Source organism: Vulpes vulpes, chromosome 12, assembly GCF_048418805.1.
Source record: "Vulpes vulpes isolate BD-2025 chromosome 12, VulVul3, whole genome shotgun sequence".
Lineage (NCBI taxonomy): Eukaryota > Metazoa > Chordata > Mammalia > Carnivora > Canidae > Vulpes > Vulpes vulpes.
This window is the reverse complement of record NC_132791.1, coordinates 154,284,756-154,428,934: the sequence shown is the minus strand read 5'-3', so window position 1 is coordinate 154,428,934 and position 144,179 is coordinate 154,284,756. Positions and strand designations below refer to the sequence as shown.

Below are 144,179 nucleotides of genomic sequence, written 5' to 3'. Positions count from 1 at the left end.
GGAAGCAGGAAAAGAGCAAAGAGCCATGCCTCCCACCTGAATTAGCCTCTTTTAAGCAACCTTCTTGGTGTTACACAATCTGCCTGCTTCTCTGCTATTGGACGGAATTGGGCACATGCACACACCCTGGCTGGAACGGAGACTGGAAAATGTAGTTATTCCAGGTGACAATTTGCTCAGCTAAAATTCATAAATAAATAAACAAACAAATAAATAAATCTTTTTAAAAAAATTAAAATTCAAGGTTCTGTAGTAGGGGTATGTGTGTGTGTCTACATGTGTATGTAGAATGCAACATGCATGTTTATATGAATAGAGAATAAAGTCTGGAAACATATACATATAACAAAACATGACTATGTCTGGGAAGTCAGAGAGTATTCTTTCCCTTGCTACTTCATATCACCCTGAATTAATAAATTATTTTCAACCAACTTAAGTTTAGAATCAGAAAAAAAAAACAACAACAACGAAGATACCTCAATACCGGGAAAAAAAGAAGAAATGGTGTTAAAGTCCTATAATGTGAACTTGAGAGTGCACTATGTAATTAGCAACAATATTTTATGCCAGGATTTGAGTATATACATTTATAGTCATGCACTTATTAACCATTCTTAGCTAGAGCCCTTAGCTCATCGTATACCTGCTTAAGAGAAAGACCAAACAGTGTAGACATCTTAGAAAATCTCTTTTCTGAGCTAAAGAAATTAGACTCTACTGGTGATATTCTCATCATGACTGAATGAAGATTTCCTTTTATCAACATTTCATCTCCCCAGGAGATTCATTCAATGAACATTAGTTGAGTGCCTACCGGGGGTCAGGCAATTTAGCGGGCTCTTTCAACTTGTCTTACTTCATCCTTCACAAAAACTGCCGGGTAGAAACTCTTATTCCATTTTATAGATGAGAAAACCAAGCCTGAGAGAGAAGACTTGATCTTATGTGGCTCAACACTAGGTCTAGCTGACCTCGAAGCTGGTCTTTTTTCTGCTCACTGGGGAGTTCCTCGGAGCTAAATCAGCCCCAATTGCTCCCCCTAGAGACCCATGGATGACCAAGGGCAAGTAATCCTCACTGAGCTCCTTGTGTCCTACCTTAGGAGCCTCAGAGTGGGAGGCTTTCTAAAATTAGGCTGATCGCTTCCTTCCCTACCGCCAGCCAGTTTTAAATATAGGCTCTCCTATCCATCTTCCTTACTCACCAATGTTTCCTCCAAACTTCATGGACCATCAGGCCAGCAGTATTTTTCCAACTGCCCTTTTAACTTCCTCTGGCACTCTGGCTTGTTACTCATTTTGGACCCAAGTCTTGTGAACGCGTCAGTGGTCTCCCTTACCTAACTGTCAGCCCTGACACAAGTCAGAAAGAGTCTCCCTATATTAGTCACCCCTTAGGGATGGGGCTGTTCATGTCATGTAGCCCATTCCATGTCAATGTGAGTGAATTTCCTGGAGGCAGCGGGTGTGGTAGACAGAGCTTGGGCTTTGGGTCCAGAGACACCTGGGTTTGAATCTACTCTGTTCGATATTTCAGTCCTGGTTTATTTATGTATAAAAGGCAACTAGGCAATATATCATTTCCAGGCTGCATGTGAGGCCTATTTGAGCTAAGTATTTTATCACCTGGCCCCTGGAAACTGCTTGATGACTTTTGTTGTTTCTCTTCCTTCCAGTTTTCTTGATTGAAAATGCCCCCAAATTCTCACTTTATAGCTAAAGAATATCAACACCAATTATAATTATGTCAATAATTATATAGCATAAAAAAAATAATAATTATATAGCATAACAGTCAAAAGCACAGGCTCTAGGACAGACTGCCTGAATCTGAATCTCAGCTTCATCACCAGGTAGCGAGGTGAGTGTGGACATTTACTTAAACCATTTGAACCTCAACTGCAAAATGAGTTTTATGACCAAACCTACATTAGGAGGTTAAATCGCTTAGAATAATGCCTCACCCATGTGTAAGCACTCAGTTTCCGTAAGCTATTATTGTAGTTGTCCTGCACTGAGCTCTTGCTAAATGCCAGCCTCTGTGTTCAAGCCCTACGTATTTGCTCTCATTTCGACAACACCATACATCATATCATCCCCAGCTTTGGGCTGGGAAACGAGACTCACAGGAGGAGGATGACTTCCCCTGGATCCCACGACTGGTAGGTGGCAGAGGCTGCATTCGTGTCGGGGCCCTTTTCACTGCACTATGACTTTATCTCTCTCTGACTTCCAGCTCATTCTCCAAGGAGCCCCCGTGGCTCCTTTGCAGTTTCCTCTCCTGATATCTCAGGGATTTTTCCACATTAATCTTGGTTTCCTACGCTATTTATGTTCTGTTACCTTGCCATGCTGTATCAGAAGAGTTGATTAATCAGAAATTGTGTCTCAGTGGTTATGACCCTGAAGGAAATGTTCCAGAACACCCGCCAACCCGTCACTGATCTGAGTTCATGAAGGACAGGCTGTTTATCAGAGGGCAGAAGGCAGCCTATTGTTGAGATGTAAAGGAAAGATGACCCAGTTAGAGCGTCTCATCCAAGACTTGGCCTCCAAGACCTGCTGAGTAAGCAGCTGCCCATGTGGCCCTCTGTACCCTCTGTAAACAGGATGGTGCCAGACCAAACTGCTGACATGCAGCTTGTAAATATATCACCCTGCCCCCTGCTCTATGAAGGGGGTCTTCCAGGGGCACAATGCATCGACCTAACAACCTGTAGAAATTAAGACGACAGAAGCTACTTCTGACTGAGTGTTTCCCACATGCCAAAGAGGAGGTACGCATACCTCCTGGGTGTTAGCTCTCACCAGGTCCTTCCTCGCTCTTGAAGCTCCAAGAAGCCCAAGCAAGCCAGAGCTCCCTACCCACTGCCTCCCACTGCCCTCCAGGTCCCCAGCAAGCTAATTCTTGCCTCTGTGCCTTTATCCAACCATTCCTTCGTTTGACAAATACATTTTGACTCTCTACTACGTGTCTTTTGTGGGTTGAATTGTACTCACCTAAAATTGATATCTTGAAGTCCTAATCTCCAGTATCTCAGAATATGATCTTATTTGGAAATAGGGTCATTGCAACTATAACTCGTTAAGACGAGGTCACCTTGAAATAGCATGGACTCCTAATCCTATACAAAAAGGGAAAACTTGGACATAGATGCACGTGGGGGTAATGTCGAACAAAGATGAAGGCAGGGGGCAGGGTGATATATTTACAAGACAAGAAACACCAAAGACTGCCCACAAACCACCAGAAACTACAGAAAAGACATGCAACTAATTCCTCCTCACAGGCCTCGAAAGAACCAGCGCTGCCTATGTCTGAATCTAAGACCACTAACCTTCAGAAACATGAGAAAAATAAGTTTCTGCCGTTTGAGCCATCAAGTCTGTAGTATCTTGTTACAGCAGCCCAAGCAGACTAGTCTAGCATCAAGCTCAAGGCAATGGGAAACCAGGCTGAACAACACAGAGGAGGTCCCTGCCCACATCGGGCTTACATTCCAATGCAGAGTTTAGACCGTAAATCCACAAAAATACATTTCAGGTCATGACAAGTGATGTTAAGGAAACTAAAGTAGGGTAAAGGGATAGAGAGTGACCAAGGTGCTCAGCATTAAATGCCCGTGAGGAGGCAACATTTTGAGCATAAGCCTGGAAGAAGTGTGGGAGCAAGCCATGAGAAGTTATGAGGAAAGAACATTCCATGCAGCCCCTCTGTAGGGTGGTCCACCTCTCCTGTGCACCTCTAACATTCACAGCCAACTGACTTATCCTTCAAGGCTCCGTTCTGGTGCCATCTCCTCCAAAGTGACTCGGCTGACCTGCAGGCTAAACAGGATGTGTTCCCATTGGGGCTCCCAGGTACCTCAAGTACAGGGCTTTCCCTGAATTCCCACATGGTTTTATAATTAGAGGGTATAGTTTGTGTGTCCCTAGAAAGTTGGTGTTGTCCCTGTGCCTGCATTGAGCTTTGAGGGAGAACAGAGCCATCCATTACTCATTGCTGCCTCTCTACACTCAGCACAGAAATGGTGAAGACATTTGCTTCGACATGGATGGAACTGGAAGGTATTATGTCGAGTGAAATAAGTCAATCGGAGAAGGACAAACATTATATGGTCTCATTCATTTGGGGAATATAAAAAATAGTGAAAGGGAATAAAGGGGAAAGGAGAAAAAATGAATGGGAAATATCAGGGAGGGAGACAGAATGTGAGAGACTCCTAACTCTGGGAAATGAACTAGGGGTGGTGGAAGGGGAGGTGGGCGGGGGAGGGGAGTGACTGGGTGATGGGCACTGAGGGGGGCACTTGATGGGATGAGCACTGGGTGTTACTTTATATGTTGGCAAATTGAACATCAATAAAAAATAAATTTATTTTTAAAAATTAAAAAAAATAAAAAATAAAAAGAAACAGTGAAGAACAGGTGTGCAGTACAAGTTTGTTGGATGGATGAATGAATGGAAGAACAGGTGTGTGGAATCCTGTCCTTATGTCACTAGGGCCTTACAAGATAGTTACTACTATACTCGTGGAGCAGATGAGCAAATCTGGGTGTCCCTGAGGAGGGACCCTGCCTATTATTCATACCAACGGCATAGCAGGCTGCCATTCAACTGACCTGAATTGGTGAAACAGCAGCCTGGGCAAAGCCACCAGTAAGGCCCATGCTCCTTAAAAGTGCACAGCCTTGTATAGTTTACACTTTGATAGTTGCACTTAATCCTCACAACTGCCTGAAAAGTATGCAAACCGACGGTCTTTATCTGACAGGCAGGATGGGAGATGTACAGGGTTACCCAGGGTCTCACAGCCAGTGAGTAAGGACTCCTGACCCCCTGCTCTTTCCATTCCTGGCGCAGTTTCCACAACTGACTGACCATGGAACGGTACCTTATGTGCTCAGACACAAGAGGACCTGCATCCAGTCCAGCCTCTTTGTGGATGGGGAAGATGGGGCTCCAGGCTCACCATCCTCACCCTCAGAGCCAACCTCATTCCCTTTATTCCCAATAAATACCAGGGGAACACTCTGTTCCAAGACAGCAGGAAACACCCACTCTTTAAAACAAAATATACAAAAAGCAAAACAAAGAAAGAAAAAGGAAAATCATTACCTAGGCATAACCCTAAAATCCATTTTTCCCTGAGAACCACACTTTATTCGTCAAGGCCCCTTTCCCTGGAAGACCTTAGCTCTCCTGAAGGATGGCATTGGAGGAGAGCAGATTGAGGATGGACCCACCAACTACAGCAGCCCCTTCCACCACCCCTCTCATGACAAACATGTAGAGGTGGACAGAAGTAACTGTAGGAATGGCCAGAGTTTGAGAAACTCCTGGCTCTCTGACATGGATAGGGGGTTTGCCTCATGTCTCAAATGGCCCAGCATTCCCTGCAGGAGATGGCAGAGAGTGAATCAGCGAAGGTCACTAAGGTGTCTCCTCAGTCTGAAGATCACCATGACTTCAATCCTTGCTGCCCGTGTGGCTAAACAGCCCTCTGTTCTATCCTGGGCCTCTGGGCCCACATCAAGGGTGTGGTTTCCTCCTGGAGAGGTCAAGGCGAGGTCCCAGAGCTTCAGTCACCTCCAGTCCCCATGTAAAAAAAAAAAAAAAAAAAAAAAATCTTGTAATCTTAAAAAGCATTTGGAGGTATAATATCTCAAAACTGGTCTAAAATTGACTGTTCTTATCACCTGCAAACTTACTTCCACTCCTGTGTGCTGAGTAAACATCAATATTTACCAATCACTAACCTAGGAAAACAACTCAGCATCTTCAATTCATCTCTGCATCATTATCATGTTCAAGTGATGAACAAAGGCAGCTGACTCTACTGGAGCATGTCTCCCCAGTGTCCCTTCCTGTCCGTTCCACATCAGGTAGAGACTTCGCTAGGCAGTTGGGTCTACGTACCCTTCTGGAGTTCAGGAAAGCACTTGTCTGGATAAGAAATATCATTTGGCAAATCACTGCAATGGGAAAGTTCCCCAGAGTGTGGTGTAGGGTGAGATAAGTAGTGGAGGAAACCTTGAGCAACACTGGCATTAAAAGGTGGGCAGAGAAAGACAACCCCATGCAAGTGACAGAGGCGGAGTTGCCAGAGAGGTAGGAGCTGCTTCTTCAGAGAGTGATATCAACCAAATCAAGGGAAGACTGCATTTCCAGAAGAGTGACATGGTTTCCCAATTCAGCAGTCATGATCACATTTCTTCAGGGATGGGCAAGGCCCTTTATAATCTTGCCTCTGCCTACATTTCCCACCTCATCCCCTCACACTATAGATCCCAGTTTGCCTGCATGTTCTAGAATTCTCTGACCAGGGGTGCCTGGGTAGCCCAGTCAGTTAGGCATCGGCCTTTGGCCCAGGCCATGGGATGGAATCCTGCATCAGGCTTCCTGCTCAGCAACAAGTCTGCTTCTCCCTCTGCCCCTCGCCCCACTCGTGCTCTCTCCTTCTCTCTCTCAAATAAATAAAAACTTTAAATCAATCAATAAATCCACCAATCAATCCCTGACTATGTCTTGCTATTTCACCCTCCCTTACCACCACTCCCCCGTTATCTTTGCTCAATCATCCCCTCTACCTATGAGGTCCACATCTACTCACTGAAATGGTCATCAATCAAGTGCTATCTTGTGCTTTTCCTCCTGTAAAGCCTTCCCCGTGCCTGTACCAGCAGAATGAGGTCACACTCCCTTCTGTAGGCCTCCACTCTTCTGTGTACCTGGCTTTTATATATTACCTTTAATGCTATATTTTTATTCCCATGCTTGAGTTGTCTAGGGGCATGGGCTCTCTTATTGATTTTGTTAATGCCAAGACCAGGTCACGTAGTCTGGCATAAAGTGAGAAGCCCATACATTTTAGTGAATGAGAAAGAATGAAGGACTTTGCAAATCAACATCACTCAGGGAATAAATCAAGAGGAGTGCAAAAATCAAAGTATGCTTAATTAAAGGTTCTGCTTGGTTGGGATCTGGTTAACTGAGGTTTTTCTTAAGAAATACCTTAGTTAAATAGTGCACAGGATGCACTAAGTGAGTTTTGCCCTGGCCCTATATAAACTCCTGAACATTGTTGCAAATGAACCAATCTGGGTGGGAGGGAGCACCTTTGTGGGGTTATAGAGAAACATCCGTTTGTGTTGAGGCTGCCAAACTGCATTTCCCTTGCCCCAGTGCACCGAGCGTGTCTCATAAATGTTAAGTAATCATAATGACCATGCTCAAGGGGTGTCAGTGGTCATAAAATCTAACTTTTATGGATGATTCCCTGAGTCTCCTGGTGGGTGGTTAGAAATCGAGCAGGCCTGATGGCCAGAGGTCTCCATACAGGCTGCATCTGAGAGACCTATAAGCTTGGGTGGCAGGAAGGGGATCCAATCACAAGCTGGGACGCCCAACCATTGATTGATTGAGGAAGGCCACCCACACTGAGCCTTCTGGAATCCATTGGTGAGTCATGGGCCAAAGGATTATGTCTTCAATATGGGCCATTGGGTCTGATATCGAGGCATTTCCTGCTTACAGCTTAGGGGAGCTATCCTTAATGAGGGTGATGACCTGTGGGTCCAAGAAATAGCTAGATGAGAGGAAAACCCTAGTCTCACTTACCCCTCATGGGGCATAGCTTCCTAAGCTTTTTCTGATTGTATACTCTCCAGTGGACCTTAGTTTACTTTCTTTCATTCATGACACCATTATTTATCTGTTGTATTCTTTCTTTCCATGGACATGAACTAAGTACCTGGGCTCGATGTTAGAAGTATAGAGATAAATAAGACATGGTTCCTGCCCTTATTGGATCAACTATAGGAGATAAGAAAGATACCAATTTTCCTGTAACGTATTCACTATATATAGCCATAGAGGTATATTCAGAGGGAACAATGGTGACCAGAGAGGGGATATTTGTAAAGGATGAACAGTGTTCCACCAGACAGGTAAAGGGGAGGAAGAAGGGGTACCAGGTATCCAGGAGGATGGGGAGGCATTTGAAACAGAGTGAAAATAGGAAAATAGGTGTCAAAATAGGGGTCATGAGCAGGACCTCCACGTGCATAATTCCAGGTGCTACCATTCATATCAGCTCCTACAGTCATGTGGTATATGATCAGCTCCCCACACCCCAAAGCAGGAAACCTGAGTTCAATTCCTGGCTCTGCTTCTAACTAGCTATATGATGCTATGAGACAGTGTTCTTCCTGCTTCTCAGTCTCTTCGAGTTCAGAATAAAGAAGCTGGACTGGATAGCTTCCAAGTATCCTCCTCCCTCTAGAGTCCTCTATGAATCTATGAGTCCAAGCAGAGCTGAAATGACTTGGGGGTTAAAGCTTGTCCTTTGGGACTGAATGAGGTATTGTCCTTGGAAATGAGACTTTAATCTTCCCCCAAGTCCTGATTTGTAAATAGGTTGATTAAACACTGTTGCATAGACTATTCACACTAAATGGGAAAGTAAGGATCCCTTAACTCAAGTGGTCCCTTTTTGAAAAGGTGAGACAAAGGACCAGAGATAGCAAATGATTCACCCAGAGGTAAACAGCACATTGGATCAGGACCAAGACTCAGATCCAGACAGAGTGTTCTCTGCACCAAGCTTGACCCTGACTCCCTCTGTAATGGAAGAGCACAGTTGATCAAACCTATAGATCTAGGGCCATAGCACACCTCCACCTGACATTTCTTTGAAATATGAGACTTCCAAATCCTTTTCCTCAGAAGTAAATTCAAATCTATGTATATATCCGAGTTACTTTAGACATGGCCAAAATCTTTCAAACACCATCCATCCCAACACTCAAACAAGAACTCAAGTGTGATCCTAGCTCCTCCCTCTCTCTCCTATAGTCTCTTGCCAGATCCAAAACATGTCCCATAACTGACCTGTTCCAGAGCCACACCCTCTCTTCCCTGAGCTACTACATTAGCTGGCTAATTAGTCTCCCACCCTCCCATGCAACTTCCTCCATGCAGCCACCATGACAGTGGTGACTCTTCTCTGCACTGGAAAAGCCAGGGACACTCCCATACCTGCCAGATATAATCCAAACTCTGTAGCGTGGCATACCACACCTTTTGTGATTTCCCACCCCCTCCTGTCTTCATACTCCACAAGGTGCATGAATATTACTTAGGAGTCTGCAGTTATGCCATGCTTTGTCCGGTCTTTGTACTTTTCCTCAGACTGTTTCCTATGCCCAGAAAGCTTCCCCCTCCTCAAATCCAACTGCCTGGTATATCCCTCCTATACTAGTCTGCTCCAGGTGCAAAATACCACAGACTGAGTGGTACAAAAAAACAAACTTTTATCTCCTCACCGCTTTGAAGACTAAAATCCACGATCAAGATGTAGGCAAATTAAGTTTCTGATGAGAGCTCTCTTCTTGCTTAGGCACAGCCACCTTGTGACCTCACGTGGCCTTTCCTCTGTGTGTGCCTGGGAAGAGAGCTCCGCAGGATCTCTGCCTCTTCTTACAAGAACACCAATCCTATTGGAGTAGGGTCCTACCCTTATGAACCTCATTTAACCTAATTACCTCCCTAAAGGTCAGACCTCCAAACACAGTTGCATTTAGGGTTAGGAATTCAATATATGAGCTTAGGGGAGGAGGATCAAATTCAGTCCATAGCACCTCCTTACAGCTCTTATCTCTATGAATTAGCATGATTTATTTTAACATCTCTCTCCTCCACTGGCTTCTGAGTTCTCATGGAAACTTAGAACGGTCTCTGAATCCTTATGTCAGAGAGGACTGATCCAGGTTTTGTGAGACCTGAGGCTTATAAGATGTGATGGGCCCTCACTAAGAAAAGGAGGAAAAATTAGGTACAAAGCGAATTTAGAAAGAGCCCGTGCAAGTGAGGGACCCCAGAATTAAGCTTTATGGCTTCACAGTGTATCTGCCTCTGGGCTTATGATACAAAGCCTCACTGGGTGCTAGAAAGACCACAGGTTGGGCTGCGTTCCAACTTCTCCTTTCTTTTTGGGAAGATAGGTTCATTATCTGCACCTCAGTATTTCTGCACATCTAAAATGGGTCTGTAATACCCACTGTGTGAGGTCTTTTGAAAATGTAATTAGATAATCTGAAAGGACTTTAAATATTTATGTGCTTACTGCCTGTGTTCCCAACTGCAACATGTGCTCTGTGAAGAAGGGGACTTGCCCTGGTCACTGCTGAATCCCAGCATTCCATGATGGTGCCCTGAAACGGCTAGATGCATGACAACATTGTTGACAGCAAGAATGTGGTACTTGGTAGTCCCTAAAAGACTGGTGCCTGGTACCCACAGGTAAGTTTTCCCCATTGAGGCTATTGCTATTATTTGTGAATCTTAGTTAAATGAATAAGGAAGGCACAGAACATACCAGTGCTCAGAAGACAAAAATCACTCTATGCCAGACTCTGGGGAGCATTATGATTCAAAATTTTTTACTGCCCTATATGTTTTTAAAGCTAGAATAATAAAATATCCGGAAGGAAGAGAAGGAAGGGAGGGGAAAAAGGAAGGGAGAGAGAAAGTGAGGGTGGGGGAGAAAGGAGAGAGACAGGCAAAACAACACAGAAAACCCTCTAGGCAGTGGGCAGAATCAAAATAGGAAAGCCCCAGAAATTTGACATGGTTTCTCTGGAGACTAAGGGCATATTTATTCCTTGTGCAGCAGCTACCTCCGCACCCTCCAGGGAGTAGAAGGTGCTGATGGGTGCTCTCCAGTGGGTTGATGAAGTGGGGGCAGGAGCAGCCTCATCAGACAACCTCGAATCCTGCCAAGCTCCAGTCTCTTGCAGCTTGGAGCTGAAAAGCCAATCCTCCAGCTTAGCTCTGAACTCTTCACCCCAATCAATTAGGAGAAATCCCATCAAAAACCCCAAGGAAGTCTGCTTGGCCTGACCTTCAGGATTCAAGCTAAAGAGACATCGCTGCCCCTGAAGAATCTGTTGTTTTTAAATGGCTCACGCTTCCGGTTGAGGAATTCAGAGAGAGGTAGACTGAATCCCAGCACTCAAGAGCTGAGAGGGACTTAGCACTCACGGAGCACACAGCCTGTCAGGGTCACAGAGCCTCACTAGCGTTGTAGGGAGAAATCTAAAGCAATCTGGCTTCCTACACAGACCATTTAATTCTCACACTTGACCGTGTCAGTAACTCTGACTCACAGTTCAAGAACAAGAATGTGGCCTTGGCCTCACAGACCTTGTTTCATTTCTCACTCCACTTCCCAGGCACCGTGTGAATCTGAACAAGTGGCTTCACCTTTCTCGGGCTCCATTTCCATTTCACCCTCTGCAGGACGGACAACAGTATTTATCGCACACTCCAGTTGTTTAGATGAAGCAGGATGGCATGTACTTAAAAGTAGGTACTTTTAGTGCTGAATCAGTGGTGATTTCTCACCTCCTATCTTCCTCCCCCTTCCCTCTACTCCTTTCCCACTTTGTTCCCAGCAGGAACCATGCTGGACATAGAGTTGGGTGCTGGGTCCTTGCTCAAAGGAGTTTCCATGTCTACAAAACGTGAAGGTGGATCACAGGGCCTCCCCAGACCCCTGCTCCCCGACCTACTTCTCAGCCAGCACATGACTGTCTGTGTAGCCAGGCCGTGGGCCACCCTGCAGGGACACCCAGATGTCCCTTCCCTGTCCTCTAGGAACTCACAGAAGACTCTAGCTGAAGACAAGGAAGAGAAAAAACCCACAGTAAGCATGAAAACACTGTAAAGAGTTCAGAAGTCATGCAGAGGCAGGGGAAACAGCCACCTCAGGGTCCCACGATGAGATGGTCCAGTGGGGGGGAAACCCAAGAACTGCAGTTCTCCTTGTCTGACCAAAAAATACAAAAAAAAAAAAAATGGTAAAAGGAAGTAGAAGTTCACCAGTCAGGGCGAACTATTTCTAGGCACCACATATTCTTAAGAGAACCTGGTACATACCAACCCCAATGTGTATTTAGTCCTCTGGATCCTGGGATTATTAGGGCTGGTGGGAAGGAGAATAAAATCAAAGGAGATCAAAAAAAAAAAAAAAGAAAAAAGAAAGAGGAGAAGGAAAGAGAAAGGAAGAAAAGAAGCAAAGCTACCTTTGGTTTCACTTCTATGTACTCAGTCCCAGACCAGGTCCCTTCACTTATTCACACCATGAATGCAAGTAGAGAGGGGGATGGAGGAGGAAGAGGGAAGGGCAGACAGAAGGAAGAAACCTGTAAGGTAGATAATGTCTTCTTTGTAAACACGAGGGTAGCAAAGCCGGGAGATAAAATGTCTTGCTTAATATCACACAGCAATAAGCAGCGGAAGCAGGACTGAAAGCCAATGAGGCCTGACTCCAACGCTCCTGTTCCTGTCAGGGTGTGCTGATGCCTGGGGCAGAGTCTATCATCTCCCCCCACTGAGGGCATAAATGGAAAGGGACAGTCTAAAAAGCCAGGACATCATGAGTATAGGAATATAAGGAACAGAGACAAGAGCCCTTCTATGTGCCCAAGGAATCCCACCACTCCTATGACTGACTTCTCCCCTTGCTACAGAGTTAATCCTGGGCAAACTGTCTAACCTCTCTGGCCCTGTGGTTGCCTGTAAAGTCATCCGATGACGGAGATTGGATTAGCTACACTCTTGAGTTCCCTTACAGCTTGGAGTCCTTAGAGTCTACTCACAGAATTTCATACCTAGAAAGCACTGTAGAAATTAGTTTTTCTCAAGCTTGAGAAATGGCTAGATCTGTGGCAGCAATCTCCATTTGGCCCCTTTATCTGTTTTTTGTTTTGTTTTGTTTTGTTTTTGCATAGTGAAAAAAATTTTAGGTGGCCACAAGGGATGCCCAGCTAAAGAGATTTCTTGGCCTCCCCGGAAGGTAGGGATGGACACATGACCAAATTATGGGCAGGGGATATGAAGAGAAGTGATGTGTGCAACTTCTGCCCTTAAAAGGAAATGGTAGGCTCTTGCCTTTCCTCCTTTCCTCCTTCCTGCTGTTTGGAATATATATTTGATGGCAGGAATTAGGGCTTCCATCTTGGATCAAAAAATGGAAGGCATGTGTCAAGGAATACAGAGCAACATATGGAAAAAGCGGAGGTCCTGATGCTTAAAAGCCATCATTCTAGCCCTGGGGCATCTATCTGAACTTTATAGATAAGAAAAATAAATCTCTACTTGTGCATGCTACTGTCTTCTAAAAAATACATCCCTTTTTAAAGAAAAAAAAATCATAGATTACCCAATTTGGGAAACACATTGCGTAGAAAGAGAAACAGGGAACATTTTAGATGTTTTTAGAGTGCCATATATGCCATATATGCCATATCATACATATAAACACCCAGGGGGCCAGTGAAATCTCATGTGAATAGACAAAAAGGGGTGAGGGAGGGTTATCTAGATAATCCAGATTATGTTTATATTGAATGGAGAGAGGGTTGGCTCTTCATTTCATGTATATGTGCAATTATAAAAATGACACAAGACTTTTTAATTGCCCTCATCCCTACCTTAAGCCCAGGGACCAGAGGAGCCAATTTAGAGGGAAAATGTTCAATCCAACTGTTTCAAATGGAATTCCGCTATGACTCTGAGGCAATATCTGGTAGTGCCAGAAATCCTGAGAGAATGAGAAAGAACAAGGAACGGTTGAACCAGCAGAACTTCAGGCCCCCAAACCTGCCTCAACCATAGCACCACTGCTTTTATCTGGTTTATATATATTGGGGTTCCACAGAAGAGTTCAAAGGGCTCTGTTGTTCACATTTCAATAAGTGAAACCTTCTGGTTGATAGAGAAAGGAACTAGTATCCAGAAAGAGGAAGTGACTTGCCCACAACCACACAGTGAGGAAGAAACCAAGTTCCCAAGCCTCGCAATCAATCTCTCTCACCTGAATCAGACCCACTGAGCAGACCACACAGCTTCTAACCTGGGGACAACCTGACAAGACCTCTTCAAGTTCCTCAGCCCACTCTTACCCCAGAGATAGAGCTTCCCATTTGTTCATAATTTTCAAGTGACTCTCTCATCTCCACTGGTATTTCAGCCAGAAGAGAGGGAGTCTTTGATCGCAGCAGGTGGTCACAGTCTGAGGATGAGTTGGTGAATTCCCATACAGACCCCAGCAAGTCACAAGTCACCCAGCCTGCTTGGTTGACCCAGAGAGAGATTTCTTTCCCGGTCAGGATGGGTGGTGACAGCAGATGGAGGAAGGTGTCACAGTTCCTGCACCATTGGTATTGTGACCAAAGGTCACTTCTGTCCCAAAAGTAGGATTAGGTAGGTGCCTGGCTGGTGTCAGGAACAGGCCTCCAAATGCTTGGGCCTGGTGTTGACCACACAGATTAAGATTAAAAGTGTTTATTCATTGAACGATCCATGAGTTCCCAGTTCTTAAATGGCTCTTACACACACTATCTCATCATATGCGATGCTAGAGGGAAGGTCCCATATGATATTGTCATAGATAACCAGAGGCCCATCAGGATCTCACTAGAATGTAAATTCCTCCAGGGCAGGGGACTGGGTAGACCTTGTTCACTATTACTTCCCTCATGTTTAAACATTAAATTTAGAGCGACTACTCACTGATTGTTTGCTTCATGAGTGAATAAGTGGCTCTGCCAATCCTTCCAACCTAGTCTCTTCAATTTCCCTGGGGCTCCACTCACTCTCCCTTCTAGTCACACAGAACACATGCAGGTCCGCAAAGTGAAGGAAGCCTTTTCCCAAGCCTGCAGCTTTTACACGTGCTCATTCCTCAGCCTGAAATGGACTCTTCTACCTTTACCTTCTACTGGACCTTTACACGTCAGTCTCAACATTCAGGGCTGCAGTGGTCAGATCTGCAACCTGTGGACAAGGCAGGAGTGACCAGCCCAGGGGGCGACTGGAAGCACAAATATCTGCTTGGGTTGTTTACCAGGCTGTGCACTCTGGCATGGGGCTGCCATTTGCCCAGAAAAAAAAGGTGAGAGGCACTTTTTTCAAATGTTCATGAAGGTTTCATAAAGGTTGTCGTGGCCCTGTTGACACGAGTTCCTCCAGGGGGCCTTTGCCCACACCCCAGAGTAGTTTAGGGCCCACTCACAATGTCTGGTCTTGTCTGTTTTCCCCTTGAGGCTGTGAGTTCTTCCACTGTAGGGCTGTCTTGTTAGTTGTCTCATCCATTAGGACCGTGCCAGGCCCACCATCAGGGTTCAAGAAATGTTTATTGAATGACTGAATGAATAATGACTGAGATCTAGAGAAGGAAGCCTTTTGCAAGGTCACACAGCCAGGAATTGGCAGAGCTGGCTCAAGGCCCCCAGACCTCCTGGAATCTAGTCGAGAGCTGCCTTCCACAGTAGAAGCCCTCCTTCTAAATATCCCTTCTAGAAGCCAAGCCTTCAGAGACACCTAAGTTAGCAGTGAAGACAAGCCAGAGGAGCTAAATTAATTTTGAAAGGTCTCATGCATCTTATTCACTAGGTCAGTGAGGGTTACTCGTGAAGAGAAATACTTGGCGGGGGAGGGGGCTCATTTTTCCACCCCCAATTCATAACTCTATTCGTCACTCTTCACCCAGATTTAAGAGGTGCTAACTGAGTTCCAGCAGGCCCCATGCCTCCAGTGCAGACTGTCCTGACCGGGCTTTGCCCCTTTGATTCTTAACCTGTAAACCTAAACCAAAGTTGCTTTACCAACTTGCTTCTCTAAAGGGCCCCAGAGCTAAAAGCATCTCACACTTAGGTTTTCAGGGATAATGTGATCCAGATCCCCTGAGTACTTGCAGCAAGGAGAAAGTAAGGAGGAATGCAGAAAATTACCACATTGGCAGCCAGGACACCCAGGTCCCTGTCCTGTTTGGGCAAGAAATTCCTCATGGGAAAAGCGATATTTGACCACATAACTGGGCCAGGAATAGAGCTATTTTGCCTCCAGAGGCCCATATCCCCAAGGCAGAGAGTCAGAAAGATGTGAGTCAAGGGAAGGAGGGCTGTGATTGCCTCTCTAGCTCAGGTGGGACTGTGCTAGTTGGAGCAGAGAGACCTCAGGCCTGGTCTCCTGTGCAGGCTCCATCACCTTCTCACTCTGACCTTGGGCAAGTCACGGAACATCTCTGAGCCTCAGGCCCGCGGAACATCTCTGAGCCTCAGGCCCTCCTCTGAATAAGGGGGTGATACATATTTCTACCTTGAAAGGTTTTTGCTTGTTTTGTCATGCCTGTCTTTCCTTATCTACTTCACTTATCTCTACAGACAAGAGTAGTAAAGAACCTGGGCTCTGGGCTGAGATTTGCAGTGATTTTGGGTAAGTCACTTCTGTCTCAATTTTCTCCATTGCAAAGCAGTTGTAAAAATATTGCATTGTGCCCAAATACCTCGTGGAGTTGTTCCCAGAAATAAAAGAAACTCAGATATATAAAGTACTTATCTAGTGTGTGAGCTACTTTTTTAGGGTAAGTCTGACCATTAAGTTATTAAGAAACCTAGAGCACAGTGTAAAGGGCAGAGAACCTGCATTCTAGGCCTACTTTTGTCGCTTTTGTTCTGTGAACTTAAATAATTCCTTACCCTCTCTGGGCCTCCAGGTATTTCCTCAGTGAAATGAAAGGGTGGAGGCTCCCTAAGGATCTTCTAATCATTCCATTGTGTGGGGCCCGATATCAGGCCCTTGGAACCTGCTGCTCCCTGGGCCTAAAGCATCCTCTCTGCTGTGTAATTCCCTACTCATCCTCAATGACCAGGTTCCACTTCACTCCTCTGAGGATACTTCGCTGAGGCACAAAGAAACAATCAAGTACACAAAAATGACCCCTGGCATCTTCCCTCGCCTCTAGCATGCACCAGATAGAGTGCTTACTACTTTGCTAATCATCAGTTTCTCTCCCCTCCCCACCCAGTAGAGTTGGTACCCCCTGGAGGGCACTGGCACAGGTGCCAAGGCCATGACGGCAGACCTGCATCAACCCGAAATCTGTCCCTACCACCTAGATGATGGTGCATCACTTCAACCCTTATCTTAGAAAAAGCAGACTAATATCTAATCATAGGGTTGTGAGGACTCTCTGCAGGAATTGCTACGAGCCGGGGCACCACAGAGTCACTTCAAAGGGCTGGAAAGTTGCCTTTCCCTCCAGAAAAGTCCCCCGGGTGCAGCCTGGAAATCCAAAGCCTCCGGCCGCCACGCCTCCCCCACGGATAATCCACCGCCGCAAAGTCTTCGTGTTCAACCTCCCTCCCGAGCCCGTTCCTCTCAAAACCGAGGCCTGGCTGGAAGCGCCGGGCTACTCCCGTGGGGCCCGTGCCTGCCCCGCCCTCCTCTGCCCCCCGGAGGTTCTGCGGAGACCGGGTCCCCCCGGCTGCACGCGGCGGTCCGCACTCGGGTCCCCGAATCCCCAAACAGCGTCCCGCACTCGGGTCTCCAAATCTGCACGCGGCGTTCCGAGCTCGGGTCCCCGAATCCGCAAACGGCGTCCCGCACTCGGGTCCCGAATCCGCAAACGGCGTCCCGCGCTCGGGTCCCCGAATCAGCACACAGCGTCCCGCACTTGGGTCCCCGAATCCGCACACGGCGTCCCGCACTCGGGTCCCCGAATCCGCAAACAGCGTCCCGCACTCGGGTCCCCGAATCCGCAAACGGCGTCCCGCACTCGGGTCCCGAATCCGCAAACGGCGTCCCGCGCTCGGGTCCCCGAATCCACAAACAGCGTCCCGCACTCGGGTCCCCGAATCCGCAAACAGCGTCCCGCACTCGGGTCCCCGAATCCGCACGCGGCGGTCCGAGCTCGGGTCCCCGAATCCGCAAACAGCGTCCCGCACTCGGGTCCCCGAATCCGCAAACAGCGTCCCGCACTCGGGTCCCCGAATCCGCACGCGGCGCTCCGCACTCGGGTCTACACCGTGTGCAGGGGATAGAAAGCAGGGAATTGGGACCCAGCAGGCTCCGCGCCGGGTCCGGACCCCAGGAGCTGCAGGGAGCGCTGCGGAGCCCAGGCCCGGGAGGGGGACGCGCTAGGAGCTCCCCGCGGTCCCCGCCCCCCACCCCCCGGGCTCCCAGTCACCGCCTCCTTCGACCTCCCACCCGCTGAGCGCGCGGTCCCCGGGGGCGCCCGGGAAAGGGGGCAGAGGGGGTCGCCCCTATAGTGCCACTGTAATCTCTGTATGATATGTGATGTATAGTGCCACTCTCGTCCCCCCGAAGTCAGGGATCCTCCACACGGGAAAACGACGGCAGGGCCTGTTACACGAAGGAAAAGGAGAATTGGATCATCACAAAGTGCTCTTGGGAGGGAAAAAATGTATTTATATGTATATTATATAAAAGCCCATACTCCACCCTGAGAGGTCCAGTGGTGCGCTGTGGTCCTCACTCAGCCTGAGCTGCCTTGGCTCCTTCGGCAGCTCCGAGGCCAGGCTCCATCACCTTCAGGCCGCCCCCCGCCCCCCCGCCGTGCCCCGTCCCCCCCCCCCCCCCCCGCTGCAAGCCCACGGCCACTGCCACCCTCCCAGGCTGGTTAGAGCCCCCCTCCCTCCCGCCCTGACCCGCGCCGGCCCCAGGAACGCGGCTCCCGCTGGGAGCACGCCGCCTTGCTGACCCATAAGTTCCTGCCCCGAGCTGCCAGGTCCTGCCACCTTTCCCGAGTGGCTGCTTCCCTCTGGCTCAGCAGCCCGGCACGGCCTCCCGCACTCTCACAGCGGCTCTTCCAGCCCGGGCTTGACCGCGGAGGTAGACGCAGGGGGTGCCCCCCGGGGTCTGCAGGCGGCCCTGGCCCTTGCCTAGGCCTCGCCTGCTCTGGGACTCCCGGGCTCTGGTACTGTCACCCGCCCCCGCAGCTGGCCCTCACTGTCTGAATCCTTCCCGTGGGCACACACGCTTTCTCGTCTTTAGAAACAAAAGCAAACTAAAGCCAAACCAGAAATCAAAATCTTTTCTGGTTCCCTATCTTCTTCCAGCTTCCTACCCATTTCTCCACACCCTTCCCCTTTATTTAAAAAAGATGTTATTTATCCATTTGAGAGAGAGAGAGAGACAGAGAGAGGTAGAAGCAGAGTCCTTGCTGAGCTGGGAGCTTAATCCAAGAAACTAGAGAAAATGACCCCAGCCCAAGGCAGGTGCTTAACCATCTGAGCCCCCCAGGTGCCCCATCTGCACCCTTTACAGAGTAACTTATCAAGCACGGTCTCTGCCAGTAGTACTCAAGTTTGTTTGCTTCACCTACCCCCGAAAGAATATGAAAAAAATTATGGAATCTAAAGCACATTTTTAAGTTAGAATCTAAAATTGTTCATTGTAGGACAGCCCGGGTGGCTCAGCGGTTTAGCGCCGCCTTCAGCCCAGGGCAGGATCCTGGAGACCTGGGATGAGTTCCATGTCGCGCTCCCTGCGTAGGGCCTGCTTCTCCCTCTGCCTGCGTGTGTGTGTGTGATGAATAAATAAAATCTTTAAAAAAATTGTCCATTGTATGTTTATGATCTCATCCACCCCTGAATCCCAGTCAGGTAGATATATGCAGGTCACTATAGTGTGTGTGTGTATATATATGTATATATATACACACACACACATACATATATATACATATATACATATATATATGTATATATACACATGTATATATATATAGGTATATGCCATGCATGGTGTTTAGTTTACATGAATGGCCACCAGGAATTTCCCAGCACTCTCTCAATGTCATTCGCTTTTAATTATTTTAATTAAGAGAATTCTGTAAATGCACGATAGAATCTGATGTTTATGCAGTCATATGAACTTCCTCATAAATAAATTCACAAATCTGGAAAAAATATTCATTTTAAGTTTAAATAGTTGCAGACATGGTAATTAATGGCAATTTGTAAATATTGAAATTATAAAAGTATCTTTTAGGTGTATCCAGCTGAATTTAAATATAGCATTCTGATGCTACATTTATTTGAAAAAATAGATGAAAGAGCAGAAGAATCAGAAATTTTATATACTTCCTTTCATTCCTTGAACTCACATTTTTATTCCATTTACCTCCACTCCAGAATCTTAGCCTAGTGCAGATTATTTGATTGAAAGTCTTTTATTTATCACTATACCATGTATCTAACAAAAATGTGGATATTAATAGAAATGTAAAATGTTCTTTTTCCTGTATCCATGTAATTCTAAATATTAAAAAATTCCATCTGAATTATAATAATTATGAATAGTGCACAATTGACCAGACAACAAATACATAATGGATTTTTAAAAATCTTAAACATATAAAGTAAAATTTTATTAGAAATGAATCTCAGAATGAGATATATGAGGATTTTCTTTACTCAGTTCATGTACCCATTGATGTATATTTATTGCTAGAATGGAACAAGGCTAAGCATCAATTCTGTCCCTATTTTTCATGTTTGCAGATGTTAGCACTGAGAAAGCTTACTCTCAAAAATAAGTACGTGGGGAAAGAGTTTGTTATAGGAATGTGACTCAATTCTTTGAATTCCTTCTAAGGCATATTCCAAAAACCACATAGTGAACTATCATCAAAAATTATTTTCAGAAGTATATCATTGGATAACAAATCACAGGCTCAGTTTAAGGCAATGTGAGGCTCCTATTAGACACTTAGCCAGAGATGTCAAGGGAATGCACTTTCTGTCTGCTGTGGTGAAAACAGGGGAACTCTAGGCAGCCTCAGGATGTGAGAGGTGGCTGCAGAGGCTCACTCTGACCCTGACCCTGACCCTGACCCTGACCCTGACCCTGGCCCTGATCTTGATTGCCAGTGGAATGGGAAGAGCACTGAACTGGAGTTAAAAGACTTGGATTCTACTCACAGAACCTTGTCTCTGCAGGCAGTGTGAGCTTGCACAAGTTATACAACCTCTCTGAGCCTCAGCTTCCCTTTTCCCTTCGTGGGAGTCCACAAAATCTGGAAGCAGGAGGAACTCTCACTGGGAATAGACTTTTTTGATATCTTTAACTTCTCGGGAGAACAAAATAACACAGATCCAGGTACGGCTGAATCACCAGCCACACACTCTGAATTTTATTATTAATATTTTTTTTAACTTTTAAATGTAGTAAGATATACATAATATAAAGTATATCATCTTAACCATTAAAAATTTTTTTAAAGATTTTATCTATTTATTTGAGAGAGAGAGAGAGAGCATATGCAGGAGGAGCAGGCTCCCCTCTGAGCTGGAAGCCCTATGAGGGATTCAATCCCAGGACCCTGGGATCATGACCTGAGCCAAAGGTAGATGCTTAACCAACTGAGCCACCCTGATGCCCCTCATCTTAACTGTTTTTAAGTGTACAATTCAGTAGTGTTGAGTATATTCACAGTCCTGTACAACCAGTTGCCCGAACTTTTTCATCTTGCAAAACTGAAATTCTATACCCATTAAACAATTTTCTGTTCTTTCCTCTCTCAGACCGTGACAACCACCATTCTACTTCTTTCTGTTACTTTGACTATTTTATATAACTTATATAAGTGAAATCATACTTTATTTGTCCTTTTCTGATTGTTTTATTTCATGTAGCATGATGTCCTCAAGGTTCATTCATTTGTAGCATGTGTCAGAATTTACTTCCTTGTTAAGGCTGAATAATAGGTATGTATCAACTCTGACCAACTCTCCAACTCTGACTGAGATAGGATTTTTTTCTTTTCATTTTTTTAAAGATTTATTAATTTATTTGAGAGAGAGAGAGAGCAGGAGGAGGGGCAGAGGGAGAGAGAGAGAGAAAATGTCCAGCAGACTCTCCAATGAGCATGGAGCCCACACAGGGCTCAATCTCATGACCCTGAGATTGTGACTCAAGCTGAAATCAAGAGTCAGATGCTTAACTGACTGAGCCACCCAGGCGCCCCAGAGATAGGATTTTTTCAATTCAAAGAATACTTACTGATCACCTATTACGTTTCTGTATACACATCTGTATATGATATACTAGACAGATAAAAAGTTCACAGTCTACTATAGACTATAAAGTTGACCTATTCTCCTATCTTATCTTCCATCAGTGAAGCCTATGAGCCAGAATATCAAGTTGATACCACAGTCTTAGTATTCTAATTTGGGACCTTGAGACTACCTAGTTCCATCCTCAGCATACAATACATCTCCAGATCCTTCCTCACATTAACTCAAACCTCTGCCAATCTTTATTCACTATCTTATATTAGCTGCATAAGTGTCTGTATCTCCCATGAGATTGTAAACATGTTTGCAAATAAGGAGTAAATAAGAGGGGATCCCTGGGTGGCTCAGTGGTTTAGCATCTGCCTTCGGCCCAGGGCGTGATCCTGGAGACCAAGATCGGGTCCCATGTTGGGCTCCCTGCATGGAGCCTGCTTCTCCCCCTGCCTGTGACTCTGCCTCTCTCTCTGTCTCTCATGAATAAATAAATAAAATCTTAAAAAAAAAAAAAGAAGAAGAAGAAGAAGTAAATACTATTTTAGTTTGCATCTCCAGCACTTTAACAAGGTACGTGGCACATAGAAATATTTAATAATTGTTTTTTGTTTACTCCTATAATTGGAAAATCCCTTACTTATTTGTTCTAAATTATTCAACTAATTCAAGATAATTCAAAAACTACTGCTTGCCTTTTTGAGCCAGGATCTGTTCTAGATGAACTGTCATCAAGAACAAGACAAGCTTGATCCACACTTTTTCTTTTTTTAAGGTTTTATTTATTTTTTCATGAGAGACACAGAGAGAGGCAGAGACATAGGCAGAGAGAGAAGCAGGCTCTACACAGGGAGCCTGATGCAGGACTCAATCCCAGGATCATGACCTGAGCCAAAGGCAGACAACCACTGAGCCACCAAGGTGCCCCTCGATCTGTACTTTCATGGCACATTCTGGTTGGGGTGTGGGAGAACAAACAATCAGTACAATACCAGGCCCTGATTAGAAAAGAGTGCTAGAATAGCAATGGCCTGGCTTTATACTGACTTATACAGTGGGGGTCAGGAAAGTTGTCTCTGCAGAAATGTTAGTTAGGCAGAGACCTGAATGACAAGAAAGAGCCAAGCAAGCAGGGGAAGAACATAAGGAAGGCCATTCCGGCAGAAGGAACAGAGAGTGCAGAGGTCCTGAAGCAGGCAAGTTATATTGATGCAGGTTAAAGTCATATCACTACTATTTTAGAGACAAGACAACCAAATCTATAAGAGAGACAGTAATTTGTCCCCCTCTCACAGAAGTGGTGGCTAGGTTGGAAGTTGAGTACAGACAGAAAAATCATATTTAAGGGGGGGGTTTGCAGACATTTATCAAAGCAGTTCAATTCCTAAACTATGAAAAAGAAGCAGCCTGACTGACCTTGATCCCCCGTAAGCCTACTTCTCATTCCACACTCCCCCACGGGGCCATGTATCCCATTCACTGCTTGTGGCTTTCTCCACCTCCACTATGCCCAGATGGTTGTCCATCATCTGCACCAGTTGTTGACTTCAAAAAGTCTATATCCAGCTCAGATGTCTGCTCTGAGATAGAGATTCTAGCCCCCAACAGGAATGCAAGCTCTATTTTGTTTTGTACATTGCTACTTGCCAAAAACCAAAACATTGTCTGGCACTATTGTAGATACTCACTGAATGTTTGTTGAAGGGATGAATGAATGAACAACCACACTGCAGAACCTATTTTTCTGTTATTCATTGCATGTGATCACTCACCCTCCCATAAACACCTGAAGTTCAACATATCCAAAGCAGACTTTTTGATCTCTGCTACTCTGTCCTCCAAACTGCCCTCTCCCTGTCTTGTCTCTCTTGGAGATCAGTACACATTCCACCTGATTGCCCAAGTCAGAAACCTGATTTCTTCTCTGTGATTTCACCCATATCTAATAGGCAGTGAGATCCTCTCAGTTCTAGTTCTTGATATTTCTAGAATCTTTCCCTGCTTGTACATATCCCTTCTGGGTATGTCTTGGCAAACAAAATCTTATCCTTCTCTCTTGGATTAATATAAGAACCAACCAATTGTCTCATTTTTTTCTTTCTCTCCTACATAAATCTCTATTCTGTACAATGTCTATAAGAGTGATAATTTTAAAAAATATTTTTAAATATAAAAAATATTTTTAAATATAAAAATATTTTTAAAATGTAAAAGCTACATAGTCACTCTAAAGATATGGAAGGTATGGAAAAACAAAAAACATAATGGAAATTACCAGTAACTCCACTACACAGAGATAAATCAATTTATTTATTTATTTAGTTAGTTAGTTAGTTGTTAGTTAGTTAGGTATAGTTTCTTCCTTCCTCCTTTCTTTCTTTTTTTTCCTCTCTCTTTCTTTTAAACCAAAACCAGAACCATTGAAGTTAAGCTCTGAATTCTTCTTTTTGTGTTGCCATTTTATTATGAATGTTTCCTATACCTTTCACTGTTGTCAAATACATTTGAATGCTTTAAAATATTATATCGGTTGGATGTATCATGTTGTATTTTTTAAAGATTTTATTTATTTATTCATGAGAGACACAGAGAAAGGCAGAGACATAGGCAGAGATAGAAGCAGACTCCCTGCAGGGACCCTGATGTAGAACTCAATCCCAGGACCCCAAGATCATGACCTGAGCCAAAGGCAGATATTCAAACTCTGAGCCACACAGTGCCCTATCATAATGTATTTAATCATTTTTCAATTATTTAAAATTTAGGTTGTTTCTAATTTTGTTATTATAAACAGTCTTCAATATGCATCTCACATATAAATTTTTGCCTTTATCTCAGATTACTTCCTTAATGATAAATTCCTAGAAGTAAAATAATTCGATCAAATTATATGAATGTACTTAATGTTCTTGACACTTTTATCAAGTTGCCTCAGAGTAACTTTAAAAAAATACAAATCTAATCATATTATTCTATTTATTTCTTAAGGTTTTATTTTGTTTTTTTAAAAGATTTTATTTATTTGAGAGAGGCAGAGACACAGGCAGAGGGAGAAGCAGGCGCCATGCAGGAAGCCCGACATGGGACTCGATCCCGGGTCTCCAGGATCACACCCTGGGCCGAAGGCAGGCTCTAAACTGCTGAGCCACCCAGGGATCCACCATTTCTTAAGGTTTTAAAAAACGATTTGTTTATTTGGGGCAAGGGGAGAGGGGCAAGGGGAGAAGGAGAGAGAATCTCCAGCAGATTCCCTGCTGAGTGTAGAGCCTGACGCAGGGCTTGATCTCACAACCTTAGGATCATGACTTGAGCCAAGACCAAGAGTCTGACACTTAACCAACTGAGCTACTCAGGTGTCCCTTAATATTTTATTTTTAAGTAATCTCTATACCCAATGTGGGGCTCCAACCTACAACCCTGAGATCAAGATTCATATGCTTTATCAACTAAACCAGCCAGGTGCCCCATGTTACTCTTTTTCTTAAATCTCTAAAGATGGAGTTCAGAAAATGGTTCAGACTTCTTAGGTAGGTATACAGTACTGCATGATTTGGCCTCTACTTACCTCCCTTACTTCAGCTTCCACTACTTTCATGAATGAATCCTTCATTTCAACCATATCAAATGGTGTAACAGCTCATTACATGTGTCAGACCTCTGGACAAGGTTGTCTGTGTTCTCTGCCTAGAACACCACTAAAACGCTTTTCTTCTAGCTACCTCCTACATGTTGTTTCAAATATTAGCATTAAGCACCACCTCTATAAGATATAACAAAATATCTTCCACTTGGGGTGCCACTTGGGGCTCTACTGGAAGAGTGTGTGGCTCCCGATCTCAGGGTCATGAGTTCCAGCCCCACATTGGGTGTAGAGATTGCTAAAAAAAATAAAATAAAATAGAATCTTCACTTAAATGCTTGCACCAAATCAGACCTTATGCTAAAAACTCATGTCATTTAATCAGCCCATTCCACATAGCTATATTGTCAGCAGCATCCAACTGAAGAAATGGAGGGTCCGTTAGTTGGTGGCTTCTACTGTTGAGTGGCAGAATGGAGACTCAATCCCAAGTCTCCCTGCTTCTAAGTCTATGTTCTTGATCACTGTGTGTGATTTGCTTCCTCTCTGAACTTTTTGCCTTTTAGATTCCTCTCCTCTGGGTTTCCATAGTATCCTGGGCTTATGTCTCTTTCTGTTTGTCCATATATCTATCTCTCTCACTAGACTGTGAATTCCTTGAGGGCAGGAACTATGTCTAAGTCACAGGGTAGGAGCTCAATGAATAGTCCTTGAATGAATGAGGAATGAATCAACAAACACTGGTTGTACTCTTATAACTCTGACCTTGGTTTTCCTTAATTTCCTTTGCTGTCACTGATGATGACTTTATGAGCTTGTCTCCTTGGGGGATCACCACTCATTTCCTCTGATGTCTTGATTCATGCTGGGGTCCCCCAACCGAGCAGAGGTGACATCATGGTCATGGAACTCCTGTGCCAATAACGGTGGACCCCCAGACAGCATCCCATGAATCAAGCCAAAGGAGAAAGATGTCGAGTGGCAGCGCTGGTAGAAAGTTTCTGTTTGCCCACACATGCCAGAGTAATGAGAGGAAAAGAAGCACAGAAATAGAAGGCAGAGGCTTAATGGGATGGAAAGGGGCCCCTGCATGTGGCAGGAACTGGCCTCAGAGGATTACAAAGAAAATGAAAAGTGAAAATTTGGCACATCAGCTTCAACTGGCAGGAAAGAGATCAAGTCCACAGGGACCATTGTCCATTGAGGCTGTCCCATTGATGTCAAAATTCATTCCACTCCTCCTCCCAACACCCTAGATGCAAAAGCAATACAATGTTTCCTTAGGTAGAATGGATTCCACAACATCCCCTGCCCCCAAACAGGCACCTTCCATAGGGAGAGTTTCTGACTGAGAGCTGTTTGGACCACATTTTCCACAGTTTGGTCACCAGAGTGGCAATTATCCTTTATTTCCCCTCTCCACTGTCACCGCAAACATCACAGCATCTCCACAAATGCCACCTAACAGTTTGTATCTCCCACTCAGCAGGAACAGAGTGAACATGGACGTACGTATATTTGGATGCGCTCACACATACTTGTATGCATATCCAGAGAAACACAATCATGCATTTGCAAATATATATAAGTACTTGCACATATTATCACACACACACACACACACAAGTTCCATATAAATAAGCTGCAAGAGGGACTCTCTAGTCATCTATTGGATTAAAAAAATATTTAGGGAATTTCTACTCTGAAAATATTCTCTCTCTCTCTCCATTGAATAAAGTATAATAGTTCCATGCCCCCATTAATCCATGGACCAGATCAATAGAAGTTCCCTAAATCTGAAATGAAAGAAAAGTATAAAATCAAGGTAATAATTTGAGGCTGGGGTTTTCCTACAGAAAATACAAGCCCCACTATATAGATAATCTCTGGGTAAAAAATTATAAACAGGGATCCCTGGGTGGCGCAGCGGTTTGGCGCCTGCCTTTGGCCCAGGGCGCGATCCTGGAGATCCGGGATCGAATCCCACGTCGGGCTCCCGGTGCATGGAGCCTGCTTCTCCCTCTGCCTGTGTCTCTGCCTCTCTCTCTCACTGTGTTCCTATCATAAATAAATAAAAATTAAAAAAAAAATTATAAACAACACACATTCCTTCACGTAGATACTGCAAAATCACAATGTTGAGTATAGATTATAAAAATACATACTATTTGATAATTTTAACATATATACATATTTAAAACTCATAAAACAGTTCTATACACTACTCAGGAATGCATCCATATAATGGGCCAACTAAGGTCTGACTTGAAAGGACTAGCATTCAGGATAATGGTTAACCTTTGGGACAGACTGTGGAATAGAGAGACTGAACTTAAATTGTATCTTAATTTTTTATTTTTAAATTATAATAGTATTTAATCTGGAATAGGGAAAAATGCAAATTTGTTATATCTGAGGAGTAGGCCCATGATTTCTATATTTTGTGCTTTGGGAAGCTCCCCCTGGCTCTGTGCGGAGGAATTTTTATGAGAATGTAGGTGGAGGAAGGACTATTGCAGGAGACTAAGAAAGAGTTAATGAGGGCACTTGATGGGATGAGCACTGGGTGTTATGCTATATGTTGGCAAATTGAACTCCAATAATAAAAAAAAAAAAGAAGAAAGAAAGAAAGAAAGAAGAAAGAAAGAGAAAGAAAGAAAGAAAGAAAGAAGAAAAAGAAAGAAGAAAGAAAAAGAAGAAAGAAAGAGAAAGAAGAAAGAAAGAAAGAAAGAAAGAAGAAAGAAAGAAAGAAAGAAAGAAAGAAAGAAAGAAAGAAAAAAGAAAGAAAGAAAGAAAGAAAGAAAGAAAGAAAGAAAGAAAGAAAGAAGAAAGAAAGAGTTAATGAGGCCTGGCCTACAGCCTACGTTCATGGGAGTGAAAGGAGGGATGAATTTGAAAGCTATTTAGGAAATAAAATTGCCAATATACCACCAGACTTTCTCTTTTTCCTTTGGTCTTTACTTTTTTTTTTTTTTTTTTACAAACTTTCCTTTTTCCCTTTTCAGAAGTATGACATAGCAAGAGAGAAATGCATAAATCATAAGTATACTGCTTAATAAATTTTCACAAAGTGACCACCACCCAGGTCAAGTCCTTTCCAAGCAATATATTCACAAAGGTAATCACAAATCTGACTTCTGTCACCAGATGAGTTTCATTTGTTTTGTTTTGTTTTTTAAACACTGAGTTAAATTTATTAAAACAACAGAGACATTTAGTTACCACACATCATAAGAGTCTAGATCCAGGTGGTTTCAGAACTGATCCATCCAGGGCATTGGGTCAATGGCTCTGTGAGGTTCTGGCTTTTTCCTTAGGGCTGGCAAAGTGGCGGCCATAACCCCAACCATTGTACCCTCACTAGACAATGCTGGAAGGAAGCAGCAATAACCAGGCTAATGAATGTCTCCTTAAATGCCTTCCTGTTTTCTCAAATACGTAGAACATGAGCAGCTGCAAGTTGGCTCGGAAAGCCAGTGACCCTCTTTTTTAGACTCTATGATGGAAGATAGGTTAAGAACAACCTTCTTAGGTTGGTTGCCACTATGACAAATAATTTCCTTGGTTCCCAACTAGGCCAAATCAATGATATTTCACTAGCCCAAAGCCCTCAAGGTACATCCATGTTGTTACAAATAATAGAATTTCCTCCTTTTCCGTGGCTGGATAATATTCCATAATATATATATTCCATATATATAATATTCCATATGTATTCCATAACTTCTTCATCCACTGACAGACACTTAGGTTGTTTCCATGTCTTGGTTATTGTAAATATTGCTGCAGTGACCTGAGGGTGCAGATATCTCCTTGACATAGTGTTTTTGCTTCCTTCAGATATCTTCCCAGAAGTGGAATTGCTGGATCATATGGTATTTATTTTTATTTTTGTGAAGAACCTCCATGCTGTCTTCCACAGTGGCTGCACCATGTTGCATTCCCACCAACAGTGCACAGGGGTTCCTTTACTCCACATCCTCGACATAAGAAATAAGTGTTTCTTATCTCTTGTTTTTTGGAAGCCATTCTAATAGGTGTGAGGTAGTATACCACTGTTTGCATTTCCCTGATGATGAGTGATGCTGAGCATCTTTTCATGGACCTGTTGGCCATTCATATATCTTCTTTGGGTAAATGTCTAGTCAGGTCCTTTGGCCATTTTTTAATTGGGTTATTTGGTTTTTTACTATTGAGTTGTGTGACTTCTTTATCTATTTTGAATATTTATCCCTTAACAAATAGAGGATTTGTAAATATGTTTTCCTATTCCATTGGTTGCTTTTTCATTTTATTGATAATTTCCTTTGCTGTTTTGAACTTCGTAAAAATGAACTCACGGTGTGTTTTCTGCTGGGCCTGGTTTCATTGACTCTTTAGTCTTTCTGTGAAATTTACTCATAATGCTGTGCATAATAGGGGTTTGTTTCCATTGTTAAATAGGATTCCTCATGTGATAATTTAATTATCCCCGACTGTTGGAAGAGAATTTGAGTTGTCTACAGTCCTAGACAGTGCATTTGTGAGCATTCTTGTACATGTCTTTTGGTGAGCCTACATACATCCTTCTGCTGGGTGTATATTTAGGAGAGGAATTTCTGGGGGACAGGATATGTGTATCACTGGCTTTCATAGATGCTGCCAACATTTTCCAAAATGGTTGTACCAATTTACCTCCCCACTTGCTGTGCATGAGAATTCCAGTTTTCTCGTGTCTTTACCACTTTGTACTATTAGGTTGCCTTTTTTTAAAAAAAATATAAGTTAAAAAAGGATGTCACAAGTATGTAGTGATATCTAATTGTGATTTTAATGTGCATTTCCCCATGACTAATGGAGTTCAGTATGCTTTTATGTTTATCTCTCATTTGCATATCTTCTGTTATGAAGTTGTAAAAAATACGTTGTCCTTTTTTTTAAGATTTTATTAATCAAAAAAAAAGATTTTATTTATTTGAGAGAAATAATGAGATAGGGAGCAGCAGGCAGAGGGAGAGGAAGAAGCAGGCTCCCCACTGAGCAGGGAACCTGGTGCAGGGCTCTATCCCAGGACTCCGGGATCATGACCTGAGCTGAAGGCAGACACTTAACTGACTACCCAGGTGACCCTTCTTTTTCTCTTTTTAAAGATTCATTTTTTAAAAAATTATTTTGAAAGAGAGAGTGTGTATGCTTTTGTACACATGTGCATGAATGCAAGCACAAGGAAGGGGGATAGGAGCAGAGGGAGAGGGAGAGAATCTTAAGCAGTCTCCTCACTGAGCATGGAGCCTGACAGAGAGCTTGATCCCAGGACCCTGAGATCATGATCTGAGCCGAAACCAAGCATCAGGCACCCAACTGACTGAACCACCCAGGCACCCCTCTTTTTCTTATTATTATCTACAAATTGTAATGGTGTCAAAACTACCAAGGCCCCCCTGTTATTAAGATTCATCTGTCATCTCTGGGGCTATTCCTTCCACATATTCACTTAGAAAGATGTGGGGAATCCAAATGTGATTGTGTGCACTCAAGTGCTTTTGAACACTTGCAAAGTGCTGTTAAAGGCATGATTACCATCACTGGAAAGATTCTCAGAAGTTGGCATTTTTTCTTTCAGGACTGGATATTCTAGAAGGGATATTTATATGAGGTGGGGAGAAGGTCCATATGGAGGGCCTCAAAATCTTTCTGATTCATTCATGTTCCCAGAACACTTTATACAAGTCCTTCCTCCCCCTATCACACTGCCATTATTTGCCACTCATTTGTCTCTTCTTCTAGACCTGCATTTGGCAGGGCTCTTCGTTGATTTTTTTGGAGTAGGGGAGTGATGCAAATAGGCTTCGGCCCAAGGTAGCTCCTTAGGGAGACCACTCTCTGATAGGACAGGTTCTCCTGCTGACACCTCTCATAGCTTCCTCTAACTTTCTTCATAACACTCATCTTGGGGTGCATAGGGGCTTAGTCAGTTGAGCATCCAACTCTTGATTTCAGCTCAGGTCATGGCCTTAGGGGCGGGAGAGCCAGTCCCATGTCAGGCTTCATTCTGGGTGTGGAGCCTGCCTAAGAGTCTCTCTCTTCTCCTCTCTCTGTTCCCCACCCCACTCTGTCTCTAAAAAACAAAACCAGAAACACTTATCTTAGTTTTTAATTACAAATGTGTGTGATTATTTGATTTTATACTTTCTCCCCTACCCTATAAGCCCCTTAAAACTGAGACCCTGTTCCTTGTGTCCACTACCCTACCTCATGTGTTTACTTGTGCTCAGTACAGTAGGTAATCAACTCCAGTCGAAAAGGAATTGAAATGGTTTGGATCTGAATCCGAGTTGCCCCATACTGTGGCCTGGCTCCAACTTCCTTAAGTCTCTAGGAAATGGGGTTATTTCTTCTTGAGACCAGTCGAGTCTGTCAAGTGCTACTGGAAAGTCATGATGGAAAGACTGAGGAATTAACAGTATGGGGACACTTGAGTTTTGTTCTTGGGTCCCTCCCCTAAACCTGCTATGTGTTCTCCTTCACCCCCAGCAAGTTATTTTGTCTATCTGGACCTCTGTTCCCCTCGATTTGAAGGGAAAATCTAGACTCTGACCTCGAGGATCTCCCTCGCTGCATCCTGGGACCCAAAGGCACATTTCTGGTTACAGGAATATGCTGGCAAAGTACTGAGTTAGTATCAGGGCCTGAGTGGGCTTGCCTAAAAGTGAAGAGCAGACTGACCGGGGTCTGGGTGGCAGGAGCTATGACGCACACCAGCTTATTCCCAGGCCCTGAAACCAAATGAAGTTTGCTTAGTTGGACTTTGAGATCATGTGTTATCCACGGCTCCTTTTGTCCTTTCATTTTCTCTTTCGAACAAGAATGTCTGTGTTATTCTATGCCTGTCCCACACTGAAGTTTGGGAGCAGCTGACTTGTTTCACAGGCTTACGGATGGAGAGCAATTACGCCTCAGGATGGATTAAACCCAGAATCTCATTCTTACCTGGCTTAGGTGATTTAGTTTAGATGATGAGATTGGAGTCTCTGAAATTAGAATTTAGATAAGATTTGGGGTTGGAGTTGATGCTGTACTGTGTTGAAACGTTGTGGGATGTTGGGATCTGGTGAATGTATTTTGTGTGTGTGCTGGATGTGAATCTTTGGAGCCTGGAGGGGGAGCTGTGGTAGGCAGCATGATCCCCACCCGCCAAGAAGTCCATGATCTAATCCATGGGGCCTGTGCATCTGTTACACGACATGCCAAGGGGGAATTAAGGAGCAGATGGAATGAAGGTTGCTAACCAGCTGAACTTAACACAGGTAGAGAGAAGCCCCGATTATCCAGGTGGGCCAAACATAATCACCAGGGCCCTAAATGAGGAAGCAGTGGCAGAAGCAAAGGACCAGAGACAGTGGAGTGAGAAGGACCTGGCCCAACACTGCTGGCTTTGAAGATGGAGAAAGAAGGCCACAAACCAAGGGAGGCAGATGACCTCTCGAGGCTGGAAAAAACCAGGAAACAGCTTCGGCCCATAGAGCCTCCAAAACTGTCAGATAATATATAAATCTGTGCTGTTTGAAGCCACTACATTGGTGGTAACTTGCTACAGCAGCAATGGGAAATGAATACAAGTCCTGGCCAGCAATTTACTCCTCTAGGATCTTAGGTCGTTTCATCTTTGCATTCTTTTGTCTTCCTCATTTCTCAAAACAAGAACTGCCATCAGGATCGAAAGTGACAGGCAGAAGGGCCTGGCACACAGGTGCATGATGAATTTGACACTTCCAGCTTCCCCTCTTCCCCCAAGCTGGGCAGACACAGGGAGAGAAAGCAAGGGCCAACTGGCCTTCCCCGGGAGCACCCTCCACCCTCCTTCTTTTGATGTGTAAAGGGCTCCCTTGGGAGGTCCCCAAGCACACCTTATCTGGAACAGTGCTCCTTATCTGCCTTTGGGGTACCCACAGCTCCTCCCTCATTGACAAAACCCCTTTAGAATACAAAAGCTCTTTAGAAAGGCCTGAGACAGAGCAGAGCCAGAGCCTCTCTGGGCAAACAGGCTTTCATAGATGAAAGAGCAGCTCAGACAGCTTGGCTATCCAATGGCCACCATATTTCCCACTGGAAGTATCGGGAAGGGTGCCCTGAGGTGAGGCTGGCCCATTCAAAGAACTCCGATCACCCGTGATCCACTTCCTCCTACCACACATCCGAGATGGCACATCCCTTGAACATTCCAGGATTCGGACTCCTTTAAATAGTTGTGTTATGAGCTTTTATTTAAAAAGCACATTTAATACAAGTATAGTTTCGCAGATACAAGTTTTCACTTTGTATTCTACAAAAGTCTTTGAATATTATTCTCTTTACAAAATGGAACCTTACAAAAATACTGACAATTTAATGTTTTTATACAGTCTTCTCTAGTTGTAGTTATTTCTCTCATTGTAAAACAATGTCTACCACAGAACTACGATATTTTAGTTGATATTAAAAAAAAATTAACTCAATGCTTTTTTAAGCAGCTAATGTAAATAACACAGGTCGAGACACAGTTTATAATCATAGTGGATATAGCTAAAATTGTTTCAGAAATAATATCTTACATAGTTAACTTTTAATGTTTTATACATTATTTATATAATATTTATATATAAAAAATCATAGCTTGCTAGGAGTTGAAATGAAAGGACGGCTTCTGTGGTAAGGATGTGCATGTGGTTGATCCTTGTGGTTACATTTAGCCCTTTGAAAGGTCTGCATCCGCGATCGGAAAGCCTTTCTTCCTTCCTCCTTTCCTCAAAGGTTCAGTAGAAAGGATCCCTGTCTACTGCCTAGAGTGGGGCCTGGCTCGGAAGGACACTTACAGATAGAGGATGAGAAAAACTCTACGGAGATTTCGCCCCCATGTTCTGCCCAGCAGAACCTACCAAGAACTGCCCTAGAGATCAACCCCAAGACAATAGTGTTTTACACAGTTGAGCAAGAGCAGCCCCCACAGAGACCCCAGTGAGCTCCGTGAACTGGAGGGGCAGCCTCTCAGGCAGGAGACCGTCCCCTACTCTGGCTCATCCTGACTTCGAGTAGCCAAAAGCTTGGGGAGTTTTTCACTCTTGCCCCTTTGCTCCCACGTCTCTTGTGCGTAAGGCTGCTTTCCATCAGCTCTGCTCCCATTGGGGAGCCTCCCGGGAAACCCTGGTGGGCACACAGCAAGGGCTTCGGGGGAGGAGCAGTGAGCGAAGCTATCGTTGCCCAGAACATGCAGGTGCTGGGGGCTGGAGACCACAGCGGCGGCCTCCTGCAGCTGACGTTCCCACACCATGGCACGATGCGGCAGAAGACACATGAGGGCCGGCACCCTCATCTCCTCCGAAATTGTGCTATTTGTGAAATTCCCTCATCCACAAAGAGTCTCCTAATCACTAAAGTTGAGGGGCTGGGGTTGCTGGCCTGCGGGCTGCGGGGAGGGAGGGCTACAGAAGGCCTCAGGACTGGAACTTGGACTCAGGATCTAATCACCTGGCTTAGAAAACTTGCTCTTTCTTCCTTATGTTGAACTTCCTGAACCAAAGTCACAGTATGGAGTAGAGTGGTGTGGACAGAGAGACACAAGAGAGGAGCCCCGCGATGGCTATTTTCTTGATTCAGTGCTATTTCTGGCATCATGTGCTACAATGCGAATTTGAGCTTTTCTCACAGGCCTGGGGTTCCTCGGGTCACAAGGGTGACTGGCAGACTCTATGCAAATCATTTTAGTGTTTGTTCCAGAACAAGCCCGTGTTCACTAGAACATGAACACTTAAACCAATTGCACATCCAGGATTTCGGCACTTGGTGTTAGTTTGCTGTTGTTTCCACATAGGTGAACACTACCTATTTTGGAAGGCCACAAAGTAAGACTTGTTTTTGTGTTGTTTTTTTTTTTTTTTTTTCCTTTTTAAAATCAGTTGGGCAAAAAGTTTTTCCCTACATTCTACTGTCTGATGAGATTGAAGACCAGCAAGAACTTGCTGTCAGCAGTCATTTCCATAAAACAGCTTAGGAGCTGGGCGGCACCTACACCATGTTGTGGTGATTGTTCCTGTCAATAATGTCCACAGGTGAAAGGATTTCCTTCCGGATAGCAGGGGGAGGCAGGGAGAGTGTCGTCTTGGTCTTGAAGAGGTCGGACACAAAGAAAACCTAGAAGCACAAAATCAGACATCCAAATCAATAACTGACATCCAGGATCTGGGGAAGAGGCAAAAGGAAGGTTAGAGGAGCATAGACTGGGGAAAGGGGACCCCAAACCGTAGATCTTTGAATGGGGAAGGATCATATAAAGATTATATACATATATATATATATATATATATATATTCCAACTTGTGTTATACAGATAGGGAAACTGAAGCCCAGAGAGGGACAGTGACATGCGCCAGGGTTGCACAGCCATGGCAGGAGTAGAACTCAGTTCTCTGGACTCTCAGCCCAGTGTTCCCTATCCCAAAGCCTACTTCCTGATTTTTCAAGGCAAATGTGTAGTGATGAAAAACAAGTTCCTAAACAAGGAAGCAAGTCATAATTATGTCACACTCATTAATCCACGACACTTTCCCTTTCCTCAGAAAGAAATCAAGGGTGTGACCACAAGAGATCAGCCAACATGAATTCCTATCAGCGGGACTGGAGAAGGAAGCAGTTGTGGCCACGTTTTCCTAAAAGCCCGGTGATCTCAACAATTTGATGGGGGTGAAGAAGCCGAGGGATTTTATTGCTGAGGGAGTCAGCAACTGACCCGGAGGAGAGGTCAATGAAAACTCCTATCGCTCCTTCCCAAAACCCTTCCTCCTATTGAGCACGAGACCTCACCCAGTCTTAGAGTCACCGAGGAACACTTACTGAACACCCAACTTGCAAGGCTACGGGGATGGCTCCAGTGTAGTTCCTGTCTCCATTAGCTTACGATGACAGATTCAAGAACTTGATGAGTTAGCGGAGCAAGAAAACTTTGTGCTTTGTATCAGTTGGCAAAATAAACATACAGACATCCATTTGAGCCACTCAGCAATAGGAGTTTGTATTGAGTAAACCCTAAGAGGCAGCTATCAGGCATGCCACGTAATAGGAAACACATGGCTGGGTTTCAGAATGGAGACTAGAACACGCTTTCAAATTTCCTTATGTTTAGCAGCTTTCTGGATTGAAAAGTCCTTGGCCTGCAGCGGGTCATGTGCTCACTAACAAGGATGGTACTATGATTTCATTCTGGACACGGTACAGGCTAGCAAGTGAAGTTCTTAATTTAATAAGACTTCAGCAACACCAAGGCTCATGCAGCCAAGGCCTGGCCATCATAGGGACTTGGATCACCTGTTGAACCAATTTCCAAAATGTCCTTTCTGTAGTAAGACAGCAGTCAACAAATGTGCAACAAAAATCACAGCAAGAAACTGGTGATGCAGGCAGCACAGGTGGCTCAGCGGTTTAGCGCCGCCGTGATTCCGGAGACCCAGGATCGAGTCCCACATCGGGCTCCCTGCATGGAGCCTGCTTCTCCCTTTGCCTGTGTCTCTGCCTCTGTGCATGTGTGTGTGTGTGTCTCATGAATAAATAAATAAAATCTTAAAAAAAAAAAAAAGAAACTGGTGATGCTGGTTAGTCAGGAGATCAAGTGACTAGAAGACAAACGGGAAACAGAATTAGCCAACTATTACAAAACACTGACACCTTCTGAATTTTGTGCCCATTCCATAGATCACCTACTCAAACATTTAAATTTTTTTTAAAAGATTTTATTTATTTATTCATGAGAGACACACACAGAGAGAGGGGGTCAGAGACACAGGCAGAAGGAGAAGCAGGCTCCACGCGGGGAGCCTGATGCAGGACTCTATCCGGTGACTCCTGGATCACGCCCCGGGCCGAAGGGAGGTGCTAAACCACTGAGCCACCCGGGTATCCCCCAAACATTTAATTATTATCTTTTTGTAAAAAAGTAATAAGAAAAGATGGCTGGGATATTTCTATGCTACCATAATAAAGTCAAATATTTCAAGAAAGGTAACATTTTAATGTTTGCAGCCCCAGGGCTACTGAATATGCTATTTTGCAAAGGAAAAAAATTAAGCCTTCTGTCCCTTTCTTTTCCAAGGAGGTATAAATGGTGAGAGACTTGAGAACCAAGTCAAGAAAAGATTTGTACCCAACCCTGCTGGGAGGTTCTAGGCCCCCTAGCCAGGAATCCTTTATACACGCCGTCATTGAAGGGGCTTTCAAGTGCTCCTGGTATAAGGAAATATTAAATGAACCTGATTAAAGTTAAATGTGGAGATAATTGAACTTTTCAACTCTTCTCTGACAGGTGCAGAGCCATTGTCCCCATCTCTACTCTGGAAACTATCTACCCCTTCCTCCATTACTTCGCCTCCGAGGAAGCCTTTGAACAACTCTTCGGTGGCTGGCTCTCAACTGTACTTACTCCTGCCCAGCAGCTGGCTACACCCAATAAGGGTTTTTACTGCTCTCGTTTCTTGGAAATCTTTCTCCTAGCTTCATCCCACCTGCCGAAGACAGTTCCCCAAGCCCCAGTAAACATCATCCCTTCAAGATTCTGACACCACCTTAATCTACTGGCTTATTTCCCAGTTTACTTTTCTGAGCTCATAATTAGGGTTTCCATTTCCCAGCTGCAAGATAGGGATAATGTGGAGCTTCAAAGCAATAATGTACTGAGGAGACCTAAACCTGTGTCTGGAACACAGCTAGATAAAAAAAACGTTCCTTTCTGTAATGCTCTGGACCCCAAAGTAATGACCTACGAAGCCTAGAGTAAGCCGTGCCTCTCATATGTCCCAAACCTTGTCAGCCTTTCTTCCTGGGTGGGAGGCCTCTTGGAGGTGGAATCTGGGCCCTGCTGATCCTACATCACTTGAAACACTTAGGGTTGAGTCTTGCCCACCTGAGGGGCTCAGTACATGTTTGTTGTTGAATTTCTAAATTCCTCTCTACTGGAAGCGAGCACTCTGGCCTTTGACCTTATCGGCACAGGCAAATCCCCTGGACTTCAGGGGAACCACACGCTCATACGCTGCACATACGTGGCCAGGTGGCAGGATGAGAAGTTGAGTCAGGTCCAGCAGCATCCCCCTTTACACTGCGTTTCACTTTCAGCGTGGCTTGAGCTTACACAAACACTTTTTTTTGGGGGGGGGGTGTTGCGATCATGAAACGTGATGCTGTCAAGACTCAAAGAGGGCTCAGTCTTTCTAACGCTTGAACAGCAGAACACAAAAAGGACCAGCCAAAGTGAACATTTCGCTCGGAGCAGTTCCATTTCCTGCAGAAGGTGATCTCCACCCAAAAAGAAAACCCAGAGGCCCAGGCAGGGAAGGGTCTATACAAATTAGGTAGCTATCTGATGTCCAGGGAAATGCTCCCAGCCCGCAGCCCCACTTCCACGGATCTTCGCGTCTGAAAGAGCACAGTACAGAATCAACAACTGTCAGCAAGCCAGAAATCTATACCCTCAGCAGCAAGGAAAGTTCTTGTTTACACTGCCTGAAGCATTTGTTTTCAATTCCATTTCTCTGATTCTTTGCATTTTATAAATAGCTTTTTTTTCACACTGAACATCTGCTCTGTGCCAAGCCCTCAGATTATAAAGATAAGGACATATGAGAGTGCTTTGCCCTCCCAAAGCTCAATGAGGGAGAGATCCAGGTAAACAGACGACCACATTAACAGTGTCTTAAAGATCACGATAGTGGGAAGCCAGGGTATTGAAGGTGCACAGAGAACATGGCCTCTAACCCACACGGAAGGGGAGCAAGGGCACCTTAGAAGGCTTTCCCCAAAGGAGGTATATCTGAGCTTAGCTCAGTGAGCATAGGTAGGAGTTGGCCGGGTGGTGAATGCCAGGAATGTGGTTCTAGGCAGAGGGGCAGGGAGTAGGAAGACACAGGAGCAGGACAGGACAGCACATTTAGGAGCTGCAGGAAGGAAGCTCAGAGCGGAGCTGTGGGAAGGAAGCCAAGCAGTCAGTAAGGCTGGAGATGGGAGAGCCAGATCTCGAGAAGCCTCCTAGGACATGGCAAGGAGTTCAGATCTTGTCCTCTTGGGCCTCAGGAGCCACTGTCAAGGCCGTAGCAGGGAAGCAGCATGCTGAGAAGGCTATATCTGAGAGGCAGGAGTGGAAAAGGGAGCAGGGAACCTGACAGCAAAGGCACCAGGCAGGACCTGCAGAATCTAGGGGAGGATGAGTCCATGACAGGAGCCTAGGCAAAGACACGGATTTCTGAAACTCTCCAAACAGACTGCAGTTATACAGGTGGTGTGCATGTGTGCAGGGGAGGCAGAGCTTTCCTCTCTGGTTCTGCATTCAGCTCTAGAAATCTCTGCACTTGTTCCCACCGAAACTCTTCAGCTTTGGGTAACCACACCAGAGGAAAAAAAAATTCCAGCTCTGCTTTCCTCTGCCTTCTAATATTTGGCGTCCCTCGGGTAGTATCCTGGGGAAGTGGTTCTGACCTTCTGAGTCAGAATGGCAGGCTATTCTGAAGGTGCAAGATGACTTCAGGACAGTGGAGTCCTCTGAGAGCAACACGACATACAAACAAGGCAATTCCAGGACGAGGAACCCATTCACGGTTAGGAGGAGGTAAGAAGCATACGGGGAGTCTCCTTGCAAACACTGACTATCTTTACTGGACCGCTGCATCTGGCAACAAGCAGCACCGGCAACCAGCTTTGCCCATTAGAGCAAGACAGACTTGTCTTCAAATCCAGGCTTTGCCATTTTCAGTAAGATATCTAAATGAGGGACACGGTACCCACGTCTGAGGGTAACTCTAAGGATGTGATGTAACTAAAGGCACAAGGGTGACAATGCACCTGGTGTCCTTTAAGAGGTTAATAAATGGGAGCCACCATCAATGGCTCATGGCTTCAGTGCCTACCTATACAAAGTCACATCTCCCCTGCCCCTTGTGGAGGAAAGCAAGAAACAAGAGAACGAACTAGAAAAAATGAGAAGGAGAAAGGAGGGGCAAAGAAGAATGATTCAGAATATAAGCCGAGAGGTAAACGTCAAGCCGGACAGGAAGACCATATGCAGGTGGGAGTTTTCTGCAGGACAGATACAATCTGATCTCCAAGTCCTATAATTTGTGAGGCTATTTTGGGGGATGAGTCAACACAATCAAACAGGAAGATGCCTCTGATGTCTTGTTAGAGGCACTCACCGGCTCTAGAGATGCCAGGCCCCTGGAGTGCAGACAGTCCAGCACTGCTGGGTGCTGCCTGGCTGGGGATCCCTGAGAACCACACCAGCCAGAAACGAGAAGCCTGGTCTATAGTCTAGCCAGGTTTCCACTCCCATTGCTGTGAATGGCCAAGTCAGCAAATCCTGAGAGTCATTTTGTGAAGGGTATAACATGACGACAAAATTGTTCTCTAAATGTTTCTGGAGTCCTTGAGTGTGTCAACTTCTGAGAATGTGTGAGTTAACTCCTTGAAAAGAGGAACCACATCCTCATACATTGAGATTTTTATAATCCCCCCTACCCCTCCCACCACGAGCTTAGATGACAGCACAGAGGCGGATAAATATAAAAGGAAAAGAATGCTGGAATCTTACAAGAAGAAAATGGCAAGGTGTCTACTCTGGTATCTCTCAGAGTGTAGTCCTCAGATCATCTATTTCAGAATCAGCTGAGTACCTCTTGAAAAAGCAGATTCCTGGGCCTGCCCAAGACCTACCAGAAGTGTGGCCTGGAATCTGCATTCAACAGCCCTACAGGTGTCTTCAAGTGAGAAGCATTAGAGGACACTGCGTGAAGATGAACAGGTGGGCTCAAATCCCACATCTGCCATTTAATGGCTGAATGCCTTACACATTGCATAACTACTTTGAGAGCAGCTCCTTTCATGGTACTGGATACTGGATTTCATGGTACCTTCCCTAGTATCTTCTCTTTGCTATCCACACAACTTTTAACAGCCTTCCTCTTAGCACTAGGCATAGACTTTTAGGTACAATGCTGTACCATATTCCCACTTTAGCCTATGACCTACTCAGAGCCCAACAACTGTAGCCCTCAATAAATTCTAATCCATCCCCATGTGAGGATAGAGACCATGTGCTGCTCCTTTTTTGTTTCTTAAGATTTTTTTTAAAGTAATCCCTATACCCAGTGTGGGGCTTGAACCTATAAACCCGAGATCAAGAGTCACATGCTCCACCAACTAAGCCACCCAGGTGCCCCTGTGCTGCTCCTTTCACAGACATCCCCATGCCTTGGCCCCTGGATTTCCTTCTGGCATCCTGCTCTACCATAATAAACAATCTCATAGATTAAAGGAATCATTTTCTTTGCAGGAGAAAGCCTTGGGACCTGGCTCACCCTCATGCCCTAAGTGTAAGTGCTATCTAAAGAAAAGCCATCCTTGGCAGCCCTGTCTTTTGACTAAATGAGAGTTACTCAATTGCAATCATCACTTTTTGACCTCAAAAAAAGGGCTTCCCAGTGGCTTTTGGCACTAGGAACTGGCCAGCGTCTCTGTTGAATGATTTCCTGGTATATCTGAGAGGGAACTTGATGGGGTGGAAAGCGTGTCACACTAGGAGTCAGACAGCAAGATCTAGTCTCAAAATTGCTCCTGCTCTGTCAACCCAGGCTAAATCACATTCCTGTCAGGGCTTGAATTTACACGAACTTCTTCTTACACGAAGAGGTCTGTGATTTCAGGTGACGGACCTGCCCTGTACTTGTGTGCAAATGTTATTTAAAAATTCATCTTTCCATAATGATTGTCAGGCTTTAACAGAACCATTTATAAGAAAACACATCCTACCAATAAAGGGCCATTCGAATGCGACCTCTGTTACCATCGTGCGTGGCCATCACTGCTACTGAGGAATGTAGAGGACATTAGTCCCATAAAAACAAGGAGGGCTCGGAGCAGCAGAGGAGAGACAGCTGGGGGCCATTCTAGAGGAGAATATGGATCTGGGCCTGCCCAGGGGCCTTCCAGCTCTGCTAGTGGGGTGCTAGGTCCAGCAGGAGCTGGGGGTCAGGAACACAAGGCTAAAGGATGACGGAGGTGGAAGAAGCAGCACCTGCCCCCCACCTTCCAGAAGTCCTACATTCTGACGCTTTCTAGGATCAGAAGACACACTGTGTTCTCACTGTTCTCATCCATCCCCATGTCTCCTCTGTGTGAAATGTCTTTCCTTCCCTTTTGTAGCTCATAGAAAATGTCCACTCATCAAGATTCCATCTCCTGGAGGGATTCTTTCTAGCCTTCCAACACCCTCAGGAAGAACTAACTACTCCGTCTCTCATGCCCCTGCTTCCCCACTAGATCAGTGTTTTTCAAACTGCATGTCACAAATCACTAGTAAGTTACAAAATCCACTTACTGCGTGGTCACTACCAGCCTTTGTAAGGGTTGAATAGAAAATGTTGGGATGTATCGCACACAGTAAGGGTAAATCTTATTTTATGAAATTTTTCAGTTACATATGGGTGCCTCTGTTGGGTAATGATGGGAAATGTTCTAATCACAGATCATGGCCAAGTCTGGGGAAGCTCCTGCACAAAAGCTCTTTAAGGACCAACTCTTTTTAGGTCCAAATCTTTCAAATAAAGCATAGTACTTCCCCATGACACACATTCAACCTGTATTGCGCATGTCCCAAGCTTGACTCCTCAATTCACTGACTCCTCAATCCAAAGATTGTGGGAGGTACTACGATCCCCACATCACACAATGCGGAGAGGTAGCTGAGAGGAAGTGACGTGCTTAACATGCCTAGTCAGCAGGTGGTTAGTGAGACTCCTCTTTTGGAGTCTCTGCCTCACCATTCATCCCATTCATCTCAGCAGTGGAATGACAAAGGAGATTTGAGAAGGACACTGCAGATGGTGGAGCAGAGAGTCAACATATGTTGGGGACAAAGTCTGTCTCCACCTTTGCTTCTTTCTCTCATCCATCTCTGTGGTCCTGGCACCCCTATCCACTGGAGAGTTGTGGCCCAGAGGAGGCAAGGTCAGACCCAGGGCCTACTGGGCAAAGAGCTAGACTTCTGCTGGGCTAGAAGAGACTGCAGGGTCATATCATCCATGTCCCTGTGTTTGGGCAGCAGTAGGACAAATCCAATGAGGATAGATGGGGATCTTCCATTAGAGAAGGAGATCTCAGATTCCTGGCACAGACCAAGCATGTTTGGAGTTCACTGTCTTAGTCCTGTGAGATAGAATTAAGAGAGCCAGGATCTGGTCCGAACTCTGCCACTATGTGTCCTTGGGAGTGTCACACCCTCTCTGCACCCATTTCCTCTTGAGGGGTGTCACCACTGAGCTCTTCTTCACACTCATGTTCTTGCTTGTCTCTTCTCCCAAGGTCACCTCACTGGGGCAGAGACAAAGAACACCCTCGCCCTTCCCTACATCCTGGAGGAAGACAGCAGCACACAAAAGAGCGACTGCTAGCTGAGCTACACCCCCAGGGAAGAGGAAAACCAGGAAAGAGTCTGCTGTGTGTTTATGACATTCGAGAGCAGCTGCTTCCTCTGCCGAACCCATAGCAATGGCGGCCTGGCCCTGCCCTGACCCCTCCCAGGGCCCCATAATTTGCCATCTGCGAGAGGGTCAGGGAGGAAGGTGACCAGATAGGCAAGTTGTCACCAGACAGGAAATGAACTGATGTTTGTTGCTTCGTCTGAGTCCCTGGGTTACTCCAGGGGTGGGTCTGGTAAGCCCAGCTGTAGAGCTCCTATGTTGGTAGGGATGACTCTGTGTGTGTGTGTGTGTGCGCGCGTACATGCGCATGCGTGTGCGTGTGGGTGTTTGTGTAGATAGGCAGGAGGGGCACTGTGAAGGTCACTATGTGCCTGTGTTTGCATTGGCTTGTCTGTGCATTTCTGTGGTTCTCTGTGCTGGTGAGAAAGAGAGAGAGGATGGATGTCTATGTGTCTGGGTACTACTGGGTCTGTCTGTGTGCCTCTGAGTCTCTCTACGTCCATCCATAAGTATGAAGATGTCCATCAGTAAGCAGGCCTATCTGACCCTCCATGCCCATGTCTCTGTGTTCAGTCCATGATGCCACGTGGGCTTTCTGTTCGTGATGAGAACCATCATCTTCCTTATCTAGAAAGGGTTCAACGAGTGAGAGGTAGGAGGAGGAAACTGAATCTGCTCCTGCTTGGTATGTGGTTCTCGTCCAGACACATCTGCTGTGATAGGTCTTACTCTCAACAGACCGGGGTCAAAATGCTAAGCTGTCGTGGACTGTTGCCCAAGGCTCTGCAGTGACTCAGCCAACAGTCTAGGGTGATGCACTGCACCCACTGGGGACCTAAAGACAAGTCCCCTCCCCAAATAGAAGCCACCTTCATGGACCCTGCAGAGAGACGGCTCCCTCTGAGAAGGCAGTTCCAGCTTAGTCACTACGAAGTTGGCTATGCCTTTGAACTTCTGTGGGAGAAGGTCACAGAGCCACGGGGCCTGCAACATCCATTCACCGGATGAGGAAACTAGGCGCAGAGGGGAAGTGTCTGGCCCGGGGTCATAAGCTCACTCAGCACTCGTTCTTTTTCCAACCCTAATCAAGCACCTATTGTGCCAGCCACTGCACTCAGCCTGGGAATGAAAAACCAGAAGGTAAAGCCATGGATTTTCTCATTAAGACACTGGCAGTCTAGTTGGGGAGACAGGCGTCTGAGCAACAAAACCGGGCTGAAGGCCATGGCAGGAAAAAAACACACAGGGCCCCGGCAGTAAGAAGGGAAGACGGAGGGAAAGGTGTGGTAGGTTAACAATACCACCTCCCCACCCCGCAAAGGTGTGTGTATCCTAATCCCCAGGACCTGCTAATAGGTCACCTCCCATGGCCAAACAGACTTTGCAGATGTGATGAAGTTAAAGATCTCAAGATGAGGAGATTCTCCTGGATTAACCGGGCGGACCCAATGAATCATCAGAGCCCTCGTGAGAGGGAGGCAGAGGGTCAGAATCACAGAAGATGTGGTGGTGACAGAAGCAGGGGCCAGAGAAAACAAGAGAAATATCTGAAGAAGGAGGAAGGGGCCATTGGCTAAAGAATGCAGGCAGCCTGCAGGAGCTGGAACACTCAAGGAAACAATTTCTTCCTCAAGCCTCCAGAAGGAATGCAGCCCAACAACACCATGACCTTAGCCTGGTGACACTATATTCATTAGACTCATTGACTGATATATTGATTGATAGGACTATATTGATTCCCAACTCAAGAAATGCCAAGAAAGCCACTAGGTTTGAGGTAATTTGTTGCAGCAACAACTTGGGAAACTAACACAGAAGGTCCTACCAGCAATGGGGTGAAAGCAGAGCCATGCTCCATCAAAGGGGGGACAGCCATCTAGGACAGGAGCTCAGGGTGTAGGAAATGTTACAAAATCTGGTGTGCTTGGAGGTGAGGGGTGTGGACAGGAGACCTGGCCCTTGGTTGTCACAGTCCTGGCTCCAAAGACCACCTGCAGATCACCCTGGCTTCTCTACCTTCTCTCTGTGGTACTCAATCTTTCGCGTCCCTTGGGTCATCTCTCTGGAGTCTCAGTGATCTCATCAGTAAAATGACCCCATGTGCCTAAAAAGAGCCAATGGGTCAAAGATCTAGAATGGTGCCAGCACAGAGCAGGGGCTTTACAAACATTAGCACCAAACTCCTATCCTGCACTACAGTCAGCCAGAGCCGAACAGGATAAAGTCAGACCCCTCACTTCCCTTCTTGAAAATAATCCCTGGTCCCCCAGGATACCATCTCATTGCACATGGAGAGCACTCTAGGATGTGCATGAGGGAGGTTACCAAGGATCCCCGTGCCTTTTTAAACTGAGGGTGCAGGAGACTCAACTAAGGCAGTGGCACAGAGAAAGAAGCAGAGCAGCAGGCCAGAGGGCTCAGAAGGGCACAGTCAGCACAGGGTCACCCCTCCCTGTTACCCCTCCCTGCAAATACCCGGCCCAGGTTGTCACTTCACATTAAAGAGCCAGGCATTAGAGAACGAGGTGGCCAGTTTATTAATGGTTTGTTAGGGCTGCTCATTAATGGTTTGTTCCTGCAATTTCTCTCCTCTCTGGCCTTGACTGGAAAAAAAAAAAAAAGTAGAATGAAAGTAATGAATAAAGCCATCAAAACAGGCTGTCCCTTGGCCAGCAGCTCAGATGTGACTTTCTCCATGGCACCCACTCTGATTGCCCCAGTCCCCTGTCCCCTTCCCTCCTGTACACGGTGTCCAGCCTTGCCCGCAGTGGGGGGCACCCTGTGTGATGCCCCATCACAGCACTGTGCCGTATTCTAACTCCTTTGCTGGCCCAGTGAGGGTGAGAGCAACTAGAGTGGCATTTCCTTGGGAGCAAGGGTCCTGCTGCCTTCATCCCTCTGCCTTTAACAGAATGTCCCTTGTAGTGTTCTCAGGGAAGAGAGCCACCCACTGATTCTAGCTTTTTGGGTTTTTGTTGTTGTTGTTTAAATATATTATTTATTTATTCATGAGAGACAGAGAGAGAGAGAGGTAGAGACACAGGCAGAGGGAGAAGCAGGTTTCCTGCGGGGAGCCTGATGAGGGACTCGATCCCATGACTCTGGGATCACAGCCTGAGCAGAAGACAGATGCTCAACCACTGAGCCACCCAGGTGCCTCTGGCTCCTTGTTGATTAAAAAACACACGTATACGTTTACTAACTCTGAGCTAGATTCCATGAGAGGCGTTGTGAGCCAGGGAGCACAACACATGTCACCTATGGTCCCTGCCCCCGGGAAACTCTAAAGGTCAGCAACTTCAGTACAGAGCAATGATGCCATCAGAGGAGAGCAGGAGAGGCTGTGGTCGGGAGACCCAGGGCAGCAGCCAGGCTTAGAAAGGGGGAAAGGCAAGGGCTCATCTAGATCTCTGTACTGTTGGTGGGTCTTACCATGAGTGGGGCAAGGATTATACCAACAACACCATGCACGTGTGTGGTGCCTAAACATCCAGCCACGACTATGCTCTGGGATCGCCGCTGGCCTGCAGTAAACTCCCCTGAGTGTGACCCAGGAAGGCACGGTATCAGAGCAGGTGCTCCATCACTCTTGCCTTATGCCACACTCGCTGAGAGCCAGGGAAGAAGTGTGGGAAAACGGTAACCGGGTCACCTGGGGCAAATGAAAACCTGGCCTATCCCAAGGCCATTCTCTAAGTCTTTCTCCCAACGGACAAGGCCCTTCGGGCTGGTGAGGAGACTGCTTAGCCTTGACTAGACCCTCTCTTCTTTAGCTAACATCAAATTTATAGTCTGACCAAGTCGCCCCAAAGGTCACAATGGGAAGGGTAGATGTTTTCCAAGAAGCTGACTTCTACGGAATTGTAAGTTTCCACCAAAGCAGCACATGAGCATGAAATGAGTCAGGGACCCAGACTCCACTAGTAACTGGCATGTGACCCAGGAAAAATCTCTTCCTCTCTCAAACCCTAAATGTCCTCATCAACAGAGTGAGCAAGGTGGACAATATCTAAGATCTCTTCCAGCTGCAACGTTCTATGAGCCCAAAACTTCCATGGTTACAGAGAAGAGGGCTTATGGATTCTGCTGAATTTAAACTCACAGGCTGGAAAGAAAGAGAAAATGTTTTCCTTTTATTGCAGGGGTCCTGGGGTGGGATGACTCTTTATACACCAAGCAGAGAAAAGGATCAAGAGCTCCCTAGCTTTGGTCACTGGGCCGGAAACATTTAACAAGCAAGCAGCCTGGGGCTTTGCTAGTGCACTGAGAACAAGATGCTACTCACTATGCAGCAGGCCACCAGGGCTCCTTGAGCAAATCCTGCCAGCACATCACTGGGATGGTGCTTGTGGTCGGACACACGCGACAGTCCTGTGTAAAAGGCCATCATGATCAAGGTGAACTGCAGGAGCGGCCGGAGCAGACGGGCCCCTCGCCAAGTGAAGCGGGCCTGCAGGTACAGCTGGAGAGAGGAGAGAAAACGAACAGACGCTCAGTGCGTTAGAACACCAGGCCGACACACACCGCGTTCCCGCGAGATGGAACCATCTGGACCTTAAGCGGCAGGTTGCACCCAAAGAGCATTCAACTGGGATGTGACCTCAAGCCTGTTACTGACACCTGGAGCCTTAGTTTCCATACAAAAAAAAAAAAAAGAAAAAAGAAAAAAAGAAAAAAAGTAAAAGAGGAGAAATGGAAAAGCTGAGGAATACCTTCAAGTCCACTGCCTGACACATACTAGACACTTCCTAAACGTTTGTCCCCTTCTTCTTCATGATTGAAGCCAATGAAAGAATGGTAAGCAGGGGAGGAAAGGTGTCTTTTCTGCAATCCGTGATGACTCACAAATGGCATCTGTGTGTCTCCCTGGAGACCTGGGCCGTCCAGTCCCTACACTACTTGCCGCTCAGGACTGTCTTGGAAATAAAAATGCAGGATTGATAAGAGAGGTATCAGGACAGTCACAAGGGAAGGTTCCTGCCTCAACAGGAAGCACCTCCACCCAAGAACATTTTTTTTTTTTTTTTAAGATTTTATCTTATTTATTCATGAGAGACACAGACAGAGGGGCAGAGACACAGGCAGAGGGAGAAGCAGGCTCCCTGCAGGGAGCCCAATGTGGGACTCGATCCCAGGACCGCAGGATCATACCTGGGCCAAAGGCAGACGCTCAACCACTGAGCCACTGGGGTGCCCCCAAAAAACAAATTTGTAAGTCACAACTCCAAACTCTGGATTTTGAGTTGGAATATAAGGAAACATAAAACCACCCGGACAATGCCGGAGAGCTTTCACACAGAGACTGACAGACACTGGACTGGGTGGAGTTCGAGAGTAACCTGAAGAAAAATGGAAGGAAAAAAAAAAACCACCTCTGGCCGAAGCAAAGAAGTTGAAATGACGTCAACTGAGCATTGTCCCTCAGAGTTATCTTACTGCAGTTTCCGTTCTAACCTCTGGGCACAACCTACTTCCCAGGTTCCTGTGGGAACTTGGGAAATGAGGGGGAAAAGGCAACGGGACAGGGGGAGCTTCCGACGACAAATCAAAGGCAGGCCCTGGGGAAGAAGGGGAGCAAGGGGCAGAGAGAGAGCGGAGGGAGGAGTTGAGGGCGAGGGCCCCAACTGGGACAGGGGCAGAGGTGGGACTCAGCCCTTCCTGAAACTGTCCTTTGACAGCTTCCTTCGGGCTCCCAGGAAGGAGCAAGCCAGTGGCTGGTCCTGAGGAGAAAAACGAGTGGAAGTTTCCGGAGCCACCCTTGCCAGGGTGGGCAGGTAGGAAGATTGCCTAGCCCTAAGTCCTCAACTACCTGGAAGACAATTTCGAAACCCAGGCCTGGACCACAGCAGACAACTTTATAATCGTTATGAAATTCTCTGAACTTTAGAATCATTATGAATTCTCTGAATGCATTCCTGGGCAATCTAAGAACAACAAATGAAGAATAATAACGAATGTGCTGATGTTGGCTGCTGAGTGATAAAGTTCAACAGTTTCTCATATGTAAAAAATAACCAGTTAAAAAATCCAAAAGAAGTAGAATCATCACAGCAACAAAGGTGATTACGTAAACCATAATTAGCTGTCAGAGAACCACGTAGGCCTCTAGGTAGGAAGGGATAGAAAGGACAATTTGAATAGACAGCGTTTTTATTTATAAACACTCTACTAAGGAGCTCACAAGTTGGTATGTACGTTCCATCAGATTCCTATGGACATCCTAAGAAGATTTAGAGAAAAACACCCAAAAGCAGTGATTCCAAAAAGCACCTAAAAGTCCTCAACTGTACAACTAGCCAGAAAACAAATAAGCCAGGCACTCCAATAGGTGCTAAGGACACAGAAATGGGAAGTTGTAACTGCTGCCCTACAGAGCATTCCCTAGTTGAGGGAATCCATGAACACATGCAGGTGCACTTACAGGTTTCCTAGGAATTATGGGAAACATTGGGGACCCAAGGCAAGGGCACTTGACTTGAATCCTAAAGATGAATATGCATTTGCTAAGAGTTGAGGGGATAGTGGTGAGGGGTGTGAGTTCCAGGCAGAGTGATGGCTTAGAAGCCAGGGCTCTGGAGAACCTCAGAGCTTTTTGTACAGCCAAAGAGGGTGTAAAGGTGGGGGGGGGGGGGGGCGGCTGATGAGCAACAGGGCTACAGAGGCAAAGAGGGGCCATTCATGTAGGGTGTAGCTGTCAAACTAAGGAATCTGGCTTTTACTTAGTAGGTCGGTCTTTCTCAAACCATACTCTGTAAGATTGTAAGGGTCTTTTAACCAAAGATGGTAAATTAGGCTCTATAGGAAATCCTTACTTTCATTACTGACCATCCTTAATTACATTTAGAGTATCTACTGAGTCACAACTGGGAAACGTTACTGTAAGCAAATGGTAAAAAATTAAAGGATTTTGGGGATCCCTGGGTGTCTCAGTGGTTTAGCACCTGCCTTTGGCCCTGGGCGTGAGACCTGGGATCGAGTCCCACGTCAGGCTCCCTGCATGGAGCCTGCTTCTCCTTCTGCCTGTGTCTCTGCCTCTCTCTCTCTCTCTCTCTCTCTCTGTCTCTCTCATGAATAAATAAAATCTTAAAAAAAAAAAATTAAAGGATTTTAAGCAAGGCCCTCAGTACTAGAAAAAATAACCTGCAGGTCAAAGGCTACCCCCTAGTTTCTGCAGAAATGAGCCAGTCATTGCAGAAGTGATTCTGTAATCATGAATCAAAAGATCCTTTCCTTCCAGGAGCGGGGATAGGATGATGCTGGTGTAGCTCCCACTTAACACAAGTCTCAGGGTAAAAGCAACAGTCCATTTGCATCATGCTTGCCATGATCTGGCCTTCCTCCAGCATTCTGGCCGTGGACGGGGGGACAGAAAGAACACCAGGTATTCATCGGAAAAATCTCACCGAGCCTTAGGTTTTCTCACACAAAATAATCCACAGATCCTCAGAAAATGCTGGTTCAAAATCCTCCAACTTTCCCCCACCCCTCCACACAGAGGGGTCAAGGGCCTTGGAAATCAGGGTGGGGCAGAGGAAGGGTGGGTTTCCCAACCGGACACGGCACACATCTCCCCTTCCATTGACTCAGATGCTTAAGGCTGGAGCTCGAGAAAAGAAAAAAATAAATACACAAGAGGAACTTGAAGAGGGAGGAAGAGACCAGTCATCAGACGAGCTTCAGGAAGGGAGTGCTTATGAATGGGAAAGGAGCAGGGGCCATGGGAAGAGAATCCCTCGGGGACTGGCTCCAGAGCACTGAAGCTTGCTCCTCTGATTCCATCAGCAACTGACACATTTAATCAAGCTCAAGGTCTCAGGATTGATCCTGGCATCTGCCCAACTGGGGCTTCAGGGAAAGCACAGCAGCAAGGGTAGCATGAATTTTGGGGTGAAGCAGCCCTGACTCCATTACTTCATAAGTGGGTGGTCCCTCAACTTCCCATCTGTGAAACAAGTACAAGAGGATCTCCCTCTCAAGGTTGCCAGGGTCAAATGAAACACTCAGGACCCAGCCTGGTGTAAGATGGGCACTCAAGGAGCTCTTCAGAAATCTGTGTCACCACCCTCTGCCTTGGTGAATGAGGTTTACTCAATGACTATGGTTGATTTCACCACCACAAGTTGATCACTAAAGCAAAAGATTGCAAAAGATCTTCCTCCTCGTGATTTGAGAAGCTGGTCCCAACATGTTTTGAGGTTGACCAAAGGATTTGATAGGTCCATCCATGCCCCACCAATCCTACAGCTAATTTGCTGGTTCATAGCCCAGTTCTCATGAGGTACTCCATACCAGAGGCTTGGGCCTCACCATACCAGAGGAACTTTCTGGAGCACCCTACTCCCTTGGAAACCTGAGCTGGGGACAGGACAAGGGGCAGGAGGCTGCATTCATCCCCATTCCACAGGAGGAAGCCACACTACTGACCACAGTGATACTGTGGCCCTTGTGCCGGACCAAGCAGTAAAGGAGACTCGCCCAGAAGCAGAGCCAGACTGACATCAGAAGGGCTGAATCACCTTGACCTCTCACAGAGGCCAACTGCCCTGAGGTCCCGTCTTTACTTCCTCATCTGTGTGAAGGTCTCCAGGCGGGCCAAACCCACTTCTAAGCATCAGCATGACATTGCAGAAAAGTGTCTGATTTGCAATCAGAGCAAAACTAAATTTGAATCTTTTCTCTGCTCCATGCCACCTGGAGGAGCCTGAACAAGTCACTCTGCTTCTCTCAATTTCTGCTGTCTCTTACATACTGAGATCTGTTCACTTAAGAAACAAACACCTGCCACGAGCATCTATTCTGCTCGAAATTGTGAAAGGCACAAACACGAATAAAGCAAGTTTTCCTCCCTGAAAAAAAAAAAAAAAAAAAAAAGAATACGCTAAAATGAAAGATTAAGTCATGTTCTCGTGCTAAGATGTTTTTTCTTCCAGTTGCTAAAAAACAAAACTGCTGATCATAGATAAAAGGGTTATAACAGAGAGCTATAGGCCTGCTTGCAAACCCCCACCCCAAAATGATGTATGTGAAAGTCCTGAGCACACAGAACTCACTCCATAAATGGAGTTCTCTTCTCCTTCCCGGTCAGTCCCAGCTTCAAAACTGGGGTCCCGTGGAATTCCAACAAAACCTCTTTAGAGACGTCTGGCTGAACTCAAGCTGGCTCCTCTGGTCTGAACCAGCAGTCAAAAGCAGGGTTGAGTCACACTGGGTTCTCCCTAAGTCATTTGTGTTTCATTACATGATTTGCATACTGGTGGAACAGGTCTGTACTGTCCTCTCACTTCATTTCCATTGCTCTTGGGACTCTCTGCTCCTAGTGAGAAGGAGGCTTTTGTCCTTCCTGAGGTCCCTGCCTGCTTTCTTCCTGGAAGTCTGTCCAGATCACTGACACCCACAGGGAGAAACTTTCTCCCTCCTCTCATCTCTGCCATGGCTCACGCTTGGCTCTGCTTCATGTGCCTGGTGACTCGTCCACGTGGTGCAAGAACTGAAATTTCTCTCTAGGAAGTTATTCAACTGCTTTCAGGACAAAAAAGAAAAAAAAAGAATGTTTAGTTGACTATTCTCGAATCTCCCTCAGAAGGGAGTCACCTCTTGTTTTCTGAGTCTTTCAGGGGGAGAAAAAGAAACTACCAGTTTGTCGAGCACCATTTCAGACACGGTGCCAGGCGCTTTACATGACCTTACCTGCAATTATCACAATCGTCCTGTTGGGGAGACACCACTGTGCCTAACATACAGATGAAGAGATCGAGGCTGAGAGGCCCAGTCACTTACTCAGGGTAATAGCCGTGATTTCCACTGAGTGAGGTGTGTGTGTCTTTTTCTAAGTGCAAGCTCTAATCACAGAACCCGGCTTCCTCGTAGGGAATCCGTGCTCTGCACACAGTGCTCTCTTGTACTGGACTTCTGTCTGAGGAGAAAAGCAACGTGGCTGTCGTGGGCTAAAGGACAGCCTATGGGGGACATCTGGAAACATGTGCTCCCACCATTCACCTGTCACATACTTTTATAAGGCCCATGTCTAAAATCAAGTGTGTAGTTTTCTAAAGAGTGAGAGTATTATAAATCCCTGACCCAACTGTAAGCTAAGGAGAGCCTCGGAACCATGCAGTCAGTGCACCTCGGGGTGGAGTTAATAGCCCTCCCCTCTGGGCCCTGAGCCTCAGTCTACTTGAATCAGACACCTCATCCACCTATTCTGAAACTATTTACTTTTCAGGCTTTCCACACCAAAAAGGACATCGTCCGAGTCCCCAGATGCTCACACATGGTCTTACTGCTAGATGGGGCACCTGGGTGGCTCAGTGGTTGAGCGTCTGCCTTCGGCTCAGCTTGTGATCCCAGGGTCCTGGGGCCTACTTCTCCCTCTGCCTATGTCTCTGCCTCTCTCTGTGTCTCTCACAAATAAGTAAATAAAATCTTAAAAAAAAAAAAAAAAAGAAAAGAAAGAAAAAAGAAACTGCCGGATGGATGGACAAATGTACGAATGGGTGGATGGATGGATACAGGTGGGGGAAAACATCTGATATGGTGGTTTATTCCCCATAGAAACAACAATCTTGTCCCTGCAAGGGGTTTCACCAGACACTGCCTAGATCTGTGGGCATGTCTCATGGGTGTACCAGACCCCACTGCTCCAGGATTCTAAACATATTGAACAAAACCTCAATGACTAACAACCACAGGCCAGAGAACATGACTGTCAGAGGACAAACCGCTTCCCTGTTTCCTTGGGATTCAACCCTTTGACACACAGACACTTCTCACAGGCACCCCAGGAAAGAGTCAATATGTCAACAGTGCAGCAAAGAGGCATCAAAGGCCATCCCTACGCCATCCAGGTCCTTTACGATCTACCAGTGTAGGAGGAGGGGATGAATAAAATCCTGACTGGAGTGGAGAGGAGCATGGCTTGGGAATGTAGAAGACCTGGGATTGAGTCATCCATTCATTTGTTCATTCATTCACTCATCAAATATTCATTTCAACCTTAACTAAGCTTCAGACACTGTTTGGGACAGTGGAATACGGTAGTGAAACAAGAGACAAAAACGTCTCCCTGGTGAAGCTTACAATTTATCTAGTTGAGATAGAAACAAAGAAGTGAATATAGATGTCAGATGGTGAGAAATTGGGCGGGGGCGAAGGGGGTGGTGGTTAACGCTGCAAAGGGAGTCAAGGAGTACCACGGGAGAGGCCAGGGAAGGATTCTCTGACAAAGCACCCTGAAGGAGGCACTGAGGCAAGGTGCTCGGTACTTGTTCGCAGAGGGAGGCACAGCAGCAAGGCAAAGGCCTTGCCACCAACTTGCTGCTGCTTGATCTGAGCTGCAGGAGGAGGGGCTGGGGCGGCTGGTCCTGAAGGTCCTCCCAGCTCTCACTGCACCCTCCACCCCCTGCTTCATCCCAGCCATCACAATTGGACTGAACTGAACACCTGCAGCTCACAAATCACTGTCCCCCTTTTCACCTGAACACAGGCAGTTCTTCCAATCAGCCCATCTGTACCCTACGGGCAGCCTTCCCCAGCTTCTGCCGCCCTCCACTCCAGGCCGGCTTGTGTGCCACAACTCTAAGCTTCTGTAGAACCTATACCCACCCACCCACCCCCGCTCCCCAGCCCCAGCACAGTGTACCAAACTGCTGTCCTTGTCTACTTGCTTCCCTACACTGAACTCCCCAAGGGCTGTGCCCGTGACTTACCAATGTCTAGAACCCTACGCCTAGCATGCTGTCCCGTCTATCACAGTCACCCATTATATATTTGCTGATCTGTCGAATGTTGAACCCACGTTGAGCTCCTCTGAGGGCAGGGCCCAGGTCTGATTTATGTTGGCAGCCCTGGGAGGTAGCAGAGTGCCTGGCACAACAGAAGAAACACCAGGTATGCCACACAGATTGGTGCCTACGCTGGTGTTGGCATTTTATTCCAAAAAGCCAAGTCATCCTCGATCCCTGACTGTGGAGGTACAGGACCTGTCCAGATGTGGTTCTCTAGGGTTTAGAGCAGGACTCAGGGTTAGAAAAGTATCACGTATGCTTATATACGCTGTGGGTTTTTCTTATTAGAATCTGCATTAATCACTAACATGCCTTACCCTCATCTGTTAGCTTCTATACCCAGAGATAATGTGGTGTTTGCGGCATGGTTTTTTTCCAAGCCAACCATTTTACAAATCAAAACCTAATATGGAGTGTCCTTCAAAGACATGGGAGGCTTCAGATGGCAGCTGCTGCCCACGGGCCTGGAGTAGGGGTGGCTGCTGCTTCCCATCCTCACTCCCTCTTTGAATGCCAAGGTAATGAGGGCATAAGTCTGTCCCTGAGGATTCCCAGCTTTTCTATAGTGCTTTGGGTAGTTCAAACTTCTTCCAAATAGAACCACAGAGATTGAGAAATAAGTAGACACCATCTAATTCTACTCTTTTCATTTGACAGATGGAGAAAGTAGGGTCTAGGGATGAAAAGCACCAGCAATCCTGCAAAAGAGACATTATCTACACTTTATAGAGGAGTATACCGAGGACAAAGCTTAAGTAAGCAACTCCTGGTTCCAGAGCTAATCATGACAGGGTACAATCATCCAGGCCTGCCAGACCCTGAGGGCAAACTGGCTACATCCAACTGGTTCAAAGGTGATTGTCCCCAAGGCCCCAGGGGGAGGCCAGGGTCTCCTTCTGCCCACTTCTACTTCCTGAAGCTCAACAGAAAAGCACTGGGGGATGGGCAGAGGGCTGTTCAGATTGCAGCATTTCCCTCTGACCCTAAGAGGCAGCCACAGTGCTCTACCTTGCTCTAGAAAGCTTTGCAAATTGGACATTCGGAAGGTTGGGATTTCTGTGTAGCATCACGGAGAAATGAGCCTTGGCAAAGAGCACTATCCATATACCCTTGGAATTTAGCCTCAGGGGTTGTTGTTGTTGTTTTTAGGGCAAGATAACCTTAGAGCTAAAAATAGAGCCTTCCATTTATATGTCGTCTACATGGGTATCGGTGAGTTGTGAATGTTAAAATATGTGTACGTTTGCAAGCCTTCTTTAGTGTGTGGTGTGTACAGTAAGATGTTATGGAATCGGAGGTCAAGGAGACTCTTCTTTTTCTCCCTCTCTCTTCCCTGCCTCTTTTTCTTCCTTCTTTCCAGAAACACAAGGCACTGTAATTTTTTCCTCCCTCAAAGATGCAAACAAACATTAGGTTGGAATCTACCCCCTCACTCCTCACCCCTGCAGAGAAGGCCTCTCTGGCTGTAATCACAGCTGGTGGGTGGTGGAGGGGGGGGCAAGGAGGGCATCTCATCCACTAAAGCAGACCTGAAGAAAGGCAAGTTGCCTTCAGGTGAAATGGAAATTAGAGTTGGGAACTTATATTCCTTAATTTATCCTGGCGAGGTTGTTTCTGTGTTTTGAAGAGCAGTACCATGAAAAGAACAGACAGTGATCCTGGTGTCATCAGGGCAAAGACCAGCCTTCAAATCCATTTTCTCCCTTTTACTGGAGATGGAACTTCTACTACTAAAATTCTTAAGATTTGGGTTGGTTGGTTGGTTTTCAACCGAAAACGAGGTAATGGAAATGCATCTCATGGAGTTACTGAGAGATAGGAATGCTGTGGTGTGAGCTTGCCCCAGTGCCTGGCGCACAGAAGGCACCAGAAACATGTCAGCACCTTTATCTTCTGGGCGGCTGTAGAGCACACAGGGCGCAGAGTTGGTTTCAAAATTACCCCATATTTTTCTCTTGGAAGAAAATGAAGGAATAGGAGAAAAATGAATACAGACCCACTCCTCCAAGCACCTTTGCAAAGCACTGAAATTACATTTGTAAAATTGCTTCCAGACTTGCGTAAAATATGAAAAAATGAAATAGGAAACTAAGTATTTTCGCTAAATGAGCTTTCTAAAAGCAAAGCAAAAGCATAACAACAACAACAAATGAAGAAAGGAGGGGAGCACGATGCATGATGACGTAAAATCCACCTTTGAGGTTTTCACAGGTTGGGGCCCACGTTTCAGCTCTGTATCCCAGGTAATGGGAAGCCCGGAAGCCTCCGGGCTTGGAAAGGATTGCGAGGGAAAACAAAACAATACAAAACAGAAAAAACCTTCTGCTAGTTTTTCCAAATCCTAATTATGTTTTTTAAATAAGTCAAAATCAAAACGTTCTTTCTGCAAACAGCTTATGCTCCCCTGAGCTACGTCTGACCTCTCAGCGCCTTCTTGCTCTTCATCAAAGGGGCCGAAAGCAGGAAGTGCCTTGGCACAGGGACCTCATTCAAGAGGAGAGGAGAGGCAGGGGACCGTATTTAACTCACAAAGAGAAACAGACCGGCTGCTGTCTGTGCAGCAGCTGGAGAGGAGCGGGGCGTGCTGCCTACACTGCCCCAGAGCCTCTAGAAGTCAGAGCAGACATGGCCATGGGAAGGGCAACATGGGGGTTCACATCGTGGCCCCACCACTAGCTGAGGGACCCCCCCTCAACATGCTGCTAGGCCTCCCTGGGCCTTGGTCTCTGGATCCAAGCAGCAGGGATACACATCTCGTACTTCACCATGTTATTATGAGATCACGTGTGCTCATGGAGATAGAATTATTCTATAAAACTTGAAATTACTCTATGTAGTCAGATAATAATAATTTTTAAAGCCTTTCCCTCAGTAGGGGATGGAGAAAGACTGGGACTGGCATGGTGACACCACAAGAAATCTGATGACAGGCCTTGGATTTGAGCCATCGTGCCAGTATCTGTATAAATTTTGATAGTTCGCTTAAATCCTCTAAGCCTTACTTAGTAATCCTTTCCCACAGAAGAGATAATATTACTTATAACCTAGGGTGCCTGTAAGGGTCAACGGAGTTAAATGGATGTTCAGGTAACAGTACTTGTTACCCTAAAATGTGACAAGTGTATTCATCAGTTTATAATTTCAAAAATGGGTACATGACCCTTATCAAATAGCCATGATAAATATTAATTTTATTTGAAAAATGGGGAAAAAAACCTAGAAAGTAAAATAACTTCTACTGACGCCATGGCAGCGCTCAAAACAGAACCTAATTTTTCTAGCTAACTTCTCTTTCAAGGATTTCACAATGAAGTCTATCCCTAACCATACTGAGTGCTCTCTGCACAGAAGAGATGTAAGGTGGGGCTGGACGCTGTACTCCATTGGAATCAGAAGGAAGGTACTTACCACCAAATACAGCATAGTGTACATGGAGAAGGAGGCGTGGCCAGAGAAGAAGGATTTCCTGCAAGAGCAAGAGAGGGCCATGAAAGGGCCATATTCACATCCCTGATACATGTCTGCCTGTCTGTCTTTCCTCCCTAGACTGTGACCTTGAGAGCAGCACTATCTTGTTTGGTTTTGCATCTTTGGTAGTGCTTTGGACACATTGTCTAGAACATAGCAGCCACCGATGGATGCATGAGTAAGCAGATGGATGGATGGATGGATGGATGGATGGATGGACGGACGGACGGACGGATGGACTTACTGGTGTTCAACCATGATTGTTTATTTATCTATGTATCTAAATCATTTGATCCCAAGTTCCTTAAGAATAGGGGCTATGTCTTATTCACCCCTTGAAACCAAAGCCTATTATTGAGCCTGTTACCTCATATAGTAGGTGCCTCATAAAGTAAATGCTCTCTGAACTGCCTGCGTCAAAGCTGTGCACACTGTGGCCACGGCAGGTGGTGACTCACCTGGCCTCCTGGACTTTGCTGTCATCACCTCTGCATTTGTAGTTTTGGATGTAGCCCTCGGAGCAGTTGATCTGGCTGAAATCAGGGTTGCAGACGTTCAAGAAGTGAGGACGCAGGCGCCCTATGGAAACTTTGGCAATGTCTGTGAAGGACTGGCTGATGGCACAGCCAAAGAGGAAGCAGCCCACCTGCTTATAGAGGGCCGCCACGTAGGGATTCTGAATCGTTGACCGGGACTTCTCCTTCAGGTAGTATATACGATAGAACTCCCCAGTGATGATCTGAAAGGAAACCCACATGGGAATTAGGCAGTATCCATCAGAACTGATGTTGTAAAGGATATTTAGCAACGACATAAGGGAATGTTCTTATATGTAAATGCACGCTGTAATCTAGAAAATCTCAATTTTCTATTTGAAAAATATACGGACAGAAATATTCATGGGAGGAAACATCAGAGGGCTAACATGGTCATTTTCTCCTTTTTAAAAAAGTCCCACATGGCCAAATAGTACCTTTGTAACAACAAAAATATACAATCGAATATATTTGTTTGTAAATATATATAATGTTAAAAATATATATAAATATTCTATATAATAGTTCAACGTATTTTTTTAAACCAAGAAGGAGACAAATAAAGATCCAGATATAGAGGGACACCTGGGTGGCTCAGTGGTTGGGCATCTGCCTTCAGCCCAGGGTGTGATCCTGGAGTCCCAGGATCGAGTCCCACATCGGGCTCCCTGCAAGGAGCCTGCTTCTCCCTCTGCCTATGTCTCTGCCTCTCTCTCGGTCTCTCATGAAAAAATAAATAAAATCTTAAAAAAAATCCAGATACAGAAAAATATTAGATGAACGTTCAATCAAGGACATGGGTAAGCGTGGCCAGGACGTCAGAGGATCTGAGCCAATCTCAGGGTTCTGGGCTTCAGAGTCAGGGATCACCAGCCTTGTGTTAATACTGAGCCATGGTGGGGGTTTCTGTAGGAGGGTGAATGCCTAATACTATGTTTTGGGTTTTAGTCCCAGCTCTGCCACCTGCGCGGTGTCCCTCAGCCATGATGAGCTCTCCAAGCTTATTTCCTTCTCCACAAAAGGAGGCTGCACCCCCTGTGGAGTCGTTGGCTTAAATCTGGTAACATGGATGGGAAATGGCCTGGGTCATAGAAAGTGATTCTTTCATTTTCTTTCTTAGAAAAATGCTGTGATGAGGACACTAGCCTACAAACCACAGAACTTTTAGCACAATGCCCTCCGGTGTGCAACTTTCCAAATCTGCGGGCATCATCTCCCATCTCCTCTAGCCTAAAGGACAGCCAGTGAGTCTCGGGCTTTCCTACCCTTCCTCCAGCCCAAGGTGTTCACTCCTAACACTTAAGGGAGGTTTCTCACTCCTGGGAAAAGAAAAGCCACCAGTTACTGATTACCCACTGCATCCCAGGTGGTGTCCCGTGGGCTTTATTTCATGAAATCCTGACAACGACCATGAGAGAAGTATGGCTAAAGCTCAGCCAGGGGAAGCAGCTCAACACAAACTGCCCTTGTTTTACATTAAGAACGGGAGCCCCACTTGTCCTCCGTAAGGCAAATGCCTGTGATACCTACACAGCAGAGGACCGATTCCGCTTTGGTCATGCCCAACTACACAGCCGGCTGCTCTGGTCTTAACTCCACAGCACAGCCCCGGCCACTTCCTGACTGTAACCACAGTCCAGGGATAGCCACGTTCAACTTATCACGCGACACAAACCTCCTTTAACAGCTCCTCACAGGGCAGAACGATGAGCCACACTTGCTTTCAGGGAGTACAGAGCGTGTTCACAACCACAAGGGAAAGCAATAGACTGACATATCTGGCACTCCTTTTCAAAGTCTCCCATTACTTTTTTTTTCAGCTGGGGAAGGGGTCAAGGCATGGGGTCTGATCCAAGTTCTCAAGGGCTCCTAACTCTGAGGGGTCGCTGGGATGGCCAGGGGGAAGGGAGATGCCAACTGGGCCCAGGGGCCAACAGGTGTGGCAGTGAGAAGAGCCACTGGCCCTGCTACTTGTTTGTGCAGCGATTCTGTGTTTATAAAGACTTGATTATTTCTAAGTTGCTACACTTTGGTTCCCAAATCACGCTGATTGTGATTCTCCACTAGAGAGAGATGGTCAGAGGTCAGTGCAGTGCAAAATCCTGGCTTAGCTCTCCTCTGGAAGAGCAGGATTAATACCTTACCTGGCAGACGTGCTCAGAGACTACTGGCTGAATGAGGGAATGAAAGGGAGCAGGACCATAGTCTTCACGTTGTTTTATTACAAAACTGGAAATATCCCCTAAATATTACCAAAAGTCCTCCGATAACATGTTGCAGAGATTAAAACTTGAGAAGCATAGCAAGTCAGAAATGAAAGGGTCCATTATACATGGAAGAAACTGAGGTCCAAATTAACTCGCAACGAAAGACTGCACCCAGGTGTTCTAGCTCCCCACCCAGCATTCTTTCCTACCATTCCTGGTCTAATTCCCCTTTGAACCTGTTTATACTCTTACCCTGTGTAACCTTACAGGCTAACAGCTTCCAGATGTTCACTACCACCATCATGCCCTTTCTTCTTTATTTATAAATCATACTCGCATGGCTTTGGATGCAAGGCAAGGAACACTCATTGAGGTGTCAGTGGCCAGGGTTCAAGTCCCTACTCATTGAGTGAATTTGAGATAAGCCAGTGTCTCCATCTACAAAATGAGGGTGCTAGACTCCTTCATTTATCACTACATAATTACAATGACATTTATTTTCAACTCTCCTGCGCTACTTCCACCACTAGCCTTCCAACCAAGCAAAGGTAATGAGCAATAGCAGAGGAAAGTACTTCCTCTGAGATGATGCCAAGGGCATGGGGCAGAACCAAGGTCCTTGGATGGTTCCTGAGATCCTCGAACCACACCACTGCCACAAATTAAGAAACTCTACACTGGCTTGGCTTAAGCCTGACTTCCTATTTGATGCTGAAAAAGAACACGTGGCTTTTCACTGCAAATCAGCATCTCATACATGAATTTACTGATTAATCTCAGGCAAGTCACCTCTGGGCTCCAGCCACCTTAGGGAGAAAGGATTTGGTTACAACCCAAGGGCTCCTTTACAGCCCTAACATCCCTTCATCCTAAAACTTCGGTTTCAGTCCCACAGGCATGCACACAGCAAACTGCCAGTTAAAATGCCTCCTCCTCTCACAAAAGGCAAAAGCAGTAAAGGAGGCATTTCATGGCACCTCAAATTCCTAATAACAAAGCTATTGGGATCCCTGGGTGGCGCAGCGGTTTGGCGCCTGCCTTTGGCCCAGGGCGCGATCCTGGAGATCCGGGATCGAATCCCACATCAGGCTCCCGGTGCATGGAGCCTGCTTCTCCCTCTGCCTGTATCTCTGCCTCTCTCTCTCTCTCTCTGTGTGACTATCATAAATAAATAAAAAAATTAAAAAAAAAAACAAAGCTATTAAGAGCAGCAACCTTGTACATTTCTTTCATACTTTACGGTTCCATTTGACCTGTGACTCTATGAAGAACCGATACCCACTGTACAGCTGAGGATGGTAAGGCACTGAGGGATAGGTACTTGCCTGAGGAGCTGAGGCTTCTAAGTGACAGAGCTAAAAGTAGAGCCCAGATATGCGGATTTTTAAGCCTCACAACAGACTACATGGACAGAATTTTTGTTAAAGATCTTCCCTGGCTTACGATGGTGTTACCTCCTGATAACGCATCCTAAGTGGAAAATATCGTTAATTCAAAAATGCATCGAATACACCTGACCTACTACTGAACATCATAGCTTCGCCTAGCCTACCTTATACATGCTCAACACACTTATGTTAGCCTACAGTTGGGCACCATCAATGGCCACAAAGCCTATTTTACAAGTAATTGTAGAAGAGCTCATGTAATTTATTGACTACTGCACCGGAGGTGAGAATGGTTGCATGGGTACAGAATGGTGTAAGCATATGGGCTGTCTACCCTCGTCATCACAGGGCTTGACTGGCAGCCGTGGCTCACTGCTGCTGTCGCCCAGCATCACGAGAAAGCACTATACTGCACATCGTTAGCCCAGGGGAAAAAAAAATCAAAATTCAAAATCAAACTATGACTTCTACTGAATGTGTATTGCTTGTGCACCACCCTAAAGTCGAAAAATCTGTCAAACCACCAGAAGTTGGGGATCAGCCGTACTTCTATCATTATTAAAAACGATTTCCACCCCAGAATAGCAAATGCATATTTTCAAGGACAGGGCCAGGCTGAAGCCATTTAGCAGACACATGACTCCAGGACCACATGGCTTCTGGGGCAGCCCTGACAGATCTTGCAGTTAATGAGCAACAAATTATGTATTTTCTCTATCCCCTCGTACAGAAGGGTCGGGGAGTCGACAACACAGCCATAAATCATCATTATGAACCAGCCGGACTTGGCTTCTTGTAATCCTAACCCTTAAAAGACCATTGAATGAAATTTGGGCTGGGACAGGCAGTCCGAATACCTCACCTCTGCCGAAGAGGCGAAGGCTTAAATTGTTCTCTGACACGCTACACACCTAACTCTGGAGTTCCAGATTTACTGCTTTCGGACCTTATTCATTACTCACAATGTTTTTATTCCTAGGTAATAAAATAAGCTCTTCCCTCCCCCTACAAAGGCTCGGTCCCCACCCCCGACTCCAGCCCCTGGAGCCCTCATTTCTGCTTCAGTCAGCAAGGTTGTGATATGCCCAGAAGAATGCCTTCAATGTTGATCCCTTTCTGAAGCAGCAAGCAGCAGATTCAGAGGGGAATGGCAAGCTGCCAGGCAGCAGAGGAGACTTCTCCCCTACCTGCCTTTTAAAGCACTTGGCACAGAACCTGGAAACTAATAAAGCAGGAAAGCATTGCAATTAAGCTACAAGGGGACAGAAAGAGATCATTCCCTGCCTGAGAACGGTAACAGTTTGTCCCCAGCTCCAGGACAGCTCCTCTCTGTCTATCCTTTCTGGCGTAAAAGAGCTCCACTGCACACACGTTCACAAATACCAATGTGTTCCGCAGAGGAACTTTGGAGAACATTGACTTTTTGGAAAGGAGGGAGGACAGGGTGGTCAAAGAGGCACTGACTTTGGAGCCAGATAAAGCTCGGTCTGAACCCCATCTCTTACCTTAGTCAAGGGACTTCACCTCTCTGGCCTTGGGTCTCCTCATCTATAAAAGCAAGATTAATGACATCTCCCTGGTAGGATCGCCAAGGGATACCACAGGTGATATGTCCCATGCCTGGCACCTAGAAGCAGAGCCCTCCAAAAGTTAGTTTCTTCCCCCTCTTTCCCTTAGAGAAGAGGAAAGAAAAAATTAACACCTGTTTGTAGAAAATATATTTTCTAAGATCCTCCCAAAAGCTCCTTGGAAAAGAACATTACAAATTGAAGAGTTTGGAAGCACCACCCCTCCAGAGTTGAATGAGAAAATATGTGTATGGATAGAGTAGTTCTGACCATTTCATCTATAGGATCCTTTTATCAGGGGAACAAACAGGAAAGAAGTCTAAATCCCAGGCAGCCAAGGAAAGGCTCCTGTACTGTGTGTCATTTGTCATGTTCCACTCTTTATATAAATTATCCCAAGAAAAGTTAAGACTTTTGCGCAGTGTCCCAACAATCCCTTTTAGAGACTGCTGAGTTTGAAGAGTTGGAAGGACAAACTTCCCTATTTTCTGATCTGCTTGAATAATATTTGTGTAGTACTTTACACCTTACAACTCATTTTTCACATCCACTACATTATCTGCTTCTTAAAATGCCCTATGAATTACGAAATTATTATCACCACTTTCTAGGTTAAGTATGAGGAAGGCCAGAGAACCATCCTTGGTCAGAAATTCGGTGAAGGCAGGGCTGTTCTGGCAGCCTGGACTTTGTTCTGCTTCTTGTACCCTGTCCCACAGCATCAAGCCGGCTCTCTCTTAGAAGTCCTAACAGGCAGCAGGATCTGTGAGGCCAGTGAGACGGATGCTCCTAGAGCACCTGGTAAGGTGGCATATTCTTTGCAGGCATTTGCACACCTCAGATCCTGGTGCCAAGCTGTTCTTCTACATCTCTATTTATCCATTTATGCGGACTAATGAACTTCTTGCTGTCCAGAATAGATTCAGCCAACACACACTGGATGATGGACAATAAAGGAGGGAGAATCATTTTTCTCAGTCCCAAGCGAAAGGAAAAATGTAATGTATCTGGGTCCTGCTTCTAAGGATGGAGACAGAGTATATTTTCTTTGAAGCTGGATGGTCCATCTAGGACAAGAGAATGCAGTATCTTTAGTGACTAGAAATAATTGATGAGAAATTTAATCTTTGCTGCTTGTCCCGCTTGGTTGTCTTCAGCCTCTTGGCAGGAGATCAGTGCCTTGCAGACTGGGAGAGGCCATGAGGACAGAGCTCTATCCAAGGCCACCAGTGGAGTTCCTGGCTCTGTGGATAAGTCAAAACTCCAATATCGAGAATATAGGCAGCAAAGAGGCTAGAGAGAACCTGGTCATGGCTGAAATGAGTGGTGGTAGCTGCCTAAAGCCCATAAGCTTTATGAAGAAGGCAGTCTGAAGCATGAAACATCATTATTTCCCCAAACATCGGGGACTCGCAGCCACAGGACTCCTAGAGGACTAGCTCTGTCTGTCTGTGCAAGGGTCTCCTCAATGTATTTTCTGCAGTACTGCCTGCTGCCCATCTCTTACTCTTGACACTGAGTTCCCTAAACTGCCTCAATATCACATCACTGTGCTTTTCTTCCTATTTCTCAAACACCTTTCTCCTTCCAGTGGACCCCCTTCAGAGTTCTACCAAGATAAATGTGAGTCTTCCTGGGGATGAAGTCTTGCCTTTCTGGTGTGATCTCTGCTGCTTCAACAGTCTGAATTATTACCTCTGTGAAGATGACCACCCATCTTCTCAGAATGGGGCATCTCTCTCTCTCTTTCTCGCGCTCTCTCTCTCTCATTTCAACTTACCCCTTATTCCAATCAGTCATCTTCCCATCTTCTGCCAAGTTTCCCAACTAGCTATCAACCAGTGACACTAGCATGTCAACCTAACCCAGTCTCAGACCATACTCATTCCAACTTCTGTCTCAAACCTCACCACTCTTCCCTTCATCTCTGTTCGAGTCACCACCATAGAGCTGCAAGGACATGACCCTATGGATTCCTCGCCTCCTTATCCCACCGTCATCTAATTCTGGTCATCCTACTTCCACAAGCTGTCTGTCATCCATCTCTCCCCATCGTATCCCCTTGAATTATCCCTACCAAGATTCAGGCCTCATCCTCACCCTGGCTGCAAAACTGATGAAGCTGGCTTCACATACTTTCACCAATCTCTAGCCAATTAATCTGGGTAAAAATTCCTCACCAGTCAAGGAATTTCAGGATCTCACTGTGATCTTTTTCTCCCTTATCTCTATCTACTTCCTGATACTCTCTTTCTCCAGCCAAACAGGTTTGCTTTACATTTCCTGAAAACACTCCATTGTTTCAGCCTCTCATCCCTGAAGCAACCCCTTCTGCCTGGAAAGCCAGGCTATCCGATGATAAAAGTCCTATGCGCCCTTCAAAATAGACTCCTAGTGTCAACTCGTGGACGGGGTTAAAGTTCTGGCTCTTTTAACTTATGGGTCCTAGATGACTGAGTGCTGTAACTCTCAGTTCCCTTATGTGTAAAGAGAGGATGATGCCAGTACCAAGAGCTCCAGGGCCATTGTGATAATTAACTGGACTAGTACTTGATGCATGATGACAATGGCAAGAATGATGAAATCTTCACCAATGAAAATAAAACTTCAGTGGTCTTCTGAATTCCCATAGCAGCACTTCATTTATATCTCATCCTGTCCACTGCCTTTGGCCTATTTTGTCCTTGAAGCTCTCAGCTCTGGCTCCCCTCATGTTCTCTGACCAACTTCTCAGTCTGCCTGAGAATAATCAGTCATTCTTGTGTTTAGACCATCAGCTCCCAGGGTAGTACTTGTGTCTTCTATACCAGCTGTAGGCTGAGGAATCTACCACAATGTCTGCTTGTTCTAAAGGAGGCCTCACCAAGCAGCCACCTACAGCAAGCTACTGCCTTCTGCAAAACCCACTTCATACAAAACACTACTGCACACTGCCGATCTTAGGATCCTTGCCCGTCATCTGCCCAGTGGCCTAAATGTTTTGCGCTCGTCCATACGCTGAGCTCTCCAAAGAAGCCCAGAAACTACAAGTCTTTATAGCTCATGAAATAAAGAGCACTCTGCATAGCACCTAGCACAGAACAGGCCTTCAACACATGTCAGTTCAAGCACTGGGCTTTGAAGCCGGAGAGCCCTGGGTTTTAACTCCTGCTCCCTCACCTTCACTACACAGAGAGTAACCTTGCACTAGCCACTTCTCCCTCATAAGCCTCCTCACCCTCTCTCATTTGTAAAACAAGGTAAATAATACCTACCTCATCCAATTGTTAAAGAGGATTTAAGATAAGGCATTAGTCTCCTCCCACCCCATTAGATAGCTTGTAAATGTTATCAGATTCTCTACTCCATTCCCTAATATACACTGACTCACAGAATGGATTTCTCAGCCTCCAGAGCATTATCACTTAAAATGGATAAAGTAAGAACCATTTTCATACTGGATACATTTTCCAAGTAGTCATTAAGCCCTCAGAGCTACATAGAACTGAGAGGAACTGCTGCAGCTCTTTCTTCTCCCAGGGGCTGGATGTCTTTGTGTGTGTGTGTGTGTGTGTGTGTGTGTGTGTGTGTGACCTAGATCCTAATCCCAAAGCCTGTGTTTTAAAATGGCAAATAGATGCCCCCTCCCTCCATCCCCTCGGGGATAAGAAGGTCTCAGAAGAACTCTGTGGCCATTTGATCAGGGAACGGCACAGTTGAAGGATTCATGTGGCCCCTCTCTGTGGGTGGTCCTGGTAATTGCACAGATGTAGTGGATTGTAAACTGGGGGACGGGGTCTCCTACCAAGGCACCACTGGGCCAGCCCCACTTCACTTTTTTTCAGAGTTGAAAACTGGCCTAACCTTTAATGAGGAGGTAATCTTGGGGAACCTTGTTTTCTTGGCAGTGCTCTCTCAGATAAAGGGGGCTGGGGCCGGGGGGGTTGAGGAGGAAGTAATGAAGTCCAGATGTGGGCACACTGAAGCCCGATCCTGAATAAACAAGCCTTGGAGGTATTAAGCTCTTCTTGTCTCTCCAGCAAGAAATCTGCGTGTGCTACACAGCATGGTCCCATGTGCACCATGGACCCTATTTAAGATCTTAGGGAAGCAAATGGGATACGTTTCCCTGCCGCGTAGGTCCTCTGACATCTCCTGGCCTAACGCTTTTGATTTTCTGCCCAAACTGTATGGCTTGTGATTCTTACAAATACATATTGAGCACCCCAGTCTGTGCCTTGCACTCGCAATTCAAAATCAGACCAGACAGGTCCCCGGCCCTGCTGCAGCTCACGGAGTAACTGAAAAACACATAAGCAAAAAGACAGGGCAGTTCCACACAGTAACTGCAAAGTCAGAGGTGGGCCCAGGGAAGGTAGGGCCCTTCGGAAGGTAGGGGAGGAGGCAACCAAGGAATGTTTCCTGGAGAGAGAGAGGTCTGCTGGGGTTTATTTAGTACCTACCACGGGCAAGAGGAAAAGCCTGGTCTCAGCCTTCTAGGAACCTGTTATCTGACTGGGGAGACAAGAGCCGGACACAGATCATGTTGCCAGGACAGAAGTATGGAAGGTACTATTTGTCTGCTTGAGATGAAACTAGGACAGAGGTGTACCACCGGGTCCCCAGCACCTGCTACCTCCGAGGTGCTTGATAAGTCATTGTGAAAGGCAGGCAGGAAGGCTTTACAAGGCAGCAGTGGTGCCATTATTGAGGAGGAAAAAAAAAAAAAAAGAAAGAAAAAAGAAAAGCCTTGCCTTTGAATCAGAGGACCCCTCGTCTGGCCCTGCCACTAATTAGTTATGGGAAAGTCACTTAATATCCTTGATCCTATTGCCTTAGCTATAACAATCCACCTCCCAGAATCACCACCAGGTGCAAGTCAGGGAATGTGCACATGACGCAGACTTTGTTGACTGCAGGACACGAGGGAAATGAAAAGGATGATTCTTGCCGATGACACACATAATGTCACTTGACATGACCTCTAGAAAAAAAGCCTACAGGGTTTGTGAGCTCCTGTCACCAATTAACAGAAAAGGTACGGTTCTTTTCCAAGGGGTGGGGCAATGAATGAGCACAAAAGTTAGGGACATGAACCTGAACCAGATGATGCCGAAGCCTGAGCTTCTTCTCTAGTTAGGAATATTTATTATGAAGTTACATTCAACAGATCTTTGAGAAGTAGAACTTATATGGCCAGAGGGAGAAGGGGATGCACCCATAACTCATCCACACTTCAACTCCTAGATATTAAGAATCTATATAAACCACTTTCAGGGGCTGACCAAGGCAAGCACTGAGCCCGTGTTTATTTGAAATGAATACTACACATTTTTTCCATATTAAAATCTTCACCCATAATACTCTTCACAGTCCAGTATAAGGCAAAGTGAGTGGAGGCTAGGTAGGGGGTGATACTTTACTGGTTCTGCTCCTAATCTCACTGCTGCTAGAGTCATTAAACCTTTACAAGGCAGGATAGGAACCACTGCTTTGTGGATTTGGAAAGAATTCCTATTATGCTATAATTCCAGAATCTGAGATACAGCTGAAAAAGAAGTCAAAACGACTAGATTTTTCCATATCTCCTGCCATAGAAAGGTGTCTGCTTTCTCCATAACTTCTGATGATCTGCATATCCACATCACATTCTAAACGGCCCCAGCACCCCACTCCTTTGTTGTGGGGACGCTCAAACCAGAGCAAGGGTATCCACATCGGGCAAGGCTTCGCTTGCTGTTTTAAACAAACTTGAGGTCGGCAGGAGAAGGCCTGAGCAGCAAGTAGCAGGATGATTAGATTTCCAGCCCGGGAGCCCCCTCCACCCTCCCTGTCATTCACGCCCTCTGATCAGAAGCAGATCCTGGATGGAGCCAGCCAGGCTCTATGACCAGTCATAATGGGAAAGTGGGAAATGTGTTGTTGTTGTTTAATTTAGGCCGTATATAGCTTTTCCAGAATCGAGTACACTACAGTGAATTACTCATTTTTCCTCTGAGGCCTCTGCTTCTGCTTATTTCCATGAGTACTCTAATATTTGACGGCAGGTAAGTGGGTAAGCAGAACTCATTATGAGCCCACATCTCACACGTGCCTCCAGTCAAAATGCAGGGGTTGCTGGATCTGGGGATGAAGTCCTCTTGCAAAGAGCACTGGAGTGAGAGTCAAGAGATCTGGGTTTTACTTAACTAACTAGAAGAAAAGAGTGGGAGATAGGATGGGTCCCAAAGCTAGAGCTCCTTTCCTGATTCAATTTTAATTAGACGTGAGGTCTTGGCAAAGTCATTTCACCACTTTTTGATTGTTTACTTATCATTTATGATGAAAACAGTGAACATTCATTGAGTATACTGTAAGTGCCAAGTGCTGGGTTACTTTACATACATCATCTCCATTTAACACATGAGCCTGCTGAAGCTCAATGGGGTTCATTAACTTGCTACACATTCCACAGCAGGAGTTCAGATATGCTCCAGGGTTTCTACCTTCAACCTCCATGCTACCTAGCTGTTGGGGTTTCTGCAAGGGTGAAATGCTTGAATGCTTGAATGTGGTTCATAGGCTTCTATGGCACATAGGGGCACCTAACAAAGGACACCGATTATTTTGGTATTTTCTTGCCTGCTTTTCTTTCTTTTTTTCTTTTCTTCTTTTCCTTCCTTCCTTCCTTCTTCTTTCTTTCTTTCTTTCTTTCTTTCTTTCTTTCTTTCTTTTTCTTTCTTTCTTTCTTTTTCTTTCTCTCTCTCTCTATCTTTTTTTTTTTGGGGAACTATAGGAAAGCACTATCCAAACCTATTTTGCTGACATTGTATGGGATAAGGAAGCAATGCTGTGGCTCATCCTATAACCAAGGCCACGGCACATGACTATTTCAAGGAAACCTGAGAGGTCAAGGAGCATTTTAATTAAAACACCAACATGACATGAGGAGAAAAGCCAGCCAAACTAAACCCCTCAAAGCAGATTTTTCTCAGAAATGCTAGCATTTCAAAAGGAAGAAGGGGCTGGTCTTGGCCAACAGCAAGGAATGAGCTGCTGATCAGGAGTTTTGCTTGAGGAAGGAAGAGCAGGCCAGAAGCACAGCTCTCAGAAGTTTCTTTAGCACCCTATGTCCACTTAGCCCAGTGCTACAAAGCTTGTTCCCACAAGTAATGGCATCTGATTCTCAGAGCAATCCCCATGAGTGAATTCAAACACAGACGAGGAAACTAAGGGCTGGAAAGAGCTGTGATTCACTCGGTTCACGTGGCTGAGGGTGCGACTGCCTCTGAATGGTCCCTCTCCACTGCGCTGTACCAGGCAAGCCCATATTAATTGCAAGTAGAGAGAGCAAAGGGCACGTGACATCCCTGTCCCTATGCTATTTTTATAACCACTCCTGAGTTATAGTCAGCTTCCTAGAAGCACTCAATGAACTGATCCTCCAAGTGTCAAAAACACCTGTTCAAACTTTAGTACAAGATACTGTAGAACTATTTGCCTTCCATTACAAACTTCTTTTCCATGGAAAGCCATTCTTCCTGGAGCACTCAGCCCCCACACTGTCAATTTGGAGCAAATAGTAAAATTAGATTTTATATCTCTCAGTTTTTGAACACAAAGATCCTCAGTCCACCTTTAAGAAACTCCTAGAGTTGCCAAATGGACTGTTTTCATTTTAAAGGTTGGAAAGAATTCTACTAGGCCCCATCCCCCTTCCCAATTTCAAACTGTTGATTGTGTGCCTGGTTTACGATGTTATTAAAAAACAAAGAGGGGTCTCAGAGTTTACAACCCACCCCCAGAGTGGGGAAGTCAAAAGAAAAATTTCATGAAATGTGGTTCAGTACCATCAGCAGCTTGCATCTGATCCAGAATAGGCAAGAGTAGCCAACTGCCAAAACCTTGAGCAGTTAATTTGGATAGGACAGCCACTCTCAATTTGAAATCAAGTCTGCAAAATGGAAAAGAGGGCTTTGAAATAAGCTAGGAATAAGCTAGGCTCGAGCCCCTGTTTTTACTTGCTGTAGACTTTGAGCATATCATTTAACCCCCCTTGAGCTTCTGGTTTTCCATTTGTATAATGAGGGTACTAGCACTTAACTTGCATGTAGTATTCTTAACTTCAGCTTCCTTCCTTCTTGGCTTCTAATATAGGCCAAAGATAAGCTCCTAGGTTCTGGCTAATACAAACATGACTCAAGAATCTAAGAGAAAGAATTTATGATCTTGGTGGACATAACGCCTATCCCTTATGCCCACGTGGCTGGAGTTCAAAGGCAGAGAACAAACAGAAAATTCTGGAGGTGTAGAATGGACAGCTGTGAAAATGCAGAACTCACAAATTACAAGACTGGATTCCCATCAGCTACTCTCTCCCCCAACCCCGCTGCCCCACGTGGACACATCTAAAACAGAGTGCTGACATTCCAAGTAAAGCCCAAGTGGGCCATACCCCATTTTCCATGAGGCGACCATTGCTCAAAATAACTCTGAACTTTGTCTCAAAGTCTGTGGCACATTTTTGCATCCTCAGTGAGGACTTTTCCTTTAAGGGAAGATCTGTATGTTTATACTTGCACCTGAGTAACCTGTTCAGCAACTGGGAGTTTGCAAAGAATTTCAATATTCATGACCTCTTTTACTCTTCATTGCAATACTGTGAAGCAAGATGGTCATCCCTGGTTTGAAGGATGTACAGCTTGTCAGTGGAGTGCCAGGTCTAGAACTTCGGTCTCTTGATTCCAAGTCCCATTTTATTTTCACTTTGCCACCACAACCCCTGGATGTGAGAAGTGAACGATATGCCAGAGAATACTAGTGGCATGTGCTGTTATAGCAGCACACCATGGTGTGAAGACAGCCCAGAAAATGCCTGTGATACCTGATGGCAACTCTCTCTCCTCTGGGGCTCAGCCTCATGGCTCAGAGCTGAGACTCTGGGGAAAGGGGCATCTGGGTTCAAATACTAACTCTGCTGCTCCGCAGAACTCAGTTTCTTAATTTGTAGAAGAAAGATAAGAAGAGTATCTAGAATTCACCAGATGGTTGTGAGGATCATGTATACAAAGTATGTTAGAGAGGTGCTTCACGTACTTTCATAATACTCTTAGTATAGACGTGCATATATAGATTATACTTACAGTGTATACATGTATATTATTTGAAAATGCTTTTAGTAATAATACTAACCACATGAAATAAACAGTATTAATCAAATTCTACTTGATCTGCCAACCTGTGCTGGCTTGGATATTCTGAAATACGATCCAGGGGCGGTGAGCCAGGTTGAGCAAGGCAGCCCGGATGCTTACCGCGAGGATGGCGATGACAATCCCCACAGCACAGAGCACGGCATCGTTTATCGTCTCACCGATTTTCAGGGGATACTTGATGCTCTCGTCATTGCAATAAAACCCTCGGTGGTAAGGCTTGATGGTGCTTGTCTCAATGATGAGGAAGGGCAAGCCAGCTGTTCAGGATGGAACCGCCACATGGACCACGAAAAAAAAAAAAAAGGGAGACAAAGGGAAAAAATCAATAAAAGGAAGCAGTACTGACGGACAGCAAAGACCACTCCCAAATAACAGCATTGACAGTGACAGTAATTCTGTGCATTTGTAGCGACTTTTGGGCCACAGAGAGCGCTCAGTACATGCATGCCCGATGCCTGGTTCTTCCTGGTCATCCCCAATAGGAGCACAGCATGATCCTCTAGTCTTGTCCAGGAACGCCGAGGGGGACGATGGAAGAGCCAGGCCAGGAGCCTTCCCACTATGCCACACCCCTTGCTGAAACATAAGCTTAATTTGTAATAATTATCCACAGAGCCTCAAGTCTAATGATGTCTGGTTCTCCAAGTGCGTTAGTTATAACCACTCCCTCCTTGGAGAATCTCATCCTAAGGCTCGGTTGCTTGGAGCAGGGAAGGGCCCGGGAGTCAGATAACCTGAATTTGAATCTCAGATCCACCACTTCCTAGCAATGTTCTAATTCCAGCTTCCGGAGCCTCAGTTTCCTCACAAATGAGTCATGGGGACACGGGGAGGAGAACCATACAACTTATAGCATGATGCAGCCTGGCACATCATAGCTGCTCAGTGGTGCCCTTTTCAACCTTTTTCTTCCACAAAGGGTCACTAACAAGGCTAGGCAGCTGAGTGGGGCCCTGCTGCCTGTAGCCCTGGAGCAGAGCCCAAGGGCATCTGGGAGCATCAGGCAGCTGCTGCTGGTTTATCAGGGCTAGCTCAGATGCCATTCTCTTAAAGGTCATGGCAAATGGATTCCATCACCTGCCAGGAAAAGCTCCTCCTAAGGCTGAGGCAAAAAGCGAAGGCCTACAATATCTCTTGCCTGGTCACTGCCAACAGCCTCCACATCAGTCTCCTGGCCTTCATTGCCTCACACACGTATCAACCAGTTCACTTCCTGACTGAGAGCACGTCCCTGCCTTGCTTAGGCCTCGTCAACGACTCCCCACTGTGCAAGACGAGATAAAGTCCCTAAGTATGACCTCTGGAGTTCCCCGGGGCCTGGACCTCCCCCCTCTCCTCACTCACAGTCTGCTGCCCTCCTGCACACTGCTTCCAAGGAAACAGTGCACAGGGACTCTGTCTTGGTTCACAGTCTCCTCTCAGACTGGAAGACCTCTTCTTCTTCCCCTTGCCACCCAAGGTCAACACTGAGCTGCAATGCCACTGCACAAAGTAAAAGGTGGGCCACCAAATGTTAGGACCAGGGAAGATCACAGAAACTATCTTATTAACAGCCAGCATTAACGTAACAGCCACCAGCAATGTGGAAGATGCTTTATATCCATTTTTGAGTTGAGTCTTCCAACAACCTGAAGACGTCCTGTTAAATCATCATTTAAGCAGGCCTCATTCATCTTCAAGTGAAGAGAACAGAGACTAAAGAGAATATTTAGCTCATTCAGAGTCTCTTAGGTTATGCTCAAATGCTCGAATCCCCTAATTGAACTTTGCAATTGGTTTCATCCAACTGTGAATTGCATTTGCTGAAAAATCCCAAGATAAGCGGTTGTTTAAAAGATAAAATTCCATTTTCATGTTTTTCAAAAAAGAATTAAATTCCCGTCATGTTGCTCGAAGGCCCAGCCTACCTCCAAAAAAAAAAAAAAAAAAAATGTACCATGAACGCCACAATTTTTCAATTACTTTGGTCCAGACCAGCAGCGATAAAAATGCTCACTTTCTAAAAAAGTGTATTTATGTATCACTGTGCATACACACATGGATTTATTTGGTTTTATTCTTTGGATTTATTTGAATTCTACGGCTATTTATTTTGTGACCCCTAACTGCTTCCTGCTAGAACAACAATTTACTTTATCAAATTCATACTGGTGCTTTGAAAAGAAAGAAACAGCAACACACCACAGCATTGTGCCTGACCTTCTCAAAGTAAACACAGAGGGGCCCTGGAAGGCAGGAACCATTAGCTCTTGAGACTGTCTCTGCAAAGGAGTGGAGTGGGCAAGGGGAGGCAGTGTGTAAACGTGGTGGGGTAGAAAGGACAAGAGTAGTCAGCTGATCTTTGGGCGAGGGGACTGGGAGAGAGAAAATATCCTATGAGCCCGAACCATCTTCATTCTCCCACTCAACATTTTGAAATGTGGCCAAGTTGGCTATGGAAAGTAGCCGAGAAGCCAGGAGTATGATATTAATAGTCCGCTTTTAAAGTTCCACACGTCGTGATAAAACGTGGAGCTCCATGCCTGAGCCTGGCCACAGCCTCCGTGGTGCCTGGGAGCCAAAGCGTTGCTAATAAACTCAGGAAGGGAACAGACCCCAAGTGCCTTACATTTGTGCTACACTCTTAGGCCCCAGCTTCTATTTTTAATAGTGTTCACATGATAGGCCTGTAAAACATATGTTTCTAAGGACAATAAAACACATATAAAAGAGCTGTGGAGTTAGACAGAACTGGGTTAATGATCTCGATTCTGTTCCCTGCTACTTGAGCAAGTTATTTCCCATCTCCAAAACGCCCTTCTCACCTGTGCAATGGGGGAAGAAGGAGACCTAGCTTGGGGACTGGCTGGGACGATATGATATGCTGCTACATTAATCTATTCATTTATTCAACAAACATTTATTCAGTCTTCACTACATACACAAAGTACAAGGAATACAAAGATGGCATAAACCATGCCCTCAAGGAGCTTATAGTCTAGTATGGGAAGGTGTAATGGGAGAAAATGAGTGCAGGAAGTTGCTTAGTTAAAAGAAATCAAGCAATAGCACTGGGTCACATCAACACGGAGTCTGGCACACACTATGGACACTCAATAAATGTTAAAAGGATGAAGGGGGTGGGGACAATCCCACAGAGAAGGCTAGTAAAGAAAATCTGTTTATTCTGTTTCTTTGCCCTCTCTTAATCTGGGAGCAATCCAAATCCTTTCTTTTCCTCCTTTGCCTAAGGCTTGGGGAGTTTCCGGTTCTGATTATATGGATGATGACCACAAACAGACAAGAGGTTGGATCTGAATTATGTTCTGTTTATTTGCTTGAAAGGCATGGAGATAGCATTTGGAAAACCCAATGGCTTTTTCTGTCTCCCCTACAAACTTGTGGTATGATTGGGGGGGGATGCCAGTCTAGGCTTGACTTTGCTCCAGAAGAGAGTAACCTCAGATTCCCTTCAGTTGGTTGGAAAAGCGTAAGCATTTTCTCAACAGGACAGCTAGTCCTCAAGAGACAGCACCATGCCTTGCCTCTCCAGGGCACAGGAAAGAAGCTGTTTTTTTTCCAGAGTGCAGTCTCCAACCTGGCACCATCTTTATTACCAACCACCATGGTCCCTGATCACTTCATTTCAAGAAAATTTTCAGTGCGAGTGCCTGGGAATCTACAGGTGACAACATCATAGTAACTGTCCTCAACAGGCTCATGGTATTTTAAGAAAATTACAAAAACAAGTGCACTAAAATATTTCTAAACATGAGGACTGACATATGTATAGAGCATAGGGAACACTAAAGATGGCCCACAGAGGGTGGGATGGGAGGCTGGAGGGAACCTTTACATGAGTAAGAGGTTTCCGGGGTCCAGGGACCAAGTACACTCAAGAGACTCAGTGTAGTTTCAGGATTTCAATAAAGCAGTCAACAAAACCAATGGCCACTACCAGAATATGATTTTTAATTTGGCTTACAAAGCTAGAAGAGACATGTAAGTAGACGATGAAAGGAAGAAAGGGAAAGCTAACACAGACAACAACAGTAGCTAACATTTTTTAGAAGATTTGTATTTATTTATTCATGAGAGACACACAGAGAGAGAGATGCAGAGACACAGGCAGAGGGAGAAGCAGGCTCCCTGCTGAGCAAGGGACCTGACGCAGGATTCAATCCCAGGACCCCAGGACCATGACCTGAGCCGAAGGCAGGCGCTCAATCACTGAGCCACCCAGGAGTCCCAATAGCAGCTAACATTTACCAAACGACCATTACGTGCCCAAACTGTGCTAAGGAATCCCCCACAGAAATGTCTGCCGTCTGACAAACCCACATGTCTATTATGTTCTCAGGACTGACTGGGCCACTGTGCCGAGGGAAGTCCCAACCTCCAAGTGGTCCAAGGGCTGCTAGGAGAACAGTCATAACAACGAGCACATTCAGGCACCCTAAGATTCTGAGGGACTAAAAGTGACTTACTGGAGCCACTTGGACTTTCGGGTGCTTTCTAAAGTTGAGCAAGTCACTTAAAACAGAGCAGGAAGCCTGTATGAGTATTGATAAATTAGTTACAGCTCAGCAAATGTCATGGCCTTTGAAGAAGATGCTTTATACGGAACAGTCCAGGCAATAGCACAGGTGATTATTCACTGAATATTCACCACATTGCACACATGCGCTCAGTATCTAATTTAACCAACACTCTGAAGCCAATATCCTAGACTTTAGATTTATCTCTAATGAAAGGTGCATTACCAGCTTCTTGCAAAGCAGAACCAAAAAATATGTGTGTGTGTGTGTACATATCATCTGGTGATTCTAGACCCCAACTCAAAGAATTTCTCCTTCTTTTAATCAAGGATCAATTAACTTCCTATACCTGCAGGGACCTCTTGGGATGTGTAAGCTGCAGAGGAGGCGAAATACGAACTCAATGACAAACACTTAATGGGCAGAAAATCAAAGCATGAAGAAAGGCCCCTGTGTTGGGTTCGGGCCTTTGAAACTCCTTGGGCTTTGAAAAACTAACACTCGAGCAGGTTGGGTGGTTTGGGGGGTGGGGTGTAAAAAAACACAGGGTAAGTTTTTGTGGCCCACCCATTGATAAAGTCATGTGGGAAGTGTTACCAAAGTGACCCAGCCCCAGAGCCTTGCTCCTTTCAGCCACAGCTTCACATTTGCACAAAATTAAATACAGCCTCCTGCTCTCAAAGTGCTTTTTAGAGAGCCCGTGGTGTGCGTCAGGGAAAGAGTTGGGGTGGGAGACCGAATAAGAAATTTTCGTGCTTTGGCAGGACCCAACTCAGAGCATCAGGGAGGGGCTGCTCATGGCTCCTCTACACCAAGTCCTTCGAGCGTCTTTCCCAGAGTTGTCCAGCTTTCTACTTCATCCAAACTGTAGTTACCTTAACATAAGCAGAGTCCAGCATCTGTGAGAGTAATAAATAAACGAATATCTGCGGAAAGCCTACACACCTACCCACAGAAGAACAGTGGGTGCAGAAAACGTGTGTGGGTCTCAAGCACAGACTCACTGCTCCAATCAGGCGGCGAGCAGAACCCCACAACAGGACTTTAGACATCTTACCTACAGGACAGACTCTACTGTTCTGCTCATTTTACAAATGACAGACTGAGGCTCAGAAAGTTTTGAAGCAGCTCATCCAAAGCACAAAGCTAGCAAATGATGTCAATACGGACCAGATGTTAGAAATATGGATGGAAGGCATGGGGCTTCTGATTTCAAACTTAGAGTCCAACTAGGAATTAATGTATCTGAACTTCCACGTTCTTATTTTCATTTGTATCCGACGGATAGCTGAGGCCAGAAGTTTTGTAATGTGTCCAGGGTTCTCACATGAGTCAGTTGGTCACTGGGACTTGAACCCAGGTCTGTCTGTCTTTTGGTTCATGTTTTCTTACTCCATGACCTGACCCTCCCTTTCTTTATAAATGTATTCCCTGTTAAAATATGACCAATTGCTTTTTTTTTTTTTAAATCACTTAAGGCCAGAATGGTCAACCCAACTACTACTTAGAGGTTCAAAATACAAATATTTATGTTGCTTGTAAGTGACAGGGTTTCTATTTAAAGTAATTAATTGCTACTGGTCTTAGAAGTGTGCAAACTTTCTTTGGTTTACGATATTTGTCCAGATTTTTATACTGGATACAATCCAGAAGAGACAAAACTAAGTTTACTATGAAGGCGTTTCCCACCTTTGAAACGGGCTGCCATGAAAAACACTTGCTGTTGGCTGCTGTGAACAGGCAATATTCGGGGTCTAGGGGTTTTTCTTTGACAAACGCTCATTCTTCAAAACTAGAAAGTCTAGGTCCCTTCTTTACAAAAAGAAGGTTGTCAGCATCGAAAGCAACTCCGTGGCGGAAGAAATCGGTGGCAGATCTAGTCCTGGTGCCTGGGTCTCCTGGGCCTTGAGTGCAATTCCACAAACATGTAGGGACAGTTCGTGACTACAGGGCACTATTGGGTGCTGGGGACACACAATATCAAGATACTGCACTGTTTCTGAGTTTCTCAACTTTGGAAAGTCTCAGGTTCCATGACAAAGGGACACCTGTCTTTAGTCTAATCGTGGGTGTAGGAAAGAACTTTGGATGGCCTTTCTTATTTGAAAGTGCTTAAAGAGAAAACATTTTACTCTCCAAAATAGCATGGGCCACCTTAAAACTCTAGGTCCTGCCCGTTTTTGGCCTTTCCAGTTGGATTTTGAAAGGGCTGTCAGATCCACCAGGGACTAAAGAACAAACCAGCCAACCGCACATGATTCAGACCTTCCACGAGGAGAGCCCCAGCCCTCTTCTGTAGCCATGATATGTCTAGTAATACACAACTACCAGAGCTAATAGGACTTACAATCCCTCTACCTCGAGTCAAACTGGGTCACCTACCTTCCTCTTTTGACCCTTATTTTTTTTTAATTTTTTTAAAAAGATTTTATTCATTTACTCATGAGACACGCAGAGAGGCAGAGACCCAGGCAGAGGGAGAAGCAGGCTCCCTGCAGGGAGCCTGATGCAAGACTTGATCCCAGGACCCCAGGATCACAACCTGAGCCAAAGATGCTCAACCACTGAGCCACCCAGGCGTCCCTTTGACCTCTCTTTTAAATAAGGATGAGAAAATTTGCATTGGGTACCTACTATGTAGGTGCCAGGAGCTCTGGATACATCAAATGATGTAACTCTCAAAACAATCCTCTAAAATAATTAATATACGACCCAAGAAGAGAGAGTCAGAGAGATGATCTATCACTGCTGCTGCTAAGAGCAGTGTAACCAGGATAGATAATAGAATACTGAGAACCTTGAAGTTCATTCAGAGATGGTGCCAGTTAGGCTTTCTTGCTAAGTACACGCAGCAACCAGGTCTATGCAGATATTAGCAAAGCTACAAAGCTCTGGGAAAAGTGTACGCGGACCTTGAACAAGGATAAAAAGCAAGGCTCCTCCTTAGAGGTTGAGATGGATTTATATAGATCCAGCTACTCTCCTGCCTCAGTCTCCCTGATGACCCAAATGTTGTTATTTCCAATACGGCAGCCCAAAGCTAGGATGCAGCAAGAAACCCAATGCGTGCATTGGGTTTTATAGCCCTTACATAAATAATCACATTCAATTTTCCTAACAACTCCATGGAATGTCTTAATATCTAGATTGAAGTGCCACTGGCAAACTCCTCTATCTGTCTTTCAAGACATAAATATCTCATACAAAGGACTCACTGAGCCATGTTAGCCACTCTGGCAGAGCTACTTTTTTTGACTTATCCATGAACTTCAGCGTCAGGGAGATAGGATTATATGTCCTACTTCTATCACCTGCCACGCTTACTGTATGACCTTAGGCAAGTCACCTTACCTCTCTGAGTTTCATCAACGTACAACAGGACTTTGTACAGTAATTCCCAAGGTACAGAGTTGATTGTGAGTGAGACACAGTTTATAAAATACCCAATTGCCTGGCTCCGTAAATATTAGCTCCTGCTCCTGTATGTGACAGGAAGCCACTGAAAGCTTTTAAGCAGGTATAAGATGTGATGAGAGTTCGGTCAAAAGCTCACTCAAGCAGCTGAGGCCTGCCAACTCCTTCCCAAATGCAATCTGATCCCACGGGGGAAGCACGCTCATAAAATCCTATAATTCGAGGGACTTCTTGGGATTGTATAAATAGAAGGGGCTTCAACAGTGGTTAGCAGGACCTGGCACCCTGCGTAGAGAAGAAATATCATGGCAGGAATCCTGCCATGCATTGTCAAAAGATCATATAAGGCTGATGGGAGGTAAGTCTGTAAGGGGGAACAATTTTTTCTTTTCATTTTCCCAAAGAGTTAAACATACATCCGTCAGCGTGCATGGTCCACCCAAGCTATGCCGCCCAGGTGTACACAAACACCACATTCACATGGCGGTAAAATAAACAACACGTGGACGGGCAGGACATCAGATACCAGGGAAGGCCAAAGTTCAAGATAATGAAAAGGCAAGACTGGAGCCAGACACGGTGCCAAAAATGAAGAGCTGGAACGTTATTGGAGATGCTGTGAGAACAAAATCATGCTGGTACGCAGTCCAAGGCCACCAGGGCACCCCAAGATAACCTACTGAGCTGCATGGGCCAATCTAGGTCAAAGGCCAAACGCTCACACACAACCTGGCCCACAAAGATGTTCTATTTGGCCATCCACTGCTTATAGTTCTTAACATTGGTTGTTACCATTTAATGACAGGGGATCTCACATAGCATCCAGATTTCCGGTTCTTGAACCCGTTCTAACACTATTTGGCAATGCAGGCAGTACAAACTGTGGCTATATGTGTTCTGCACCATTCCCTGTCATCACCCTGACCTCCAGGCTGCAGGTCAGTTATCACTGTCACTGAGCATGCACTGTTGATTTTCCTATGCCTGGTGTGCTTCCATCATTTATGTTACCTACCTGGCCCCCGTAGACATTTCGCTTTTGTCACCACTGCTCTAGAAAATAGGGAAATCCTTGGATGAACCCATCAAAATTGAAATAACCAACTCTTGCTTCAACAATGTCCTCTGTGGTAGGTAATGGCCTCTTGGGACATGTGTATATGTGTATGAGTATATGCATGAGTATATATATTTGTTTTAACCTTAAGCCTACCTGTGTTCAACTATAAATCCAAGGACTTATCCATCATACCCTAGCACTCTATATACCTTTTTCTGTAAGTCCTCTACACTAACTGATAGTCTCTTCAGAAAAGGGTGTCCATATTTTATACATATTTTATACATATCTGGGTGTCCAGCACAAAGAGTAATTCCTAGGACTAAGTGGGTGCCTCACAAATGGATATTGGATAAATGTATACAGGAAACAAACTAAAATCCAGACAATGTGGCTCTGCCCCAAATACAGCCAGTGTACGGCTTATTACGATCTTCCCCCATCCCCCACCTTCCTGAGTTTTAATCTGAACTCTCTCTTGTCTCAACTCCTGTTTTTTTTTCTTTTTTTTTTTTTTTTAAGATTTTATTTGTTCATTTATGAGAGACACAGAGAGAGAGAGAGAGAGAGAGAGAGAGGCAGAGGGTGAAGTAGGCTCCATGCAGGGAGCCCTATGTGGGACTCGATGCTGGGACTCCAGGATCAGGCCTTGGGCCGAAGGCAGGCGCTAAACTGCTCAGCCACCCAGGGATCCCCTCAACTCCTGTTTTCCTAACACAATACCCCAAAGCAACGCACCAGCACACATCTCACAAAGAGCAGACAAATCCATGAGGAACTATTACAGGGCACCTAGCCAGTTTCAAGTCTCAGACGGGCGCTGTTGGGCTGGATGACTGCTGAGACTCTGAATTCTCAGTTTCCCAATCTTTTTCATGTAGTGAAACCATCGGCAAGTCCTTTGTAGGGCCCCCCCAGGTACGCTGAGCAGGCTGCTGCTCAGTGCTTCAGCTGTCCCAAGGGCTAAGAGATCCATTTCGGCATAGCCCTGACCCACTTCCTGCGATCCTCTGGGGAACCGCTGCCCAGGGGAAAGCTCCCAGGCAGAGGAAGAGCACAAATCTCAAGAAGGCAACTTTGACCTGGGTTTGAAAACCAGTTTTGCCACTTAACATCTATGCAACCATCAGCTTAACTTCTCAGAGCGCCTCCCCTTGATAAAGAGGACACCAAATATCCACTTTGATGAGCTGCGGGGATGTCCTATCACAGGGCAGGGATTTAACCAAGGTTAGTTCTCTGCCCTCCCACTCTGAAAATCTACTCTCCAGCTATTCACATGATGCCAATCAGCCGGCTTGACTGGTTTCCTCTAGAAAGTGGCCAAACTCACCTGGACACGGCTGTGACAGCTCAGACGAGGGCTGTCACTCGAGCTAAGTAAAGCTGGGGCAGTTCCAGCGGGCCGGGGACAAGACAACCCCCATGCCAGGAGCACACTCCCCATCCCCAGCCTGTCGAGGTTCTTTTTGTAAAACCCAGAAACCTTCTTCAAATCTGACGGCTGCCACCTGCACAAATAATTCGGGGATGCAATTTTGTAACTGAATACAAGCCTGAAAGCTGGCAAGTTTGAAGTCCAAAATAATCCCTTTGACCTTCTGCCTAAATGCTCACTAATCACTTTTTAATTTGTAGTATATTTCCTCTCTAGGTGCTGTACTTGCAGGCTACATTTTCGTTTTAGGAGTATCCAGGGAGTGAATGGCATTACAAAATACCTGATTAAAGTACAAGTCAAACTTCTCTCCCCAACATCTGAGGCTTGGTGTATGCCCCACCGAGTTTTCCAAGTTGCATTGCGTGGCAAGAAAGTGAAGGAGTAAAAGACCGCTTTGAAGGAGAGTCCTCACTGGGAGAATTAGGGGCTACAGGAATTTATAGATGTGGTCCCTGCCCTCTAAGAACACAGACTCTGGGGACAGCTACCCATGATGCAGCGCGACAGGACCATCCAGGGAGGCATTTCAAAAATGCTCAGGGAGCACCGAGGACGCGTGTTAGCGCATGACTGGGCCACCAGCAGGGATGTAGTGGCAGTTTATGGACTAACCCAGCAAATGCATTTCAAAGATTCCTTGCAATCATTTGAATGCCAACAACGCAGTTAAGGCTATACAAAAAAATTTTTACAAATAAAAGCAGTAAAATAAAAACCCAGACCTGGAAAGATTTCCCCTAAAAAGCAGTTCACAAAAGTGCTCCTGTAGCCCACCCTCATCCCCTACCCAAATTTTAGCCCTAAGGAAAAGGAGAAAAGGAGTTTGAAGGAGCCCATCCACCTCCTAATGCTGAAAAGATGCTAAAATGGGCAAACTGGCAGCTAAAACTGTTGTTCACTCCATAAGAAACGCCTTCCCTGGTGACAAAGGCTTCCAGTTTAATCATCACTAGGATTACTACCAACTGAAATAAGCTGAATCCAAATAGATGGGTTAGGATCATTCCACAGTGTGTGTGTTTATCCCAGTGAATCAGGCAACCTTTCACCTACTGAATAAGGTAGCCCGAGCTGGGCCAGTTCAGCCAATGTCCTGGAGAAGAAAATGATTTCCACACTAGTTTCTGATTCAGTGAAGAGATGCCTGCTATCACGAAGAACACAATACAAGCAAGTGTGGGAGTGTTAGTGGAGTTTCTTTTGGCAAGGCAACCTAAAAAACAAATACCAACCAACACTAACTGACAATACTAATGACTCGTATTCATCAGTGTTAGTTCCGTGGCAAACTACCCATATAGTCACACTTCTGTTCTCTCGGGCTCCGTTTCTTCATGTGCAAAATGAAAGGGGCGGTTTTATCAGGTGTCTTGTGAATGTCTCTAATTTAGGAGTTTTCACCTTTAGCCTCAGCATTTTATAAACAAACTGCAGGGGCAGCCCGGGTGGCTCAGTGGTTTAGGGCTGCCTTCAGCCCAGGGCGTGATCCTGGAGACCGGAGACAGAGGATCGAATCCCACGTCGGGCTCCCTGCATGGAGCCTGCTTCTCCTCAACCTGTGTTTCTGCCTCTCTCTCTCTCTCTGTGTGTCTCTCAGAAATAAATAAAATCTTTAAACAAAAAAACTGCAGGCTCATTCCCAGGGCGTCCTTATAGAGCAGACAGATGGGCATCACCACCTGCCTGCTCTCCCTACTGGGGGAACTGAGCAGCACACTAGGTTCTTTTAAGCCTGGGAAGAGATGGCCAAGCAGAGCCCGCCAGAAGTCAAAGGTGCTCATTTATAAAGAACAGCTTTGGAAACATCCCTGAATCTGCAGACCTGCAGATACAAACTAAATTAGTGATCAGCAGCTCTTGGCTCTGTCAAAGAAGTCGGTTAACAGCAAAAACGTGGTGTGGGTTGGAGGCAGGTGGGAATTAGCATCAGCTCATGCAGCAAACCAGACACTATTCTAGGCGCTTTACAGCGGGGCCTCTTTTATTCCTCTTGCTAATCCTTTCCAGGTAAGCAGTACAGCTAGATTTTGCAAAGGCCTAGGCTGAAGATCAGAGGTAAGGCGGCAGAACAGAGCTGCCACTGGGTCGGGCTGACTCTCCACAGGTCTGGGCAGCACGGTGTTGCCTCTATCTGTAGATGTTTGCCTAGACGAGAAAGGGTGACTCTGGTAAACTGGCTGGCTTTCTGTAGTTAGAAATCCCGATGCTCTGGGGCCACTCTCAGTTGCTCTGGGAGCCCTCCCCTTCCCCCCACCAGGATGGGGATAACAAAATCTGGGCATTCAGATACAGGAGAACGAGCTGCAGGGAAAAAAGAAAAAAAAAAGAAAAAAAACCTAGGTGGTTTGCTATAGGAACCCTATTGTTCCAGAGGGAAACTCTTTTGCCAAAACTCTCCAGGAAGCCACTGCTCTGTGATGCATTTTTCAGCTGTTGAGAGAAAAGGGTAGTTCCTGGGATGTTTTCTTCAATGGTACTGGAAGCCAGGCCCTTAATCCTTGCAAAGCAGCAAGGAGCCAGCTTCCCTCAGAGGGACAAAATGTCTAGAGGCCTTCTTCCAAATAAAAACATAAAAAACTCCTCAACTTTCCCCTCACGACCTCTCTGAATGTGTGAATCAGGCATTGGAGGAGAAGGTAGCAGGGGCCCAAGGGGGGGTTCAGGCCTTCTCTGCACCCCGCCTCCCCTGCTGGCCCAGCCCACCTGACCTCTCCAGAGCGGTAAATTACAAAGCCCCCACTGTTCTCTTTGCCCATCCTCCCCACATCCTCCCTACCCACCCCACCCCCCACACACATACATTTTTTTTAAGGGCGAAATGCCAAATAACATTATTCCCCTTCACCATGGTATTGCCATGAGAGCTGCCTGGTATGTTTGCCTGAAAACTGGAAGGTTTTCATGGAAATCTCGGCCTCCAACTACAGCTCTCCCTTTGTGGAAATGGACTTGGAAAGAAGTAGAAGGCCCCTCACTGGAACCTAACTGGGCAGACAAGAGCAGAGAGGGAGGCCCCAGGGATGGCTCAGAGGCCTGGGGATACCGGACTGTGCCTTTGGCAGCCTGGAACAGACCCCCGGGCACCCTTGCACAGCTACCTTCTCCAGCAGCTCACCCCCCTGCACGAGGTGGCTGTCTGTAATGGGCAGCCTCACCCCAGAGTAGAGATCCTGTTCTAGAATTTCAGGGGGCAGGGGAGCGCTCGCAATGTTTATGTTACCCACGGGTGCAAACACGTTTGTTTCCCGGGCACATGATGTCAATAGCAGAAAACCGTTTCCCAACTCATCTTAATCATCTGAGCTCCAAGGAAAATCAAAACTTTGATTTTTGAGGTTTGGTCGTGTTTTGTGACCGTTTGGAATTAGCTGACCTAGCATGAGTTCCTCCCTTCTCTGGTTGTGGCAGTGGGACCCCAAGACTCATGAATCCTAAGGACCTCGGTGTCCTTCTAGGCCAAACGAGGCCCAGTGTGGAAGAAGGGCTGTGATGATTTCCTGAGACAGGGTGTATGGGGGTGTCAAAGAGCTGGGCCCTGCCTGGCACACATGCACTCTCAGGTCTTTCCATACCCCCCCGCTCCCCAGCCTAAAGGGAGGGTACAGACTGCCGAGTGCAGGAAAATAATCTCTCCTATCCTGCTCCCTGTACTGCTGAGAGCAAAACTGTGGATGGGCTCCTGCTTGTCCATCAAGATGACAGAATGGGTCTCAGGGAATTAATTATTCAACAAACTGGCCCTTCACAAATCCCATCCAAAGGAATGGTTTGATGCCTTTCAGTACACTGACTATACAAAATCCTGAAAGACCAGTGCACTTCAAAAGCCTCACAAAAACCCAGGCCTGGGTTTGGCAGGAGTTCCTCAGCCACTGGGTTTTTCTGTGTGTGGTTTATAATAACATGCAAGCCTGATGCCAACTCCTAATCTATTAAGGGACTGCCAATTAGCAGGGGGCTTAGAGCTGCAGGTTTGAGAACTGGGGAGCAGGTCTAATTAGGGTTCCAAATCATTTCTCTCTATCTTCCCCTCTCAATCTGACACCAGGTATACTGACCCATTGTTCTGTATATAACCTGTCCCTATTTCTCAGCACACTTTGTTTCAAGGTTCGAGGCCTGAAGGCTGGTGCTTATTTTCATGTCTGTCTTTAAGGGTAAAATTGGGCATTGAACGAGGATTATTCTCTGGATAGTGACTTTTGGATTTGGCCAATCATGAAAATCATCAGGGGCACTCATTAAAAAAACACATTCCAGGCACTACCCAGACCTGCTTTAATAACTCAATCAGAATTCCCAGGACAAGGGCCTGAGAATTCTCCATCTCAACAAGCCTTTTAAAATGATTCTATTCCCTGGAGATTTGGGAGTCACTGCTCTAAAAAGTAAACATAATTTCAGTTTTGAATTCAAGGGCTTTAAAAAAAATGGATGCATAATATACATAACATGAAACTTATATATACATCCACCAAATTAACCTGATTTTACACCACACTGAATATCAAATGTTTACTGTCGCACCTATTGTGTTGTGCTAGAGACAGGAAATGCTGAGACATTAGAGGAAAACAGGGTTCCTTCCCTCAGAAGAGCTCCCTGTCTAGGGATGCAGCAACATCCCAGCAGAAAAGCTGGTCTTTCTTACCTATGGATCCCATGAGATTGCAAACCTGCAGCTCTTCCTTTCTCATTTCTCTTCTGCCTTATGGTGGACTTCACTTTACAGTATCTTTGCCAAGATGGGCATCCAATAGGAAACAGAAGGATTTCAGACACCCAACGTCAGAGGCCTATCTTAAAAGGGGAAAAAAAGCCGGAGAAACATATGGTTTCAAGATACAGGAGAAAATATGGGCCTTAGGACGGCCAAGACTGAAGCCAGAAACAGGGTGGGTCCCTGTGCAGCAGACAAAGCCCTAGGCTGGGTTTCGGAGCCCAAGCCTGGATAATGTTCTCCACTTAAAGTCCCTGTTCTTCACTGAGCCTCCTTATCTATAAAAGAGAGGAAATTGGACTGTGTGGTCATATCCCAAAGCATGCGTAGCATGAACCCTTTCCCTGGAGACTCCATCAAAGTTCACTGCTGAGTTTCAAAGGGAGATGTACAAGCTGGAAGAACCACAGTTCTCCAGAACACTCTCTGCAGAAAAGTCAGCCTAAGTGATCTCTAACGGGCTCTAACATTATGTTTCATGTATACGGCTTTCAAACAAGACTTGCTTCTTAGCCAGCAGAAAACAGCATTTTCTATTTACCCTCGGCAGTGCTGGCTATACAGCAGAGACTCAAAATAAAGGACTATGTCTAGGGCAGACGGTGGCAAAGGACCCACAGAAATAAAGCTCCCTGCTAACTGAGGTGTGACCAACCACCTTCCCGAGGAAAAGCCCTTCTGCATTTTTTAGACACATCCCCATCAACCCTGAATAAGATGTATTAAGGCCTCCCACAGCCTTGACGCCACACTAGGCCCTGGCCCGCACAACTCAAATAAACACTACCCGCACTCCAGGAGAGTCTGGGGCTACTTCCCTCCTTGCTTGAACCACCTCTCTGAAACCGATCACTGCAGCCTGCCTGTTCAGACTCTTGGCTGTCCTAATACACAGCACTCTCAGGGGACACACCTCCAGGTGGATGAGAAGCACTCCATCCATGGGCAGATGAAGTACCAATGGCTTGGTGTAGCTCTAGCCACGTGGATTTTAGAGTCAGCCCCACCTGGGTCTCGTCTCCACCTTAACCAAGTCAGTTCACCTCTCGGGTGATGTGAGAAGAACGAGATCCCAGGAGCAAAGATTCTAATACAATACCCAGCACACAGACATGCTCAGTAACTGTTACTATTATGACGATGGGATGGGGTGTCTTCTGTAGGAAGGAGAGAGACAGGTGTTCTCTTGGCCCACAAAGAAATGCATCGTTTACCTCATGTCTGGTTACTGAAATGGACCATGAAAGTTACCGAGGCTTTGGCTTTTTTATGAGACACCAGTGCGTGACAGTATGGACTGTCAGAAAAAGCACAGGCCTGGGGGTTGATTCAGTTTGCATTTGAAGCTTGCATCTGGCTCTTTTTGGTCCTGTGACACTGGGCAAGCTGCTAACGTCTCTAAGGCCATCTGTAAAATGGAGGTAGCTAAGCCAATCTAGAGGGCTTAACTGTGACATTGAGAGAGAGATAAAGTGTGCTCAATTCATGCAAGCAGTTGTTGGTCATGGTCCTCCCTCCAAAATACATCGGAATGAAGAAAGATGATTAGGGTAGCTCTTTGCCCCTGTGTGGGAGCTCTTCATTTCCTTTAAAGCAGCCAAGGGCAACAATATATGTAGAGTTTTCTAAAACAGCAGTGTCTTTTCAATGTTTGATTATTTCCAGCTAAAGGAAAGTTAAGCCGGGATTTTCTTAGCATTTCATGGTGGGCTAAACGGGGTGTCCCTCGGGATTTCCTTGGACCTTCACTTCATATTGACAGCTTCCATCTCCATGGAGACTATTTGTCCACTTTCTCATCATTCACTTTTTCCCAATAAATATTTATTGTGTGCCCACCATGGACAAAGTACAGACGTGACAGCAATAGGAGATACACAGTGATTGCAGGTCAAACCCTTTTTAAAATTTCAAGCAAGGAAGTTAAGAAAAAGAGTAGTAGTCTGCCAGAGTGCACTCAGTAAGACAGGGACACAAGTATCTACGTACTGCACAACCCCAGAGGTCACTACGTACAGGCCTCAGTTTCAGGCAGGCCTGAAACTAAGTGCCATTTCCACTCCTGCTTCATGGAGAAGGCCAAGCGGGTACCATACAACTCCCTCTGCTCAAGAGCTCCAACAGGGCCTTGTATTTCTTGTCCACATCATACCCTAGGGACCATGGCCCAGCTGACTATGTTAGCTGGGTATCATTATACCAGCTCTGGCCTTCCCTGGGGCCTACTGGTGTGTATGTGATATTCATGCCAAACTTGTCTAACTAAATTAGTAATAAGGAAACAGAAAAACCCAAAGTATGGGACATTCTGTAAAACAATTGGCCAGAACCCTTCAATAAACTCAACGTTTTATATATTTACACATGAAAATCTGTTGCAGATAAAGGAGACTAAAGACACAATATCAAATACAATGAGTGGAACTTGATTAGATCCTGGATCAAAAAAATCTATAAAAGAGATATTGGGACAACTATGCAATTTTGAGTATGAACCACATATTAGATATCACTGAATAAATGTTATTTTTCTTGTAAAAAAATGTGTGGGGGGTGTGTAGTATGCACGCACGTGTACACGTAGCTTGCCATTGTACCACAGGAGGAGAACAAAAAACTAAAGGGAATTTACATAAAAGATAAAGAAACAAGATAAAAACCGATGACTAATATGTAATATTGATTGGTTTTACTCTGAAACATGACCCAACCAGTAGAGAATCACTGGGACACCCCAGAGCCTAGAGGGTTCTATATTCCCAGGTACTTCAAATAAGAATGCAACGGGCTTAACAAACACTGTAGAACAATACAAAGTTTTAACAAAGCAGAGTGTACTGTACTTCATTTTTAAGTGATTACACAGGTTTCAACTGGTCAGTTAAATTTAGCAATTAATAACCATCATCAAATATTGTCTCACACTAATCATATTCAAATCAAGGAAGTAATTTTTTTTTCTTTGTTCATGGTATTTTCAATTCATGGGTAGAAAACAGGATGTGATGATAAGGCACATTTCAGAGTCACAGAAGCCTAAGTTCAAATCTCAAGCTACTTGACTTGGGCCTCCCTCATTTTCTCTGCATCTAAGTGGAGGGATCCTATGGCTTGGAGTGTCCCTTTCCCTCCCCCAAATTCATAGTTGGAAGTTCTGGCCCTAGCACCTCAGGGTGTGACCTTACTTGGAGATGGGATCTTTACAGAGGTAATTAAGTTACAATGATGTCATAAGGGTGGATTCTAATCCAATGTGACAAGTGACCCTCTAAAAGGGGATATTTGGACACAGAGACACACATATAGGATGTACAGAATGGACACCATGTTCACAGGAGGACCACCATCTTCAGCCAAGAAGAGAAACATGGAACATCTCCCTTACAACCTTCAGAAGGAACCATCCTGCATCATTTTGGTCTTGGACTTGTAGGCACCAGAGTTGTAAGATAATATGTTTTTGCTGTTGAAGCCACTGACTTTGCAATATTTTGTTACAGCAGCCTTAGCAAGCAGGGGCAACAGTACCTGCCTTAGAAACTTCAAATCTGGGGGAGTAAGACAAGGAAAGCAAAAGGGAATGAAGAGAAATCAGTGTGATTAAAGGGTAATCCTTAATGCTGAATGACTGTAAAGAGAAATAACTCTAAGGCAATTTTCAACAACAAAGAAAATCATACACACACACACACACGTATCTATACCTAAATAATTTTAAGAAAATGAAATAAAGATAATTAAAAGGAAATATGCCCAAATGGTAATAACATTTGGGTAGGTAATGGATTATGGGTGATTTTCTCCCTTTTCCCCAAATTTTGGGTAGTTTCAAATATCAGTAGTAAAAACAAACCCATAGACTTAGAAAAAAGAGCTAAAGGATTTATGCAAATGTTAAAATACTTGAGTTTTTCAATTTTTTCCTTTTTTACTGAACAACTTCTATAGATCAAGCCCCGATTTGGGCATTAGGAATATGAAAATAAACAGAATGCCCCTGCCTCAGTTTCACTGTCAAGGTTCTATATAAGGCTATGCTTATCCTCTACACCTCTCCAAATGCATATAGGAGTGTAGTATTTTCTCCAAATTTTAATCTATGCAAAATCCTCTAATTCAAAGAGGAAAAGAAAAGTTGCCTCTGGGGTCCAGAGGCCTATAAGCACATCAGAAACTTTTCTTCTAAATGTCATTGTTCAAAAAACTAATCAGCTGTTATTACTTCTCTGATTAACTCCAGTTGTCAAAAACACCACCTGCAGTGAGAATTGAAAGAGGGAGACAAACTGTCCCCACATCTCCTGACCACATCTAGCTAATGTTAGGATCGCCTAACCTGTATGCAGATTCAAGGCCCTGGCACCTCTGAATTCCATCCAGTGTGTTTGCATTTGCTCATTGGGCATGTCTGTAAAACTACTATGTAGGAACAATGGTAGTTAACTGCCCCATAAACAATGCTACAAGGCAGAGGATGGACAAGCTTAGATCTTGACTCTCAAAATGGCACTTGGCATGGGCTACATTACTGATGCACATTTGTGGGTACAAAGGAAACATTTAAGATCACCAGTCTATGAAACACCTGTCCCTTCTTGCTCACAGCTCTGGGCCCCATCTGTTCCAGAAAACTCCGTTTTCCAAATGTGTGACCTAGAGCCACCAAACCTCTTCTAGATGATGGTCCCAGGAGACCTAGGCCCTCCCAGAATCACTTCTGTTGCCAATGGTTCTACTAAACCCACTCATTTCCTTTTGCTGTTCCCACTGTTGTATACCAAACCCCATCCCCCAACCTCCTTCCCCAATCTTACCAAGCAGTTGACAGGAAGGTCTTTACTACTCAAGGAAGTTTTTGCTTAGTAGGTACAGTTGAGACACATAAAAATGAAGGATGGGGGGAAAATGGAGCCTAGAATCCACCAGAACCTATTTTCTCTTCCTTGAGTCACCTCCCTGAGTCTTCTCCACGTTTCCAACTCTCCTCTAACTTATCTGTCCCAGCGGGGCTCAATCTGTTGGTCAGTTTGCTGCTGTGAATCTGTGAAGATGAGCACTAGAAGTGTCAGTTCAGGGAAGGGCAAGTGTAAAAACCTGTTTGGGTGGAGCGGGAAGGAGGGTCATGGTCGAGTCTGTGTGTGCCTTCATGGATCATTTCCCCTTTTTTGCTAAAAGACATATAATGGTATTAAGTCCACATTTTACAGGCACGTTGATTTAGCTGACAGGAAAGATAACAGCTTCTGAGACCAACTTTCGAGGGTTTTGGAATAAACTCTCACTGTATGGAGAAAGTTTATACTTCCTCCATCGATCTCATAGTCCCTCTTCTCCTCGGCAAGTCCCGGGGCGCTGTTCCAATCCCACACTGCTCTGTGCCCAAGCCAAAGCCCCGTTTCCTGCCTCAAAAGGCCCTTTGTTTGGGCCCTCTTTCCAAATCAGCGTATCCTGAGCTTGAACCCTCTTGCTTTTGAGAGCTCCGATGCCTTGGCAGCAGAAGGCCTTGCCAGCAGGTTTGTAGTCCTAACAGCTTTCAAAAACCTCAATGTGAGGGCACGTCTATAGCTAAGGAACTCTTTTCATGGGAGGGCGGGGGGAGAGGGGGAGTATTATTTTAAGAGTTGCAAAAACAACTTCAAATTGACTCTTTAGTCTTTAATTGCTACCAGAAGACTGAGAACTTCTTGTTCTCTTGTATTTAATTAAGATGATAGTTTTAATCAACTTTAAATGATATTGGTTAATATGCTCAGCTTAATCTCTCAGGCAAGTTTTGCCTCAGAACACTGGAATGCATTAAAGATGAATTCCCAGCGTGCGCTCTCCCAACTGGAAAACACCTTCCTTCAGCTTCGGGGTGAGCATGCCCATGGAAAAGGAGCTACATCTGTGCAGCTGCCAGAGGATTCTCTGGAAGGACTCCAAAGCTCCTTTTCAAAGATCAGATAAACTACATCTAATCCATACTTTGTATACTACACACGCTATAAATCCAGGTAGCACTCTTACACGCTTATTTGTTCTAAAGCTTGCCAATTATCTGGGACAGATAACAGTTTCCACACAAAAAGTTTAAGGGGCCGGACAGAGATGAATGTGGGAGAGTCTACTGTCTGCCAGGCACCTTCCAATCTAAGATACAAATAACTGTCCCCATTTTACAGATGAGGAAACTGAATTTCTGAAAGGTTATGACCCTTGCCTCAAGTTGTGAACTAGCCAATGGTGGGACCAGGATTTGAGCCCAGAGCTGCCCCCCAAGACACACATCCTTTTTCTACTGTGCCACACTGCTTCTTAAAGTCTAATACTTCAGGCAAGAGTTAAGTGCGAGGAACTTGTTTGATGAATCTCTTCATCTCTCCCCTTATGTTAAATCCTGGGACAGGATTCAGCCATTCAATAGAGTCAAGATTCCCAACTAAGCACTATGCTAGGTGTCAATATGAAATCTATCTTCCTCTAATTTTAACCCAGCATCAGCTATGTTTGGTAGTATCGTTATTAGTACCATTATTAATATTAATTGTTTTATCATTAAAAGCTCCAGAATGGTCATGAGGTGTCATTCAACAAATCTTTTTTTTTTTTTCAAGATTTTATTTATTCATGAGAGACACAGAGGGAGAGGCAGAGGGAGAAGCAGCTTCCCCGTGGAGAGCCTGATGCAGGACTCCATCCCAGGACCCCAGGATCACGACCTGAACTGAAGAAAGAGGTTCAACCACTGAGCCACCCAGGCATCCCCAGGTGCAGTCTTTTATGCTTTATGACCTCAGCAGATCCTAAGTTGACCATCCAATTCAACTGCCCCATTATTTAGGTGAGGAATATTAGACCAAAAGAGTGTAAGTATTCTGCCTAAGGTCACTAACTAGTGTCAGAGCTGAGATGACTTGAGATGAGGGTGGGGGGTGAAAAGTACCCCAAGGTAGGTGTAGTGAGGGAGTGGGCTGAGCAGACACCAGCCATCAGAATGGATACTTTCCCACAGGCTGAGAGGAAGGGGAGGGTGCTTTAAAGAGGGAAGACATAATAAAAGCCCGGAAGGCAGACATCTGTGGGGTGTATCTAGGAAACAGTGAGAGAATATATGGCTGAAGGTGGATGTCACTAAGAATACCTGCACATTCAAAATAAGGCTGGTGGGAACTAGAAACTTAAACAGTAGATGCCTCTGGGGATTTGAATTTAGAGGGCTGATGGATGAGAGGGTTATTCCCTTATAGCATAATCGTATTTTTGGAATTTTTTTTTTTTTTTACCATAGAACATATTACTATGTTTTGGGATGTTGTGTTAAGGTTTAAAAGGCTTTGCAGATTACTGACACATGGGGCCAATATCTGGTTTGCAGAATAATCAAAAAAAGCATCCAGGGATGCTTTAAAATATGGTTACTAAATAAGTAAGCAAAATATGGTACTTACTGGATTTAAACTTGAATTTGCACACGGTAAGGGTTTTATTTCTTCTGGATTTTGCCCATTTTCCAAAACAGTTAACTTCTCTTAGCCTAGTTTTCCTATCCATAAGATAAAGGTAGGCAGGGGAAAAACCCTCGATGTTTGGGCCTCCCACCTCCTGCAGTCTAAGATTTTTCTAAAGCATGGTTATCAGGACTAGTCAGAGCCGAGACAGAACCACTCTGCTGGCATAAGGCCTTATTTGACAACGGTGCCCAACAGCATTCTCCCAATTCACCGTCCAAACAACTGTAATATGACTGTGTTCAGCCTCCCAAATCAATCTGCTACCTCTGTGCAATGTCCATGTTGTACTTCTAGAGTTGTATCTACCAGTGTCCACTCTAGAAGACTCAAGGGCAGGGACCACATGCAATTCATCATTAGATCTTGACACCAAGCACGGTACCTGGCATGTTAAAGATGCTCAAGGAATATTTGTTGAAATGACACATCATGACCATTTATTCTGGAGCTTTTAATGATAAAAATTATTGATATTATTAATAATGGTACTAATTACTAAAGAACACAGTAACAAACATAGCTGATACTGGGTTAAAATTAGAAGATAGATTTCATATTGATATAACCTTTAAGGCAACGGTTACAGATAGAGAAAGTTACCTGGCGAAGCTGACCCTAGGACATAAATGCAGATTTCGTAGCCCCAGTTTGGGCAACTTTCCTCTGCAGAAGGCTTCTGCTCTCTTCACGCAAAACCCTACCTAAAGCAGGACCAGATGAGAAAAATCTAATTCTAAAAACAGCCCTAGCTTTTAAGGTAAGTTAAATTTTTCTTTCTTTCTTTCTTTCTCTTTCTTTCTTTCTTTCTTTCTTTCTCTTTCTTTCTTTCTCTTTCTTTTTTTCTTCTTTCTTTTTCTTTTTTAAAGGAAGCTATCATCATTAGTACAAATTCATTCCGTCGACCAAGTTCAAAACACTGTACGAATGCAAAATTGAACTCAAAATATCTAGCTGATTTAATTTCATTACTCCATTCTCTCAAGTTAGTTAGTACTTGATGATGGGCTGTTACAGACTCTAGCCACAAAGGCTTTTTTTTTTTTTTTTTTTTCCATTTCATCACACTCCCTTGCAGGAAGTCCATACTAAGTAATCCACTGTTAGGCTTTATAATTATACTTAATAATAACGTAGCTATTTATAGAAAGAAGACTGTACTCTGCCAATGGCTACCTTACCATGTGGTAGTAGGGGCAGCAAAAGTGTTGTTTTTCTTCTTGCTTCTTGTCTCTATTTTCTAAAATAACTTTTTGTTGACATCTTCTTTAATTTTTTTGAAAGCATCTTTCTTTAAAAAAAAAAATTTTAATTTACATTCAATCTAGTTAACACATAGTGTAGTATTAGTTACTGGGGTAGAATTTAGTGATTCACCAGTTGCATATAACATCCAGTGCTCATTACATCACGTGCCCTCCCTAATGCCCATCACCTAGTTACCCCTTTCCCCTCCTACATCCCCCATTTTCTTTACTTTTTTTAAATAAGTTTTTTTTTAAAGATTTTATTTATTTATTCATGAGAGACACACACACAGAGAGAGAGAGAGAGAGAGAGAGGCAGAGACACAGGCAGAGGGAGAAGCAGGCTCCACACAGGGAGCCTGACATGGGACTCGATCCCAGGTCTCTAGGATCACCCCCTGGGCTAAAGACAGCACTAAACCGCTGAGCCACCCGGGCTATACCCCCATTTTCTTTAATAAAAAAATTTTAAACATCTATTATACACCAGGAAGTCATATCCTATTAAGATGGAACTGCACAAAATTGAAAACAAATCAAAATTTTCTACCTAAGAAAGATCAACACAAAGTGCTATGAGGGCCCAAAGAAGGTTTAATTCTGCCCAGAGGAAATCAAGAAAGGCTTCCCATAAGGGGCTGCATGTGAACTGAGTGTGTATCGTGAGGTAAGTAGCACCTATAGAACAGAGAGGAAGAGTGACAGTGGGAAAGTACCTGGATTGGCCACAGAATGGAGATGTGTGCACAAGGGTATGGAACAGTGGAGAAGGGAATAAAGGAAGAGCAGGAAAGGTTGGCTGGGTTCTGATTTAGAAGGGTCTCAAATATACTTAAAAGTTTATTTGTAGTCAATAAAAGGTTCTAAAAGTCCTGGTCTGCAGAGAAGAACTCATCAGAATTGCAGTTTTAAGAAACGACTCCTGTGGGGCACCTGGGTGGCTCAGTGGTTGAACGTCTGCCTTCGGCTCAGGTTGTGATCCTGGGGTCCTGGGATCATGTCCCATATCAGGCTCCCTGCATGGAGTCTGCTTCTCCCTCTGCCTGTGTCTCTGCCTTTCTCTATGTCTCTCATGAATAAATAAATAAAATCTTAAAAAAAAAAAAGAAATGACTCCTGTCTGCTTAATGCATAAAGGAAATATGGGAGAGGAGACACTATCACCCTAGAAACGAAACCTCTAAAGAAGTACGTTCAGCCACAGGTATGTGACAGGATGCACCTAAAATGAGAAACAAGGCAAATGGAGAAGAGAGAACAAATTCAGAAAATACAAAATATACTATCTATTCATTGCACAACACAGATATGGCTTTACAGCCAAAAGCATTTTCCTATATATTGTGACACCATAGCCTGTGGTCTCAATAGCTCTAGGAGGTAGGCAGGGAATGTACAGTTCCCCCACTGTATTATTCCTAAAGTAGCAGTGATTTGCCAGGGTCCCCCAGCTAATACAGCAAAGAGGGGAACAGAGCCCAAAATCAGCAGAGAGCTGCCTCTAGACTCCATGCTATAAGTTTTTCATTTAATTTTCCATTCAACTTCAAATAATAATATTTAATTATTACAGTATATTATTATGTTATTATATAACATATTATTATTATTATTATTATTATTATTATTATTATTTTCCATTCAAGACACCCAGCTGTTTTCTCCATCAACAGACTGTGTGTGTCTCTCTCATCTTCTCACCTGCCCCTCCAGGGCAGGATCTATTTCTTATAATTCTTTCTACCTCTTTCAGCCTTTCTATTTATCTCAATAAATACTGAAGGATAGATAAGACAGAGAGAGTCCCAGGAATGTCTTCATCTGTAGTTTTGGTCAATAGCCAAGAATGCACTTTCCCATTGGTCCTGTGGGTTATTTCCCATCCATCACTGGTCCACAGTAGAGCAACAGCCCTTGCTATGACTCTATGAGCCGAGGTGCCTCCCGGCTGCTTCGCTGCTCTGCATTCTAAGTGCAAAGAATCTGTACAAAATGGGTCTGCGCTAAGTCCTATTTAACTTTTCCATGGGTCTGTGTTTGTCAAAGCTTCATGCCAACTCTGTCAGAAAAAGAAATGCCACAAAACTTCTTTTAGGAAAAGGAGAAAAAGACCTACTTTATACACTTGCTCTCATGCTAATCACACCACCATTCAAATCCCAGATGAATAGGAAACCTACAATAGCCTGGGAAATACACAGAGCCCGTAACCAAAGCGTAGGCTACTTCACTCAAAATGTTGCGTTTCCCTGCCTTTTTAACTCCTTTGGAGAAGACTGATGAGAAGAAGCAACAATAGAATGAGAAGTCGCTAACCCTCCCCATTTCAATATCTGTTTCTATATGAAATCGGTAAAAAAAAAAAATCGGCAAAATATCCTTCGGCCATGGCCTGTCCTCGTCTGATGCTCTACAGAACTGGAGCTGAGCTGCTCCCACATATTTCCAGCAAAAGTGGACGCATGGCAGGAGTGACCAGCTCAAAGTAGATTTCAGCAAAGCACCTGCCCTGGAATCTTAGTAAATGATCTCTGCTAGTGATTAACTAGTTGAATTATTAATACAGTGTGTCACCAAAAGGAGTTAAGACAGGCATTGCTGGCTAAGTTCAGAGAAAACTAAAATGAACACCAATCTCCTCCTTCACAGGGTTGTTGTGAAATTCAAGTCAGTTAATAATGCCCGTAAAGCCCCTTGCATTACTGCCTGCCAGAGAAATACTCAGCAAAATTCATGCCCTTCCCCCTTGCAGCCTGAAGGTTTTGAGTCTAATCTCTGTCCTCCAGGAATTTTACAAAGAAACAGGCAAAACTAAAATGGGCGAAAGGCTTTAAATCCCAAATCACACTTGGAACACTTTACAAGGCCTGATAATTTCATTTTAAAACTTTCTGGCTGGCTTAGTTGCTTCATAAGCTTATTATTGAAAATAGAAGTCAGTACAAAGTCCAATGCCAGTCTTCACTGTTGGAAGAAAGAGCCTAGGTGTTGACTGGTTCTTATCCCAGGCACTCGACCACTTTCCAGCAGCAGAATCCTCAGCAAGCCTGTCGACCCCTCTGAAGGGCAACTGCTTCTTCTGTAAAAACCAGTTACAGCAGTATCTCCTCCTCGGCATTATACAATTTGATGAGATACAAGGATATGTCCTATACCACAGGGCTCAAAAATGCTCTTTTCCTAGCCCTTTTCCAGTTGGCATTTGGACAATGATATCTTGGGTGTAGTGGTATTTGTGCTTTATTAGCTTTCAGGGTTTAGGCAGCTAGAGATCAAAATGAGAGAAACTGAGGCAAAAACGGATATCTACATTCTAGTTTTCAGATGTACACGTTATCATTTGACGGAGCCATTCACTGAAATAGATTATTAACTAATAATCACTGGATTTCATAGCTGAGGCCAACAGAATTGCTGCAAACATCCAATTTAAGGCAAAATCTTTTTTTTTTTTTCAAAATCTTAATTAAAGGTTCATCAACCATCAATGGCCCTAGGAAAATTAAACCAAAAATCAAGATGGCTATTTCTCCATGGGATTGAAAGCACCCAGTATTTTTAATGTTTTGACCCAAGAAGTATATTTTAATTTTCCAGCCAGCTCCTGAGAATCATGCATTCACCCAATGCCTATGATACAGATCTTCCAGAGCAATGGTTTACTTGTTTGAGTAGAGCCCATCATCCCTCCTGCCTAGTTATAGGAGTCACTCTCCAAAGAGATTTAAGCGTGAAGCCCACTAAACAAAAGACTCTGATGTAAGTTGATAACACCCTTGGCAATATTTTTAAAATCTCAGCCTGCTGGAAATAATTCCCTCTAATCACATTATGTGCAGTTGCTTCAAAAGATAACACTATGTATTTAATCAAAACGTCCATCAAGGCCAAGAGCATAGCAAGACAAATGCAATGATGAGAACTAATGTATTAGGTCATTCTTCCCCACAAACCTATGCAGCCCAAACTGACCAAAACAGCTACTTTGGGCAAGTGTCTAATGAAATCTACTGTGTGGCTGACAAGCATTTCTGCCACTTACTGTTAGTGGTTGCCAACTCTACAACAATGTGGGTCATTTGTGGGGAAGAGGCTACTAGTAGAAGTTCTATTTACCACATTTAATGAAGGTGCTGTGCCCACAGCCACTAACCGGAGAAGCTCACAATTTCTCAGTGTGACCCAAGGGCTATGCAAAACCACAAGGACAGCAGATCAAGTCCATGGTACAAAAAAGGTCACTAATGGAGCAACCCATTACTGCTGCCTAATGTGAGTGATACAGTCTAGTTCAAACCCCTCTTCCCATCATGCCATCTTCCTGTGACCCGGTGTCTTCCTCTCTAAATTCAGAGTGGCTTATCTCTTCTAGGATGGCCAACCTTTTTACTACCGAAGATACCTACCCCTTCCTTCTTGACCATCAGTGATGTCTGAAAGATGTCTTCACTTATCAAGTAAACTATATTTTAAGTCATTTCTCTACTTTTGTTAATCAAAGCATAGAAAGTGCCAATCTCATCTCCTGTTTAGTGGAAACAACCAACAAGACCTGAGTGAGCGAACAGATGTCCTTCCACATTTAAGTCACAGCACAGAATGCCAATGCTTTGACTAGTCGAGGCAGGGCCTGATGCTCTGAGTTAGTCTAGACTAGTTGCACACTGGTAAACCTATAGCACATGTTAGCTATTTTTGAAGTACTGAAAATAGGGTAAGATGCCCCATAATTGTTCTAATAAACCTTAACAGGTTCAGAGAGTTCAGGGTGAGAATCCCAAGTCTAATTCATTTTGGGCAAATCATCATGTGTCACCAATATGAAAGTTGCATGGAGCAGTGTGGACAAAAGGGGCTTCAGAAGCACCAGAAAGCTGTAGAGCCTGGTGGTGAAGGATGGCCCAATGGGTCACACTGCTTAGGTCTGACCCCCACACTCCAAGTCACTTGCCACAGAAACTCTGAGAAGTAATTTTTTAACATCTCTGAACCTCATTTCTATAAAATGAAGGTAACAGGGTGTCTGGGTAGCTCAGTGGTTGAGCAACTGCCTTTGGCTCAGGTAGTGATTCCGAGGTCCTGGGATAGAGTCCCATATGGGGCTCCCTACGGGGCGGCCTGCTTCTCCCTCTGCGTATGTCTCTGCCTCCCTCTATGTGCCTCTCATGAATAAAAAAAAAAAAATAAAAAAAAAAAGAAAAGAAAAGAAACTACGGTTCCATTTCATGGTCTTAAAAAATATTTAAAACAGATCCTAGGAATATGAAGGTCTTAATATTAATATCTGCACTTTTAACTGTTTTCAAGAGACTGAGGATCCAAGGCTTGTTTTCATGTTGCTGAGGCAGGAATCTGCTAGTGACATCCCCATCTGTGGAAGTATGTTACTCAGCGGGTGAGCGGGTTTAGCTGACCACCCAGCATCTTTTTCTCAATCAGCTTTATTGTTCTCTGCTCACTCATCTTAAACCCAGTGACAGTAGTGAACTGATTAAAAACTTTGCTTCTTTGTGAAAAATGGCTCAAAGAACAAAGCAACACCAGAGTGGTTTCATGAATATGTTAATTCCAAGGACTTTGGTAAAACTTTTGTGTTTTCTCCTTACATATTTTAATTAATCTTAAGATATTTCTAAAATGGCACAGCTGCCACTATGGAAAATAGTTTGGCAGTTTCCTTAAGAAGTTAAACACAGAGTCACCATTCCTAGGTATAGATACCCAAGAGAACTGAAAATGTATGTCCACACACAAAAAAAATCTGTAAATGAATGTTCATAGCAGCATTATTCACAGAGGCCAGAAAGTGGAAAAAATCCAGACGTCTATAGACTGATAAATGTATAAACTAAATGTGGTATGCCCATACAAGGGAATATTAGTTGGCAATAAAGCCAAATAAAGTACTGGTACGGGATCCCTGGGTGGCACAGCGGTTTAGCGCCTGCCTTTGATCCAGGGCGCGATCCTGGAGACCCAGGATCGAATCCCACATCGGGCTCCCGGTGCATGGGGCCTGCTTCTCCCTCTGCCTATGTCTCTGCCTCTCTCTCTCTCTCTCACTGTGTGCCTATCATAAAAAAAAGAAAAAGAAAAAAAAAAATAAAGTACTGGTACATGCTCAATGAACATGCTGTCCATAGGTGATACATTATGGATGAACCTTTCACACATGATCTCGAGTGAAAGAAGCCATTCACAAAGACCACATATTATATGATTTCACTTACATGAATGTCAAGAACAGGCAAATATGTAGACCCAAAGAGTTGATCAGTGGTTGCTATGGGATGGCAGGACCAGAAGGGAGAATGGAGAGTGATTGCTAACTGGTACGAGTTTCATTTTGCAGTGATGAAAATGTTCTAAAATCAGTAGTGGTGGGCAGCCCGGGTGGCTCAGCGGTTTAGCGCCGCCTTCAGCCCAGGGTGTGATCCTGGAGACCTGGGATCAAGTCCCATGTCAGGCTCTCTGCAGGGAGCCTGCTTTTCCCTCTACCTGTGTCTCTGCCTCTTTCTCTCTCTGTCTCTCATGAATAAGTAAATAAAATCTTAAATAAAATAAAATAAAATAAAATCAGTAGTGGTGGTGGTTGCCCAACTCTGTAGAATATATCAAAAGCCAGTGAACTGTACTTTTTAAATGGGTGAATTATATGGTACCTGAATTATATCTCAACAACACTGTTTTTAAAATACCATTACAACCCAAGAAAAACTGTTTCTCTAAACCAGGAGGATTTCCAATGGCCCATTTATTCTAAGGGGCATTTGAGAAACTAAGAAATTCCAGAGTGTGTGTGTGTGTGGGGGGGGGGGGGGTTGGTGGTGGAAGAGAACATATAGCTTCATCTGCCTAGTAAGGCCATGACCACGAAGCATTTCAGTAATCCTACAAGATGGATTTCATTAAGCCTTCTATAAACACTGCATTGGAAGTGTTTGTGGAGGGAATGAATGGCAGCACCACTCTTCCGAGGTTCCCACTCAGGAGATCTGGAGCTACCTGTCATCCTTCTTACCCATCCTTCTCTTCTCTGTCTCCAATGCTTACGGTCCAGCTCTGCCTCCCTGTTACTGGTCCCCTCCTCTCTCTCCCGTTTCCCTCTCCCCAAACGCAGCGATCTCGAACACAACTGAGTAGATGAACCCTCTCTTAAAAACTGTTCATGAATATGTTAATTCCAAATGTTGTCCATAAAGCTTTTTTTTTTCCTTACATATTTCAACTAATGTCACGCTATTTCTAAAATATGGGGCAGCCGCTATGGAAAAACAATTTGGCAGTTCCTCAAAAAAGTGAAACATGGACTTAGCATATGACCTGGCAATTCCACTCCTAGGTATACACGGTGTTTGGTTTCTATATGACATTTTCCATAATAAAAAGGAAAACGAAAACAAAAATAAAATTTCATTTGCTCGGCTGGTCCTCCAAAATAAAGTTCAAGTTCTTCAGCTGCCTGCCTTTTGCAGCCCCCCGCCCCTTCATAATCTGGCTCCAATCTATCTCACCAGCCTTATCTCCAACATCCTCCACACAATGCAAACACACACGGCTGTACTCCAGCGTCTCATACTCACCCTTTCCAGATCTGTTCGTGTTTGCACGGCTCAGCACCTGTTGCTCTCTTTGCTGGATTACCCTCTCCCCTCTCCTGGCATGTGAGCTAAGATTTCTCTGGCAGGACCCAGCTCCATGCCTGCCCTCAGGCAAACTTCCCCACTCTTCACTTTGCTGCTACAGCCCCTTTACCATTCCACATCAGCAACACTTCGTTGATTTAACTATGCAAGTCTGTTTCCCACTGGCCAGCCTGAGAATTCTTAAAGGTGAAGAATCCCTGGGGGCCCAGCACATAGTAGGTGCTCAAGAAACATCCACGGAAGACCAGACTGATACTTGAAAGACAAGTACAAACTTAGACTTAATTAAATAGGCTCTCTAGAAATTACATTGATTGATACCACAAACTAATTTGGGGTCCAGATATAAAGAAACCATCAATGAGAACAGCTTCCTTCGTGTCAATGTAATTATGTATATTATGTGCTTTGGGGATAGGTAAACAGGAACCAAAGCATACTGCTTATTATGACAAGGCGCTTATACTGATTTGCATTTCTCTGCAAAACTCTCTAAGCATATAATTTTGTTAATTTGTGACAAACCTCAAAAACACACTTACCACCAATATTCTGATTGCAACATATACTTTCAAAGCACACAGAAATGAACAAGTTCCTTTCAAAAGCTTCCAACTGAATCTTATGTATGTTGTTTGGTTTGGTATGAAATTGGGGAATTTTAATGCAGATTCTAACTTATAAACCTCGGTCTAAAGGAAGGATAGTTCCACAAGGATGTTTGAGAACCTGACCTAGCTTTCTTTTGAACGTTGGCACAGCCAATTAATGAATGACCTTGAGAAAATTATTTAATCTGAGACTCTGTTTCCTCCTCGGTCAAATGAGAATATTTTCTACCTCAAGAGGCTTTTAAAAAGCAAAAACTTTGAAACCTTGGGTTTCTCTTTCTTCTCTCCTGCGATATACATCATTGGCAAAAGCGAGTGCCCATTCAAACTCAAATCAGTCAGCAGGGATCTTTGGTAAGAAGCACTTCTAGAACAAGTGCAGGTTTGAAGAACAGTGGTATCAAGAAACTGCCTCGTCCTTCAAATTTGCCTCATGTATCTCTGGTCTCACCGAACTCTTACCCGACAATCTGGATTAAAAGTTAACTTGTTTGTCTTGTTCCTTTTTAAGTAACAAAGCCAAGAGAAAGAAGAGTTTATAGCTCTCTGGAGAACTGGACCTCATGGATGGTACCAGTTTCAAACTGCCAAGTAAACAGCACCAGAAAAGCAAAATGGTATAGAGGCAAGACACTGGTAGTAGGCCCTGCTCTTTCAGGATCATGGGACCATCACCACCCAGTTCAGGCTTCGGGCTCCTCATATCAATTCGAGGGCACAGAGTAACATATGGTGACAAGGGTGACAGCAGCTGCCCCTATCTGTTAAGTGGCCAGCACCACGCACCATACCTGGCATAGCCTCACACCTCCACCACGCCCATACTCTCCATTTTACAAATGAGAAAACAGAGGCCTCAGAGACATTCAGTTACTTGCCTAAGTGCACCTCGCCAATAACAGCAGGCAAGCTCCCCCATCTGAGTCTAAAGCCTGAGCCCCCCATCCACTCCAACCTCTTGACCTGCCCCACCACAAGAGACCTATGTTCCTGTGTTAAAATATGACCCTGATATTGTTGATAACATCAACTCCAATCTACTTTATTATTCTAAAGATTCCATGAATCCAGGCAGTGAAGACCTATTCCAAAAGCACTTTCTCTATGCTGTTCGCAGAAAGACTCATTAAACATGCCCCAAGCTGTTTTGCAACGATTTATGTATACCTAGCTCCTCACTGCCCAACATGATCCTTAACACTCATATCTGTGTTGGGGCACCTGGGTGGCTCAATTGGTTAAGTGTCCGACTCTTGATTTAAGCTCAGATCATGATCTCGGGGTTGTGAGGTCGAGCCCCATGTCAGGCTCCACACTCAGTGCAGAGTCTGCTTGAGATATCCTTTCCTTCTCCCTCTGCCCGTCCCCCCACTTCCTGTGCTCCTGCATAGGTGGACGCACTCTCAAATAAATAAATAAATCTTAAAAAAAAAAAAAGACTCCTATTTGTGTCCTATGTTGGGCCCTGTAAAATATATTGTACACATTTGGACTCAATAAAATCGAAATGGGAGCACCTGGGTGGCTCAGTAGTTGAGCATCTGTCTTACCTTAGGCCCGGATCCCGGGGTCCTAGGACTGAAACCTGCATCCAGCTCCCTGCAGGGAGCCTGCTTCTCCCTCTACCTATGTCTCTGCCTCTCTCTCTCTCTGTGTCTCTCATGAATAAATAAAATCTTTTTAAAATAAGTAAATAAATAAATGAAATTAATAAAATGGAAAGAACTAGAAAAGAGAGAGTCTTAGCTGCATTAATTGCATTGAAAAGGGAGCAGCAAGACAGATTAAGGGTGACAAGAGCTCTGGAAAACTGAATGATTACTAAACACTGGGGACCTGTAGGCAAGTTCCTTAACCTCTCTAGGCTGCAGTTTCCTTGTCTTTGAAAGGAGTCTGGTACCAATACCAACCACATGGTTGGCCTGAATAATCAGTATGGTAATGAGTACAGCTACCCCTCCCTAGCTCAAGAAATGCAGACAGGGCCCTGGAGAATGTGTATTTTGGTCATTTTCAATCCAAACTGTTCTTTTCAGCTAGAGTTTTCTGTGGGCTGTCAAAAGACACAGATAAGAGTTGACCCTAAGTCAGACAATTTGTCCCAAATCCCTCCCGCCTTTCCTAAGGTGGATGTGTCCTTCTCTTAAGATGACATGGCCACGTCCCTTTCAAAGGGGAAGAAGAAAGCAACCACCAAAGACTACCAAGGTTCCTGCTTTGTGACTTTCCCAGATGGGGTCAGAAAACCTGCCACTGCTTTTCTTCGGCTAATGGAAAACATTTGCGTTCCCTCTGCCTGGTTTTTCTTAGGATTCTCTTCACAATTTTTTCCCCTAATATATTTCAGGCAACTTTGCTGCCAAAAAAAAAAAAAATGAGAGGATTTCATAGCACCATCAAGAGTAAGAACACTGGGATGGAAAGGAAAATACTACTATTACTCTGAGTAATAATAGCAACATGATACCTGATAATCATGATAGAATACTTTTTAACTTCCCAGAGCATTTTCAGATTCATGATCAAAGCTGAGCATCACCATACTAGGTCTCTTGCTTCTTTTCTGGATGAGGACACTGAATCCTAAAAAGGTGAAATACTTTTTGCCCAAGTCACACCCAGATCCAAGGGAATCCAAAGCTGGTATTGTTTCCACAATACTTTGCCAGGCTAACTTTGATCTTTTAAAGGCTCTATTCAGAATCTCATTTATTCATTTCACTTTTCACTCAGACACAAATTTTAATACCTCAAAAGAAAATATTTACTGAGTTAACACCTCATTTTTCCAAAGTGATCACTGGGTGGTCAACTTCCACTACACAGAACTCGGTTTAAGACCGAGAAACAAATAAAAATCCAAGCCTCTCAGCAATTAGGAGACACCACCAAGTCCCTTCTCTAAAAATCACCAGAGACCTTCAGGCCTGCACCCAGAGGTAATTTCTCCTTTTGAAAGAATTCTAACAAGCTTCATTATCTTTGCTGAAAGACAGGTGTGCTGGCCGCAAACCCGGTGGCGGGGGCGGGGCGGGGGGGGGGGGGGTGGTGGAGGCAGGAACAAACCCTAACAATGTGAAAAGTGCCAGAACATTCAGTCCAGGGACAAAAAGCCTCAGGACATAGCCAATTGCCCTTAAGACGCCAGCTGTTAAACAACGTAGCAATTCTCTGATTGGCCTGATGAGAATCACCAGAAGCTTATGAAATCCAGAATCCCAGGCCCTGACCCAAAGCCTGCTGAATTTGAATCTCCTGAGAAGGAGCCTGAGAATCTCTATTTCACTCTAGATGGGTTTCCTAAAATGTTGAAATAGTAGAAATCCCCCAAGTAAGTTATGACTCCTCAAATACTATGTACTGGTTGAACTGACACAGTAGGTAGGGTGTCTCCATAAATACAACTGCCTACACAGAGCAGAAGTCCTTGACTATGGTCTCATTAGCATCATGATGTGACCACCTGGACTTGCGAGCCCAAACCACACAAGACGACAAAAGTTAAGAATCGAAAATTGACAGGAAATCAAAAAGGGCTAAATGTGGAAAAGTCTCCTACCAGAGACAGCTACACCCCCATGGTATACCTCAAGTATGAGAGGAAGCTGGGGAAGAAGGAGCTAAGCTGGTGGGGGGGGGGGGGGGGCAAACCCAAAACCCAAAACAAAAAGACCTTAGGCCTTTCGGACAATGAGGAAATAGAAGTTTTCAGCCATTCTGGAAAAGTCAGCATGGCTTACTTATCCTTCTGTACGCCAAGCCATGCAAGGTGCTTGGCTGGACAGTTCACCAGTTACTGAATGATAATCTGTTTCTGCATTCTGTGGTTCACATGGTAGATTAAATTATCAAAACTGAGTTATTAAAAACACATATTTAGTGAATATAACAAAAGAGTAATAAAAAGGGGGAAAGTTACCTGTCGGGCTTGTTTGTTTGTGGTTACAGGTGAACTTTGAACAACACAGATTTGAACCACACAGGTCCACTCACACAGATTTTTTTTTTGATAAAATACAGCAGTATTATAAATTATAAATAAAGATTCTCTTCCCTAGGATTTGCCTAAGAATGTTTTCTTTTCTCGAGCTTACTTTATTGTAAGAACAGTTTCTAATACATACAACATACAAAATACATGGTAAATTGATGTTTACGTTATCAACAAGGCTTCTTGTCAATGGCAGGCTCTTAGGTTTTTGGGAAGTCAGAAGTCATATGCATTGTTCAATGATCAACTGTACTATACATTTCAAGAGGCAGGTTAAAGGACACATCTGGCCAAAGAAAAATCTAGCTAGTTTCTTGGCATATTGGGTTAACTTTAGTAAGAGCATTTACTTTCCCTCCAGAATGAATACCAATATAAGCTAATTGTCAGCATTAATTCTTTGGTCAAAAAAAAAAAAATCTAACAATTCATGATGAATAGTCTAACAGAAGGAATGATGGAATGACTGGGTTTCTACATCACAGGATGTCTACCAGCACAGAATCATAAAGCTGTTAGTGCCAGAAGAGGTCTAAGAAGATGATTGTGTACCTTCCCTCTATTGCAATAATAATAATAATAATAACCCAGGCCCAGAAAAGTCAAGCAAATTTCTTCAAAGTTATGCAGCGACAAAGTGGCACTCCAAGGCCAGAACTCCCGTTTGTAAGCTCATCACTTTTGCGGTGACTCACGGAGGTAATGTACAATGAAGAGCTAAGCAAAGTGCATGCATAAGGGAGACACTCAACAAACGTGTCATTCCTCTGCCAGAAATCTGTCACAGAATGCTGGGTGGCAGCTTTACACATTAGATGTGATCCTGCCCAACCAGTCATTTTACCAATGGAATTAAAAAAAAAAAAAAAAAAAAAAAACAAACGACTGAGATCCACAGAAAACCAACTTGTCCACAAGCACACCACCAGATGGTGGCATTGGTCAACCTGGACCTGAAGCTTCTGGCTGTAAGAGTCCTGTTCTCTTCACTATACCACACTGCCTCTCTTCCACAGTGAAAAGTAATTTAATAATAACACAAGATGATGTTATGTAGCCCATATACGGAACCAGTTCTAGGATTTTATCCATTTAACTGAAAATCAGAAAAGGCCAAGAAGGGGACCCCTGGGTGGTTCAGCAGTTTAGCGCCTGCCTTCAGCCCAGGGAGTGGTCCTGGAGTCCCGGGATCGAGCCTGCTTCTCCCTCTGCCTATGGCTCTGCCCCACTCTCTCTCTTTCTCTGTGTGTCTCTCATGAATGAATAAATAAAATCTTTAAAAAAAGAAAGGCCAAGAACATTCTAGAACCACTAAATTACACAGCATGGATGCTGAGCATCCAAATTCTAATTTTTTACCTGCCTGAACTTCTTTCCCTGTTTCATCATATTCCACCCATTGACTGTCTTTCCTGGTTGGGAATGGCACATGAGTCCGGCCTTTCAGACTGATGAAGCACCTGCTTCTTCAAATACCTCCCACCCCTCTTGGTATAAGTTCAGCTCACCTACCTTCTGGTATCAAAAACCAAATGAGGAACAGTTTTTTTGAACACAAGAACCTTCCCTAAAGAGGGCTCAGGGTACACTGTGAAGACCAGTTGGCTCAAGACGTCTGCTTAGTTTTAGGGGCTGCCTTCTCAGCTAGAGTCAAAATGAATGGAAATCATCCGTCTTCAGCTTACTGGGCAAATGGGACATTCTCCTATTTGAAGGGCAGCTCTATGGTCTTCACTGTATTATTACTGAATATTTATTTCATGGTCTCATCTACCTATGATCCTGAGACATGATATACGAAGATAACCACAAAACCTTCTTAAAGGGCTTCAGGTTATAAATCCGTTGCATTTATTTGCCCACGTCTTGAGAGATTAAAAAGAAAAAAAACCTTTCACATCCAAGACTTTTTCTGATCCCTACAGCAACATAGCGAAGTGGTCATTCTGCTAATCGTTTTGCAGATGAGCTAACTGAACCCAAAGGATGAAGGACCTTGAGCAAAGTCCACACAGGAAAAGCTGGACCTGCCTAAAACTGCTTAGCCCTCCAAGTGCAAGGGTTGGAAGGAGGCACTCAGTAAATATCTGGGATGAGCGACAGGAAAGAGGGAAAGCAGGGACGTAGAAGCTCAGCTCGGGTTTACCAAATCCCTGCATTTTGCTACAGCCACGTACTGCCGGTGTTCTTTCTATGGAACCGCTGGCCGATGGGGTAAAACAGTGCCCTCAAAAATCTGTGCATTACTTAGTCTCAGAACCAGTTCCAAATCCAAACAACACTGTGGAGCAACAAGACCGTATCACTGACCAGGAGAGTTCAACCACCTTTATCCATTTGCTTTGGCGCAAATGGGTAACTTGGAAATGCAGAGAGGCAGGACCTTCTGCAAACAGCCTCGGGATTTTCTGATAAGAATCTTGAGTTTGAAAGGGAGATGGACTCCAGTCCTGCTCACTGAGAATGAGGCATTGACCCAAATCCCAAATCGACTTCAGGGTGCATCTCAGGGCCTCCCCTCTCTGACACATGGTTTTCTCACCTATGAAATGGAGATAATCTCATCATAAAGATTATAGCAAAGAGAACACACATTTATATTAAGAAGGGGCTAAAAGAGCTTAGAAAGACAGAAGATGCTCCTCCCTTCTTGCCTGGGAACATCCTCTGCTGCTCTCATGTCACCTGGTACACCAGAACCAATGCATGAAAACCAGGAGGCGGTACATACTATGTAATTGAAAGGAAAACAAAATCGGTTTCAAAAGGAATGTCACACAAAGATTCTTAACTGTATTTATAAAAGCAATTAGTTGGCAAAGACAGCTGTTCATCAGGAGGTAAACTCCCTTCGGTGTTCTCGGTCACCAGACTCTTTGGGCATTCAAACAAGAGTGGACTTTTATTTTTTGCTAAGAATTTAACATTCCAAGAAGGTACATGAAACAAGTTCAACTGCCTGCATATTTCCACTCACATAACACTTAATGCAGCACATCAGCTTTTATTTTTTCCAGATACAAGGGAGATGAAGCTTGGTATATATTTCTGTGAGAGAATAAACAGAAAACTATGTTTCTCTTTTTTAATATATTAGTGCCCTGTAATCCAGACCATATGATCAATAAACTGTATAAAAATTAAATCATACTGACAGTGTTAGGCAAAAAGTGAACCAAGAAGAAACAGTTTTTTGAGACTGTTGTATAGGAGATATTAAAATCACATGTCGTGTTATTAATTTTCTTTTGGAAACCAAACAGAGTTCTTCTGCATATATTTCTCAAGTATTTACCTTACAGTTTTTCCTATTAAAGGCAAGTTAGGCATTAAATTAGTGATGTTTTTTTTTTTGGTCTATGCATAGAGGAGACACGGATAATAAGTCACTTGGAAAATGCCTTTGTTGATGTTTTGTTTTGTTTTTTTAATGGCAAGGATATACCCCTAAAAGAGATAGCTATGACGTGCATCATAATAAAATGTAGGGTCCAGTTACCACCTTTTTGAGGTAAACAGAATCATTTATTCAAACAGACCAACAGTGAGTAAATGTAATAAATAGCTAGGGATAGAATGTCAGCTTTCAGGGGAAACACAGGGAGAGTGGGGGCAGATGACCTGAAGTGTGCAAACATAAACGTTACTTGCACCTTCAATGCACAACAGTGTCCCTGGCTAAACTACAGCTGATAGGTGTGTCCTCCTGCAAATTCCTTCACACTTCTTTTCCCATTAATAAGAATGCACCATCTCTCGGGACTGCCTTCTGAAATCAGAAGAGTGGAAGAGGGGAGGAGAACAATGAAACTGTACAAAGGCTGTCAGGCGTGTTCTAGATTTGCTTTCCTAATCACAAAGTAGGAGGTAGGAGGGTACTCAGCACAGGCCTGGCCGGGAAGAGTTTACCTTACCACCAACAAAACACACCAGTAAACACTGGGAAGCTCCAGACAAGTTTACAGCAAACAGCTTCAATGTGTTTAGTGTTCTCCTTGTACTCCCCCAGGACCAGGGAGGGCCTTTTAAAAATTCAATAGCTTGGCAGCAGACGTTAAATACTAATCTTCCCACTGTGCAGGATAATAAGCCAGCGGCCCACAGGAAGGCAGGCCCCCCAGTGACAATTCCTTTACATAGCATCTTAATGTCCCATTTCTATGGAGAGGTGGGAGGGGGATTTGCCACCTGAACTAGTCACCTCTTCCCTTCCACAGACCACAACTTCACCCACAGCTGTCTCTCTGTACCCAAAGGGGACCATTCCTACCTTTTTAATAATAATTCTAAGCGTCCCATCTTCCTTTGACTCCCAAACTTACTATGGACAGTGCAGCCGAGGGCAGAGGGACCTCAGTGAGGACCTTGCTGCAGAAAGACTCACGAGGTACAAGAGGAGGGTACCCTCGGGCCCCCTACGTCTCGGGTTCGCACAATCTGCACGGACGAATCCATTTCAAAGGGGACTTAGGTCTCCGTGCAGGAGTCTATTTTAAGGGAACTGAATTGGGAACACAGATGTTTCTTCAGTTAGCAGAGTTGGCAAAACAGCTCCTGGACCTAATCCGAGTTCTTAATGCAGGAAGGGGCCTTAGGAGAGCATCTAATTCAAGCCACTCACTCAACTGATGAGGAAACCGAGGCCCAGGAGGCAAGGAGGTGCACACCCTGCAAGCGGCAGAGTAGCAGGGCTCTAGAGGAGAAGTCCTGGGCGCTTTCCATTACACCATGAATCGCTTAAAAATAATAATAATAATAATTCTACTCTGACTTCAACCTTGGAACTCCCGTAGATTCGTGTCAATAGCTTTCCCCCCCGCCCCCGGCAAGCTCATAAATGCTCCTCACGCCCCAGCCCCATTTTTTTTTTTTTTTAAGAGCCCACCGGTTCTTCGGACCGGGGCATGCAACTAGTTTGGAAAAAGTTTCTGAGACCGCAGTTAATCGTGCGCCCCAGACGCGACCCTGATCTTGGGCTTCCAGTCGCAGCGCCTCAGTTTCCCAGTCGGTGAAATGGGGCTCCTCATCCATCCCGCACAGAGTCGGGCCGAGGGCTGCTAGAAACTACGTTCGAGACGCCGCCTACCACCCGCACACAGTAGGCGCCTAGCGCCCGCATCAGGGCGCACCTTCCAGCCCGCCACCTGCGGGGGGAGCCGGGGAGAGCCTGGCTGCAGCCCGGCCGGGCCGAGGCTGCGGGAGCGGAAGGCTGGGGTGTTTACGCACAGCAGGCAGCGGCCCGGCGCCCGGGAGGTCCTCGGGGGCAGCGAGCTCCGCGCCGCCCCGGGTCACGGTTCCGCCCCCCGCACCTTCCGCGGGACCTTGCAGCGGGGCCGCGCGCCGGTGGCCCGGGGGCGCCCCCCAGGCCCGGGGAAGGGCGGGCGCCGGGGCTGGAGCTGAGGCTGGGGCTGGGGCTGGGGCTGGCGCTGGGGCCGGAGCTGGGGCCGGAGCTGGAGCTGGGGCCGGAGCTGGAGCTGGGGCCGGAGCTGGAGCTGCAGCTGGAGCTGGAGCTGGAGCTGGAGCTGGAGCTGGGACTGGCGCTGGGGCCGGAGCTGGGGCCGGAGCTGGGGCTGCAGCTGGAGCTGGGGCTGGAGCTGGGGCTGGGGCTGGGGCTCGGGCTCGGGCTCGGGGTGGGGGGTGGGGGTCGGGGGAGAGCTCACCCATAAAGAGGCAGAAGAGGTCGAGGCAGATGAGCAGCATCCGCTTGCTGCCGCCCTTCCTCGGGTTGTTGTTGAGCGCCGGGCTGCCGCCGTTCTTGCTCTCCGGGGCGATCGCCTTGTCGTACTTGTAGTTCTGCATGGCGCTGGCTGCGGCGCGAGCCTCGGGCCCCGCGAGGACGCCCGGCGGCGGCGGCCACACACCCGCGCGCCCGGCCCGCCTCCCGGCCGCGGCTGCTCGGGCTGCTCGGGGACGCTCCCCGCCGCTCCTCCGCGCTGCGCTCGCGGCCCCCGGGGCGTGCGCGGGGCCGGGGAGCGGGGACTCGCGGGGGGCGCGCGGGGGGCGCGGGGCGCGCGGGGCGGGCGGCGGGGAGCGCTCGGCCACCTCCCTCGGCGGCCGCGCACTTAATGAATGGGGAGCTGCTGCGAGCCCGGCCCGGCGGAGCGCCTGCCCCAGCTCCCAATTTGTTCTCCTCCCTCTTCCTCCTGCTGCTGCTGCCGCCGCGGCTGCTGTTGTTGTGGTCGCCTGGGTTTGTTTCTGCACTTTTATTGCACGAGGTCCTCTTAAAAAGAGAGAGAGAGAGAGGCAGAGGGAAAGAGAGGGACCTCCTTACTTGGCTCCGAGGAGATCCCGAAAGCACAGCCCCTTCCTTAAGCAGCCTAAGACGTAGGATAATTAAGGCCACATTTTTCCCCCACCCCCTTCCAAAAAAAAAAAAAAAAAAAAAAAAAAATCCTAAAAGGAAAAGTTACTCTCAAACCAGAGAATCCGGGAGCCCCTAGCGTTCAGAAACACCAAGTTGTCCCAGAAGGAAAACTATGTAAATAAAAAGAAACCTTTTCTTGCTGGCCTTGGGGTCGGACCAAAGTGGAGGCTGGAGAGCGAGCATGCATTTCTCCTCCCTTACAGATCTGGGGCTTTCGAGTATTTATTTCGCTTTGAATCGTATTATCCTGAAAATACCTCGGGAAACGCCCAGCACCAGATTCTGAGGATACGAACTTGAGACACACACTCTGGAGGCAGACCCTGTTGATTTGAATCCTGGCTGTGGCTCTGTGCCTCAGTTTCCCTATATGTAAATGGAGATACCGGGATATACTCTTTCTCCCAAATACAGTAGTTGTGAAAACTAAGTTAGTTAATCCATGTGAGCATCTAGACCTTGAGACACATACTCTGGAGCCAGACCCTGTAGATTTGAATCCTGGCTGTGGCTGTGTGCCTCAGTTTCCCTATATGTAAATGGAGATACCGGGATATATTCTTTCTCCCAAATATAGTAGTTGTGAAAACTGAGTTCGTTAATCCATGTGAGCATCTAGAACGGTGCCAGGCACATAGAAGTGCTATATATAAGGGTGAACCGTGAACTTTATTCCTGCTTCTGAGGTGAAGGCCTCCCAAGCCCTCAAGCCTCTCTGCTGGTTGAGCTGGCCTTAAGTCTGCATGTACCACTATGGGGGGTGGGGGTAGGGGGAAGTCCAGCCCAGCAGGAGGGCTCTCTGGAGGTATCATCTTTAGCTTGGCTTCTGGGACAAACTAATGCTTTGCTTTGGAGGCTGTAGTATTATTTCACGTTATTTTATGTGAGTTCATCTTTCTTCCAGAGAGAATGACATATAAATATCCCCAGGACATGGGTCTTCCGCTACATCTTCTATAGTGCTTACCAGAGAACTGGGCAGACAGTTGACGATTAATGGGTATTTATTCCAGGTATCTCTTTTTGTGAATCCAGAAATAGAAATAGTTGTAGCTTTTCGATACATTTACACTGACTCGTTATGGGGTTCAGTAGCCCCCATATCCAGCCACCATCAACCACTTGGCCTTTCTGGGACAGTCCTTTGGCACTTCACACCCCTGCCCTCCTACTCCCTCTGGTTATGATGCACCTCTATCCCGTCTCTAGCTGGCAAAATGCTTCTCTTGCTCTAGAGTCCCCTGAAATGTCATCTTCCCTCTGAGCCCTTCCTTGACCCTCAGACAGAATTAACTTCACCTTCAATGCTTTGTTTATAACAGGCTTGTGGCACAGATCACAGTCTGATTTGGTGTTATAGTTAGTAAAACTAGTCAGCTCTATGGATTTTCAGCTCCACGGCCTCTCCTCAGTACCCGGCACAGGGTTTGGTGTCTGCTGAACTAAGTTCAAGTCCAGGCTGTGCAACAAATCCGGCTGGCAAAGAGAGGCAAAATTGCTGTCTTCTGGAATCTCCAAGACAGTTTTGGAGCGGGGAGCATCCGGGTGCCTGTCAAACACAGCATTCTCAATTTTAATAGCAGCAGGTAAAAGCCAGGATAACTAAGAATAAATTCCTTAGATAGCTTTTCAGTGAGAAACACCTCTCGAAATGTTAAAATAGCAGAAACAATGCAATGTGATTATTGACATTTTGAAAGGAATTCAGGGATTCTAGTGTCTTTCTCTTGCCCATCCAACCTTCTTTGTAATTAGTATAATCATCCTTGAAGTTCTAAGTCACCAAACTGTATCTCTGGGACTCCAACCTAAAAGTAAATGCAAATCTTCTGGAAACTGCGGATGCCTCTCCTTTCATTGCTCCCTCCTCTTTGGCACCTGTGTCACCCAGGTGGCTGATTTTAGTCCATTCTATACTACTCTGTTGTATTATTTGAATTTTCGAGTTACTTCCCTTTACATTTCCTGTCTGCTTTTCCTTATCTGTGAAATGACTTTTATTAATTTAAGAATAAACATTTTAAAAGCCAGGCTTTTACTGTAGCTAAATGGTATTACAACTCCTCAATCTTGTTGGTCTCTAAAGTCACTGGGTAACATTGTTAACTTTCACTGGCACTAGATTGAATGCTAGGAACCAAATATTCAGGTCCTTCCGATTGAACTCAGCCACTTACTAAGAAGGCTAAAAGTCTGGTGTTCCAGGAGCAGATAAGAGGGAAAATTAATGGATGTTTAAGTAAGTTTTATATTTCCATTTACAGAGCTCTGTGGGCTATTTTTTTTCATAACAAAAAGATTATAGTGTTAATTGATGCATATAGTTGTATGCAAACAAGTATTATATTTGGATTAATCTTCAAGGGAAGGAAATACTATAGATACTCATTAAAAATGACTTGAACAAGTCATAAGCACAGTGTCAATATCATTCTTTAGGTAATAGAAAGTCAAACCACCTAACCAGACCCATAAACCTGAAAGCCTCCTTGCTTTAACCCTAAAATGGAACAAGTAAAATGCAGTGAAGCAGAGTCCATAGTTTAGAATCGTGTCATTTCAAAGTTTAAGTAATTACAATTCCCAGTAAACACAGGTGACCAAAATTCACACCTGAAAATGGCATCTCGTTCACTACACTAGCCGGTAGAAAAACTGGAACATCAGCAGGGATAAATGACTTTTTAAGATTAACTTATTATGTGTGGCAACAACAGCACATCATTCTTAAACAACTGATACCTCCCGAGAGATTTAAATGGCTTTCGTTTCTAAGATCTCTTGTTACCTCATAATTTTATTTCTCTTTCTCTTTAACCCCTAACATTTAATAATTAATCTTTTTTTTTCTTTTTTTTCTTTTTTTTTTTTTTTTTTGAAAAGACCTGAATTGGCTCTGGAAATATTTAGGGGAAAGGTAACTGAGTGCCTTTCCGAGTGAGTGTATAGTCCAAAGGTCAAAGCAAGCCATTGAAATTCACTTAAGAAGACAGATAAGTTTTGGCTCTGAAGTACCCCCTTTATCCAGTTTCTTTAAAACCTGTACACTCCACCTCCGGTTTATACTAAATGAAAATTGCTAGCTTGCTTTTGTAAGTGCTGGATGCAATTTCAGGAGTGCTGCTACAGGAGTGAGTAGAAGCCTCCACAGTAATGCACCTAAGAAAAGGGCAGGAAGGAGCTGGGAGTTGAGGTCTGAATATCTTGGATCTGCTGTTTAACCTGAGGCAAGCTGAGCAACTTCTCTGAATCTGTTTTCTCAACTTTTACTTTCGGTTTTCATTAAATTTTTATTTAATTTCTATTTCTCTCTGATTTTGAGGACTAGAACATTAAAAATGAAAGAATACATTTTGAAAATACTTGTTACAAAATAGGCAGTGGATGAATATTAGTTGAATGTTAAGATTTTAAGCAAAGACTTTATTTCTACGGTACACCTAATTTAAATGCAAATATTCAAGAAGTGTTGATCGACTACTAACTGTGAATATACCATTTAATTTTATTTATCCTTCCCTAAATCCAATGATACCTTGAGATTCTTTATTCCTATTTCTTTTTTTTTTAATGTGCAATTTCCTGAAATTCTGAAGTAAATCAAACATGCTTAGTTTTTTAAGACTACTTAGTTACATATTTTTTTCCTTCAGGATTGTTGGTGAAACCCAAGAAAAGCCTTTTGTTTAAACTAATCTTGTACAAGTAAGGGTGCATTCATTTTAAATGCACTTTCACATCTATTATTTTATCCTTACAACTCACAGAAGTAGGTGGAGTTGCTTTCATTAGCCCATTTTATAGATGAGAAAACTGGGGCAAGCCCATTTAACTGGCTAGAACTGGTTTTCCCCGTTGGTAAAATGGAAATGATTCTAACCTTAGCTCATGCAGTATAAAATAGAGAGAGCCCTTTACAGTTTCTAAAGGTATTTAGGTTCACTGATCTCATTCAAGTAGGTAAGGCAAAGATGGTTATCTTTGTTTTAGAAATAAAGGTACAAAAAGAAAGAAAGAAAGAAAGAAAGAAAGAAAGAAAGAAAGAAAGAAAGAAAGAAAGGAAGGTACTGAGTTCTGGAAGGAAAGGAACTTAGTTTAAGGTTGAAGGTAAGGAGATTTTGGAAGAACCACTGGAATCCCAAGTCTCTTCATTTCTTAACCAAGATTCTTTTCTTTATATCACAAGATCTCCCCCTCAAAGGTGCTTAGACATTTCTGTTTCTTAACGGTGGGTTTACGGAGTACTTTAGGACTGCAGAATTAGCCTCCTGTCTTTATTGAGAAAGCAGAGCAGTTTGATTTTGTTTTGTCTTTTCTTACAGACTCCGAAAGGAACAACATTGTTGTACCACGTGTAGCAGAAACAGAAGATGTGGGCTCACTATTTGTTGAGCAGTTATTTGCTACAAAACCAGAGTTTTAAGAACACAAAACGGTAGTGGTACTGACTGACTGTAAAGCAGCCTGGATTGATGTCAGTATTTTTATCTTTTTACCACCAGTAGTCCTTTCTTTAGCTAGAAATTAGGACAGTTAAGAGCTGACCTCATAATAATTTAAACAATGTTGTTATTTAGAATAATAGAATCTAGAATGGATGAGGCATTTGCAAATAGCGATGTTGCAGGGTTGGTCTCTAGAAACCTTAAAACGATTGTGGCTGATACCTCAAAAGGAGACGGATGCTGCCACCTTGTGTCATTGTCGAAAAATGCTATGATTCCCAACGGGTGAAATTGTCCTCCATGGGGGATGGGGAATGACTGGAAAGGGAATCTCAAACTTTTATATCATACAAGAAATAATAATAGTCAACAATTACTGAGATTTTCCTGACCTAGCTGTTTGTAATTCATGCAGCATAGGTGTTTACTGAGTATCTACTATGTACCAAACACTCTTTTAGGAGCTAGGGGTACAGCCATGAACAAAGCAGACAAAAATTCCTGTCCTCATTGAGCTTTTTAGGCCTCTGATTATTTTATATGTATGCACCTATTTAATATTCTAAACAACTCTATGAGGAAGGTTTTCCCATTTTATGGGTAGGTTACTAGGCCACAAGAAGATGAAGTAACTCATCTAAGATTACACAGCAACTGGGGAATAGAGCTTGGATTTGAACAAGGGCAGTCTGATACAAGAGCCATCAGGACTTTTATCTTGAATCTATGTGGTGTAAACTTTGCCCTCTGACTAATGTACACAGAGATTAGTGGTTGCCCAAGAGGTACTTTAGCTTGTGTGTCTGGGAGCAAGAGGTAGAAGGTTTTATGTTTGTGTTTATATGCGCATTTATGCATGTTATTCGCTAAATTCATATATGTACATATTCTGTATACAGATGTACTATATGAATATATGTATATTCACTGTATATGAATATTTATTCACTCAATCACTCATCAAATTTTCATGAGCACCTTTTCTATACTAGAGTTCATGGAAGGTGCTAGAGATAACCAAATTAAAGCCTATGCTCTGGGCAGCCCAGGTGGCTCAGCGGTTTAGTGCCGCCTTTGGCCCAGGCCGTGATCCTGGAGACCTGGGATTGAGTCCCAAGTCGGGCTCCCTGCGTGGAGCCTGCTTCTCCCTCTGCCTGCCTATATCTCTGCCTCTCTCTGTCTGTGTGTGTCTCTCATGAATAAATAAATAAGATCTTAAAAAAAAAAAAAACCCTATGGTCCCTTTCTTTCTTCAAATGACTCATTTTTAGTAGGAGAAAAACATAAACAAATGCTTGCAATATTATCATGGCACTTACCACATTTTACTGCAGAGATTTAGTTGGTTTCTCCAAAAGACAATCCTCTCCTTCGTGTCTGGCATGGTACATAATAAGCCTTTAATAGTAGTTGTTGAATGAATGAATAGCTGACAGTTGTAAGCTCCACATTCAGCCATCAAGGAAAGTTTCATGCAACAGATAAGTCATGGCTACATTATTAAGTTGGAAAAGGTATATGATAACTCAAGTACATAGAAACAAAAGTGTTAAACTTCTACTTCGCCCCATACATGAAACTTTATCCTAGATGAATCATTGACATAAAAGTGAATGACAAAACACAGCTTTTAGGATAAAGCAAAGGAGAACATATTCAGGAACTTGGAATAAGCAAAGATTTCTCATATAGGAATAAAAAGCATTAATGACAAAAGAAGAGATATAAATTGAAGCTCATGAAAATTCAGAACTTATATGTATAAAGTACATCTGACATTACCACACAATGGTCAGCATACTAAATTTATCCTGCTGCATAGCTTTGTACAGCCGGGGAGCTCAAAATGGTTTCTACATTTTTGCAGGGGTGAAAAAAGTCAAAAGAACAATATGCAATGATATGGGAAATGTACATGAAATTCAACATTTCAGTGTCCATAAATAAAGTTTTATTGGAATACAACCATGCTTATTCATTTAATGTATGGCTGTCTACAGCTGCTTTTGTGTTACATTAGCAGAGTTGAGTAGTAGCAACAGAGATCACAAAGGCCTGCAAAGTCTAAAATAATTGCCATCTGGCCCTTTATAGAAAAAGTTTGCTGATGGCTAAAATACACAAATGAGAAAATGAAAAGGCAATTAGGGTGGATTAGGAAAAGACATATATTTACAAAGAGGATTTATATCCAGGATATATAAAGGACTACAAATCAACTGGAAAAATACAGAAGCCCCAATTTTTTTTTAAAAGTTGGTTGGAGAGGAGAAGGGGTGCCTGGGTGTTTCAGCCGGTTAAGCATTCGACTTAACCGAGCAATCTTAGCTTGGTTCTTGATCTCAGAGTCATGAGTTCAGCCCCTGTTGGGCTCCATGCTGGACATGGAGCCTACTTAAAAAAAAAAAAAAAAAAAGTTGAAAGGAGGAAGAAAAAGCCTTCAGTAAGCACTCCATAAGAGGATATACAAGTGCCCAATAAGCAAACACAAAATACTCACTGTCATTAGTCATTAAGGAAATGCAAATTAAGACCCAATTAAATGTCACTATCTATTTATCAGAATACTACAATGAAAAATCCTGACACTGTCAAGTGTTGCTGAGGATGGGAACTAGCTGGAGTGAAAATTGGTATAACTACTTTGGAAAAGCCTTTGGCAGTATGTGCTAACACTAAACATATGCCTATCCTATGGCCCAGTAATGACACACCTAGGGATGTGCCCAACAAAGGCAAGGGCATAGGTCCACCAAACACTTGTGTGAGATGATTCCTAACAGCTTTATTCATGGTAGCTCACAAATGGAAGTAACACAAGCAACCATCCAAAACAGAATGACTAAATTATGTATTACACAGTGGGATACTATGCAGTGTTGAAAAGGAATGAACCGCCTCTACGCTGAGGAGCATGGAATCTCTCAAACATAATGTTTTAAAAAAAGGAACTGATACGAGAATGCATACCATATTGCTTTATAAGAGTATGAAAACAGGCACCTATTCTATGGTGCTACAACTCAGAATAGTGGTCACCTTTGGGGAGAGGTTATTGACTAGGCAGAGGTATGTGAAAGCTTTCTGGGTGCTTGATTTGGGTGGTGCTTACATGAGCATAAACATATATAAAATTTGATAGTACAAAATCAATATATGGACATAAAAGTTTTATACTTCCCTGCTTGTATGTTATGCCACAGTAGAGACTTAAACTATAAAAAGATAGCCAAAGTAGGAGTGAAATGTAACTAAGGAAGGGAACTGCTCTGTATGGTTTGGAGGGAAAGAGGGAGAAATGGAAGAATTTCTTCAATTTTCCTGATTGTTATCATTAATTAAATTTATCTATTTGATGTTTGGCCAACAGGCAGTTTTAATAACTATCCTCAAATTTTAACTTAGGTAGGTTTCCCAGCTCCAAAACAGTTGCCAGTGCCACCTTGCCTTTGGACCACATGAATGGCTATGGCCATATGAACATCTCACCCTCAGATCGTTCTTAGTCATCTTCTGCACTTAGGCCTGCATAGGCACTGCCTTCCCAGAACATGCATCTACAAGACAACCTTTTAACCTGGAAAAAAAAGAAAAGATGGAGAATGTGAGGGAGCCCATAATGAAGGCAAAGTAGAACTAAGACATCTTTACTGAGTATAGTGGACTGGAATGGTCACCTATAAAAAGATATGTTGATATCCTAATTTTTAAAAAGATTTTATTTATTTATTCATGAGAGACACAGAGAGAAGCAGAGACATAGGCAGAGGGAGAAGCAAGTTCCATGCATGGACCCCAATGTGGGACTGGATCCCAGGACCCCAGGATCACGACCTGAGCCAAAGGGAGACGTTCAACCACTGAGCCTCCCTGTTTATGTCCTAATTGTCAGAACTTGTGAATGTGATCTTATTTGGAAGAAGGGTCTCTGCAGATGTAATTAAGGATCTTGAGATGAAATCATTCTGAATTATGCAGGTGGGACCTGAATCCAATGACAAGTGTCCTTCTCAGACACAGAAGAGAAGACATGGGTGACATGCAAGAAAAGACCCTGTGATGGTGGAGGCAGAGATGACAGTGATGCAGACAAAAAACACTGGGGCAGCCACCAGAAGCTGGAAGAGTCCAAGAAGGGATTCTCTCCAAAAACCCTCACAGGGAGTGCAGTCATGCTGGATTTTGGATTTCTGGCCTCCAGAACTGTGAGAGAACACACTTTTGTTGTATTATGCCACCCAGTTTTTAGTAATCTGTTGAAGTAGCCCTTACAAATGCATACACTGTTGTTTATGTACCCATTTGGTGACATTTGGGTTGCTTCTATTTCTTAGTTATTACAAATGAGGCTGCTAAAAACATTTGAAGGGATTTTAGCCTTTACAAGAAGTAAAATGAAAGAAACTCACTTTTAGAGCTGGGACCAGAGGAGTGGCGACCTGACTTAAGTTTTAAAAGAATCATCATGGCTGTTTTGAGACTAGACTGGGTGTGGACAAAGGTAGAAGCAGAGTCTGGTTTGGAGACCATTACAAGTATTCTGAGAGGGGGACAGTGTGGACTGATTTAAGGTGGTAATGGTGGAGTGGAGAAGGTGGTGAGAGAGATCAGGTTCTGGAGATATTTTGAAGGTAGAACCAATTGGATTTGTTTACAAAATGGATAAGAGGTGGGAGAAAAAGAGAGACATCAATAATGACTCCGAGGTGTTTAGCCTGAGTAACTGGATAGATAAAGTTGCTTTCAACAGAAAGGAGAAAGACAGAGTGAAGCATACCTGTGGAGGGAAGATCAGGAGCTCAGGTTTAGACACATAAACTTAAAAATATCTATTATGTATTTAGGATGTTATGTGGACAAATAAGTATGTTTTGTAATTTTATTACACTAAATAGCATATTACCAATTTAATTTATTTATTCAGTAAATAATTAGTGAATTATATGTAAGGCACAACTGTGGATATCCAATGAAGACAATCTAACACTGTTCATGTCTCAGACAGTATTCTACGTATTACCAGTCATCAGCAAAAGCAGTATGGAGTCTGGAGACATGAGTATTAGTTCTTTCTCTGCTCCAAATCATTACCTGATCTTGGGCAAGTATCTTCACTAATCTGTGCCTCAGTTTCTTTGACTTTAAAATGGGGGATTGTGCAAGATGATAGTCAAGATGCCCCCCACCCAGCCCTAAAAATTCTTCAATTTGCTCATCTAATTGAAACCTATTTTTCCTCAGGTGATATCATTTTCTTGGAACTTTGCTGGAAAAGGCAGCTATTTTTCCTTCTTCTGGTAATTCACTGGACAAAGAAAAAGTTGGCTTATAGATAGACAGTCCCAACTTACAATGGTTCAACTTATGATTTTTCAACTTCATGATGAGATGAAAGTGATATGCATTCTGTAAAAATCATACTTCAGATTTTGAATTTTGTTCTTTTCCTGGGCTAGCTGTACATAGTACGATGCTTTCTTATGATGCTGGGCAGGGGTGGTGAGCCACAGCTTCCAATCAACCCCGGGATCACAAGGATGAATACTCAATACTCTTAGAACCATACTAGTTTTCCTTTCTGTATAGAATTCAATAAATTACATGAGATATTCAATAGTTTATTATAAACACCATATTTATGAAATAAGCTTTATGTTAGATGATTATGTCCAGTTGTAGGCTAGTGTAAGAGTCTGAGCATGTTGAAGTTAGACAAGGCTAAGCTATGATGTTCAATAGGTTATGCATATATTTTTTAAGATATATTTATTTATTTATTCATGAGAAACACAGAGAGAGAGAGAGAGAGAGAGAGGCAGAAACACAGGCAGAGGGAGAAGCAGGCTCCATGCAGGGAGCCTGATGCGGGACTCGATCCCGGGTCTCTGGGATCACTCCCTGGGCCAAAGGCAGGCGCCAAACTGCTGAGCCACCCAGGCGTCCCTTAAATTTTTCTTTAAAAATTAAATGAATCCTTAAAAATTATTATTGTAAGAGTAATATGTATGTAATGTAGAGAAAAATGAAAATTATATTGTCTCTGCTAATTTCTCGTAACTCTATACTCACCTGTCTGGTATGGCATTTGTAACATTCCGCCAGTTATTACAGTTATTTGTGTGCTTAGAGATTATATATTTCAGGAGGTCAGTAATTGTGCTCTACTCATTTTTACAGTTCCCATAGTATTCAGTTCAATGCCTTGTCAATGATAGCACCCCAGAAATGTATACTGAATTAATAAATGAGTCAACAAACCAAGTATAATAAATTTTTTAAAAATTTAACATACAATAAAATAAAATTTCTCTTCTGATGTCTGTGGGTGGTTTTTCTGCTCTTTTGAGCTTTTATGTAATATTGTTATATCCTCTTTGATTTTTTAAAAATATTTTTTTATTTATTTGAGACGTGCATGAGTGGCGGGGGGGTGGGGGATGCAGAGGAGGAAAGAATCTCAAGCAGACCATCCCCTGAGCATAGAGCCTGACATATGGCTGGGTGAGGGGTTAGACCTTACAACCCTGAGATCATGACCTGAGCTGAAACCAAGAGTTGGTTGCTTAACTAAATGAGCCGCCCAGGTATCCCATACCTGCTTTAATTTTATACACACCTATGAAGTCATTGAATTTCTTCTGGCATAGGCAAGATATTCCTGACTTTTTAAAAAAAGTAAATAATGGAAAAATTATAGCATTTATATTCAGCATTTTGAATCCCAAGTGTGTCGCTAAGTGGTTGTGTGACTTTTTGGTCAAGTTGCTGTGTCTCCCGAAACCTCAATTCCAAATTTGATACACTGAGAATCGCAGATGTTATACCCAGGTTGGTATGGGAATACAATGGGATAATGAATGTGGAAATCCTTTGAAGACTGAAATGATTCTTTTTTTTTTTTTTTAAGATTAATGTATTTATTAGAGACAGAGAAAGCACGAAGTGGGGAGGGACAGAAGGAGAGAGAATCTCAATCAGGCTCCATGCTCAGCCCCCACTCAGGGCTCAATCTCATGACTCTGAGATCATGACCTGACCAGAAATCAAGAGTCAGATGCTCAACAGACTGAGTCACCCAGGTGCCCTTGAAGTGACTCTGTTGAAAAATAATCTTTAAAATATTCTGAGAAGATATACTATTATTATGTTATTTATACTATTAAAGTGATCAAAGTTCTTCAATGGAAGAGTTTAGCAGACTCCTCGTTCAATGCTAGGACTTGATAGGAATGTGAGTTCAGAGGTCTGCTCTGGTATTTCCAAAGAAGACAGAGAACTATGCCTGTAAAACATTTGGAAATGTATATAATATTAGGGCCACTATGTGTGGCTGCATGACTTCAGGATCTCCATTCATGTGGGTCTCTGTGAAGCCCCCTGACTCTGTGTAGCAGGATGGTCATGGTTCACCATGCAGTTACGAAATGAATGGAAAGCCTAAGTGTGGAACACCTAATAAATTCCATGAGTGTTTCAGGAGATATATTAATAATGAATTCCTAAACTGTCTACATTACTCTTCATCGTTACTGATAGTAAAAACATGAAGAAAAAGTGTTGAGACAAATATAAGAAGACATTACATTAAGAGGATACAGGTAACTAGAGATAAAGTGAGAGGTGTGGATATAGACAGATGCATCCTTCCTTGGCCTAAGTGCTTCCCATCATTTTATTAATGTAAGTCTGGGTCTCATTCTTCAATAAGAGGTGTTTCAAAACAAAGGTACAGTCATACTGTGTTAAAAAGTCTATGTCTCAGTGCTGTAGTTTTCATCTCCATGACTTATTTATTTTGTTGTTTTTATTTATTTATTTGTTTATTTTTATTGGAGTTCAATTTGGCTTATCTATTTTGTAACTGAAGTTTGTACCTGTTAATCCCCTTTATCTATTTCACCCATCCCCCCACCCCCCTCCCCTCTGGTAACCACCAGTTTGTTCTCTGTACTTGTCTGTTTTTATTGTGGTTTGTCTCTTTTTTCTCCTTTGTTCATTTGTCTTGTTTCTTAAATTCCATATATGAGTGAAATCATATGGTATTTGCCTTTTTCTGCCTGACTTACTTCGCTTAGTGTAATATCCTCTTGGTCCATCCATGTTGTTGTAAACGGCTAGATCTCATTAAGATTGCAATAATGTGGTCTGGTGTCAGATGATGACTACATTTATTGTGGTGAGCACTGAGTAATGCAGAGATTGGTTGAATCATTTTTTTGAACCTGAAACTAACCTAACATTGTATATTAATTATACTTCAATAAAAATTATATATCCCAATGAACAAACCATACTATCTAAAAAATACATGCAAACATATTACATAGGTATTTTTAAATACATAAATACTGCACTACACAACTTTTCTTATGTGACATAACTGTTAGGCTTACTTAATAGTTTGTCTCACCAATGTAGCTATTCATTCAAATAAACATCAATTGAATATTGACTCCTGTTAAGTCATAGGAATAAAAATTCTCCTCAAGATGCTCACAGATATTCACTGTGGGTTCTAAGCCTCCCAAGAAAGCATGAAGTAAACTGTAAATGTGATTATGTGGAATCTAGCATGCGGGTGTTTAAGCCTCAAAAGTAAGAGGAAGAAAGAGGAAGGAAGGAAGGAAGGAAGGAAGGAAGGAAGGAAGGAAGGAAGGAAGGAAAGAGGGAGAAAGAAAGAAAGAAAGAAAGAAAGAAAGAAAGAAAGAAAGAAGAAAGAAAGAAAGAAGAAAGAAAGAAAGAAAGAAAGAAAGAAAGAAAGAAAGAAAGAAAGAAAGAAAGGTCATCCTTAATTTCATGGGGGTAAAATCAGCTTCAGGTAGGAAAGAATTAAGACACATGAATCAATTTGGGGCTGAAGTTGATCTTTCCATAAGAGGTATTGTTTCAAGTAGGACTTTGACTTACTACCAAATGTGTTTCATCCCAGCCAACAGGAAAAAAACTCATAAAGCTCTTTGTGAGCCAAATAGAAAGCCATAACTGCTGAAAGGAGAGACCCTTTTCATTCCTGGCCATGGCCAGTGACACCAGGAAGGGATGAAGCAGCTCTTCGGGAATAAGCCCAGCAAGGGCCAAAGCAGCAGGACCACCAAGATAAAAACTACATTGAGGAGCTCAGGGAAACAGGCGAATGCCTGGAGACCTGGAATCTTAGCCACTTAACTAGGAAAGGATAATAATATTAAAAGTAGTCCCAGGACACCTGGGTGGCTCAGGGGTTGAGCTTCTGCCTTTGGCTCAGGGCCTGATACCAGGATCAAGTCCCACATAGGGCTCCCCATAGGGAGCCTACTTCTCTCTCTCTCTCTCTCTCTCTCTCTCTCTCATGAACAGATAAATAAATCTTAAAAAAAAAAAAAAAGGTAGTCCCATAGTAACAAGAAGGAAAGTTTGCATAAAGAGCTTTTGTTGTCTCTCAGTCTCTTACAAGAATGCTAAGCCTGTTTACCTTAATAAAATAAAAGGTCTTCCCTTTTTTATAATATTAAACTCAATTTCCCATTGTTTTTAATCCAGCTAGTATGATAGTAATAAAGAAGGCATTATTTTGTAGTTGAATCTGGGCAAGGTATTTTGTCTGATGCCCTAAATTTTGGGTTGGAACGGAGAAAACTATCCCAGGGTAGTCACATGTTAAAGTTTATGTATGCCCTTGGACATTCTTTCTAGTCATCCTCCTAGGATAATTAATAGTTACTCAGATTCCAGCATTTGATACAGAAACTCTCTCTTAAAGTAGGAAAGGAAACTCAGAACAAAATATTAGGGCTAATGTCTGAGGAAGTTTCTTAACCCTTAATAGGCATGTGTTTGAGGTTTTAATTTTGGAGGAAAGTGTCTTCCCTGAATTACCTAAATGATTCACTTGATTACACTTACCTAAATGATTCACTTGATTACACTTGATATTGCGAGTGTGGAGTCAGATAGGCTGTAGTACTTGCTAGCATGTGTGATCATGGCCAAGTTACCTCAGCTCCCTGTCCTTAAATTTCCTGATCTGTAAAATAAGAAGAGTTAGCTTGGTTTTATAGTGTTCTGGCACAGATAAAATATAGAATGTACATTGAAATAAAATGCTCCGTTCATGGTAACTGTTTTATAATTCAGTACTGTTTCACGTTTGGTAACTAACTGAAATGCTCGAATTTCTAAAATGTATAGACAAAAGAGAAAAATAAATGTATTATTCTGTATCAGGCAAATAGATACTTCGAAACAAAAAGAATGAAAGACAAAAAAACACAAGACTGAGAGCTCATGTAAGCCAATAAAAATCTTTGTCTGAAAAAGCTTGAAAGGTTGTCTAAATTTTTCCTAGGCTTTGTCATCTGACCTCTAGATCATTTGATCACATCTAAGCAGGAGGAAGGGTGATAGAATCTAAACCCCTCCTCTTTGCAATGTACAAGTTGCAAAACTGGTCTGAGGCTTGGGATTGGGAGGCCAGGAGATGCAAGCACAATGGAATTAGCGATTTGCTATGAAGTTGTATCCTACAGATCGTCTTACAGGGGATGATGAAAAGCTGAGGGCAATTAACAATAGAAAATTAGCTGTGAAGGCCAAAGAGCATCTTTGGTATCCTAGAGGCCCCTTTTCTCTTGTAATGAGAAGCAGAAAAAGCTAAAAACTAAACTCAGAATTGAATAGATTTCCTAGCTTCAAAAACAATTGAATACATAATGCAAGAAGATCTATTACGCCACTGTCAGGGCCCTGGTTGGGAAACCCAGAAATCCTGACACATGAAATAAGGATATCTGCATATTTCTTGAAGATTTTTGTTCTACAGACTTACCTAAATCCTCAGAGCCTGCAAAGGTAGCCTACTTCTCATTATGAGTAATACTGTCTTCATAGAGGAAGATATTCCAGACACCTTTCCTCCACAGTGCAACTGGGCCCAAACCACCAAGTTAATAGGAGTGACAGCCACGTTCATGTTGAGCCTGATAAGGGAGAACAGGGCCTATACACCACAGGAGCTGTGAGAATCAGATTTTCCACATGGAACCAAGGCATACCTGACTGACTGGATCTTGAGAACATCTTATCAAAAGGGCTGAAACTTAAGACTGAATAAAGTAGAGCTTATTGACTTGGGGGAACTCTCTTGAGATACTGGGTTGAGTACCCTTCCAAGAAACTCAACGGACAGTACAAATTCAATGCAACACTGGCAGAGGAAAGCGGTGGCTTATGCTGAACTAAGTTGAAATGCTTGAATTTTTGTAATTCAACGAGCAGAAAGAATGCAAAGTTCAGGCAATGAGCACACTTGAGTAGACCTATCATGTGAGGCTGAAAAACCCATCAGAGGATTTTGTTCCATGGAAGTCCCATGGATCATGCAATTTACCAAGGCCATCAGGTATAGGTCAGCGAGAAGCATCAGCATCACTAAGAAGTCTAGTGGTGGCTCTCTTAAAGACAAGTAGTAGTATGTAACTACCAGAAGCCAATGGTTCACAATGATCGTAATGATGGGCAAAGTGGATGTGGCATCCAAGGGGACTTGGCCTGCAGGGTTGTAGAGATGGTTAGTAGATCACAGTGTCCCTAGGGCAATATCAATAGGCAAAAATAAATAAATAAATAAATAAATAAATAAATAAATAAATAAATATAAAAATAAAATAAAGGCTGCTTTATGTCTCTAATCAAAAGAAAGCAGGAATGGATATGGAGCACCTGGGGGGCTGAGTTGGTTTAGCATTCAACTTTTGATTTCAGTTCAGTTCATGATCTCAGGGTCATGAGATCAAGCTCTGCACTCAACATAGAGTATGCTTGAGATTCTCTCTCTCCCTCTTCCTCTGGTCCTCTCCCTGCTCACACACTATCTTTCTATAAATAAACAAACAAACAAACAAACAAATAAATAAAATCTTTAATAATAAAAAAGAAAGAAAGAATGGATAAACAGAGGACTGCAGAAAGTTTTCTTAATAAAAACTCATGATTCCTTGTTCAGTTTCTAGACCTGTGCCAGGTACAAAATTTGGGTCCATTTTATCTTATTTTTTATTTTTTAAAATATTTTATTTATTTATTCATGAAAGACACAGAGAGAGAGGCAGAGACATAGGCAGAGGGAGAAGCAGGTTCCCTGTGGGGAGCCTGATATGGGACTCAATCCCAGGACTTCAGGATCATGACCTGAGCTGAAGGCAGACACTCAACTGCTGACCCACCCAGGTGTCCCTGGAGTCCCTTTTAGTATAGGTGCAAGTCATAAGATAGAAACTACACTGTGATTTAAACAAGGGAAGTTCAATGTAAAAAAATTACCAAGCAATGATAGAAAAGTAACTATAAGATATATATAGACCTTGGGGCTGAGAAAGAGTAACCAAGGCAGGGACAAACATATACAGGAGTTCAGACCTCACTGGAGAAAGCAGAGTTGCAGTTCACTGGATAGTGAAAAATTCTCTGACTTTTCAGGTCAGAGATGGTCTACAGTCACTAGGCATAAGCAAGTCACAACCTGTGGCTGTGCACAGTATACAGAGAAAGCTACTTGCATAAGGGAGCTAAAAATTAATGGGCTTCAGTGTATCTTTTTTCTTTTCTCTGTAAGTGCAGAAATACTTTCAAAAGGATCTGTCCCAAAGGACAGTCCTTAAATGCTTCAGTAATTGTCAAACATCATAGCCACTTAAGTTTCTAAGGCACTTGCTTCATCTAGCAGTTCATCACAATCAACCACAGCTTGATTAACTGTGATGCCATTGTATGCAGTGAGTTGCCAGCCACCCACTTCCCATCAGCAATGTGCTCAGCACTGCACTCAGGACCAGGGAATGACCAATCTGATTCCCAAATCCTAACTTTCTGGGGCCATTCTCATTCTCTGTCAGTCTGGGTCCAATCAAGAGACAGAAACCACACTATGATTTATTTTTTATTTTTTTTATTTTTTTCACACTATGATTTAAAAAGGGTAAGTACAATATTAAGAATAGTTAGACTATTGGGATCCCTGGGTGGCGCAGCGGTTTGGCGCCTGCCTTTGGCCCAGGGCGCGATCCTGGAGATCCGGGATCGAATCCCACATCAGGCTCCCGGCGCATGGAGCCTGCTTCTCTCTCTGCCTGTGTCTCTGCCTCTCTCTCTTTCTGTCTGTATGACTATCATAAATAAATAAAATTAAAAAAAAAAAAGAATAGTTAGGCTATGATCAAAGAATGAGTATAGGATACAAAGGTACTACTCTAGGGCTGAAGGGAAAATGCCCAAGGAAAGACAAACTTCTATTGAGGGGGTTTTCCTCCAATGGCTGGCGTTCAGACTTTGTCAGAGAAGGCATGGTTGCAACCCACTAAATGGCAAAGATGTGTGCTGGTTTCTTAGGCCAGAGCTGGTCTAGTTTCTGGACAAGCTGGGAGACAATCATAGAGGATGGTTGCCTGCAGTGGCCAATGCAAATGGGATGCCTGGAGAGCACAATGTCTATGTCAGTAAAGCCACATCACTGTCAGGTATGTCTAGAGGAGAGGTAGAGACCAGCAGAAGGAGGTGGGGTGCTGGTGCTGGCCAGAGGCTTGGAGGGCACAATATCTGTATTGAGAAGGCCCTGGGAAGATTGTTGGGCTACGCGTGGAGCATTCCTTGGAACACTCTGGGAGCAAGGCTGGGTCAGCACCACCGACCACATCACTGGTTGACAGCACAGCAGCCAGAATGAGTGGAAGAAGCTCTTTAAAAAAAAAAAAAAAAAGATTTTATTTATTTATTCATGAGAGACACAGAGAGAAAGAGAGGCAGAGACATAGGCAGAGGGAGAAGCAGGCTCCTCGCAGGGAGCCTGACTCCAGGATCATGCCCTGGGCTCAAGACAGGTGCTAAACTACTGAACCACCCAGGCATCCCGAAGCTCCTTCTTCCTGTAATATTCCTCTAGCCCCTGACATTGAGAAAGCTTAGCATGTTGCTCACTGTAAAGGATAAGTACTTAAAAGAATTTCATCCATTATCATAGAGTAAGTACTGAAGGGTAAATTTGGAGCTGAGGGGTAATAAATTAATAAGTAGGACACCACTAAATAAAGAGGTGGTTTGTCTCCAGGAAGAAGGACCCTGAAACACCCCAGCAAATATATACTCAATTCTCCTTGTTCTTTCCCAAGGGATGAAAGGCCATTGGTTTGGGTGACTGTAAACTGGGGGAAGAGAAATACATATATTTTGAAAACTACTGGAACAGTGTCTAATATTTGACATTGGTACTGTGAGGGTTAATTTCCTGTGTCAACTTGGCTAAGCTATAGTGCCTGGATGTTTGGTGTACTACCAGTCTATGGTGTGGTGAAGATATTTTTCAGGTGTGGCCTAACATTTAAATTAGTAGACTTTGAGTCCAGCAGATTACCCTCCATAATTCCGAGTAGTCCTCATCCAATCAGTTGAAGAGCTTAAGAATGAAGACTGAAGTCATTTTTAGGAAAAAGGAATTCTTCCCCCAGGCTGCCTTTGGACTTGAGCTACAATAGCAACTGTTCCCTGGGCCTCCAGCCTGCCAGTCTTCCTTGCAGATGTGCCTGTTGCTATAATCACATGAGCCAGTTTGTTAAAAATCTTTTTCTTTTGGGACGCCTGGGTGGCTCAGTGGTTGGGCACCTGTCTTTGGTTCAGGTCTGATCCTGCATCCCGGGATCGAGTCCTGCATTGGGCTCCCTGCAAGGAGCCTGCTTCTCCCTCGTCTGTGTCTCTGCCTCTCTCTCTCAGTCTGTGTCTCTCATGAATAAATAAATAAATCTTTTTTTAAAAAAATCTCTTTCTTTTCACACACACACACTATTATTTTGTTTCCCTGAAAAACGTCAACAAATACAAATACCTAGAAACTCAGGGTCATTGTAAACCTCTGCAGAGTGGATGCAAAAGTAAACCAGGCAATAAGTAGGTTTGTGGCCAAAGTATGGCTTAAAATCAATATATTAGGTATTTGCACTGACCCTGTGGCTTTATTCTCCAATTCCTGACTGTATAGTTGAGATAGAATTACTTGGTATTTGGAGTAACCCTTGGTCTGTAGAGGTAAGAAATATGGTAGTAACTAGGCCAAGTAAAAACCTCTGAAACTGCCCTATCCTCATCCCTAATCAAGATACAAACAACATTGTATCTAAAGGAGGTTGGAATGGATTAGTATCAGCCTTAAGGATCTCAAGGAGGCAGGGATGGTGGCCACAACCATATTTCCCTGTATCCAGCCAGTTTAGCCTCTGTAGAAACCAGATGCTAGATTCTGGAGAATGACAGTAGACCACTGTAGGCTCAACCAAGTAATATCCCCAATTTCAGCTAACATGCTAAACATGGTATCTTCTTTTTCTTTTCTTTTCTTTTTTTTTCTTTTTCTTTTTTTTTTTTTTGGTAGACTCCAAAAAAAAAGTCTGTGTGGAGCCCAATGTGGGGCCCAAACTGACAACCCCAAGATCAAGACATGAGCTGAGATCAAGAGTCAGACACTCAGCTGACTGAGCCATCCAGGCGCCCCCTAAACATGATATCTTACTTAGAGTTGATTAATTCTGGCCTTAGATACATGGTGTATGGCCATTAACATAAAGGATATATTATTTTTTATCCCAATCAAGATAGAGGACCAGAGGGACGTGTGGGTGGCTCAGTGGTTGAGTGTCTGTCTGTCTTGAGCTCAGGGTGTGATCCCAGGGTGCCAGGATCGAGTCCCACATCAGGCTCCCCACAGGGAGTCTGCTTCTCCCTCTGCCTATGTTTCTGCCTCTCTCTGTGTGTCTCTCACAATAAATAAACAAACTTCTTAAAAAGAAAAAAAAAAAAGATAAAAGACCAGGATCAGGGCAGCCCTGCTGGCCCAGTGGTTTAGCGCCACCTTCAGCCCAGGGTGTGATCCTAGAGACCTGGGATCGAGTCCCGCGTCAGGCTCCCTGCATGGAGCCTGCTTCCCTCTGCCTCTCTCTCTCTCTCTCTCTCTCTCTGTGTGTGTGTGTGTGTGTCTCATGAATAAATAAATAAAATCTTAAAAAAAAAAAAAAGACCAGGATCAGTTCACATGAAATGGACAATAATACACATTCACAGTTTTGTCATTGTGCTATGTTAGGCTATCTGACATTAATACAGTCCAAAGAGATCTGAACTTCTGGATGTTCCCCAAAATATCCATTAATTCATTACAGTGACAGCATCATTCTGATTTGGCAGGATGAGCCAGAATTGACTAGCACACTGGAAGCCTTGATAAAGCACACACATGTACTCTAGTAAGTAGACAATACATCCTGTGATCATCAAGGGAGCTGTCATTTCAGTAAAGTTTTTAAAGCTCCAGTGGGCAGGTACATCCCAGAATATCTCCTCCAAAGCAAAAGACAAACTGATGCATCTTGCACCTTTCCATGTTCGGTGGCTTCAGAGTCACTTTGATTTAGCTGAAACCTTATTCTTTCCAGGCGACCCCAAGCCAACGACAAACACAGTGAATGCATGTTATGGATTGAATGTGTCCCTCACCCACCAGTTACATATTGAAGCCCTCACTCCTAAGGTGGTGGTGCTATGGTCTGAGTATTTGTGTCCCCACCAAATCCATCCATTAAAATACTAATGCCCGATGTGATGGTAGTAGTTAGGGCCTTTGGGAGGTGCTTATGTCATGAAGGGGTGGTCCTCAGGTAACGAAGGTGGAACTCTCACAAATGCAATTTGTATTCTTTTAAAAGAGAGAAAACAGAATTTCCCAGCCTTTTCTGCCATCTGAGGACACAGCATGAGGTCTATGACCCAGAAGAGGGCCCTTTTCCAACCATGCTGGCATGCTGATCTCAGGCTCCCAGCCTCCAGAACTGTGAGAAAAAAAATGTGAATTTCTGTTGTTTATAAGCCATCCAGTCTGTGGTATTTGGTTCTAGCAGCCTGAACAGCGTAAGAGAGATAATATGTGGAGATGAGGACTTTGGCACTAATTAGGGTTCAACTGAGTCATGACCATGGGGCCCTGATAATATGACTAGTAGCCTTAGAAGAAGAGGATGAGAGAAATCTCTCTCTCTCTCCTCACAAATATAGAGGAAAGTCCACATGAGGACTCAGGGAGAAGGCAGCCATCTGTAAGCTGAGAAGGAGTTCTTACCAGGAACTGAACACTGTCAAGCTTTGATCTTGGACCTCTTAGCCTCCAGGCTCCCCAGTCTACCAGTATGTTATGGTAGCCGGAGCACTGGCCATTAATACCCAACCAGAACTCTTAGTCTTTGATCTGGAGCAACTCAGTAGGCTGATGAAGACTTAGTCAGATCTGCATTACAGTCTTTATTGGTAACCATTCAAAATATCCATGGTTTGTCATTTTTTTTAATATAAGCAAATACTAGCACATATATTTGAATCCTCTCCTCCCTTTCTTAGATAAATGGTAACATACTATGTATGCTTTTTCCTCCCTGCTTCTTACACTTATCAGTATATTCTAAAGATAACTCCACTATAAGACATAGAAATTTTTATTCTTTTTAAACATCTGCTTGGTACTGTATTATACAAAGGTGCACAGGAGGTTCCTTTAATCCCTTATTGTTGACACTGGGTGGCTTTCAGCAATTTTGTCATCAGTTCACCTTTGGGATGGAGTCTCAGAAGTATAACTGCTAAGTCAAAGAGCAAATGTAAATGCACTGTGAACTGGCGTTCACACTTTTGTTGGCCAGGCAGCCTATTTCTACTCTTAAATTTGCCATTCTCCTTCAAGGCATCTCTCTCCATCCAGTCAAGTCAGACATCTGGAAATTTCCTCCGACCTTCCTTTTGTTTCCTACCTCCATCAAAGTAGACCTAAAATATTGTGTGTGGGTTTTTTTTTTTTTTAAGATTTACTTATTTATTTATTTATTCTTGAGAGAGAGTCAGAGACATAGGCAGAGGGAGAAGCAGGGTCCCCACAGAAAGCCCAATGTGGGACTCGATCCCAGGATCCAGGATCAAGTCCTGAGCTGAAAGCAGATGCTCAACCACTTAGCTACCCAGGTGCTCCAAAGTGGGCCTAAAATTAAAATAATTTACCTTCTAGGGATTGGGTTCTCACTTTCAGCCCTGAAATCCAAGGCTTTAATTTGAACTCTTGTAAACTCTTTAGACGTATTCTCTTCTACATTACATTATTAGTGTCTTGGGGCACACATACATTAGAGTGTAATAATAGGAATCTGACATGGCTGGAAGGTCAGAGAATGCTTGCATTAAGAAAATGATTCCTGAACTTACACCTGAAGACCAAGCAGACACTGACTAGAGAAAGGGCTTTCTAGGCAGAGGGGAAGCATATCCTAAGGTAGTGTGGTAGGAGAATATGTGAACAGTAGGAGGAACTGAAAGAAAGCTAATGAATTGAGGCACAAAGTAAAAGAAAGTAAACTGGAGAGATAGATAGAGCCCAGCACATGTGAAGTTTGTAGACTAGATTTGGGATTCCCTGTTTTATTCTAAATATAGATAGACACCGTTTAAAAAAATTTAAGCAACAGGGTGACACAATCAGATTTGGGGATTGAAACCATCATTCTGGCTACTGGGGAAACAAAAATTGGAGTAACCCAGGCAAAAGACACTGATAGAGGGTGATGGCAGTGGTAGTGGCAAAGCAGACAGATTCAAGAAATATTTAAAAATAGATTTAACAAAGGGGCATGTGGGTGGCTCAGTCAGTTGGACATCTGCTTTTGGCTCAGGTCATGGTCCTGGGGTCCTGGGACGGAGTCCCACATCAGGCTCCCTGCTCCTGGGGAGTCTGCTTCTCCCTCTCCCTCTGGCACTCCTCCTGTTTATGCTCTCTGACTTTCTTCCAAATAAATAAATAAATAAAATATTTAGTTTTTAAAAGATTTTATTTATTTATTTGCAAGAGAGCAAAAGAGAGAGTATGAGCACCAGTGTGGGAGGGGCAGAAGGAGGAGAGAGAAGCAGATCCCCTGCTGAGCAGGAAGTCCAAGATTGTGACCTGAGCCCAAGGCAGACACTTAGCTGAATGAGCCAACAAGGCATCCCTAAAGAAAATCTCAAAAAAAAAAAAAAAAAAAAAAAAAAAAAGATTTAACATAAAAGAAACTAATTAAAATATTTTAGAGTCTATACAAAGAGACAAGGCTTATCAAGGGATGTCTCCCCTAATTTTGTTCCTGCTCCTATGACTTCATGAACAGTGATCTGATCACTGAACAAGGGAATCTGAAGAACAACCAGGTTGGGCAGAGTGGAAGATAGGGTGGATATCTAGAGTTGGATTTTTGGACATGCTGAGTCTGAAGTGCTTTTGAAATTCTCTTTCTCTCTCTCTCTCTCTCTCTCTCTCTCTTTTTTTTTTAGTACAAAAAGGTGTTTTTATTAGAGCTCAGGGAAAGGACCTGTGAGCAGAAGAGCAGCCTGCAGAGCATTTGAAATTCTAAGATAAGATGCATTTGAAATTCTAAGATAAGATTGTAAGCACTAGGTGGGAAATAAAGCAGAAAGGTCTGGCTGATGATGTACATTTCTGAGTCACCTGCAAATGACATACTTTGGAATCACGGATCTATATGAGAATGTCTCAGTATGTAATGAGGAGGGGGCAAGCCTATATCAAGTCTTGAGGACTGATGACATTCACCTTTGGAAAGAGGAAGAGTACAACACAAATGTAATAAAGAAATAGCAGGGATCCCTGGGTGGCGCAGCGGTTTGGCGCCTGCCTTTGGCCCAGGGCGCGATCCTGGAGACCCAGGATCGAATCCCACATCAGGTTCCCGGTGCATGGAGCCTGCTTCTCCCTCTGCCTATGTCTCTGCCTCTCTCTCTCTCTCTGTGACTATCATAATTAAAAAAAAAAAAAAAAAAAGAAATAGCAGCATGTGGGGGTGGGGACAGGGCATTAAAAGGAAACTGGGGAAGGAATGGTTAAAGGAGAGACTGCTTGGCTGTGTTGATTGCTGCTTGAGGATGGCTTAAAATGAAGCCATGAAAAATATGATCATTGGACTGAGTAACTGAGTCATTAGTAACTTCCACAAGGTCAGTGTCAGAGAAGTGATGCAGGTGGAAGCCTCATTACAGTTTGTTGAGGAAAAGATAGAAGGTGAAAAAATTGAGATAGCTTTCTCTTTAGAGAAGTTTGACTGGGAAAGCAAGTATAGAAGTGTAGAACCAGCTCGAGGCCAGCATGCAGTAAAGGGAGGTCTTTTAAAGGTAGGAAAGTGTTTTGAATTCAGGTGGGAAAGAACAAAAGTGATTATTGCTTCAAGAAGGAGGGGAATAGGGGCCCCTGGGTGGCTCAGTTGGTTAAGTGTCCGAGTTGGGCTCAAGTCATAATCTCAGCGTCCTGGGATCAAGCCCTGCATGGGGCTCCAGGCTCAGCAGAGTGTCTGCTTCTCCCTCTGACTCTGCTTCTGCCCCTCCCCCTGCTCATGCGCTCACACACTCTCTCTCTCTCTCTCTGAAATAAAGTCTTGAAAAAAAAAAAAAGAAGAAGAAGGAGAGGACTAAGGAACCAAGACCCTGAGAAAAGAAGGTCAGAGGGAATTAGATCTTCACTGAGGAATTGGCTGGCCATAGAAGGGACACTTCACCAGATGGAATAGGAGGAAAGGAGATGATGGCAGGCACAGATGGACTTGTTGATCTAGTAATAAGATGATCAAAGAGTGCCCATCTGATGGTGTCTATTTTCCCAATTAAGTTGGAAGAGATGTTGTTGGGTGAAGATAGCAGTGGGGATGGAAGATTGAGGCTTGAGAGACTATGTGAAACAGATACCAGAGAATTCGAAAGTGAGCTTATAAGAGAAATGTGGTATGATGATCCCGCAATATTGACAGCTCACTTTAACTTGTCAGTTGGCATGACCATTCTTCTGTATTTAACACCTTGTCTTGTTAATTAATCCAAATTGATCTCTGCAAGAGTTTAGTCTGAGTTAACCAGATGATGGTTTCAATTCTCCACTTATGTCTTACTCTGGATCTCCCAAAAGCAGAGCTCAAAACAGAGGGTTTCTGTGCCCTCGTTTTATTGAGGAGTACAGTCCCAGAGAAGGAGAGTGAAGGACAAGGACAGCAAAGCAAGGATGGTAGGAAAGCCAAAGTGAAATAGCACATGCTAGTGCTAATTGTTGCAAAGAGCTATTGATTGCTAGATTCAAAGACTGGGTGGGTTCTTAAGAATTAAGACATGCTGTGTGTCAGAACTACCCACTTTGCAGGCCAGGGGGTAGAAAGGAGAACAATTTTATCCACTGGCTACGATCTACAAGATCACAGATTCAGTCCCTGCACCCTTAGGTTGCATATTCTGGGTGCAAGTGGATCCCTAGTAGGAAGCTCTGGAGTGGGAGGACAGACATGAGAGGCAGGGCAGGAGGTGAAGTGCTTTCAACTTTGGCCCATGTGAACTTTGTCAGAGCTCATACAGAGCTGGCATAAGAAATAGGGACATTCAAAGAAGTATCTTATATAACTTATAATTGGCAATATGACTTACTGATTTGACTAAAGTCAAGTAACTCTTCAGAAACACAGACAAAAATGGAAATGAACTCGCTGTTTCTAAAGTCATCAAGAGAAGTCCTCTCACCTGGGTGGTAAGCTGATCTGAAATTTTAAGATGCCTCCCGTATAGCAGGAGAATTTCAGGTTTGCTTTGGGCAGACTTACACAGGAAATAATTTTAAAATCGTTTCTATTTTTAAAATTGTTATTATTTTAAAATTATTTAAATTTTTACTTAAATTTAAAATGTAAAATTATTTAAATTATTATTTAAAAATGTTATTATTTTAACAGGGCAGAAGAATCTTGTGGATTTTGAATGAGGACTTTTTTTCCTGAATCCTGAAGTTTCCCTGTTCTGCCATCTAGTGTTCACTGGTGTCTCAGAGGGTCATGTGTAAGGAGTTTCTTTATCTGTTTTTCAATGGCGGTGCTACCAACATTTTGTGGCAAGGCAATTTCTAGTTGAGGGATTGCTTCTGAGGTATTTGGGGATGTTTATATTGTTGTCCCCCACCCGCATCCCCCCAGGCATTGTGGGCTGAAAACATTCCCACATGTTTTCAAATGTGCCCCAGTACCCTAACCTTTGAAAACCACTGCAGGAAGGGTTGATGGTGAGCCGATACTTTACACATGAGAAAAACAGGCTTGGAGACACAAAGAAGCAAGTTCACGCTACAGATATGCAGTGGAGTAGGTGCTCCGTAAGCAGAAGTTCTTTCCTAACTTCCCTCTGTAGCTGGTATTTAAGTCACTTAGTGTAATAGGACACAACTTATAAAATATTCTATTGTCACAGAGCTGTATTTCATAAAGTGAGGTTCACTTGTCAAATCACCATGCTAGCACAGTGTTAGCACTTTGTTAGCAAAGAGAGAATAAAGGATAGATCCAAGAGAAGTCACAAAACATGAAAAGCATTGAGAATTTGAGCAAAGATTGTAGGAAGAAATTATAAATAAGCCAGGCTATTCAGCCTAGAATTGGAATGAGGATTTGATACTGGCCTTTTAGCATATGAAAGATTTTCACACAGTGAATGAAGTGTATATGTGACGTGCTATATAGTCAGAGATGCTGTGAGTTAATGTTATTTGCAACAGGGTAATGTTTGTACAGAGCTCAAAGCTTACCAAGCACTTTCATATATATTATCTCATTTGAATAATTTTTATAGCAGTGAGTTGAGTTTAAAATGGCAATTATGTGTATCTTGTTCTGTAAATATGTAAAAGATGAAGGAAAAACAATCATTACTGATAAAAATGAGAGAAAGGACTACTAGATATAAACATATTCAATGATTCAGGTTTTATTTATTTAAAAGCTTTTATTTATTTACTTGAGAAAGAGAGTATGAGTAGGAAGAGGAGAAGAAGTACAGGGAGAGGGAGAAGCCGATTCCCCCTGAGCAGGGAGCCTGATGTGGAGCTCGATCCCAGGACCCCAAGATTGTGACCCAAGTGAAGGCAGACACGTAACCAACTGAGCCACCCAGGTGACCCAATGATTCAGGTTTTAATTAGGTAGGAAGATGTGAGTTCATATGGGCAGGCCCATGCCTGACCACCTGACATCTGGGAAATGCAGGGAATTGGTTAATTTAATGAATATATAAAGTGTATCTCTCTCTCTCTCTCTCTGTCTCTCTCAAAGATGATTGATAGATA

The 144,179-nt window shown here is 44.2% G+C and overlaps 1 protein-coding gene across 2 annotated transcripts; it reads right to left on the bottom strand.

Moving 5' to 3' along the window:
- Positions 1 to 35,015: 35,015 nt before the first annotated feature.
- On the bottom strand, positions 35,016 to 116,159 carry PLPP3 (phospholipid phosphatase 3). Of its 2 annotated transcripts, XM_026007006.2 has the most exons (6): positions 115,852 to 116,159; positions 74,154 to 74,311; positions 59,641 to 59,921; positions 59,123 to 59,180; positions 48,217 to 48,393; positions 35,016 to 35,610 (listed from the first exon to the last, which is right to left on the bottom strand). In XM_026007006.2, exons 1-6 carry the CDS (start codon positions 115,988 to 115,990, stop codon positions 35,485 to 35,487), a joined length of 939 nt encoding a protein of 312 aa, XP_025862791.1. In that variant the 5' UTR covers positions 115,991 to 116,159; the 3' UTR covers positions 35,016 to 35,484. The 2 variants fall into 2 exon arrangements, with proteins under 2 accessions (XP_025862791.1, XP_072586924.1); XM_072730823.1 differs by lacking the exon at positions 48,217 to 48,393.
- Positions 116,160 to 144,179: the final 28,020 nt, after the last annotated feature.

Bases quoted from the DNA above. Each gene is read 5' to 3' on its own strand.
- PLPP3 (XM_026007006.2), bottom strand. From the start codon at position 115,990: ATGCAGAACTACAAGTACGACAAGGCGATCGCCCCGGAGAGCAAGAAC. The intron at 48,394-59,122 runs GTAAGTACCTTC...TCCTCTCTCCAG, and splicing joins ACACTATGCTGTATTTGGTG to CTGTACCTGCAGGCCCGCTT. The intron at 35,611-48,216 runs GTGAGTAGCATC...TTGTGCTTCTAG, and splicing joins CCCTGGTGGCCTGCTGCATA to GTTTTCTTTGTGTCCGACCT.